General features: G+C 45.9%; 5 protein-coding genes and 1 long non-coding RNA gene across 13 annotated transcripts in view; 2 read left to right on the top strand and 4 right to left on the bottom strand.

Annotated features, from left to right (window-relative positions):
• Positions 1-730: 730 nt before the first annotated feature.
• Positions 731-11,204, bottom strand: LOC139568303 (tumor necrosis factor ligand superfamily member 14-like). Of its 5 annotated transcripts, XM_071390052.1 has the most exons (7): positions 10,549-11,194; positions 9,717-10,390; positions 7,928-7,960; positions 7,340-7,373; positions 2,532-2,642; positions 2,168-2,405; positions 731-1,412 (listed from the first exon to the last, which is right to left on the bottom strand). In XM_071390052.1, exons 2-7 carry the CDS (start codon positions 9,912-9,914, stop codon positions 1,232-1,234), a joined length of 795 nt encoding a protein of 264 aa, XP_071246153.1. In that variant the 5' UTR covers positions 9,915-10,390; positions 10,549-11,194; the 3' UTR covers positions 731-1,231. The 5 variants fall into 5 exon arrangements, with proteins under 5 accessions (XP_071246153.1, XP_071246156.1, XP_071246154.1 ...); XM_071390055.1 differs by having other exon boundaries at positions 2,227-2,405; positions 9,717-11,204; XM_071390053.1 differs by having other exon boundaries at positions 2,562-2,642; positions 9,717-11,198.
• Positions 11,205-15,921: 4,717 nt separating this feature from the next.
• tmed1b (transmembrane p24 trafficking protein 1b) lies at positions 15,922-32,991 on the top strand. 2 transcript variants are annotated; one of them, XR_011673569.1, is made up of 6 exons: positions 15,922-16,252; positions 28,280-28,377; positions 28,585-28,669; positions 28,907-29,008; positions 29,671-29,919; positions 31,184-32,991. XR_011673569.1 is itself a non-coding variant. In XM_071390050.1 (6 exons), exons 1-6 carry the CDS (start codon positions 16,055-16,057, stop codon positions 31,232-31,234), a joined length of 702 nt encoding a protein of 233 aa, XP_071246151.1. In that variant the 5' UTR covers positions 15,924-16,054; the 3' UTR covers positions 31,235-32,991. The 2 variants fall into 2 exon arrangements, 1 of the variants encoding a protein (XP_071246151.1); XM_071390050.1 differs by having other exon boundaries at positions 15,924-16,252; positions 29,671-29,838.
• Positions 32,992-38,030: 5,039 nt separating this feature from the next.
• Positions 38,031-80,293, bottom strand: LOC139568299 (dynamin-2-like). Of its 3 annotated transcripts, none has more exons than XM_071390049.1 (21): positions 79,816-80,291; positions 70,784-70,857; positions 66,818-66,967; positions 61,354-61,454; positions 59,602-59,704; positions 59,268-59,366; positions 58,917-59,077; positions 57,791-57,933; positions 57,389-57,524; positions 56,961-57,028; positions 53,914-54,052; positions 51,622-51,708; positions 50,661-50,731; positions 49,645-49,708; positions 49,441-49,551; positions 47,969-48,078; positions 47,756-47,867; positions 45,999-46,163; positions 41,490-41,716; positions 40,910-41,158; positions 38,031-38,341 (listed from the first exon to the last, which is right to left on the bottom strand). In XM_071390049.1, exons 1-21 carry the CDS (start codon positions 79,974-79,976, stop codon positions 38,275-38,277), a joined length of 2,598 nt encoding a protein of 865 aa, XP_071246150.1. In that variant the 5' UTR covers positions 79,977-80,291; the 3' UTR covers positions 38,031-38,274. The 3 variants fall into 3 exon arrangements, 2 of the variants coding, with proteins under 2 accessions (XP_071246150.1, XP_071246149.1); XM_071390048.1 differs by lacking the exon at positions 53,914-54,052 and adding an exon at positions 55,113-55,251 and having other exon boundaries at positions 38,032-38,341; XR_011673568.1 differs by lacking the exons at positions 38,031-38,341; positions 40,910-41,158; positions 41,490-41,716; positions 45,999-46,163; positions 53,914-54,052 and adding an exon at positions 55,113-55,251 and having other exon boundaries at positions 47,969-48,130; positions 79,816-80,293.
• On the top strand, positions 41,548-79,202 carry LOC139568302 (uncharacterized). The gene is made up of 5 exons (XR_011673570.1): positions 41,548-41,680; positions 51,691-51,734; positions 57,865-58,041; positions 58,938-59,138; positions 78,925-79,202. It is a non-coding gene; the product is annotated as an uncharacterized lncRNA (long non-coding RNA).
• A 24,688-nt stretch (positions 80,294-104,981) lies between the features above and the next one.
• metrnlb (meteorin like, glial cell differentiation regulator b) lies at positions 104,982-120,828 on the bottom strand. Its single transcript, XM_071390047.1, has 5 exons — positions 120,385-120,828; positions 115,976-116,222; positions 114,743-114,905; positions 112,024-112,083; positions 104,982-106,598 (listed from the first exon to the last, which is right to left on the bottom strand). The coding sequence occupies exons 1-5, from the start codon at positions 120,480-120,482 to the stop codon at positions 106,276-106,278; spliced, it is 891 nt and encodes a 296-aa protein (XP_071246148.1). The 5' UTR covers positions 120,483-120,828; the 3' UTR covers positions 104,982-106,275.
• An 8,566-nt stretch (positions 120,829-129,394) lies between these two features.
• The window catches only part of b3gntl1 (UDP-GlcNAc:betaGal beta-1,3-N-acetylglucosaminyltransferase-like 1), a 42,238-nt gene continuing 27,453 nt past the window's right edge, over positions 129,395-144,179 (bottom strand). Inside the window, exons 7-13 of the mRNA XM_071390046.1 lie at positions 141,266-141,361; positions 139,931-140,055; positions 137,520-137,655; positions 134,256-134,324; positions 132,531-132,605; positions 130,777-130,865; positions 129,395-130,269 (exon numbers count right to left, since the gene is read on the bottom strand). Of these exons, the coding sequence (XP_071246147.1) occupies positions 130,785-130,865; positions 132,531-132,605; positions 134,256-134,324; positions 137,520-137,655; positions 139,931-140,055; positions 141,266-141,361 (582 nt within the window). The 3' untranslated portion in view covers positions 129,395-130,269; positions 130,777-130,784. The remainder of the gene's footprint in view (positions 130,270-130,776; positions 130,866-132,530; positions 132,606-134,255; positions 134,325-137,519; positions 137,656-139,930; positions 140,056-141,265; positions 141,362-144,179) is intronic.

Raw genomic sequence — 144,179 nt, 5'->3', positions numbered from 1 at the left:
GAATTCTACTAGCATTGAATGTCAGGAACTGTGAAAAACAGAGTTTAAATGTATTTGGCTAAGGTGTATGTAAACTTTCAACTTCAACTGTATATATATATATATAAAAACATAGAACCATATATATATATAAACATATATATATATATGGCTCTATGTTTATATATATATATGGTTCTATGTTTATATATATATATGGCTCTATGTTTATATATATATATATATATATATATATATATATATATATATATATATATATATATATATATATATAAACATAGAGCATATATATATATAAACATAGAGCCATATATATATATAAACATAGAACCATATATATATATATATATATATATATAAACATAGAGCCATATATATATATATAAACATAGAGCCATATATATATAAACATAGAGCCACATATATATATAAACATAGAGCCATATATATAAATATAGAACAATATATATATATAAACATATAACCATCTATAAACAAGACAGGGACTCCATCCTATACTTTGATACTGTTTTACTTCAATTTAAATGTCCAGCGTCCAAAAGCAACAAAGCCAGGATTCAATCCAATGCAAGGTATAAAAGACCCCATTAGCCCAATGTTTCTCAGTCCTGGTCGTGGTGCTGTTGTTTGTAGCACTAGCCCAATGTTTCTCAGTCCTGGTCGTGGTGCTGTTGTTTGTAGTACTAGCCCAATGTTTCTCAGTCCTGGTGTTTCTCAGTCCTGGTCGTGGTGCTGTTGTTTGTAGTACTAGCCCAATGTTTCTCAGTCCTGGTCGTGGTGCTGTTGCCCAATAGTTCTCAGTCCTGGTCGTGGTGCTGTTGTTTGTAGTACTAGCCCAGTGTTTCTCAGTCCTGGTCGTCGTGGTGCTGTTGTTTGTAGTACTCCCACAGTTCATTCAAGTAGTCAACTCTTCAGCAGGTTGTTGCACCCCTTTGGGTCCCCAGGACCAGGATTGAGAAAAACTACACTAGACAGCCGACAATGGATGTTTTAAAGGCATTTTCCCCACCATTTGCCGAGATGGCATTCACGGTAAAAGCTGCAGATATTGCCTCAAGGTTAAAATACCTTCAAAAAGCCAATTGTCTGTTTTCTCGTTTGATTCTCTATAACACACCTTGGTTAGAATCTATACGTTGAAATAACATAACTGACACACGAATCTGATTGACAAATGTACGTATGAGTGTGTGTCAATACACACCGTCTCCTAAATCATGAATGCCCCCATGAAATTATCTTCAGCTCCAGGTCTCAGGAGCGTCCCGTTGTCCACGGTTACATAGATGATGTCTCCAGGCAACAGATGGAAGACTCCGCCCAGGTAGCTGTTCAGAAGATTCTGATAAGAAATCTTCTTTGGTCTGGAATCCTGGGAAGTACAATGGAACCTAACGGACAGACAGACAGACACTTAGTCCGCATCCCAAAATGATGCCCCCTGACCACCACCTCACCCTCACTCACTGACCTGTTAGCTTTCATCAACACATTCCCCCCTCCCCCTCCCCGTCCCAGAACCACCACCTCACACACACTCACTGACCTGTTAGCTTTCATCAACACATCCCCCTCACAGAACCACCACCCCCAACACTCACTGAGCTGTTAGCTTAAATCAACACATTCCCCCCTCCCCATCCCAGAACCACCACCACCTCACACACACTGAGCTGTTAGCTTTCATCAACACATTCCCCCCTCCCCGTCCCAGAACCACCACCACCTCACACTCACTGAGCTGTTAGATTTCATCAACACATTCCCCCTCCCCGTCCCAGAACCACCACCACCTCACACTCACTGAGCTGTTAGCTTTCATCAACACATTCCCCCTCCCCGTCCCAGGACCACCACCTCACACACACTGAGCTGTTAGCTTAAATCAACACATTCCCCCCTCCCCGTCCCAGAACCACCACCACCTCACACTCACTGAGCTGTTAGCTTAAATCAACACATTCCCCCCTCCCCGTCCCAGAACCACCACCACCTCACACTCACTGAGCTGTTAGCTTTCATCAACACATTCCCCCCTCCCCGTCCCAGAACCACCACCTCACACACACTCACTGACCTGTTAGCTTTCATCAACACATTCCCCCCTCCCCGTCCCAGGACCACCACCTCACACACACACACTGACCTGTTAGATTTCATCAACACAAGAGGTTTGTTTTTGTAACCATCGGTGAGCCTCATCACCTTGTGTTTGAACAGAAAGCAGTCTTCAACGAAGTGCACTTTGGAGTAGACATAATAGTGCCCTTCCCTCTGTACTACCAGGTGGCCATCTTTGTAGTCCATCTGATCTGTGAAGGCAGACAGGCCCTTGTCTGATTCCCACAGAACGACACTATCCTCACCCACTGACTGGGGGGAGCCTGGGAGACAGAGGGGGGAGGGGACGGAGGGAAGGGAGCGAGGGGAGTGGAGAAAGATATGGGGCAGAGGGGGGAGTTAAGAGAGCAGACATTGCTGGTTAAGTGTGTGTGTGTGCGTATGCTTACGTTTCTGTGTGTTGAGAAGCTCTACTGGACCTATCAAGTGTGCTGAGGGTTTCCGTTGGATCTCAGGTGGGCGTGTCCTCCCCGTAGGCTTGACTAAAATCTCGTTGGTCTCTGTCAGGGGACAGGAAATGATTTCATGAGAGAGAGAGAGAGAGAGAGAGAGAGAGAGAGAGAGAGAGAGAGGGGGGACGATAGAGAGAGGGGGGGACGATAGAGAGAGGGGGGGCGATAGAGAGAGAGAGAGAGAGAGAGAGAGAGGGGGGGACGATAGAGAGAGGGGGGGACGATAGAGAGAGAGAGAGAGAGGGGGGGGGGGCGATAGAGAGAAAGAGGAAGAGAGATCAACTTTCAGAAAACCAAAGTTGTGATTTTCCCGAAAAGGGCAGGAATCAGAGCAGCAGGCATTCCTTCACTGTGGTTGAACGCCCAACGGTACAACTACCTGGGACTAACAGTCTGGCAGTACACGCCCAACGGTACAACTACCTGGGACTAACAGTCTGGCAGTACACGCCCAACGGTACAGCTACCTGGGACTAACAGTCTGGCAGTACACGCCCAACGGTACAGGTACCTGGGACTAACAGTCTGGCAGTACACGCCCAACGGTACAACTACCTGGGACTAACAGTCTGGCAGTACATGCCCAACGGTACAGCTACCTGGGACTAACAGTCTGGCAGTACACGCCCAACGGTACAGCTACCCGGGACTAACAGTCTGGCAGTACACGCCTAACGGTACAGCTACCTGGGACTAACAGTCTGGCAGTACACGCCCAACGGTACAGCTACCCGGGACTAACAGTCTGGCAGTACACGCCTAACGGTATAGCTACCTGGGACTAACAGTCTGGCAGTACACGCCCAACGGTACAGCTACCTGGGACTAACAGTCTGGCAGTACACGCCCAACGGTACAACTACCTGGGACTAACAGTCTGGCAGTACACGCCCAACGGTACAGCTACCTGGGACTAACAGTCTGGCAGTACACGCCCAACGGTACAGCTACCTGGGACTAACAGTCTGGCAGTACACGCCCAACGATACAACTACCTGGGACTAACAGTCTGGCAGTACACGCCCAACGGTACAGCTACCTGGGACTAACAGTCTGGCAGTACACGCCCAACGATACAACTACCTGGGACTAACAGTCTGGCAGTACACGCCCAACGGTACAGCTACCTGGGACTAACAGTCTGGCAGTACATGCACCAAAAGTATATGCACAAATACTAAAGAAAGTACCAAATAACGCAGGCAGAGCAGAACTCGGACGATTTCGTTTTAATTGTAAATATAAAGAAAAGGACACTAAAATGTTGGCACCATTTGAAATGAAGTCCCAAAACATCCTTAGAATTCAAAGCAGTGGAAACCCAAGAGCTGAACCCTGAAGCGAGTCCCCTGTGTCAGCTGTTAACACCACTAAACAACCCTATTATCCAAACACACAGGGATATCAATCAGGTTGTTAAAGAAATGAAAACTCCTATTTGACAAATTGTGAAAATGAAAGAAAAACATAGAATAAACTAAATTGCTATTTGGCCTCAAAAGAGAATATAAATGGTCAGAATAGCTCTACTCAGAGACAAACCACCAACTGGTCAGAATATCTCTGCTCTGTCAGAGATACCACACAGAGACAAACCACCAACTGGTCAGAATATCTCTACTCTGTCAGAGATATAACACAGAGACAAACCACCAACTGGTCAGAATATCTCTACTCTGTCAGAGATATAACACAGAGACACCTCCAACTGGTCAGAATATCTCTAATCTGTCAGAGATACCACATAGAGACAAACCACCAACTGGTCAGAATATCTCTACTCTGTCAGAGATACCACACAGAGACAAACCACCAACTGGTCAGAATATCTCTACTCTGTCAGAGATATAACACAGAGACAGACCACCAACTGGTCAGAATATCTCTACTCTGTCAGAGATATAACACAGAGACAAACCACCAACTGGTCAGAATATCTCTACTCTGTCAGAGATATAACACAGAGACAAACCACCAACTGGTCAGAATATCTCTACTCTGTCAGAGATATAACACAGAGACAAACCACCAACTGGTCAGAATATCTCTACTCTGTCAGAGATACCACACAGAGACAAACCACCAACTGGTCAGAATAGCTCTACTCTGTCAGAGATACCACACAGAGACAAACCACCAACTGGTCAGAATATCTCTACTCTGTCAGAGATATTAGACAGAGACACCTCCAACTGGTCAGAATATCTCTACTCTGTCAGAGATATTAGACAGAGACAGACCACCAACTGGCTGTAGAAAAAGTGAGACACAAAAAGACAATACTCCCAAATCGGAGAATCAATATCTCAATCAATTCCCAACTTCTCTGCATTTACTATTGACATAAAGTCAGTTGTATATAACTGACAGTAAAACATAGTGGAACCATCATCCATGTACATGTTGTCTATTTGTCAGTCATTCATCTTGTTGTATTTAATTAAATGTATGAACTGTAGATTCCACAGTAACAGAGCAGTAGTGTTGTACCTGAAAACATGATTCCACACTACAACAGCAGTAGTGTTGTACCTGAATACATGATTCCACAGTACAACAGCAGTAGTGTTGTACCTGAAAACATGATTCCACAGTACAACAGCAGTAGTGTTGTACCTGAAAACATGATTCCACAGTAACACAGCAGTAGTGTTGTACCTGAATACATGATTCCACAGTAATACAGCAGTAGTGTTGTACCTGAACACATGATTCCACAGTACAACAGCAGTAGTGTTGTACCTGAATACATGATTCCACAGTAACACAGCAGTAGTGTTGTACCTGAAAACATGATTCCACAGTAACAGAGCAGTAGTGTTGTACCTGAAAACATGATTCCACAGTAACACAGCAGTAGTGTTGTACCTGAATACATGATTCCACAGTACAACAGCAGTAGTGTTGTACCTGAATACATGATTCCACAGTACAACAGCAGTAGTGTTTTACCTGAAAACATGATTCCACAGTAACACAGCAGTAGTGTTGTACCTGAATACATGATTCCACAGTAACACAGCAGTAGTGTTGTACCTGAAAACATGATTCCACAGTAACACAGCAGTAGTGTTGTACCTGAATACATGATTCCACAGTACAACAGCAGTAGTGTTGTACCTGAAAACATGATTCCACAGTAACACAGCAGTAGTGTTGTACCTGAAAACATGATTCCACAGTACAACAGCAGTAGTGTTGTACCTGAATACATGATTCCACAGTAACACAGCAGTAGTGTTGTACCTGAATACATGATTCCACAGTAACACAGCAGTAGTGTTGTACCTGAAAACATGATTCCACAGTACAACAGCAGTAGTGTTTTACCTGAAAACATGATTCCACAGTAACACAGCAGTAGTGTTGTACCTGAATACATGATTCCACAGTAACACAGCAGTAGTGTTGTACCTGAATACATGATTCCACAGTAACACAGCAGTAGTGTTGTACCTGAATACATGATTCCACAGTACAACAGAGGTAGTGTTGTACCTGAATACATGATTCCACAGTACAACAGCAGTAGTGTTGTACCTGAATACATGATTCCACAGTACAACAGCAGTAGTGTTGTACCTGAATACATGATTCCACAGTACAACAGCAGTAGTGTTGTACCTGAAAACATGATTCCACAGTAACACAGCAGTAGTGTTGTACCTGAATACATGATTCCACAGTAACACAGCAGTAGTGTTGTACCTGAATACATGATTCCACAGTACAACAGAGGTAGTGTTGTACCTGAATACATGATTCCACAGTACAACAGCAGTAGTGTTGTACCTGAATACATGATTCCACAGTAACACAGCAGTAGTGTTGTACCTGAATACATGATTCCACAGTACAACAGCAGTAGTGTTGTACCTGAATACATGATTCCACAGTACAACAGCAGTAGTGTTGTACCTGAAAACATGATTCCACAGTAACACAGCAGTAGTGTTGTACCTGAATACATGATTCCACAGTAACACAGCAGTAGTGTTGTACCTGAATACATGATTCCACAGTAACACAGCAGTAGTGTTGTACCTGAAAACATGATTCCACAGTACAACAGCAGTAGTGTTGTACCTGAAAACATGATTCCACAGTACAACAGCAGTAGTGTTGTACCGGAATACATGATTCCACAGTAACAGAGCAGTAGTGTTGTACCTGAATACATGATTCCACAGTAACACGGCAGTAGTGTTGTACCTGAATACATGATTCCACAGTAACACAGCAGGAGTGTTGTACCTGAATACATGATTCCACAGTAACACAGCAGTAGTGTTGTACCTGAAAACATGATTCCACTATTATTATTACTACTGAAATGAACTGGATTTCATTATCCTCATTATACTGGATTTACTGAAATGCTGCACCACTATACTGCTTCGACAATATCTATAATATGTATTTCATGCCAATAAATCGATCTGAATTTGAATTTGAGAGAGTGAGAGACATCGAGAGAGTGAGAGAGAGAGAGCGAGAAAGAGAGCGGGAGAGAGAGAGAGGGAGAGAGAAAGAGCGAGAGAGAGGGAGAGAGAGAGAGAGCGTGAGAGAGAGAGAGATAGAGCGTGAGAGAGAGAGAGGGAGAAAGAGAGAGAGAGAGAGAGACAGAAGGGAGGGAGAGAGAGAGAGACAGAGAGAGAGACAGAGAGAGAGATAGAGAGAGAGAGAGAGAGAGAGAGAGAGAGAGAGAGAGAGAGAGAGAGAGAGAGGGGGAGAATAAAGTGTACCTTCAGATCCAGTCAGACCCTGAGCTGAGCCACTCTGAAACAGATAGTGTGTTTTAGCCTGAGACTCTGACACAAACACACATAGCCGCAGGCAAACACACACACACACACACACACACACACACACACACACACAGGAAAACACACACAAACACACACACAAACACACATAGCCGCAGGCAAACACCCACGCACATACGCACGCACACACGCACACACACGCACACAGGCACACACAGGCAAACACACACGTGCACACACACTCACACACAGGCACACACAGACGTACACACACACTCACACACGCACACACACACACACACAGGCAAACACACAGGCACACACACACACACACACACACACACACACACACACACACACACACACACACACACACACACACACACACACACACACACACACACACACACACACACACACACAGGCAAACACACACACACTCACACACACACACACACACACACACACACAAACACACTCTCACACACACACAGGCACACTCACACACACACACACTCACACACACTCACACACACACAGCATTTGTACTATATACACTTCACTTACCCTCTGGATAAAGGATTGAGCATCGATCAGGGCCTAGAGAGAGACAGAGAGAGGGGGGGGGTGGAGAGAGAGAGTGAGAGAGACAGAGACAGAGAGAGAGAGAGAGAGAGAGAGAGAGAGAGAGAGAGAGAGAGAGAGAGAGAGAGAGAGAGAGAGAGAGAGGTGGGTGGAGAGAAAGAGGGAGGGGTGGAGAGAGAGAGAGAAAGAGAGACAGAGAGAGAGTGACAGAGAGAGAGTGGGGGTGGAGAGAGTGAGACAGAGAGAGAGGGGGGTGGACAGAGAGAGACAGAGAGAGAGAGACAGAGAGGGGGGGGGTGGAGAGAGAGAGTGAGAGAGACAAGGGTGGGAGGAGAGAAAGAGGGGGGGTGGTGAGAGAGAGAGAAAGAGAGACAGAGAGAGGGGGGGTGGAGAGAGAGCGTGAGAGAGACAAGGGGGGGTGGAGAGAGAGAGGGGGGGTGGAGAGAGAGAGACAGAGAGAGAGAGGGGGGTGGAGAGAGAGAGAAAGAGAGACGGAGAGAGAGGGGGGTGGACAGAGAGAGAGAGAGAGAGACAGAGAGGGGGGGTGAAGAGAGAGAGTGAGAGAGACAAGGGGGGGTGGAGAGAGAGAGTCAGAGAGACAGAGAGAGAGTGACAGAGAGAGAGGGGGGGTGGAGAGAGAGAGTCAGAGAGACAAGGGGGGTTGGAGAGGGAGATGGGGGGTGGAGAGAGAGAGACAGAGAGAGAGGGGGGGGTGGAGAGAGAGAGAAAGAGAGAACGAGAGAGAGGGGGGTGGACAGAGAGAGAGACAGAGAGAGGGGGGGTAGAGAAAGAGGGGGCGTGGAGCGAGCGAGAGAGACAGAGAGAGAGGGGGGGTAAAGAAATTGAGAGAGAGAGAAGTTGAGAGACAGAGAGAAAGAGGGGCGTGAAGCGAGAGAGAGAGAGAGAGAGAGAGAGACAGAAAGAGAGCGAGATGGAGAGAGGGAAGAAGAGGATGTGATGTCACACCGCAACCACTACCAGTTACAGGAAGTGTTCATCCTGAGTGACAGAAGCACAGAAACACAACATATAGAATTTGCATGTGTGTGTGTGTGTGTGTGTGACAAGGCTATTTTAACGTGTGTTGTGATGCACACTGACAGAGTGAGGGGGAGTCTTGATTCAGACCAGGAATTCCCCTTGAGATGCTCGGGACAGACCCAGGCAAGCCCCCACACACTACCAACACACACACACACACATCCAACACCATGCACACAGACGAAACACAGACACGAATCACAGACACACACACACACACACATCACACCACGCACACAGACGAAACACACACACACACACACCACACCATGCACACAGACGAAACACAGACACGAATCACAGACACACACACACACACACATCACACCACGCACACAGACGAAACACACACACACACACACCACACCATGCACACAGACGAAACACAGACACGAATCACAGACACACACACACACACACACATCACACCACGCACACAGACGAAACACAGACACGAATCACAGACACACACACACACACACATCACACCACGCACACAGACGAAACACAGACACGAATCACAGACACACACACACACACACACATCACACCACGCACACAGACGAAACACACACACACACACACCACACCATGCACACAGACGAAACACAGACACGAATCACAGACACACCCACACCCACACCCACACACACACACACACACACACACACACACACACCACACCATGCACACAGACTAAACACGCACACACACATACCCCTTCACTCACCCCTGTCCTGTTGTACAAGTGCACGATAAAGCAGGCTTCCATGACGATCCCGACCAGCGCAAGACCCACCAGGAGCTGAAGGGCTCTCCGGCCGATCCCTCCCCACCTAAGGTGCCTCCCTCTGGGCAAGGGGGTGTAGCTCGCCTGGCTGTCCACCACGAACACCTGGGGGTAGTGCCCAGCATGCCCCTCAGCCATCCCACTCAACCTGACTTTGTCCCCGGGCAAGAAGGGGTGGGAGAGAGGGCGAGTCTGGATGGAGGTCCACAGAGGACACACTGAGCAGTGCAGGTCGGTCACTGATCAATACGTCTATTGTTTGATTGACGGACGTATTGACAGTCCCAGTAGACAGACTTCTCTATGCTCTTCGTCTCTGAACAGATAGTTGTGAAACAATCCACACAGTTTCTCTCACAGTCGGCGGTTAGTGAAAAGGGCAGTGAGTTCACCTTATTCTCAGTGCGACAGACCAGCCAACCAGAAACAACAGCCGCTTTCTCTTCACGGAGAAAAGAGGAGCCGGTAGATACGGTTGAGACGACGTTGAACACAGAAGACGTCACAACAGCAGCAGTCGGTTCATCTGGACTTCCTATACACATCGGTCAGGTCCACTACAGGTGTAGAACGGCCGTTACATTCGGGTTCCGAGCAACATGCCTGAAAATGATCTATGTTGGCAAAGGAAAACTGTGACCGAATAACTCGTGAAAATATGGTCAAATATGCTGTAAAACAAAACATTCGTAGATTCATCCGCACAGAATGTTTTTTAGCTAGTAATCACATAAGATGTCTGTGGTCAACTGTAAGAATTCTAATGACAAACCTTCTAGAAGTAAGGGTTCTAGAACAACCTGCGTCTGTACTGTAGAACACAGAACTAGAATAGAATGACGTTCTAGTTCTCTGATGGAGACATTGTTTCACCTATAGAGAAGTCAGGTTTCAGAGAACTGGTAAACGTGTGGTTCCTCTCCTCTCTTCTTCTCTTGTTTGTTTCTTCTCTCCGTCCGTCTGTCTGTCAGTCTGTTTGTCAGTCTTGTGTACGTCTGAACTAGTAGCACACTGAGCATGTGCAACGAGGAAATGCAGAAGAGGACGTGTGTGTGTACTGTGCACTGTGCACGGTGTGTGCGTGTGTGTGTGTGTGTGTGTGTGTGTGTGTGTGTGTGTGTGTGTGTGTGTGTGTGTGTGTGTGTGTGTGTGTGTGTGTGTGTGTGTGTGTGTGCGTGTGCGTGTGCGTGTGCGTGTGCGCGTGTGCGTGCGTGCGTGTTTGTGTGTAAATCCGGCCCGCCCTTGCAAGATGTCTCACTGTGGTTATCTTCCCTCAGCTGACACTTCCCCTCTCTCTCTCTCTCTGTCTGTCTCTCTCTCTCTCTCCCTCTATCTCTCTCTCTCTCCCTCTCCCTCTCTATCTCTCTCTCTGTGTCTCTCTGTCTTCCTCCCCCTTTCTCTCATTCCCTCTCTCTTTCTCTCCCTAGCTCACCCTTTCTCTCTCTTTACCACCCCCTCTTTCCCCCTCTCCTCACCTCTCTCTCCCTCCCTTTTCTCCCTGTCCTCCTCTCTCTACAGAACACATGCAGTAGAACTATAGGTCCTACCTTACATGCTGAGATTTACATTAATATGTATAGATATTACATACTAGACATTTATATTGATATGTATAGATATTACATACTAGACATTTATATTAATATGTATAGATATTACATACTAGACATTTATATTGATATGTATAGATATTACATACTAGACATTTATATTAATATGTATAGATATTACATACTAGACATTTATATTGATATGTATAGATATTCATACTAAACATTTACATTGATATGTATAGATAATACATACTAAACATTTACATTAATATGTATAGATAATACATACTAAACATTTACATTGACATGTATAGATATTCAGACTAAACATTTACATTGATATGTATAGATATTCAGACTAAACAGTGGTGAATAATGAAGGAGATCTGTTGAATCATACCTTCAGTAGTGTGTGGAGGCCTGTGTACTCCCATAACATGAACACTCACTTGGTTTCATGGCAGTGGTGATAGAGGGTAACAGGAAGGCCTGCACACGCTCACTGAGGATACAGTTACAGGCCCAGTGCACTGTGGGTAAGATGAAAAGATGCTACGACAGAGAGAGACAGAGAGACATAGAGACAGAGAGACAGAGACAGAGAGAGAGAGAGAGCGAGAGAGAGAAAAGGAGAGAGACAGAGAGACCCAGAGAGAGAGAGAGAGAGAGAGAGACAGAGAGAGAGAGAGAGAGACAGAGAGAGAGACAGAGACAGAGAGAGCGAGAGAGAGAGAGAGAGAGAGCTCTAGAGAGAGAGAAAGAGAGAGACAGAGAGAGAGAGAGAGAGACAGAGAGAGAGACAGAGAGAGAGACAGAGAGGTGGAGGGGAGAGAGAAAGAGGGAGGGAGAAGGGATGTGTACATGCATGTGATTTGGTGTGTGTGTGTGTGTGTGTGTGTGTGTGTGTGTGTGTGTGTGTGTGTGTGTGTGTGTGTGTGTGTGTGTGTGTGTGTGTGTGGTCGACCTCTGTGGCTTACTCTCCTGGAACATAACAAACACCAACACTAACAGTATTTGATAACACCGTCAACAGACACTTCATAACACCTCACCATTCAGCAGGAAATATGAGAAAAGACTTTGTGACAGAAGACAGAGGAATATAGGAGACAGAGTGGAGGACAGGTTCTGGTCCATTACAGTAACAGAACCAGTACAGGTTCTGGTCCATTACAGTAATAGAACTCTGACAGGCTCTGGTCCACTACAGTAATAGAACTAGGACAGGTTCTGGTCCATTACAGAACTAGAAGTAGGACAGGCTCTGGTCCATTATAGTAATAGAACTAGGACAGGCTCTGGTCCACTACAGTACAAGAACTAGAACAGGTTCTGGTCCACTACAGTAATAGAACTAGGACAGGCTCTGGTCCACTACAGTACAAGAACTAGAACAGGTTCTGGTCCATTACAGTACTAGAACTCTGACAGGCTCTGGTCCACTACAGTAATAGAACTAGGACAGGTTCTGGTCCATTACAGTACTAGAAGTAGGACAGGTTCTGGTCCACTACAGTAATAGAACTAGGACAGGCTCTGGTCCACTACAGTACAAGAACTAGGACAGGTTCTGGTCCACTACAGTACAAGAACTAGGACAGGCTCTGGTCCACTACAGTAATAGAACTAGGACAGGCTCTGGTCCACTACAGTAATAGAACTAGGACAGGCTCTGGTCCATTACAGTAATAGAAATAGGACAGGCTCTGGTCCACTACAGTAATAGAACTAGGACAGGCTCTGGTCCACTACAGTACAAGAACTAGGACAGGTTCTGGTCCACTACAGTAATAGAACTAGGACAGGCTCTGGTCCATTACAGTAATAGAACTAGGACAGGTTCTGGTCCACTACAGTAATAGAACTAGGACAGGCTCTGGTCCACTACAGTACAATAACTAGGACAGGTTCTGGTCCACTACAGTAATAGAACTAGGACAGGCTCTGGTCCATTACAGTAATAGAACTAGGACAGGCTCTGGTCCATTACAGTAATAGAACTAGGACAGGTTCTGGTCCACTACAGTAATAGAACTATGACAGGCTCTGGTCCATTACAGTAATAGAACAAGGACAGGCTCTGGTCCACGACAGTAATAGGACTAGGACAGGCTCTGGTCCATTATAGTAATAGAACTAGGACAGGCTATTGTCCACTACAGTAATAGAACTAGGACAGGCTCTGGTCCACTACAGTAATAGAACTAGGATAGGCTATTGTCCACTACAGTACTAGAACTAGGACAGGCTCTGGTCCACTACAGTAATAGAACTAGGATAGGCTCTGGTCCATTATAGTAATAGAACTAGGACAGGCTATTGTCCACTACAGTACTAGAACTAGGACAGGCTCTGGTCCATTACAGTAATAGAACTAGGACAGGCTCTGGTCCACTACAGTACTAGAACTAGGACAGGCTCTGGTCCACTACAGTAATAGAACTAGGACAGGCTCTGGTCCACTACAGTACTAGAACTAGGACAGGCTCTGGTCCACTACAGTACTAGAACTAGGACAGGCTCTGGTCCATTACAGTAACAGAACTAGGACAGGCTCTGGTCCACTACAGTAATAGAAGTAGGACAGGCTCTGGTCCACTACAGTACTAGAACTAGGACAGGCTCTGGTCCATTACAGTAATAGAACTAGGACAGGCTCTGGTCCACTACAGTAATAGAAGTAGGACAGGCTCTGGTCCACTACAGTACTAGAACTAGGACAGGCTCTGGTCCATTACAGTAACAGAACTAGGACAGGCTCTGGTCCACTACAGTACTAGAACTAGGACAGGCTCTGGTCCATTACAGTAACAGAACTAGGACAGGCTCTGGTCCATTACAGTAACAGAACTAGGACAGGCTCTGGTCCACTACAGTACTAGAACAAGAACAGGTTCTGGTCCACTACAGTACTAGAACTAGGACAGGCTCTGGTCCACTACAGTACTAGAACTATGACAGGCTCTGGTCCACTACAGTAATAGAACTAGGACAGGCTCTGTTCCATTACTAGCTACTAGAACTAGGACAGGCTCCGTTCCATTACTAGCTACTAGAACTAGGACAGGCAGCGTTCCATTACTAGCTACTAGAACCAGGACAGGCTCCGTTCCATTACTAGCTACTAGAACTAGGACAGGCTCCGTTCCATTACTAGCTACTAGAACCAGGACAGGCTCTGTTCCATTACTAGCTACTAGAACTAGGACAGGCTCCGTTCCATTACTAGCTACTAGAACTAGGACAGGCTCCGTTCCATTACTAGCTACTAGAACTAGGACAGGCTCCGTTCCATTACTAGCTACTAGAACTAGGACAGGCTCCGTTCCATTACTAGCTACTAGAACTAGGACAGGCTCCGTTCCATTACTAGCTACTAGAACTAGGACAGGCTCCGTTCCATTACTAGCTACTAGAACTAGGGCAGGCTCCGTTCCATTACTAGCTACTAGAACTAGGACAGGCTCCGTTCCATTACTAGCTACTAGAACTAGGACAGGCTCCGTTCCATTACTAGCTACTAGAACTAGGACAGGCTCTGTTCCATTACTAGTTACTAGAACTCTCTCTGTCCTTGTCAAAGTTGCTGAGACTTGCTGATATTTTGGTTCATTCCCAAAATAGCACCCTATTTCTTACACGCAGTTGACTACTTTTGACTATTGGGCCTGGTCAAACGTAGTGCACAATATAGGGAATAGGGTTGCATTTGGGACAGGCCCTTACCGTCTCAGAATGAGTCAGAACCCACTGGGAACAGAAGTCAATTCAATGTATATTTCTCTTTGGTTCAACGTAATTTCATTGAAATGACAGTGTGCCCAGTGAGAAGCCACAAATGACGTGGATTTTCTGCAATCTACAGCAGCAGCCATTCAAATGTTTCCACTGATCAGTTATCTCATTTAAATAGGCCAGAGTTATTATTGGAGTATGTTAGCAAACTCTGTTTACAACATCACAATCTATTTTTAACAAAAATAGTTTTAATATAGGCTTTTCAAATGAAGAGCAAAGAAGGGCTTCTGTCCGTGTTCATTAGGCTACAACTTAGCTTATGTGTACAACTTATTTCAACTCATGAATGTACACATTTACAATTTAGTGTATAATTCTTTAGAGTCTAAAACGTTTGGGAAGGGGGGGTTGTTAATTTGACATATGGAATTGTTTTAAGATGGTCATTTTATGTATCATTTAGCTTTTTGATTTCAAATTTTAGAACCCCTTTAGTTATATAAAAAATTATAAAAAAATGATTTGATAAAATATTGATTTTGGCCTTTACTACGAAAGCCCATAGAAACGCAGTGAATAACAAACACATTCATAAGTGGCAAAAAGGACAGTCAAACAATAAATAATAATAAACATGGTTTTGAAGTGTCTGTCCTAAATCGAGGAGAAATTTTTTAAAACATCTGTAAATATATTAAATGACATGGTACACATTTTTTGCGCTTTTTGGGAGTAGAGGCACAAAACTTAGTTCATAACTTATTTAGAACGGGGGGGGGAAATGAACATCCCCAGCAAGGATTCCACCTCAACGATTGGTCCCGCAGTGACTCAGTCATACGGATATTCTAGCCAATCGTCTGATCGGAAAAGTTCAACAGATGTTGCGGAAGATAGAAACATGCTATTGGAAGTTAGCTAGCCAGGATGATAACGTAGCTAGCTATCATATTTCAGCACATTGAGGACGCAAATTAATTAATCGTCATGGACACACTTCGGAAAGCAGGGCGAGGCAGCACAACATGTGTTTTCATTGCGTTAGTTGTAGCGACATGTCTTGAAACGATTCGTGCTTTCGGCCATAGCCAAGACAGCGAATTCACGTTTATCTTACCAGCCGGAAGAACCGAATGCTTTTTCCAAACGGCTGCGAAGAACGTTACCATGGAAGTGGAGTATCAGGTAAACGAACTAGTTGGTTAGCTGTCCAGTGTGTGCATTGGCGAGCAACAAAAGATCGCAACACAGAAGTAGCAGGCTTGTAACGTTAGCTAATGTAAACACGATACAGTCCCAGAAAGGCTAGCTGTGACAATGATGCTATTCTCAGTTCGCCTCCCGAGATGGCTAACTACAGTAGCAAGCTAGTCGCGCCAGATAACGTTATCTAGCTCGCTAGTTAAGGAGATAGCCACAGCGGCAAGCTATCTGGTTGTGCACTTAAGCATTTATGCTGTGTAGGACACTTGACCCAGGCTACGCATGAGATAGGCTAATTGAAGTCGTACAAGCAACGCTGCTGTTTTGCAGTGGTTTCCCCCCTATCCCCATCTATAACCGAACTATGATGCAGGTGAACCATATAGCTATAACCAAATTGTATCTTTCTCCCAGAGGAGGGAGAAAGGAAAGGGAAAGGGGGATACCTAGTCAGTTGTACAACTGAAATGTGTCTTCCGCATTTAACCCAACCCCTCTGAATCAGAGGTGCGGGGGGGGGGGCTGCCTTAATTGACCTCCACGTCTTCGGCGCCCGGGGAACAGTGGGTTAACTCCTGAGAGGGGTACATTTTCTCGTTAAATACTGTTTTATGAATGTCTCTCTCTCCATCTCTCTTCTTCCACTCTACAGAGATTTAGCCAGTGTAAGTGTTACAAATACATCATTATAAACTGGGTGGTTCGAGACCTGAATGCTGATTGGCAGACAACCGTGGTATATCAGACCGTATACCATGGGTATGGCCAAATATATATATTTTTGCTGTTCTAATTACGTTGGTAACCAGTTTATAATAGCAATAAGGCAACAGAGGGTGGGGTAGCTAAGGGCTGTGTCCTTACTCCGCGATGCGTCGTGCGTAAGAACAGCCCTTAGCCGTGGTATATTGGCCATATACCACATCTCCTTGGGCCTTATTGCTTAATTCTCCCACTTCACCTACATCTTGACACAAACTGCTCTAACAACTCTCTCAATTAGGTCATATCTATCAATATGTGTCTTTGTTCTATAGGCTGGTTAGCCTATCTGTCCCAGTCCATCCACAGAGGGTAGGGTAGCTAGCCTGATCCCAGATCTGTTTGTGCTTTTGCCTACTCCATTGTCAAGCATGTTGGCTAAAGAGCAGAAACAGAGTGGCCCCCCAGTCTACAGGGTAGCTCCAAGACTAGAGACCTGTGTAAGTGCACACTTCAGAGGAGTAGAGATTATTGGGACCCAGGCAGCTCTAGTCTGTTTGTTCAGTGGGAGAGTCCCTGTAGTGGAGTTTACAGGCAGCTCTAGTCTCTGTTTGCTTAGTGGGAGAGTCCCTGTAGTGGAGTTTACAGACAGCTTGCAACCTATTCAACTCAAGTGTGTGTGTGTTGATGTGTAACCCCTCTCAGGCAGTGTGTGTGTGTGTGTGTTGATGTGTAACCCCTCTCAGGCAGTGTGTGTGTGTTGATGTGTAACCCCTCTCAGGCTGTGTGTGTGTGTGTGTGTTGATGTGTAACCCCTCTCAGGCAGTGTGTGTGTGTGTTGATGTGTAACCCCTCTCAGGCAGTGTGTGTGTTGATGTGTAACCCCCCTCAGGCAGTGTGTGTGTTGATGTGTAACCCCTCTCAGGCAGTGTGTGTGTGTTGATGTGTAACCCCTCTCAGGCAGTGTGTGTGTTGATGTGTAACCCCCCTCAGGCAGTGTGTGTGTTGATGTGTAACCCCTCTCAGGCAGTGTGTGTGTGTTGATGTGTAACCCCTCTCAGGCAGTGTGTGTGTGTTGATGTGTAACCCCTCTCAGGCAGTGTGTGTGTTGATGTGTAACCCCTCTCAGGCAGTGTGTGTGTGTGTTGATGTGTAACCCCTCTCAGGCAGTGTGTGTGTGTTGATGTGTAACCCCTCTCAGGCAGTGTGTGTGTGTTGATGTGTAACCCCTCTCAGGCAGTGTGTGTGTGTGTGTGTGTGTGTGTGTGTGTGTGTGTGTGTGTGTGTGTGTGTGTGTGTGTTGATGTGTAACCCCTCTCAGGCAGTGTGTGTGTTGATGTGTAACCCCTCTCAGGCAGTGTGTGTGTGTGTGTGTGTGTGTGTGTGTGTGTGTGTGTGTTGATGTGTAACCCCTCTCAGGCAGTGTGTGTGTTGATGTGTAACCCCTCTCAGGCAGTGTGTGTGTGTTGATGTGTGACCCCTCTCAGGCAGTGTGTGTGTGTTGATGTGTGACCCCTCTCAGGCAGTGTGTGTGTGTTGATGTGTAATCCCTCTCAGGCAGTGTGTTGATGTGTAATCCCTCTCAGGCAGTGTGTTGATGTGTAATCCCTCTCAGGCAGTGTGTTGATGTGTAACCCCTCTCAGGCAGTGTGTGTGTTGATGTGTAACCCCTCTCAGGCAGTGTGTGTGTGTTGATGTGTGACCCCTCTCAGGCAGTGTGTGTGTGTTGATGTGTAATCCCTCTCAGGCAGTGTGTTGATGTGTGACCCCTCTCAGGCAGTATGTGACCCCTCTCAGGCTGTGTGTGTGTTGATGTGTAACCCCTCTCAGGCAGTGTGTGTGTGTGTGTGTGTGTGTGTGTGTGATGTGTAACCCCTCTCAGGCAGTGTGTGTGTGTGTGTGTGTGTGTGTGTGTGTGTGTGTGTGTGTGTGTGTGTGTGTGTGTGTGTGTGTGTGTTGTGTAACCCCTCTCAGGCAGTATGTGTGTTGATGTGTAACCCCTCTCAGGCAGTGTGTGTGTTGATGTGTAATCCCTCTCAGGCAGTGTGTGTGTGTGTTGATGTGTAACCCCTCTCAGGCAGTGTGTGTGTGTGTTGATGTGTAACCCCTCTCAGGCAGTGTGTGTGTTGATGTGTAACCCCTCTCAGGCAGTGTGTGTGTGTGTTGATGTGTAACCCCTCTCAGGCAGTGTGTGTGTTGATGTGTAACCCCTCTCAGGCAGTGTGTGTGTGTTGATGTGTAACCCCTCTCAGGCTGTGTGTGTGTGTGTGTTGATGTGTAACCCCTCTCAGGCTGTGTGTGTGTGTGTGTTGATGTGTAACCCCTCTCAGGCTGTGTGTGTGTGTGTGTTGATGTGTAACCCCTCTCAGGCTGTGTGTGTGTGTGTGTGTGTTGATGTGTAACCCCCCTCAGGCTGTGTGTGTGTGTTGATGTGTAACCCCTCTCAGGCTGTGTGTGTGTGTGTGTTGATGTGTAACCCCTCTCAGGCTGTGTGTGTGTTGATGTGTGACCCCTCTCAGGCAGTGTGTGTGTGTGTGTTGATGTGTAACCCCTCTCAGGCTGTGTGTGTGTGTGTGTTGATGTGTAACCCCTCTCAGGCTGTGTGTGTGTTGATGTGTAACCCCTCTCTAGGCTGTGTGTGTGTGTTGATGTGTAACCCCTCTCAGGCAGTGTGTGTGTGTGTTGATGTGTAACCCCTCTCAGGCTGTGTGTGTGTTGATGTGTAACCCCTCTCAGGCAGTGTGTGTGTGTGTTGATGTGTAACCCCTCTCAGGCAGTGTGTGTGTGTGTTGATGTGTAACCCCTCTCAGGCTGTGTGTGTGTTGATGTGTGACCCCTCTCAGGCAGTGTGTGTGTGTTGATGTGTAACCCCTCTCAGGCAGTGTGTGTGTTGATGTGTAACCCCTCTCAGGCAGTGTGTGTGTGTTGATGTGTGACCCCTCTCAGGCAGTGTGTGTGTGTTGATGTGTGACCCCTCTCAGGCAGTGTGTGTGTGTTGATGTGTAATCCCTCTCAGGCAGTGTGTTGATGTGTAATCCCTCTCAGGCAGTGTGTTGATGTGTAATCCCTCTCAGGCAGTGTGTTGATGTGTAACCCCTCTCAGGCAGTGTGTGTGTTGATGTGTAACCCCTCTCAGGCAGTGTGTGTGTGTTGATGTGTGACCCCTCTCAGGCAGTGTGTGTGTGTTGATGTGTAATCCCTCTCAGGCAGTGTGTTGATGTGTGACCCCTCTCAGGCAGTATGTGACCCCTCTCAGGCTGTGTGTGTGTTGATGTGTAACCCCTCTCAGGCAGTGTGTGTGTGTGTGTGTGTGTGTGTGTTGATGTGTAACCCCTCTCAGGCAGTGTGTGTGTGTGTGTGTGTGTGTGTGTGTGTGTGTGTGTGTGTGTGTGTGTGTGTGTGTGTGTGTGTGTGTTGTGTAACCCCTCTCAGGCAGTATGTGTGTTGATGTGTAACCCCTCTCAGGCAGTGTGTGTGTTGATGTGTAATCCCTCTCAGGCAGTGTGTGTGTGTGTTGATGTGTAACCCCTCTCAGGCAGTGTGTGTGTGTGTTGATGTGTAACCCCTCTCAGGCAGTGTGTGTGTTGATGTGTAACCCCTCTCAGGCAGTGTGTGTGTGTGTTGATGTGTAACCCCTCTCAGGCAGTGTGTGTGTTGATGTGTAACCCCTCTCAGGCAGTGTGTGTGTGTTGATGTGTAACCCCTCTCAGGCTGTGTGTGTGTGTGTGTTGATGTGTAACCCCTCTCAGGCTGTGTGTGTGTGTGTGTTGATGTGTAACCCCTCTCAGGCTGTGTGTGTGTGTGTGTTGATGTGTAACCCCTCTCAGGCTGTGTGTGTGTGTGTGTTGATGTGTAACCCCCCTCAGGCTGTGTGTGTGTGTTGATGTGTAACCCCTCTCAGGCTGTGTGTGTGTGTGTGTTGATGTGTAACCCCTCTCAGGCTGTGTGTGTGTTGATGTGTGACCCCTCTCAGGCAGTGTGTGTGTGTGTGTTGATGTGTAACCCCTCTCAGGCTGTGTGTGTGTGTGTGTTGATGTGTAACCCCTCTCAGGCTGTGTGTGTGTTGATGTGTAACCCCTCTCAGGCTGTGTGTGTGTTGATGTGTAACCCCTCTCAGGCAGTGTGTGTGTGTGTTGATGTGTAACCCCTCTCAGGCTGTGTGTGTGTTGATGTGTAACCCCTCTCAGGCAGTGTGTGTGTGTGTTGATGTGTAACCCCTCTCAGGCAGTGTGTGTGTGTGTTGATGTGTAACCCCTCTCAGGCTGTGTGTGTGTTGATGTGTAACCCCTCTCAGGCAGTGTGTGTGTGTGTTGATGTGTGACCCCTCTCAGGCAGTGTGTGTGTGTGTTGATGTGTAACCCCTCTCAGGCTGTGTGTGTGTGTGTGTTGATGTGTAACCCCTCTCAGGCAGTGTGTGTGTTGATGTGTAATCCCTCTCAGGCAGTGTGTGTGTTGATGTGTAACCCCTCTCAGGCAGTGTGTGTGTTGATGTGTGACCCCTCTCAGGCAGTGTGTGTGTGTGTGTTGATGTGTAACCCCTCTCAGGCAGTGTGTGTGTGTGTGTTGATGTGTAACCCCTCTCAGGCAGTGTGTGTGTTGATGTGTAACCCCTCTCAGGCAGTGTGTGTGTTGATGTGTGACCCCTCTCAGGCAGTGTGTGTGTGTGTGTTGATGTGTAACCCCTCTCAGGCAGTGTGTGTGTTGATGTGTAACCCCTCTCAGGCAGTGTGTGTGTGTTGATGTGTAACCCCTCTCAGGCAGTGTGTGTGTGTTGATGTGTAACCCCTCTCAGGCAGTGTGTGTGTTGATGTGTAACCCCTCTCAGGCTGTGTGTGTGTGTTGATGTGTAACCCCTCTCAGGCAGTGTGTGTGTGTTGATGTGTAACCCCTCTCAGGCAGTGTGTGTGTGTGTTGATGTGTAACCACTCTCAGGCAGTGTGTGTGTGTGTTGATGTGTAACCCCTCTCAGGCAGTGTGTGTGTGTTGATGTGTAACCCCTCTCAGGCAGTGTGTGTGTGTGTTGATGTGTAACCCCTCTCAGGCAGTGTGTGTGTGTGTTGATGTGTAACCACTCTCAGGCAGTGTGTGTGTGTTGATGTGTAACCCCTCTCAGGCAGTGTGTGTGTGTTGATGTGTAACCCCTCTCAGGCAGTGTGTGTGTTGATGTGTAACCCCCCTCAGGCAGTGTGTGTGTTGATGTGTAACCCCTCTCAGGCAGTGTGTGTGTGTTGATGTGTAACCCCTCTCAGGCAGTGTGTGTGTGTTGATGTGTAACCCCTCTCAGGCAGTGTGTGTGTGTTGATGTGTAACCCCTCTCAGGCAGTGTGTGTGTGTTGATGTGTAACCCCTCTCAGGCAGTGTGTGTGTGTTGATGTGTAACCCCTCTCAGGCAGTGTGTGTGTGTTGATGTGTAACCCCTCTCAGGCAGTGTGTGTGTGTTGATGTGTAACCCCTCTCAGGCAGTGTGTGTGTGTGTTGATGTGTAACCCCTATCAGGCAGTGTGTGTGTGTTGATGTGTAACCCCTCTCAGGCAGTGTGTGTGTGTTGATGTGTAACCCCTCTCAGGCAGTGTGTGTGTTGATGTGTAACCCCTCTCAGGCAGTGTGTGTGTGTGTTGATGTGTAACCCCTCTCAGGCAGTGTGTGTGTGTTGATGTGTAACCCCTCTCAGGCAGTGTGTGTGTTGATGTGTAACCCCTCTCAGGCAGTGTGTGTGTGTTGATGTGTAACCCCTCTCAGGCAGTGTGTGTGTGTGTTGATGTGTAACCCCTCTCAGGCAGTGTGTGTGTGTGTTGATGTGTAACCCCTCTCAGGCAGTGTGTGTGTGTTGATGTGTAACCCCTCTCAGGCAGTGTGTGTGTGTGTTGATGTGTAACCCCTCTCAGGCAGTGTGTGTGTGTTGATGTGTAACCCCTCTCAGGCAGTGTGTGTGTGTTGATGTGTAACCCCTCTCAGGCAGTGTGTGTGTTGATGTGTAACCCCTCTCAGGCAGTGTGTGTGTGTTGATGTGTGACCCCTCTCAGGCAGTGTGTGTGTTGATGTGTAACCCCTCTCAGGCAGTGTGTGTGTGTTGATGTGTAACCCCTCTCAGGCAGTGTGTGTGTGTTGATGTGTAACCCCTCTCAGGCTGTGTGTGTGTTGATGTGTAACCCCTCTCAGGCAGTGTGTGTGTTGATGTGTGACCCCTCTCAGGCTGTGTGTGTGTGTTGATGTGTAACCCCTCTCAGGCAGTGTGTGTGTGTGTTGATGTGTAACCCCTCTCAGGCAGTGTGTGTGTGTTGATGTGTAACCCCTCTCAGGCAGTGTGTGTGTTGATGTGTAACCCCTCTCAGGCAGTGTGTGTGTGTGTTGATGTGTAACCACTCTCAGGCAGTGTGTGTGTGTTGATGTGTAACCCCTCTCAGGCAGTGTGTGTGTTGATGTGTAACCACTCTCAGGCAGTGTGTGTGTGTTGATGTGTAACCCCTCTCAGGCAGTGTGTGTGTTGATGTGTAACCCCTCTCAGGCTGTGTGTGTGTGTTGATGTGTAACCCCTCTCAGGCAGTGTGTGTGTTGATGTGTAACCCCTCTCAGGCTGTGTGTGTGTGTTGATGTGTAACCACTCTCAGGCAGTGTGTGTGTGTTGATGTGTAACCCCTCTCAGGCAGTGTGTGTGTTGATGTGTAACCACTCTCAGGCAGTGTGTGTGTGTTGATGTGTAACCCCTCTCAGGCAGTGTGTGTGTGTGTTGATGTGTAACCCCTCTCAGGCAGTGTGTGTGTTGATGTGTAACCCCTCTCAGGCAGTGTGTGTGTTGATGTGTAACCCCTCTCAGGCAGTGTGTGTGTGTGTTGATGTGTAACCCCTCTCAGGCAGTGTGTGTGTGTTGATGTGTAACCCCTCTCAGGCAGTGTGTGTGTTGATGTGTAACCCCTCTCAGGCTGTGTGTGTGTGTTGATGTGTAACCACTCTCAGGCAGTGTGTGTGTGTTGATGTGTAACCCCTCTCAGGCAGTGTGTGTGTGTTGATGTGTAACCCCTCTCAGGCAGTGTGTGTGTTGATGTGTAACCACTCTCAGGCAGTGTGTGTGTGTTGATGTGTAACCCCTCTCAGGCAGTGTGTGTGTGTGTTGATGTGTAACCCCTCTCAGGCAGTGTGTGTGTTGATGTGTAACCCCCCTCAGGCAGTGTGTGTGTTGATGTGTAACCCCTCTCAGGCAGTGTGTGTGTGTTGATGTGTAACCCCTCTCAGGCAGTGTGTGTGTGTTGATGTGTAACCCCTCTCAGGCAGTGTGTGTGTGTTGATGTGTAACCCCTCTCAGGCAGTGTGTGTGTGTTGATGTGTAACCCCTCTCAGGCAGTGTGTGTGTGTTGATGTGTAATCCCTCTCAGGCTGTGTGTGTGTGTTGATGTGTAACCCCTATCAGGCAGTGTGTGTGTGTTGATGTGTAACCCCTCTCAGGCAGTGTGTGTGTGTTGATGTGTAACCCCTCTCAGGCAGTGTGTGTGTGTTGATGTGTAACCCCTCTCAGGCTGTGTGTGTGTGTGTTGATGTGTAACCCCTATCAGGCAGTGTGTGTGTGTTGATGTGTAACCCCTCTCAGGCAGTGTGTGTGTGTTGATGTGTAACCCCTCTCAGGCATGTGTGTGTGTGTGTTGATGTGTAACCCCTCTCAGGCAGTGTGTGTGTGTGTTGATGTGTAACCCCTCTCAGGCAGTGTGTGTGTGTTGATGTGTAACCCCTCTCAGGCAGTGTGTGTGTGTGTTGATGTGTAACCCCTCTCAGGCTGTGTGTGTGTGTGTGTTGATGTGTAACCCCTCTCAGGCAGTGTGTGTGTGTTGATGTGTAACCCCTCTCAGGCAGTGTGTGTGTGTGTTGATGTATAACCCCTCTCAGGCTGTGTGTGTGTTGATGTGTAACCCCTCTCAGGCAGTGTGTGTGTGTGTTGATGTGTAACCCCTCTCAGGCAGTGTGTGTGTGTGTTGATGTGTAACCCCTCTCAGGCAGTGTGTGTGTGTTGATGTGTAACCCCTCTCAGGCAGTGTGTGTGTGTGTTGATGTGTAACCCCTCTCAGGCAGTGTGTGTGTGTGTTGATGTGTAACCCCCCTCAGGCAGTGTGTGTGTTGATGTGTGACCCCTCTCAGGCAGTGTGTGTGTTGATGTGTAACCCCTCTCAGGCAGTGTGTGTGTGTGTTGATGTGTAACCCCTCTCAGGCAGTGTGTGTGTGTGTTGATGTGTAACCCCTCTCAGGCTGTGTGTGTGTGTGTGTTGATGTGTAACCCCTCTCAGGCAGTGTGTGTGTGTTGATGTGTAACCCCTCTCAGGCAGTGTGTGTGTGTGTTGATGTGTAACCCCTCTCAGGCTGTGTGTGTGTGTGTGTTGATGTGTAACCCCTCTCAGGCAGTGTGTGTGTGTTGATGTGTAACCCCTCTCAGGCAGTGTGTGTGTGTTGATGTGTAACCCCTCTCAGGCAGTGTGTGTGTGTGTTGATGTGTAACCCCTCTCAGGCTGTGTGTGTGTGTGTGTTGATGTGTAACCCCTCTCAGGCTGTGTGTGTGTGTGTGTTGATGTGTAACCCCCCTCAGGCTGTGTGTGTGTGTGTGTTGATGTGTAACCCCTCTCAGGCAGTGTGTGTGTTGATGTGTAACCCCTCTCAGGCAGTGTGTGTGTTGATGTGTAACCCCTCTCAGGCTGTGTGTGTGTGTGTGTTGATGTGTAACCCCTCTCAGGCAGTGTGTGTGTGTTGATGTGTAACCCCTCTCAGGCAGTGTGTGTGTGTTGATGTGTAATCCCTCTCAGGCAGTGTGTGTGTGTTGATGTGTAATCCCTCTCAGGCAGTGTGTGTTGATGTGTAACCCCTCTCAGGCAGTGTGTGTGTGTTGATGTGTAATCCCTCTCAGGCAGTGTGTGTGTGTTGATGTGTAACCCCTCTCAGGCAGTGTGTGTGTGTTGATGTGTAACCCCTCTCAGGCAGTGTGTGTGTGTTGATGTGTAACCCCTCTCAGGCAGTGTGTGTGTGTTGATGTGTAATCCCTCTCAGGCAGTGTGTGTGTGTTGATGTGTAACCCCTCTCAGGCAGTGTGTGTGTGTGTTGATGTGTGACCCCTCTCAGGCAGTGTGTGTGTTGATGTGTAACCCCTCTCAGGCAGTGTGTGTTGATGTGTAACCCCTCTCAGGCAGTGTGTGTGTGTGTTGATGTGTAACCCCTCTCAGGCAGTGTGTGTGTGTTGATGTGTAACCCCTCTCAGGCAGTGTGTGTGTGTGTTGATGTGTAACCCCTCTCAGGCAGTGTGTGTGTGTGTTGATGTGTAACCACTCTCAGGCAGTGTGTGTGTGTGTTGATGTGTAACCCCTCTCAGGCAGTGTGTGTGTGTTGATGTGTAACCCCTCTCAGGCAGTGTGTGTGTGTTGATGTGTAACCCCTCTCAGGCAGTGTGTGTGTTGATGTGTGTGTGTGTGTGTGTGTGTGTGTGTGTGTGTGTGTGTGTGTGTGTGTGTGTGTGTGTTGTGTAACCCCTCTCAGACAGTGTGTGTGTGTTGATGTGTAACCACTCTCAGGCAGTGTGTGTGTGTTGATGTGTAACCCCTCTCAGGCAGTGTGTGTGTTGATTGTGTGTGTGTGTGTGTGTGTGTGTGTGTGTGTGTGTGTGTGTGTGTGTGTGTGTGTGTGTGTGTTGTGTAACCCCTCTCAGACAGTGTGTGTGTGTGTGTGTGTGTGTGTGTGTGTGTGTGTGTGTGTGTGTGTGTGTTGTGTAACCCCTCTCAGACAGTGTGTGTGTTGATGTGTAACCCCTCTCAGGCAGTGTGTGTGTGTGTTGATGTGTAACCCCTCTCAGGCAGTGTGTGTGTTGGTGTGTGTGTGTGTGTGTGTGTGTGTGTGTGTGTGTGTTGTGTACCCCCTCTCAAGACAGTGTGTGTGTGTGTGTGTGTGTGTGTGTGTGTGTGTGTGTGTGTGTGTGTGTTGTGTAACCCCTCTCAGACAGTGTGTGTGTTGATGTGTAACCCCTCTCAGGCAGTGTGTGTGTGTGTTGATGTGTAATCCCTCTCAGGCAGTGTGTGTGTGTGTTGATGTGTAATCCCTCTCAGGCAGTGTGTGTGTGTTGATGTGTAATCCCTCTCAGGCAGTGTGTTGATGTGTAACCCCTCTCAGGCAGTGTGTGTGTGTTGATGTGTAATCCCTCTCAGGCAGTGTGTGTGTGTTGATGTGTAACCCCTCTCAGGCAGTGTGTGTGTTGATGTGTAATCCCTCTGTGTGTTGATGTGTAACCCCTCTCAGGCAGTGTGTGTGTGTTGATGTGTAACCCCTCTCAGGCAGTGTGTGTGTTCAGCACTAGTGAAGGACTGAATGTTATGACATACAGCCTTGTCCTGTAACATCAGACTGTTCATGTATAGATGGGTTTTCTGTGCCAGTAAGACTCACATATCTAGAAGAACAGCCCTGTGTGAGTTTTGTTTTCCTTGTGTAATGAGGTAGGGGTGTGAGAGTGAGAGTGTACATCTGATTTCAGTTGCCATACAGGGGACAGAGAAACAGTTTACAGAGAACCTAGTTCCTCCACTATGGTGTAGAGATTAGACCTGTGTGAGTTTTGTTTTCCTTGTGTAATGAGGTAGGGGTGTGAGAGTGAGAGTGTACATCTGATTTCAGTTGCCATACAGGGGACAGAGAAACAGTTTACAGAGAACCTAGTTCCTCCACTATGGTGTAGAGATTAGACCTGTGTGATAGGGAATAGAGATGCAGACGAGCCACAATGTAGTGCACTACCTGTGACCAGAGCCACAATGTAGTGCACTACCTGTGACCAGAGCCACAATGTAGTGTACTACCTGTGACCAGAGCCCCAATGTAGTGCACTACCTGTGACCAGAGCCCCAATGTAGTGCACTACCTGTGACCAGAGCCCCAATGTAGTGCACTACCTGTGACCAGAGCCCCAATGTAGTGCACTACCTGTGACCAGAGCCCCAATGTAGTGCACTACCTGTGACCAGACCCCTAATGTAGTGTACTACCTGTGACCAGAGCCCCAATGGCTTCTCAGAGAGTATGTAGGTACAGAATGTTCAGATAGTTTCTGTTCAACACATTTCTATCATCTGCCAGAGAGAATAGGGGATCCTGTCAGCTCTATTTACTCTATTTCTACCTGCACCATTCAGAGGGGTTCACGTCACTGAGTACACATCCTGTTTTACTCACACACATCATGTTTCATATCCTAGCTCTCTGACGTGCGGTGTGACTCATGTCTATGGCTGTTGTAAAAGTACCTTTCTAATGTGTGTGTGTGTGTGTGTGTGTGTGTGTTCCTCTCTCCAGGTGATAGCCGGTGCAGGTATGGATGTAGACTTCACCGTTCTCTCTCCTCACGGGTTCCAGCTCATCTCTGAGTTCCGCCGCTCAGACGGAGTCCACATGTCAGTACCGCTGCCTCTCATTGGTCCAATCTACTCACACAACATCTCTTCCGTGACGTCACAGTTCAACCTCAGATCAACCTGTGTCTTTTTTGACCTCGCTCTCTCCCCTTCCCCCTCTTTTTGCTTTGCTGTTGGCTTTGTGCCCACATCTCTGATTGGTTGCTTTCTCTGTGTCAGCGCCTCTGATTGGTTGTTTTGTTCTAGGGTGGAACCTACGGAAGAAGGAGACTACCAGATCTGTTTTGACAACAGCTTCAGCCGTTTCTCTGAGAAGATGGTCTTCTTTGAGGTTTATTTGTATTAGTATATCTTTATTCATTGGTTGATTTGATTTACTGTAAGTCGCTCTGGATAAAAGCATCTGCTAATTTAATGAAATGTGAATAGAGATACTATAAAGTGTGTGTGTGTGTGTGTGTGTGTGTGTGTGTGTGTGTGTGTGTGTGTGTGTGTGTGTGTGTGTGTGTGTGTGTGTGTGTGTGTGTGTGTGTGTGTGTGTGTGTGTGTGTGTGTGTGTGAAATGCAGGTCATCATCGAGGGACAGCCGAGCGACGTGGGCGGGGATGACGAGTGGGCGGGGCTTGGAGAGCCTGAGAGCCTATTGGAGTACAAGCTGGAGGACATTAGGGTGAGTAGGCTATTGGATGGATGACCATGTCTTCAACACATTCACTGTAACTGAAGAGAGAGAAAATCTGAACGTACACAGTACCTTCTTTTCAAACTCCCCCTCTCTCTCTTTCTCTCTTCACCATCACCCTGTCCCTTCGTCCTCTCTATCCTCTCTCCCCCACCCTCCCCTCGCTTCTTCCTACCTCCCTTCCCCCTCCTCTCCTCTCTCCCCCACCCTTCCCTCTCTCCTCTCTCCCTCCCCCTCCCCTCCTCTCCTCTCTCCCCTACCCTCACCTCTCTCTTCTCCTCTCTCCTCCTCCCCACACTCCTCCTCCCCCCCCTCCCCACCCTCCTCTCTCTCCCCTCCCCACCCTCCTCTCTCCTCCCCCCTCCCCACCCTCCTCTCTCTCCCCCTCCCCACCCTCACCTCTCTTCTCCTCTCTCCCCCTCCCCACCTTCCTCTCTCTTCCCCTCCCCACACTCCTTTCTCTCCCCCTCCCCACCCTCACCTCTCTCTTCTCCTCTCTCCCCCCCTCCCCCTCCTCTCCTCCCCCTCCCCACCCTCCTCTCTCTCCCCTCCCCACCCTCCTCTCTCTCCCTCCTCCCCTCTCTCCCCCTCCTCTCTCTCCCCCTCCCCACCCTCCTCTCTCTCCCTCCTCTCCCCCCCCCCCCCTCCAGGAGTCAATAGACTCAGTACACCGTCGGTTGGAGAGAAGTGGTCAGATGCAGACGGTACTGAGAGCGTTTGAGGCCAGGGACCGTAACCTGCTAGAAGACAACCTGTGGAGGGTCTCCTTCTGGTCCTGTACCAGTCTCATTGTAATGCTGGGGGTCGCACTAACTCAGGTAACACACCAGGACAACTTGTAGAGGGTCTCCTGGTCCTGTACCAGTCTCATTGTAATGCTGGGGGTCGCACTAACTCAGGTAACACACCACACACCAGGACAACTTGTAGAGGGTCTCCTGGTCCTGTACCAGTCTCAGTGCGACCCCCAGCATTACAATGAGACTGGTACAGGTGCGGTGCGGTGGGTCGGCGGTGCGGTGGGTCAGAGGTGATCAGGGAGGGATCACGGCTGACCCACGGCACCGCTGACCCACGGCACCGCTGAAGGTGCGTTTGATTTGAGCAGTGTGGGGGTCTTCTGCCAACATCAGTATTGGGCTGAAAGGTGCGTTTGATTTGAGCAGTGTGGGGGTCTTCTGCCACATCATTATTGGGCTGAAAGGTGCGTTTGATTTGAGCAGTGTGGGGGTCTTCTGCCAACATCAGTATTGGGCTGAAAGGTGCGTTTGATTTGAGCAGTGTGGGGGTCTTCTGCCAACATCAGTATTGGGCTGAAAGGTGCGTTTGATTTGAGCAGTGTGGGGGTCTTCTGCCAACATCAGTATTGGGCTGAAAGGTGCGTTTGATTTGAGCAGTGTGGGGGTCTTCTGCCAACATCAGCATTGGGCTGAAAGGTGCGTTTGATTTGAGCAGTGTGGGGGGTCGCGCGTCGTCGTGTGGGCCGGGGGTGCCGTCACCGCAAGTGGTTCTCATTAAAATGATTCAAGGTTGGCAGGTCTGTAGTTATGATGGGGGTCGCACTCACACAGATTTCACACACACACACACTAGGACAACCTGTAGACACTAGTTATAGACACACTAGTTATAGACACGCTAGTTATAGACACGCTAGTTATAGACACGCTAGTTATAGACACGCTAGTTATAGACACGCTAGTTATAGACACGCTATACTAGTTATAGACACGCTATACTAGTTATAGACACGCTATACTAGTTATAGACACGCTATACTAGTTATAGACACGCTATACTAGTTATAGACACGCTATACTAGTTATAGACACGCTATACTAGTTATAGACACGCTATACTAGTTATAGACACGCTATACTAGTTATAGACACGCTATACTAGTTATAGACACGCTATACTAGTTATAGACACGCTATACTAGTTATAGACACGCTATACTAGTTATAGACACGCTATACTAGTTATAGACACGCTATACTAGTTATAGACACGCTATACTAGTTATAGACACGCTATACTAGTTATAGACACGCTATACTAGTTATAGACACGCTATACTAGTTATAGACACGCTATACTAGTGTAATCAGTCACTCGGGTAACATTATCTCAGTGTCTAACTGTCCGTTCCTCCTCTCTCAGGTCTATACCGTCCGCAGACTGTTTGACGATAAGAGGCGTGTCTGTACATAAAGACACGCCCACTCCGCCACCTCACAGCCAATCAGGGTTAAGGTGGGAAGAGAAGACGAGGAAGCAGAGGAGGATGCAGAAGAGTAAATATCGTGTATCACGAATTGCACCCTATTCCCTATCTAGAGCCTATCTCTGGTCAGAAGTTTTACATTTTTTTTTTTTAATTGAACCTTTATTTAACTAGGCCAGTTAAGATTTACCCAGGGGCAGAACGACAGAATTTTACCTCGTCAGCTCGGGGATTCGATCCAGCAACCTTTCGGTTACTGGCCCAACGCTCTAACCACTAGGTTACCAGCCGCGCCTAGTAGTGCACTATCTAGGGAATAGGGTGCTATTTGGGACACTGCCGTACAGCTCTGCCGTCTGGGCTCAACACAGTGCCTTTTACTCCCTGGGCGGCGTTCATTAGACACAGAACTAGACAACAGTTGGAAGGGACGGAGGTTCTGCCTTAATTTATCCAATGAGAATGTTCACTTTTGCGTTCACGGAAAACATTTTTTCCGCCCTCTTTGTGCTTATTGAACGCAGCTCTTGGACCGTAATCCACAAAGTGTCCCAAGAGTTGGCGTGCTGATCTAGCATCAGGTGCCAATCTGTCCATGTAATCTGATTCATTATGATCTAAAGGGCCAAACTGATCCTAGATCAGCCCTCATACTCTGAGAGACTTCATGTTCATTCATTTTTTTGTTTTGGATCATCCCATAGAAATAGAATCACTAAAATGAGAGACTCATCGTTTGTAGATCAGTGGGTCCAGGGGCAGACTGGCATTTCGGGCAAATACCAGATGGGCTGGTCCATTTTTAGCCCAATGGCCCTGTCTCAATTAGCATTTTGTAAAAAATTATATAATATATATATATATTATATAATTTCTACAAAATGATAATTCTCTATATCTAATAATGCGTGCGTCATGGAGAAAAATGGGTCAGTGTGTTAGAAATTCCAGAGCTTATGGTCCAAGTCTGCCCCTGAGTCAGTCAGTCATAATTTACCCACAATGCATCAAGGATGTGATCCGCTCAAAAGTGCACGTTGGGTTTAAATCTCTCTAGTAATTTAATTTCTATGGATCCTCCTATTTTACCAGAACAAGCCCCACCCAACTCCTAATGTCCTTCTTCTCCTCTCATTGGTCCATGTCTTTGTGACCTGTTGGCTACCCACAATCACCTTTTTTTGCTGTTACTGAGTTTTATGTGCCAGTAAGATTCTATGCTGATATCTAGATGTGTGTGTGTGTGTGTGTGTGTGTGTGTGTGTGTGTGTGTGTGTGTGTGTGTGTGTGTGTGTGTGTGTGTGTGTGTGTGTGTGTGTGTGTGTGTGTGTGTGTGTGTGTGTGTTTGTGTGAGTGTCCATCTAACTTCAGTTGTGGTATAGGGGACAGAAACAGTTTACAGAGAACCTAGTTTACCGTTGATCCTACAGCTTTCGCTACGTCCCAATCCTCCACCCTCCCCCCCCCCCCCTCCCCCCGAGTGTATACTTGCCTTGCATACTCTGTCATGGGTTTAATGGTTGAAACTCCCTCCAGCCAATGACTACACCATTCCAATGCTTTATAAAACATAACAAAAAGTGTACGAGTTAACACTTTGGGAGATGGGTGGAGAATTTGGAGGCCACCTGTGATTGTAACTAAGAAGGGAGTGGTACTTTGAGCATTATTAACCATGTCGCCATGGCAGCCAGTGATTTTAATGTTGTTTTTTACACAATAAAAGACAGAACATTTGATTTGAGGAACGGTGTAGTTGTTATTTTATTGTAAAGGACCAGGACCTGGAGTCGTATCCACAAAACACCTCAAAGTAGGAGTGCTGATCCAGGATCTGTCCCTATAATCTGATTCATTATGACCTAACAGGCAAAACTGATTCTAGATCTGAGATGCTTTGTGACTACGGTCCCAGGATGAATGGTACTGATTGCAGTGGACAGCTGTTGCCCTCTAGAGGCCTACCGACATCATGACAAACATACAGACCACAGTATACCCTATGAAACATGTCATTTTCCAGGAAGTAGCCTTGTAGTTTAAACTTTTGTAGAGGCTTTTTGAATGGATGGTCTTCAGCGCAAATACCACATAAAAGGCACCTAGCAGAAGTAAATTAATCTTTAAACAGATAAAATCGTATATATTTGATATATAATCGTCAAGCCCACTCAAAGGATTAGGGGACATGACCCTGAAGTTAGACGTAGGATAATGTCACTTTAACGGGTTATTACCAAGAAGGCATCATCAGTATTCATTGTTAGGTGTGTCCATCAGCTGCGCCGTACTCGGGACACGATTCAGTCCAAGGAGTGTTATCGAGCAGTGAACTGGACAGCTAACAGTGTGGCTTTCATAGGTCATTTACTCAGTCACAGAGACGGAGATTGATTTAGACTTTATTAGGATCACCAAGGGAAGTGGGAGGGGTTGAAGTGATGAAGAGAGGTAGTTGAGCAGTGAAAGAGGGAAGGAAAAAAGAGCTGGGGGATAGAGGGAGAAGAATAAATTAAGAGAGAAAAAAGGCATTTTGTTTAGTCAGTTAGTTCATACTTGCATCTGTTACTAGACTAAAACAAGCAGCAGGTAGGCATCCCACAATCCTTCAGGATAATACAGGAAAAGGAAGTGAGTTTTTGACGACCACTAAGTCACAAGGTGTGTGTGTGTGTGTGTGTCCACGTGCGTGCTTGTGTGTTAACCTGCAGTTTGTCTTCAGGGAAAACCAGAGACATGAGGAGAAACATAAACAGTCTCACACATCTAACAGCATAACACTAGAAGCTCCACATCGCCCCCCTGTGGCCAGGAGTAGCATAGCATGTCAGGCATTACAGGCTCCATGCTCCCTGGTGTGAAGTCCCCTAGGTACAGATCTAGGATCAGCTTCCCTTCCCCCAATTCTAACCTAACCGTTAACCATTAGTGGGGAAAATGCTAAACTGCCCCCAGATCTGTGTCTAGGGGCAACTTCACCCCAGACAGTGTACCATGCAATGCAGTACCTTATTAGTGTGCTCACCTGTGGCCAGGGTAGCATTAAAGGCTAGCTCCATAGCGTCCCCATTTGGACTGAACTAACATGACAGGGCATTACAGGCTCCATGCAGTGCACTACCCTGGGGCCTAGGTTAGCATGGTAGAATTAAAGGCTAGCTCCATAGCACCCCCATGTGGCCTGGAGTAACATGACAGGGAATTACAGGCTCCATGCAGTTCTCTACCCTGGCGCCTAGGTTAGCATGGTAGCATTAAAGACTAGCTCCATGGCGCCCCCATGTGGACTGAACTAGCATGACAGGGCATCACAGGCTCCATGCAGTTCAGTACCTTATTGGTGCACTGACGCACAGTGTTGAAGAGATCAGAAACATCTTACTGGTTATCCTGGTGGAAATCAACAGCCAATGAAGTGTTACGTTCCAAAGAGTTGATTTTAGTTTGGGAGGGAATTTAAGACGGCCAATTGGGATAATGTACTATCAAATGAACATATAAATGAATGGTGTAATGAAATGATCAATAAGTATCTGAAAGTGGGAAAGGTACTCATGGAACGTGTTCTGATGCAATGAATCTTACTGTTGTACATTGCAATGTATCACTGTTATTGCCTCCCAACTCAGATAAACTATTACAATAATAATACACACAGATGCATCAATACAATTCTCAAATGTCCAACTGAAGCAGGGCTCTGCAGTGTTGTGTGTGTGTGTGTGTGTGTGTGTATATACTGACTGCAGTAGGGCCTTGGTCTTGCGTGTCGGGTGTGTCGGGTGCACTCTCCCCCGTGGCGCCGCGGCGCACTCTCCCCCGTGGCGCAGCGCCATTGATTCTGCCGGGGAAACTCCACGCGTAGTGTTCTGGCTTGCCGCCCTCATAGCAGCGCCTCTGATCTGAGTTTAGCAGCGGACGCCGTCGTCGTCGGTTGGTGGAGTCACCTTTCAGCCGGGATACATCCGCTTTCAGTTGGAGAATTTGTTGGCCCTGCTTCTCCAAGAGAGCCTGTTGCTTCTGCTGTTTGAGGATAAACTGAGCCAACCGTTCCACCAGAGCCAATGAGAAAACACGACATTAATGGGCAACATAAAATAAACGTAACAAAATAACTTACAGTTGGCTCGGTCCTTCTTTTGGGCCGCCTCCTCGTATTTGGTTCCGTTCCCCGGGAGCTTTGCCCCGTCTCTAGGCTCACTCCCTGCCTCTTTGTCCCCCCTGAGGTGGAGCTTTGTCCACGTCTCTAGGCTCACTCCCTGCCTCTCTTTGTCCCCCCCGAGGTGGAGCTTTGTCCCCGTCTCTAGGCTCACTCCCTGCCCCTCTTTGTCCCCCCGAGGTGGAGCTTTGTCCACGTCTCTAGGCTCACTCCCTGCCTCTCTTTGTCCCCCCGAGGTGGAGCTTTGCCCCGTCTCTAGGCTCACTCCTTGCCTCTCTTTGTCCCCCCGAGGTGGAGCTTTGTCCCCGTCTCTAGGCTCACTCCCTGCCTCTCTTTGTCCCCCCGAGGTGGAGCTTTGTCCCCGTCTCTAGGCTCACTCCCTGCCTCTCTTTGTCCCCCTGAGGTGGAGCTTTGTCCCCGTCTCTAGGCTCATTCCCTGCCTGTCTTTGTCCCCCCCACGGTGCTCCCTTTATGTGGCCTGGACTGCTGGTTGTCACTCTCCCCTAATTTCCCGATTGGTTCCATCAGCGTCGCGGTGCCCCGCCCGGGTACTCCTAGCAGAGGGGGCCGACGTCCCGGCACGTACATCCCCTCTATCATCAACCTCCCGCGATACCACAGTATGGTTTTGTTTCACATGGTTCTAATAATCTAGTTAAATGGATACTTTAGGATTGTCACTTTAAAACATTAAAGTTAATGCATTTACATTGCTGTCACATTCAGCAAAACTATCTGGAGAGGAAGATATGGGTGTAGAGAGAGAGAGAGATAGCGTTATGTTAGATGGGTGTCCTGACTCTCTGTGGTTACTAAAGATCCCATGATCCAGGACCTGTCCATATAATCTGATTCATTATGACCTAACAGGCAAAACTGATTCTAGATCAGAACTCCTACTCTGAGACAGTTTGTGGCTACGGTCGCAGGATGAATATGGTCCTGATTGGACTGCTGTTGCCCCTTACTGACAAACACATCCGTATACATTGTTAGGTGTGTCTGTCAGCTGCTTTGTACTCGGGACACGATTCAATCCAAGGAGTGTTATCGAGCAGTGGGTAGGTCATTTACAGAGATTACATTCAATGAGTGATAGAGGGAAAGAGAGAGATGAGGGGAGAGAAAGAGAGACAGAGACAGAGAGAGGGGGGGTGAACAGGAACAAAAAGACCGCTGTCCCTTTATACCACTTTATGTTTATTATTCCATATCACATCTTTATACACCTTCTTCAAAATACTGTTCTATTCTACCATCCCTTGTTCACCCAGTGATTCATTCCTTTTATCATTTCATTCATATGTTCATTCAATAGGAAAGCCACAGGTAAGAGGCACTTAGAAAAATAGAAAAAGTCATTTTTTAAAAAAGAATACAAAGAGTCTGAAACGACATCCTATTCCCTTTGTGGTGCACTTTGTGGTGCACTACCCCCTCTGTCTGGTTTCTGATTGGTCCATTCAGGAAGCAGGTCCATTTTGATTGGTCCATTCGGGAAGCAGGTCTATTTTGATTGGTCTATTCAGGAAGCAGAGGCCAGATTGACAGCAAGCTACCATTTACAATAGACTGGGCTAAAAGCCGGGATTTAATTAAAGAAGCGATAAGCAAACAACACTCTCAACAATGATCCTTTTAAAGGGAATTTCCAAGATGTTTGCAGAGATTGCATTTGCGGTAAACGCTGCGGATGTCATAAATGACCTTTTAAAAGTCAAGTGCAGTGAGCTCATCGACAAAGCATCTTTGATTGAATCCTGGCCCTTGTCTAACAACTATCTACTACTAACATCGATAACTGACGAGACACTAAGTATCTATATTGACTACAGGGTTGGTGCCAATTCCATGTCAATTCCAGTCAATTCAGAGAGAAAACCAAATTCCAATTCCAAATGTTCCTCATTAAAGAGCATTGGATTGGAACTTTCTGAACTTACTGAAATTGAAACGGAATGGACACCAACCCTGACTGGTTACCACTGTTCTTTGAGTGAACTGTGAGGGCAGTTGTAGCTACCTAGTTTCCATTGAAATCAATTCATTTTATAGCATAATTAGCATTTCATCAAAATGAATTTTTAAAAAGCTGCGAGCTAGAAAAGACTTACTATAATACTCCTGCATAGATATCGAAGTGCATATTGAAGATTAGATCTAAAAATACAACTGTACATATGATCCAGTAAGGAGAGAAACATTTAAAACAGTATAAAGAAATAAGTATTTTGTTATTAATTATGGAGTGTATTTGTTATTAAAAATGTTTTTGAATAAGTGCTTCCATGTGAGTATTCTATGTATTCACAAAAACCTGTTTGATTTGAAATTCTGTCTGATCCCCTGGTTTAAACTAAGTTCATTAAAAGTAAGTTAGAGTTAAACAAAAAATGTAGGTTTCATTTTTTTCTCTCTCTCAATCCCTTTAAAAAAATGTAAGGTATTAAACATTGTTACAAAGTTATAAAAAACTATGTGATCAAAAGTACATAGTTTTGCTTAAATGAAAAAAAGTTAAATAGTAAATAATAGTAAATAATAATGTAAATAATACATGACATAACAATAACATGACAATTTGAATATTGAGAGAGAATACATGACATAACAATAACATGACAATATGAATATTAAGAGAGAATACATGACATAACAATAACATGACAATATGAATATTAAGAGAGAATACATGACATAACAATAACATGACAATATGAATATTAAGAGAGAATACATGAAAGACAGTCTTGAATCATGTTAGGGAATAAAACATCAACGTTAAGCAAAGTGTTTCTTTGTAGTCAAAGGACATTAGGAGTGGTAATTGTTCATTCTGTCTGTCTGTCTGTCTGTCTGTCTGTCTGTCTAGTCCAGCAGTGAAGGCTCTGAAGGGCGTATGATGGTGGGACGGCCTGGGGCCGCTGGGGGTCTTCTGTTATAGAGGAGGACAGAAGGAGGGAGAGAGAGGGAGAGAGGGAGGGAGGGAGGGAGAGAGAGGGAGGGAGGGATGGAGAGAGAGGGAGGGAGGGATGGGAGAGGGAGGGAGGGAGGGGGAGAGGGGAGAGGGATGGAGAGAGAGGAAGGGTGGGATGGGGAAGGAGAGAGAAGAAGGGTGGGATGGGGAAGGAGGGAGGGATGGATAGGGTGAAGGAGGAAGAGATGGAGGGAAGGTGGAGGGAGAGGGAAGGAGGAGAGAAGAGAAAAACATATGTATCATTCCCACAAGCCACGATACACCAAACCCTCCACAACTACCACCATCACTACCACAACCACAACTACCACCACCACTACCACAACCACAACTACCACCACCACTACCACAACCACAACTACCACCACCACTACCAACACTACCACTACCAACACTACCAACACCACCACCACCATCACTACCACAACCACTACCAACACTACCACAACCACTACCAACACTACCACAACCACTACCAACACTACCACAACCACTACCATCACTACCACAACCACTACCAACACTACCACAACCACTACCAACACTACCACAACCACTACCATCACTACCACAACCACTACCATCACTACCACAACCGATACCAACACTACCAACACCACTACCACCACTACTACCACAACCGCTACCAACACTACCAACACCACTACCACAACCAACACTACCACAACCACCACCAACACTACCACAACCACTACCACAACCACTACCAACACTACCACCATCACAACTACCACCATCACTACCACAACCACTACCACCATCACAACTACCACCATCACTACCACAACCACTACCAACACTACCACAACCACCACCAACACAACTACCACCACCACCACCAACACTACCACAACCACTACCAACACTACCACCATCACAACTACCACCATCACTACCACAACCACTACCACCATCACAACTACCACCATCACAACCACTACCAACACTACCACAACCACCACCAACACTACCACAACCACTACCAACATCACAACTACCACCATCACTACCACAACCACTACCAACACTACCACCATCACAACTACCACCATCACTACCACAACCACTACCAACACTACCACCATCACAACTACCACCATCACTACCACAACCACTACCAACACTACCCCAACCACTACCAACACTACCCCAACCACTACCAACACTACCACCATCACTACCATCACTACCCCAACCACCACCATCACTACCATCACTACCACAACCATCACTACTACCACAACCACTACAACCACTACCACAACCACTACCATCACTACCCCAACCACTACCATCACTACCCCAACCACTACCATCACTACCACAACTATCTATCACTACCCCAACCACTACCATCACTACCCCAACCACTACCATCACTACCCCAACCACTACCATCACTACCACAACTACCACCAACCATCACTACCCCAACCACTACCATCACTACCCCAACCACTACCATCACTACCCCAACCACTACCAACACTACCACAACCACTACCATCACTACCACAACTACCACCATCACTACCACAACCACTACCAACACTATCACTACCCCAACCACTACCATCACTACCACAACCACCACCATCACTACCATCACTACCACAACTACCATCACTACTACCACAACCACTACAACCACCAAACCCCCCACAACCATCACTACTACCACAACCATCACTACCACCACTACCACCAAACCCCCCACAACTACCACAACCACTACCATCACTACCCCAACCACTACCATCACTACCACAACCACTACCATCACTACCACAACTACCACCATCACTACCACAACCACTACAACCACTACCACAACCACTACCATCACTACCCCAACCACTACCATCACTACCACAACCATCACTACCATCACTACCACAACCATCACTACTACCACAACCACTACCACCAAACCCCCCATACCATCACTACCACAACCACTACAACCACTACCACAACCACTACCACTACCATCACTACCCCAACCACTACCATCACTACCACAACCACCACCATCACTACCATCACTACCACTACCATCACTACCACCACAACCACTACCACCACAACCACTACCACCACCACAACTACTACACACCACCACAACCACTACTACCATCACTACCACAACCACCACTACTACCACCACAACCACTACCACCACAACCACTACCATCACTACTACCACAACCATCACTACCACAACCACCACTACTACTACCACAACCACTACCATCACTACCACAACCACCACTACTACCACAACCACTACCATCACTACCACCACAATCACTAACACCAACCCCCCACACTACTACCACTACCAGCACCACTTGCACCACTACTAATACCACCACTACCACTACCACTACCACCACTACAACCACTACAACTACCACCACTACCATAACCACTACAACCACTACCACCACTACCACTACTAATACCACCACTACCACCACCACAACTACAACTAAGAGCTCTTACCTGGGTATGCCGGGGGGCAGTGCTGGGGGTACCCTGGCTGGGCGAGATGGGATCAGGGGGACATTGGCGACAGGGTCCGCTGCACTGTAGGTGTTGACTGGTGGGGGTCCAGGTCGAGAGGGGATAAGGGGCGCCCCGAAAGCTGGGTTTTGGGGACTGGAGGGAGGAGGGGCGGCGGTGGGGCCTCTTGCTGCCGGGGGGCGACTAGGAGGGGGGACAGCGGCCGGGGCTGGTCTGGCCTGAGGGGGGCTGGGGGAGGGACGAGGAGGGAGGGGAGAGGGGGAGAGAGATAGAGAAGGGGGAGATGGAGAGAGATAGAGGGAGGGGGGGGGGAGATAGGAGGGGGGAGAAAGAGAGAGAGAGAGAGATAGATAGAGGGGGAGAGAGAGATACAGAGAGGGGAGAGAGACAGAGAGAGAGGAAGAAAAAGGGGAAATAAATATATTTATATTCACAGTTTCACATCCAAATGTACATTAACCCACACGTGAGAGCCTAGTGTGTGTTTGCACATGCGAACTGTATCTGTACGTGTGTGTGTGTACGTGCGTGTGTGTACATGCGTATCTCTCTCTGTTACCAGGGTTCCTTGGTCCTCCAGGTGTCGTCTACAGGTGGAGGTACAGGAGCTGACACTGTGGTTGTACTGATGTCTCCTATGATCACCAGGGCTTCTTTCAGAGCATGGTACATCCTCAACATCTCATCTCTCCTCTGAGCCTGGTCAGCTGACTCCTCCATCAGACTGCCCTGGTCCCCACAGGAATACAGGTAGGCCAACAACTCAGAATGGATGAAGTCTTTAGCCTAGAGAAGGAGAGGGGGATGGGGGAGGGAGAGAGGAGGAGAGGAGAGAATTAGTACATCAAACTCCACAGTTCCCCACAGGAATACAGGTAGAAGTCTTTATCCTAGAGAAGGAGAGGGGGAGGAGAGGGGGAACGAGGGTTGTGAGAGGAGAGAAGGGAGGAGAGAAGAGGGGGAGAGAGAGTTGTGAGAGAGAGAAGGGAGGAGAGAAGGGGGGAGAGAGAGAGAGAGAGAGAAGGGAGGAGAGAAGAGGGGGAACGAGGGTTGTGAGAGAGAGAGAGTTGGGAGGAGAGAAGAGGGGGAGATAGGGTTGTGAGAGAGAAAGAAGGGAGGAGGGAAGAGGGGGAGAGAGAGAGAAGGGAGGAGAGAAGAGGGGGAACGAGGGTTGTGAGAGAGAGCGGGAGGAGAGAAGAGGGAGAGAGAGAGGGAGGAGAGAAGAGGGGAGAGAGGGTTGTGAGAGAGAGAGAAGGGAGGAGAGAAGAGGGGGAGAGAGAGAAGGGAGGAGAGAAGAGGGGGAGAGAGAAGGGAGGAGAGAAGAGGGGGAGAGAGAGAAGGGAGGAAAGAAGAGGGGGCGAGAGAAGGGAGGAGAGAGGAGGGGGAGAGAGAAGGGAGGAAAGAAGAGGGGGAGAGAGAAGGGAAGAGAGAAGAGGGGGAGAGAGGACATAAGAAATAAGAAGAGCAGAGGAGAAGATAAGACATGAGGTCTCAGACTTGTTGACAAAAGTGTGTGGTTCTGGTGTGTACGCGTGTGTTCACACTTCCACGTCGTCTCCATGCTGACGTGCTATTTGTTGCTACTTGGCTACCTGCCAAACTTGTTTCCTGCTTTTAATAACCGTTTAATCAAACTAGTTTACCAACGTCCACACTCAACTTTTTCATTCAACTTTTTCACCCCGGGCTCTTTATCTGTGCATGGATCTGCAGGACCGCCACCAGCCGAAAAAGCTGAGTAACATTATGCCTTGTCACTGCAGTCGCTGTACTCATAATATACAGGAGAACGATAATATACAGGAGAACTATCGCCTTATGGTGAGGATAGCCGTGCTGTAAGACCAGCTTCAGATGTAATCGTCATTTCAGTGTAGGAAAGGATGAAACAGCGTCCGTGCCACCAGTAAGTACAGATAATAGTATAAATCCCTCGCACAGTCCCCGCAGCCAGACAATTTCTCATGGCTTCTGGAGGGAAATGCTGTAGGAATGCTCAACCGGTGTCGCTCATTCAGTCGACAAATACTTTCAACCGGTTTTCCCCATTAAGCAACGAGTCAGAGCCCGAGCCTTCCCAAGTCTCTCCTCCACCAATCACGGGGTCTGAGCCACCGAAGCCTCCCGCCATTAGCTCTGACAAATTGAAAACGCTAGTCATTCCATTACCCGCAGTATTAGACTTAAAACGAATCATCCAGCGATCATACACTGTTTACCAGGGGGCAGGGCTACCGACGTTAAGGCTAATCTGAAGATGGTGCTGGCTGAGCCTAAAACTGGCGAGTGTAGATGGTATAGGGATATTGTTAGCCACGTAGACACCAACGGTGTTAGGATGAAACAGTCAGAGGTCACCAAGTGCAACATATCTTTAACATGTAACTTATCTAGAAAGATGTGTTGGCATCGAGTAATTAATTCAGTTAGTTCTAAATACAGCTGCTAGAATCTTGACTAGAACCAAAAATATGACCATATTACTCCAGTGCCTCCTGTTAAGGCTAGGGCTGATTTCAAGGTATTACTGCTAACCTACAAAGCCTTACATGGACTTTTTCTGACCCATCTCTCTGATTAGGTCCTGCCATACACACAGTTGAAGTCGGAAGTTTGCATACACAAAAGTTGGAGTCATTAAAACCCGTTTTTCAACCACTCCACAGATTTCTTGTTAACAAATGATAGTTTTGGCAAGTCGGTTAGGACATCTACTTTGTGCATGACACAAGTCATTTTTCCAACAATTGTTTACAGACAGATTATTTCACTTATAATTCACTGTATCACAATTCCAGTTGGTCAGAAGTTTACATACACTAAGTTGACTGTGCCTTTAAACAGCTTGGAAAATTCCAGAAAATTATGTCATGGCTTTAGAAGCTTCTGATAGGCTAATTGACATAATTTGAGTCAATTGGAGGTGTACCTGTGGATGTATTTCAAGGCCTACCTTCAAACTCAGTGCCTCTTTGCTTGACATCATGGGAAAATCAAAAGAAATCAGCCAAGACCTCAGAAAAAAGACTTGTAGACTTCCACAAGTCTGGTTCATCCTTGGGAGCAATTTCCAAACGCCTGAAGGTACTACGTTCATCTGTACAAACAATAGTACGCAAGTATAAACACCATGGAACCATGCAGCCGTCATACCGCTCAGGAAGGAGATGCGTTCTGTCTCCTAGAGATGAACGTACTTTGGTGCGAAAAGCGCAAATCAATCCCTGAAAAACAGCAAAGGACCTTGTGAAGATGCTGGAGGAAACAGGCACAAAGGTATCTATATCCACAGTAAAATGACATAACCTGAAAGGCCGCTCAGCAAGGAAGAAGCCACTGCTCCAAAACCGCCATAAAAAAGCCAGACTACGGTTTGCACATGGGGACAAAGATCGTACTTTTTGGAGAAATGTCCTCAGGTCTGATGAAACAAAAATAGAACTGTTTGGCCATAATGACCATCGTTATGTTTGGAGGAAAAAGGGGGAGATTTGCAAGCCGAAGAACACCATCCCAACCGTGAAGCACGGGGGGTGGCAGCATCATGTTGTGGGGGTGCTTTGCTGCTGGAGGGACTGGTTCACTTCACAAAATAGATGGCATCATGAGGCAGTAAAATTATGTGGATATATTGAAGCAACATTTTAAGACATCAGTCAGGAAGTTAAAGCTTGGTCGCAAATGGATCTTCCAAATGGATAATGATCCCAACCATACTTCCAAAGTTGTGACAAAATGGCTTAAGGACAACAAAGTCAAGGTATTGGAGTGGCCATCACAAAGCCCTGACCTCAATCCTATAGAACATTTGTGGGCAGAACTGAAAAAGTGTGTGCGAGCAAGGAGGCCTACAAACCTGACTCAGTTACACCAGCTCTGTCAGGAGGAATGGGCCAAAATTCACCCGACTTATTGTGGGAAGCTTGTGGAAGGGTACCCGAAATGTTTGACACAAGTTAAACAATTTACAGGCAATGCTACCAAATACTAATTGAGTGTATGTAAACTTCTGACCCACTGGGAATGTGATGAAAGAAATAAAAGCTGAAATAAATCATTATCTCTACTATTATTCTGACATTTCACATTCTTAAAATAAAGTGGTGATCCTAACTGACCTAAAACAGAGAAGTTTTACCAGAGTTAAATGTCAGGAATTGTGAAAAACTGAGTTTAAATGTATTTGGCTAAGGTGTATGTAAACTTCCGACCTCAACTGCACCTACACATACGCTATGATCACTAGACGCAGGCCTCCTTACTGTCCTTACTGAGGCAGGACTTTCTCCTATAGAGATACATTTTTATGGAATAGTCTGCCGATCCACGTGAGAGACGCAGACTCAGTCTCAACCTTTAAATCTTTCTCTTCAGTAGGTCCTATGATTGAGTGTAGTCTGGCCCAGGGGTGCGAAGGTGAACGACAAGGCGTGACAAACCACCCTTGTTGTCTCTGCCTGGCCGGCTCCGTTCACTCTACTGAGATTCTCTACCTGGCTTGCTAGTACTCTCCCATGCCGTCCCTACAAGGGGTGAATCACGCTGTGCAAGGCTATACTCAACTTGAGTGGGTTGAGTCACTGACGTGCTCTTCCCGTCTGGTTTTGCGCCCCCTCGGGCTCGTGCGGTGGAGGAAATCTTTGTGGGCTATACACCACCTTGTCTCAGGGTAGTAAGTTGGTGGTCTGTTGATATCTCTTTGGTGGTGTCGGGTATGTGCCTTGGCAAAGTGGGTGGGGTTATATCCTGCCTGGTTGGCCCTGTCCGGGGGTATAGTCGGACGGGGCCACAGTGTCCCTCGACGACCCCCCCAGAATGAGACTCCAGTATCTATGCTGCAATAGTCTATGTGCTGGGGGGCTAGGGTTAGTCTGGTATATCTGGTATAATTCTCCTGTTATATCTGGTATAATTCTCCTGTTATATCTGGTGTACTGTGTAATCTTAAGTATGCTCCCTCTAATTCTCCCATTTCTCTCTCACTATCTCACACACTGTGTGTGTGTGTGTGTGTGTGTGTGTGTGTGTGTGTGTGTGTGTGTGTGTGTGTGTGTGTGTGTCCACTCACACTGTTGATCATGAGGTGCATGATGGTCTTGGGCATTAGATCCCGGATGGACTTGTTGACGATGCCGATGTAGGAATCCACTAGATTCCTTATGGTCTCAACCTGCCTCTCCAGCTGGGGATCCATAGAGAAGGATTCTGCTGGTCCTGTGTCCTCACTGTCAACCTGGGAGATAGGGGGGTGTGAGGGAGGGAGGCAGAGGGAGTGTGAGGGAAAGGGAGGGAGGGGTGGAGGCGAAGGAGGCAGAGGGGGTGTGAGGGGAGGGAGGGAGGGGTGGAGGGAGGGAGGGAGGCGAAGGAGGGAGAGAGAGAGATGCATGAGACACATTGAAAAGGATTCTTCTGGTCCTGTGCTTCACTGTCAACCTGGGAGATAGGGGGGTGTGAGGGAAAGGGAGGGAGGGGTGGAGGGAGGGAGGGAGGGAGGCGAAGGAGGGAGAGAGAGAGATGCATGAGACACATTGAAAAGGATTCTTCTGGTCCTGTGCTTCACTGTCAACCTGGGGAAGGGGGAGGAGGAGAGTGTACATGTGTGTGTACATGTATCCATCCTTGTGTGTGCGTGTACGTCCGTGTGTGTTACCCAGTGTAAGGTCTGGAGTGTGTCGTCACGATCTCTGCTGGTCGGGTACTGTGTAGCAACCTAGCAGTGACAAACGTCCTGGTCTGCCCTAGAAAGCCTCTGTACATTACGGTCGCCAGAATGGCCAAACCAATTATTTTTCAGACAACCGTTTTGGGCTCGAGCATGTGTTTATTATGATCAAGTTCGAACCTCACTGTGAATTATTTTAAAGTTCTCTATCAATGAAGATATCAAGATGTTTCATTAAATACTGATCCATTCTGACTTCTAGATATTTAATGAAATTCTGATCCATTCTGAATACTAGATATGTAATTAAATACTGATCCATTCTGACTTCTAGATATGTAATTAAATACTGATCCATTCTGACTACATTTGTCGTCACACAGGACCATGTGCTAAAATAGACCAATCACGGGCCGGCCGGCAGGCTACGAGGACCCTCTCAGGCAGCATGAAAACGACTACATCGACCATGATCCTTTGCTATTTTAGGCTCAGGGTTAGGGTTAGAGGTTACAGTTAGGTTTAGGATTTAGGGTTAGGTATAGTTTTCGGGTTAGGGATTAAATTTAGGTTTAGGGTTATGATTAGGTTAAGGGTTAAGGTTAGGGTTAGATTTAGGGTTAGGGGTTTGAGAAAATAGGATTTTGGATGGGAATCAATTATTTGGTCCCCACAAGTATAGCAATATAAAAGTGTGTGTTTTACCTGGTCTTTCTCAGGGTTAGGGTGTGTGTTTTACCTGGTCTTTCTCAGGGTTAGGGTGTGTGTTTTACCTGGTCTTTCTCAGGGTCAGGGTTAGGGTTTTACCTGGTCTTTCTCAGGGTCAGGGTTTTACCTGGTCTTTCTCAGGGTCAGGGTCAGGGTTTTACCTGGTCTTTCTCAGGGTCAGGGTTTTACCTGGTCTTTCTCAGGGTCAGGGTTTTACCTGGTCTTTCTCAGGGTCAGGGTGTGTGTTTTACCTGGTCTTTCTCAGGGTTAGGGTGTGTGTTTTACCTGGTCTTTCTCAGGGTCAGGGTGTGTGTTTTACCTGGTCTTTCTCAGGGTCAGGGTGTGTGTTTTACCTGGTCTTTCTCAGGGTCAGGGTGTGTGTTTTACCTGGTCTTTCTCAGGGTCAGGGTGTGTGTTTTACCTGGTCTTTCTCAGGGTCAGGGTGTGTGTTTTACCTGGTCTTTCTCAGGGTAAACTCCAGCTCTGAGGAAAGAAGCCTTCCAGCTGTCTACATCCTCCTGTGTGTCACAGGCCAGCTCTATCTGACGTAGGTCCTTATACACGTTCCTGGAACACACACACGCACACACACTTAGTTATTGACAAAGTACACACACTCAGTATTTCTAAACGTTACATACACTGTTTACAGATACACACACACACACCTGGACTCGGTGTTGAAGATGGCGAATGTGTGTTTTGTGGACATGAAACCTTTCTCCACGTCTCTCAGCTTCAGGTTATCTAGAGGCAGCATGTACTTCTTCTCTTTCTCCTGGAAACACACACAGGTTATCTAGAGGCAGCATGTACTTCTTCTCTTTCTCCTGGAAACACACACAGTTATACACACACAGAACACACACACAGTTATACACACACAACACACACAGTTATACACACACACAGAGACACAACACATACACACAGTTAGACACACACACAACACACACAGTTATACACAGACACAACACAGACACAACACAGACACAACACACACACACACACACCACACACACACACATACATACATACATACATACATTACATACACACACACACACACACACACAAACACACAGACACATAACAAGAGGACATCATCTGTTTCAGTAGATATCTAGTTAGTTAGCTAACTATCTAGGTGACATCATCTGTTTCAGTAGCTATCTAGTTAGTTAGCTAACTGTCTAGGTGACATCATCTGTTTCAGTAGATATCTAGTTAGTTAGCTAACTGTCTAGGTGACATCATCTGTTTCAGTAGATATCTAGTTAGTTAGCTAACTGTCTAGGTGACATCATCTGTTTCAGTAGCTATCTAGTTAGTTAGCTAACTGTCTAGGTGACATCATCTGTTTCAGTAGATATCTAGTTAGTTAGCTAACTGTCTAGGTGACATCATCTGTTTCAGTAGCTATCTAGTTAGTTAGCTAACTATCTAGGTGACATCATCTGTTTCAGTAGCTATCTAGTTAGTTAGCTAACTATCTAGGTGACATCATCTGTTTCAGTAGCTATCTAGTTAGTTAGCTAGATATCTAGGTGACATCATCTGTTTCAGTAGCTATCTAGTTAGTTAGCTAACTATCTAGGTGACATCATCTGTTTCAGTAGCTATCTAGTTAGTTAGCTAACTATCTAGGTGACATCATCTGTTTCAGTAGCTATCTAGTTAGTTCTCTAGATATCTAGGTGACATCATCTGTTTCAGTAGCTATCTAGTTAGTTAGCTAACTATCTAGGTGACATCATCTGTTTCAGTAGCTATCTAGTTAGTTAGCTAACTATCTAGGTGACATCATCTGTTTCAGTAGCTATCTAGTTAGTTCTCTAGATGTCTAGGTGACATCATCTGAATATCCTGAATGTCTAAGACAACAGGTATCTGGTTGAGGGTTGGATCCGGTCAAGCCACTAGACATGGTATTAAGCTTTGGTTGGGGCAACATGGCTGCTAGCTTGTAGGGATGTAACCATTCACCAATATGCATTGGTCTCTGGTTCAGATGTTTAAGAAACAACTGCATCGGTCTTCCATATAACACACACACACACACACACACACACACACACACACACACACACACACACACACACACACACACACACACACACACGCACACTCTCCCCCTTACCTCCTCATCCTTGTACCAGGACAGTGACTCTGCAGTCAGGACGAACCAGTAGTCTTTGGACCCCCCCTTCATAATGCTTATGTTGATAGTGAGCCAGCCCCTCCGGATCACCTACACACAGCGGGACAGACCATTAGTTCAGGTTTGGGGGGTGAGAGAGAGAGAGAGAGAGAAGTAAAGGAGAGAGGAGGAGGGTAGTGGTACCTGGTTTGGCATCACTCTCTTCTTGTTGTTAATAGCAGCCGTAACAGTGGTCCTGTGTTGCGCGCTACAGGGGAAACAGAGACCAGATAGAAAGACTATCACATACGGGCTGCTTCCCAATAATATCTCCTTCTTCCTGAAGTGTGCTCTCGTTCACTACTCCCCACGAGTTTAAAAGCATTGGATTGGTGGAGTAGGCATGGGCTAGATAGGAGTTTCAGTATGTCAGTCGTTTCCTTTCAAATCAGTGAAGGGAAGTGAACAAGTGCACACTTTGGGAGAAAGGAGAGATAGTTGGGACGCAGCCGTGGACAACTGACATGAAGTGGACAAAGTATAACCTTTACAGGATCAGTGGGTCCCCCCGCGGGACGGTTGAGCTAACGTAGGCTAATGGGATTAGCATGAGGTTGTAAGTAACAAGAACATTTCTCAGGACATAGACATATCTGATATTGACAGAAAGCTTACGTTTTTGTTCATCTAACTGCACTGTCCAATTTACAGTAGCTATTGCAGTGAAAGAATACCATGCTATAGTTTGAGGAGAGTGCACAGTTATGAACTTGAAAATGTATTAATAAACCAATTAGGCACATTTTGAGCAGTCTTGATACAACATTTTGAACAGAAATGCAATGGTTCATTGGCTCAGTCTAAAACTTTGCACATACACTGCTGACATCTAGTGGCCAAAATCTAAATTGCACCTGGGTTGGAATAATACATGATGGCCTTTCTCTTGCATTTCAAAGATGATGGTACAAAAAAATTACAAAATACGTTTTTTTATTATCTTTTACCAGATCTTTTATCCTTGCTTCAGGTCCTGAGCTACAGCCAGTTAGATTTGGGTATGTCATTTTAGGCGAAAATTTAAAAAAAGTTTCTACTCCTTAAGAGGTAGGTCGTTGCTAGGGGTTACATAGGTGAAGGTTGATTGGTCGTTGCTAGGGGTTACATAGTCAGGTGAACGTTGAAAGGTCGTTGCTAGGGGTTACTAGAGGTCAACTCACTTTGCGAAGCCAATGAAGTCCTCATGGTTTGTGTTGATGTAAGACAGCTCAATGTCAATCAACAGCAGCACCTAGGACAGACAGGTCGGGTCAAATCAAATCGTATTAGTCACGTGCGCCGAATACAACAGGTGTAGACCTTACAGTGAAATGCTTACGAGCCCCTAACCAACAGTGCAGTTTAAAAAAATACGGATAAGAATAAGAGAGAAAAGTAACAAGTAATTAAATAGGAGCAGTAAAAAACAACAATATATACAGGGGGGTGCCGGTACAGAGTCAATGTGCAGGGGCACCGGTTAGTTGAGGTAGTATGTACATGTAGGTCGAGTTAATTAAAGGGACTATGCATAGATGACAACAGAGAGTGGCAGTGGTGTGGAGAGGGGAGGGGGGCAATGTGAATAGTCTGGGTAGCCATTTGACTAGATGTCAGCCTCTCTTTCTCTCCCACTTGCCCCTCTCTCTCTCTCTCTCACCTGGACTCTGGTTTTGATGTCTCTCTCCCACCTGGTCTCTGGTTTTGATGTCTCTCTCTCACCTGGTCTTTGGTTTTGATGTCTGTCTATCTCACCTGGTCTTTGGTTTTGATGTCTCTATCTCACCTGGTCTCTGGTTTTGATGTCTCTCTCTTTCTCCATCTATCTCTCTATCTCACCTGGTCTCTGGTTTTGATGTCTCTCTCTCACCTGGTCTCTGGTTTTGATGTCTCTCTCTCACCTGGTCTCTGGTTTTGATGTCTCTCTCTCACCTGGTCTCTGGTTTTGATGTCTCTCTCTATCTCTCTCTCTCACCTGGTCTCTGGTTATGATGTCTCTCTCTCACCTGGTCTCTGGTTATGATGTCTCTATCTATCTCTCTCTCTCACCTGGTCTCTGGTTTTGATGTCTCTATCTCACCTGGTCTCTGGTTTTGATGTCTCTCTCTCACCTGGTCTCTGGTTTTGATGTCTCTCTCTCACCTGGTCTTTGGTTTTGATGTCTCGCTCTCTGACGTAGGTTGTGACGATTCTCTCCGTCTCTTCTCTCAGTCTAGGGTAGGAGCCAAGCTGTGGACCAACACACAATACTGCAGGTACTGACGGCACATACACACACACAATACTGCAGGTACTGACGGCACACACACACACACACACACACACACACACACACACACACACACACACACACACACACACACACACACACACACACACCTCTCTCTGACTCAGACACACACCATCCATCCTGCCCATCAAACACACCCCTAGTGATTGACATGTGTAGGGAACAGACAGTTAACATAGAGGGGTCATCCATCCTGCCCATAAAACACACCCCTAGTGATTGACATGTGTAGGGGACAGACAGTTAACATAGAGGGGTCATCCATCCTGCCCAACAAACACACCCCTAGTGATTGACATGTGTAGGGAACAGACAGTTAACATAGAGGGGTCATGCAGGTAGGGCATTGATCCTGCTTGGTAGTATATCTGGTATAAACTATCATCAACCAGTTTGAATCAAGGAAACTAACACAAACTGGTTTGAGGGTAGTTTTATCTGGTTTTAGCCAGCATGCTCACAATACTGTCATCAATATCCCACGGGTATCCCAGCATGCTCACAAAACTGTCATCAATATCCCACAGGTATCCCAGCATGCTCAACAATACTGTCATCAATATCCCACAGGTATCCCAGCATGCTCAACAATACTGTCATCAATATCCCACAGGTATCCCAGCATGCTCACAATACTGTCATCAATATCCCAGCATGCTCACAATACTGTCATCAATATCCCACAATACTGTCATCAATATCCCACAATACTGTCATCAATATCCCACAATACTGTCATCAATATCCCACAATACTGTCATCAATATCCCACAATACTGTCATCAATATCCCACAATACTGTCATCAATATCCCACAATACTGTCATCAATATCCCACAATACTGTCATCAATATCCCACAGGTATCCCAAGCTGAGCACTAACACCATTGGATTGATTTAGTGAAGGAGAGTCCAAATCTGTCTGCTGGTTTTATTATCTTCTCTCAACCATTATCTTCTCTTAGTTCCTAACTAATCAGTCTGAATTGATCAATCTGAGAGAGGAGTGAAAACCTGCAGACATGGAATGAGTTTGACACCTGTGATTTAGCATGTTAGCACAAGGTGAGTTAGGGAACAGAGGGGAGAGTCAGAGAGAGGATTTAAAGACACAGGAGGAACGTTCTGATTGGTCAAAAGTAGGGGTTGAGTGACTGGACATGGTTGGGTAAGCATAGGAAAGGATGTGTCACACAGAATGTCTTCCCCCTGAGCCACATAGGGGGAACGATAAAGACAAAGGTTTCGGGGCTGACGTTTTAAGCTGCGATAAGGGAAGGTGAGTGTTTTGATTGGGTAATCGAGGGAGGGGTGGGGTGAAGGGAGGTTGAAGCAACAATCACTGTGAGGAAGGGGGCGGGTGTGGAATCAGAGGGAGGGGCTGTTGGATTTAGGGGCAGAGGTTGTGTTCCAGGCCGACTACAGTGGAGGTGTCATAATACCCAGAAAACCTAGTGGTCAAACAGGGAAAGGCTTCCAATTGTCTTTCCACCATTCATTTTTCCCATAGGACATTTTAAAAACACTTAAAATAAGGGCTGTGTTTTGTGTAGGCTTACCCTGGCGTGACGTTCTGATAACCGTGTAAATCTCTCTGGGACAAGGTGACTTATCAATATATTCGGCTCTATTTACTCTCAGATTAAATAGCCAGATTCGATCTGGTTTACGTCTGCAATGTAGTCAGCCTGGAACACGGCCAATGCTTATGGGGAGGTGTGGGGGTAGTGGCTACAGACAGCAATAATTCTACCCAGAGGGGTGAGGAGAAATTCAATCAATTGGGGAGAGTGGAGGGGGTGGAGGGAGGGAGGAGACTCGCAGGAGAAGTGGTAGAAACACAATTCTCTTCATTCTCTCCATCCATCAATTTATTGGGTATGTTCCAATAATGTCTCCTTCTTCCTAAAGTGTACACTCGTTCACTACTTCCCTCAAATCTAAAAGCAACAGATTGGTGGAGGCATGGGGCTAGAGAGGGAGTTTCCACAGTCATTTCAGTCATTTCCTTGAAAGGAAGTGAACGAGTGCACTCTTTGGGAGTAAGGAGAGACAATCTGGACGCAGCCGCTGTCCCTCTTCTCTCTTCCCTCCTTCTGTCTTTCCTTTCTGTCCTTCCCTCCACTGTGATTCTTCTCTTTACCTTTTCGGTACACTTCTTGACGAGGGAGCTGAGCTCGGACAGGACGAGGTCGACGCATTTCAGACAGGGCTCTTTCAGTTTAATGATCTGCTTTTTCACTATGGCCTCAAAGGCTAGGTCAGGGGTGAACATGCCTGTTCTGGAGCATCATGGGAGATGTAGTTTATCACGGTAGGGCAGGAGAAGGAGGGAGTGGGAGGAGTCATTGACGTGGGGAGGTGTCCGTGAGTGGGGTCATGGTGGGGAGGAGTCAGGGATGTTCGGTAGTGATAGAAACAGATTAAGAGGGAGAGAGGTAGGGGAGCAGTGAAAGAGGGAAATAACATGAAAGAGAGACATGGAGGGAGAAGAACACAGAGACAGAAAGAGAGAGATGGAGGGAGAAGAACACAGAGAGAGAAAGAGAGAGAGAGATAAAAGGCATTTTGTTTAGTCAGTTAGTTCATACTGGCATCTGTTACTAAACTTAGACATCCACTAAGTCACAAGGTGTGTGTGGTGTGTGGTGTGTGTGTGTGTGTGTGTGTCCGTGTCCGTCCGTGTCCGCACGTGTGTCAATCTGCAGTTTGTCTTCAGGGGAAACCAGAGACATGAGGAGGAACATAAACACTCTCACACATCTAACAGCACAACACCCTGAAAACACTAGAAGCTCCACATCGCCCCCCTGTGGCCAGGAGTAGCATAGCATGTCAGGCATTACAGGCTCCATGCTCCCTGGTGTGAAGTCCCCTAGGTACAGATCTAGGATCAGCTTCCCTTCCCCCAATTCTAACCTAACCTAATCGTTAACCATTAGTGGGGAAAATGCTAAACTGATCCCAGATCAGCTTTTAGGGTCAACATCACCCTACACAGTACAGTACCATGCAGTGCACTACCCTGGGGCCTAGGTTCGCATGGTAGCATTAAAGGCTAGCTCCATAGCGCCCCCATGTGGACTGAACTAGCATGACAGGGCATTACAGGCTCCATGCAGTGCACTACCCTGTGGCCTAGGTTAGCATGGTAGCATTAAAGGCTAGCTCCATAGCGCCCCTATGTGGCCTGGAGTAGCATGACAGGGCGTTACAGGCTCCATGCAGTGCACTACCCTGTGGCCTAGGTTAGCATGGTAGCATTAAAGGCTAGCTCCACGGCGCCCCCATGTGGCCTGGAGTAACATGACAGGGCTTTACAAGCTCCATGCAGCGAGGTACCTTATTGGTGCACTGGCGCACGGTGTTGATGAGCTCCTGGATCACCAGGTCCATACATTTCAGACAGGGCTCTTTCAGCTTAATGATCTGCTTTTTCACTATGGCCTCAAAGGCTAGGTCAGGGGTGAACAGGCCTGTTCTGGAGGGGCACACAGACACACACACACACATGTAGGTAGAGGCAGACGGACAGACACACAGACATGTAGGTAGAGGCAGATGGACAGACACACACACACATGTAGGTAGAGGCAGATGGACAGACACACAGACATGTAGGTAGAGGCAGATGGACAGACACACAGACATGTAGGTAGAGGCAGATGGACAGACACACAGACATGTAGGTAGAGGCAGATGGACAGACACACAGACATGTAGGTAGAGGCAGATGGACAGACAAACGGACATGTAGGTAGAGGCAGATGGACAGACACACACACATGTAGGTAGAGGCAGATGGACAGACACACAGACATGTAGGTAGAGGCAGATGGACAGACACACAGACATGTAGGTAGAGGCAGATGGACAGACAAACGGACATGTAGGTAGAGGCAGATGGACAGACACACAGACATGTAGGTAGAGGCAGATGGACAGACATGTAGGTAGAGGCAGATGGACAGACAAACAGACATGTAGGTAGAGGCAGATGGACAGACAGACAGACAGACAGACAGACAGACAGACAGACAGACAGACAGACATGTAGGTGGAGACAGACAGGTAGACATGTTGGTGGAGGCAGATGGACAGACAAACAGACATGTAGGTGGAGACGGACAGACAGACATGTTGGTGGAGACAGACAGACAGACATGTAGGTGGAGACGGGCAGACAGACATGTAGGTGGAGACAGACAGACATAGACAGACAGACATGTGGGTAGAAACAGACAGACAAAGGTTTCCGTTAGCCGGTAATAGCCGGCTTTTGGCCAATACATTTTTTTTGAAAAGCCGATAAATTAAATTGCCGCAGGCCAATTGTTTGGGAGAAGAATAATGTTTTTTTAGCCTCTTCATTGATGGAAATACCAGTCGATCAAAATGTTTTATTATTTTACAATTATTTTATATTAACTTTATTTCATTGTCCAGTAGCCAAAGACACAACCCTGGTCATATTAACAACCCTGGTCATATTAACAACCCTGGTCATATTAACAACCCTGGTCACATTAACAACCCTGGTCACATTAACAACCCTGGTTATATTAACAACCCTGGTCATATTAACAACCCTGGTCATATTAACAACCCTGGTCATATTAACAACCCTGGTCATATTAACAACCCTGGTTAAATTAACAACCCTGGTTATATTAACAACCCTGGTCATATTAACAACCCTGGTCATATTAACAACGGTCATATTAACAACCCTGGTCATAATAACAACCCTGGTTATATTAACAACCCTGGTCATAATAACAACCCTGGTTATATTAACAACCCTGGTTATAAAACAACCCTGGTCATATTAACAACCCTGGTTATATTAACAACCCTGGTTATATTAACAACCCATGGTCATAATAACAACCCATGCTAGTTGGTGTATATTACATCTCCCCTCTTTCTACATTTCTAACAGATATTTTCATCTTCGTTCACATGAAACCGCTCACATGTGAGGTTAGTTTTTGACACCGGTGTGTTACCGCTAAGTGCATTATGGAACAGACAGTTGTGTGTATCCTGCTGCTACATCACGCACCGCTGAGCTTCTAATGTGAAGAAATAATAGTTTAAAATCAGACAGTCAGACAGACAGGTAGATAGAGAGTCAGACAGACAGTGAGAGGGAGACAGACAGGTAGATAGCTGTCTGTCTGTACTTGCCTCACTCCGTGGATGTTCTTGATGGCATAACTGATCTCTCTCCTCAACTCCTTCTCATCAAACTCCATCTGAACACCACACACAGACGGGAAATCAGTGTGTGTGTGTGTGTGTGTGTGTGTGTGTGTGTGTGTGTGTGTGTGTGTGTGTGTGTGTGTGTGTGTGTGTGTGTGTGTGTGTGTGTGTGTGTGTGTGTGTGTGTGTGTGTGTGTGTGTGTGTTTTACTAGGTACCAGACGTCCTCACATAGATAGTAAAACAAGGAACATTCAGAGAAGTGGGGACATTTCGCCGGTCCTCACAAGGAAAAATACTATTTTAAGTTTAGGGTTTAGGGTTAGGCTTACGGTTAGGGATTTGGATTGGGAATACAGTTTTGGGTCCCCGCAAGGATAGTAAAACAACGTGTGTGTGTGTGTGTGTGTTTACCTTGACCAGTTCGAAGGGGAATCTCTCGTGGAAGATCCTGTTGATTCTAGCTCCTCCAGAGAGCTCCACAGTGTCCACCTGATCACCTGACCCCTCAATACGCTTCTCAAAGTCTACACCAAACTGCTGAACCATCCTACACACACACACACACATAAACACACACACACACAGTCATATTACACAAGTACTGACAGTCAGATACAGTGTGTGTGTGTGTGTGTGTGTGTGTGTGTGTGTGTGTGTGTGTGTGTGTGTGTGTGTGTGTGTGTGTGTGTGTGTGTGTGTGTGTGTGTGTGTGTGTGTTTATATACTGACTGCAGTAGGGCCTTGGTCTTGTGTGTGTGTTTATATACTGACTGCAGTAGGGCCTTGGTCTTGTGTGTGTGTTTATATACTGACTGCAGTAGGGCCTTGGTCTTGCGTGTCGGGTCGTCTGGTTTGAAGTTCTTGTATTCCTCCACCTCTTTCTCCAGAGATAGAAGCTGGCTCTGGAGCTTACTACGTAACCCTGGCAACGTGTCCCGGATGTGGTTGGTCAGTTGCTAGAGGGGGAGGAGGGGTAAGAGTTGAAATGGGTATGTGGTGACAAAAAGATGGATGATGTAACGATCGTCTGTGGTGGAAGAAGGATCGGACCAAGGTGCAGCGTGGTAAGTGCTCATGTCTTTTTAATACACAAAACTGAACACTGGAACAAAAACAATAAACGATGTGAACAGTACCGTGTGGCGACAAACACTGACACGGAAGACAAACACCCACAACCCAGGCTACCTAAGTATGATTCTCAATCAGGGACAACGATTGACAGCTGCCTCTGATTGAGAACCATACCAGGCCGAACTCAAAACCCCAACATAGAAAAACACACAGACAGCCCACCCCAACTCACGCCCTGACCATACTAAATAAAGACAAAACAAAGGAAAATAAAGGTCAGAACGTGACAGATGAGAGATGGAGAGAGAGATTGTAAATACAACCCATATTTATGTTTATTTTCCCTTTTGTACTTTAATGAACTATTTGCACATAATATGACATTTGTAATGTCTTTATTATTTTGTAATTTTTGTGTGTGTAATGTTTACTATTCATTTTTATTGTTTATTTCACTTTTGTTTATTATATTGTTCACTTGCTTTGGCAATGTTAACATATGTTTCCCATGCCAATGAAGCCCTTCAATTGAAATTGAATTGAATTTACAGAGAGAGAGACAGACAGACAGAGATACACAGAGAGAGAGAGAGAGATACATCACATGTTGATGTTGGGGTGGTGCTAGAGATGAGGAACGTTGAAATGTTCCTTTAAACCACTAATTGACCGAGGTCGGTTCAATTACATGAATTCCATTTATAGTTTCGTTTTTTTGTGAGCCCAACGCTCTGTTCACTATTTTTTTTAAACCTGTGATAAATTTTAAAAAATACACTCAAACTGAAACCGAACCAACCTGAAAAAACACCAACACTCAGCACTGAGACAGAGAGACAGTAGATATAGTGTTTACATATCTAACCTGGTTGAGTGTTTTCTGTAGATGTGGTGTTCCCATGCGGTCAGCTATGTGTCGGTATCCTGGATGAGACAGGAAGAACTTCCTCTCTGCACCCAGAGCTGCTTTAATATCCTTCCTGCCGTCAATATCCTTCTGACTACGATTCACCACCCCAATGTAACCTGGAGAGGAGGAGAGGTGGTTATTACCCTGTTATAACCTGGAGGGAGCACGTTATAACAGGTGTGTGTGTGTGTGTGTGTGTGTGTGTGTGTGTGTGTGTGTGTGTGTGTGTGTGTGTGTGTGTGTGTGTGTGTGTGTGTGTGTGTGTGTGTGTGTGTCAGTCAGTCAGTCAGTCAGTCAGTCAGTCACCTCTGCGTAGCGGCAGTAGTTTATTCTCTAGAATGTCCCGTGCGTCCGTCCCCTCGTCCATCAGGTCCAGCTTGGTGATCACTCCGATGGTACGTAACCCTGGAAACACATAGGTCAACACAGGTCGTCTCCGTGGCAACATTCCACTCTCTCTCAAACACCTCTCCATCCCATTATATGAATAGATCAGGTAAGAGTTCGACCACTTTTATGCAGCGAAAACAGCCAAATATTTCCAAATCGGATTTTAGTAACCACATTGTGGGCCTGTTAGAACACATAAATAATGACCGATTTGCCTGACAAACACACACACTCTGCCCCCCCTCCCTACCTTGAGGGTCGACCTCCTTAGATATCTTGAGAGCATCAGAGTTGGCCAGATCCTGGTTAGCTGGAGTCACAGCCAGGATCAGACAGGATTCTTTAGTTATGAACTGCATATTACAGGATCAGACAGGATTATTTAGTTATTAACTGCATATTACAGGATCAGACAGGATTATTAAGTTATTAACTGCATATAACAGAATCAGACAGGATTATTTAGTTAGTAACTGCATATAACAGGATCAGACAGGATTCTTTAGTTATTAACTGCATATAACAGGATCAGACAGGATTCTTTAGTTATTAACTGCATATAACAGAATCAAACAGGATTCTTTAGTTAGTAACTGCATATAACAGGATCAGACAGGATTCTTTAGTTATTAACTGCATATAATAGGATCAGACAGGATTCTTTAGTTAGGAACTGCATATAACAGGATCAGACAGGATTATTTAGTTATTAACTGCATATACCATGGTCAGACAGGATTCTTTAGTTATTAACTGCATAGAATATATACGTTTTAGCACATAACATAGAAGATAAGACTATATTACTTTAAAGAGGCAATCAGCAGTTGAAACAATAATACATCTCTCTACTGACTCCTGTTTCAGTAAAAAGCTGAGGGCTGGGCCTGGAGAAATGTAACGCCTCTCAAATTCATAGGCAGAGCTATGGATGCAAGGACTGACCATCCATGATATCAACATGATCGTTGTAACCATGTTATGAGGCCATATAGTGTTTGTTTACATTTACATTGTTTACACCAACAACAAAAGTAAAACAAGCTTCTATTTTGGGTTCTGATGTGGTGTGACAGTTGAACCAAGATCAGGAAGCACTAACACCTTATATTCTTCAAGAGTCAATATGGACATATCATTCACTTATACGTCCACAAATGGATGTAGCAACTGCAGATTGCCCCTTTAACATATACTTAGTTACCCCCTTTGCCTTTAACATATACTTAGTTACCCCCTTTGCCTTTAACATATACTTAGTTACCCCCTTTGCCTTTAACATATACTTAGTTACCCCCTTTCCCTTTAACATATACTTAGTTACCCCCTTTCTCTTTAACATATACTTAGTTACCCCCTTTCCCTTTAACATATACTTAGTTACCCCCTTTCCCTTTAACATATACTTAGTTACTCCCTTTCCCTTTAACATATATTTAGTTACCCCCTTTCCCTTTAACATATACTTAGTTACCCCCTTTCCCTTTAACATATACTTAGTTACTTGAACATGTACTTTGTTACTCTTTGGATATAAATTACACACAACATAGAAGATATACTATATTACTTTAATATTTAATGAGTAGGTGTGTCCAAACTTTTGACTGGTCCTGTATTTTCTGCATCAGAAACACAGGTGACCGACCTCCTGAAACGTTCTAACCCAAAGACATTTCAGGCTGAGGAGTGAGTTTCAATCACTCAATCCCCTTCTGTTATACACTGAATAGAGAATAGAGAGCTATCTGGTCAAAAGTAGTGCACTAATCTAGGGAATAGGGTGCCATCTGGTCAAAAGTAGTGCACTGATCTAGGGAATAGGGTGCCATCTGGTCAAAAGTAGTGCACAATCTAGGGAATAGGATGCCATTCTGGTCAAAAGTAGTGCACAATCTAGGGAATAGGGTGCCATTCTGGTCAAAAGTAGTGCACAATCTAGGGAATAGGGTGCCAGTTTGGGAATAGGATGCCAGTTGTGACCGTAACCACAGTCTCTGACCTGCATCAGCATGTCTCTGATCTGGTGCTCGATGTCGACTGGCTGGTCTCCCACCGCTACCTTAGTCATCCCTGGTAGATCTATAAGAGTCAGGTTTAACACTGAGGAGGGAGGGAGGGAGGGAGGGATGGGAGGAGGGAGAGATGGGGGAGAGAGGGATGGGGGAGGGAGGGAGGGAGGGAGGGGAGAGGGAGGGAGGGAAGGAGGAGGGAGGGGGCAGAGGGAGGGAGGGGGGATGGGAAAGGGGGGAGGATATATGGAGGGCGAGAGAGAGAAGGGGGGGAGAGAGAGAGAGAGGGAGAGATTAAATTATTCAATTCAAATGGAAAATGTATTTGCTCATTGTACATCAATCTACAGAGAGGGAAGTTCACACTAACAGGGGTGTTCACAAAGGGCTGTAGAGGGCCTTCGGATGAGAGATGTGTACCTAACCTGACCTGGGAGATGTGTACCTAACCTGACCTGGGAGATGTGTACCTAACCTGACCTGGGAGATGTGTACCTAACCTGGGAGACGTGTACCTAACCTGACCTGGAAGACGTGTACCTAACCTAACCTGAGAGATGTGTACCTGACCTGGGATATGTGTACCTGACCCGACCTGGGAGATGTGTACCTAACCTGTCCCGGGAGATGTGTACCTAACCTAACCTGGGAGATGTGTACCTAACCTGGGAGATGTGTACCTAATCTGACCTGGGAGATGTGTACCTAACCTGACCTGGGAGATGTGTACCTAACCTGTCCTGGGAGACGTGTACCTAACCTGACCTGGGAGACGTGTACCTGACCTGGGAGATGTGTACCTAACCTGACCTGGGAGATGTGTACCTAACCTGACCTGTGAGATGTGTACCTAACCTGACCTGGGAGATGTGTACCTAACCTGACCTGGGAGATGTGTACCTAACCTGACCTGGGAGATGTGTACCTAACCTAACCTGGGAGATGTGTACCTAACCCGACCTGAGAGATGTGTACCTAACCTGACCTGGGAGATGTGTACCTAACCTGACCTGGGAGATGTGTACCTAACCTGACCTGAGAGATGTGTACCTAACCTGACCTGGGAGATGTGTACCTAACCTGACCTGGGAGATGTGTACCTAACCTGACCTGGGAGATGTGTACCTAACCTGACCTGGGAGATGTGTACCTAACCTGACCTGAGAGATGTGTACCTAACCCGACCTGAGAGATGTGTACCTAACCCGACCTGGGAGATGTGTACCTAACCTGGGAGATGTGTACCTAACCTGACCTGAGAGATGTGTACCTAACCTGACCTGGGAGACGTGTACCTAACCTAACCTGGGAGATGTGTACCTAACCTGACCACCGACTGTAGCAGAACATAGGATGTCATTGGAATGTTGGTGGATAGAAAACCATGGGAAACTTGTAGGGAGTATCTGATAGACTCCTAGATATATCAGTGAACCATGGAAGCAATATAGGAGATCAGGAACAGGAGAGTCAATGCAATATCTATTCTCACGTCAGTCGCAGGAGGGACAGTAACAGAAGGATGCTATAGTAACAGTATGGAACCAGACTATAGTAACAACATGGAACTAGACTATAGTAACAGCATGGAACTAGACTATAGTAACATGGAACTAGACTATAGTAACAGTATGGAACTAGACTATAGTAACAGCATGGAACTAGACTATAGTAACAACATGGAACTAGACTATAGTAACAGTATGGAACTAGACTATAGTAACAACATGGAACTAGACTATAGTAACAGTATGGAACTAGACTATAGTAACAGCATGGAACTAGACTATAGTAACAGCATGGAACTAGACTATAGTAACAGTATGGAACTAGACTATAGTAACAACATGGAACTAGACTATAGTAACAACATGGAACTAGACTATTGGAACTAGACTATAGTAACAACATGGAACTAGACTATAGTAACAGCATGGAACTAGGCTATAGTAACAACATGGACCTAGACTATAGTAACAGTATGGAACTAGGCTATAGTAACAACATGGAACTAGACTATAGTAACAGTATGGAACTAGACTGTAGTAACAGCATGGAACTAGACTATAGTAACAGTATGGAACTAGACTATAGTAACAACATGGAACTAGACTATAGTAACAACATGGAACTAGACTATAGTAACAGTATGGAACTAGACTATAGTAACAGCATGGAACTAGACTATAGTAACAGCATGGAACTAGACTATAGTAACAACATGGAACTAGACTATAGTAACAGCATGGAACTAGACTATAGTAACAGCATGGAACTAGACTATAGTAACAACATGGAACTAGATTATAGTAACAACATGGAACTAGACTATAGTAACAACATGGAACTAGACTATAGTAACAACATGGAACTAGACTATAGTAACAGCATGGAACTAGACTATAGTAACAGCATGGAACTAGACTATAGTAACAACATGGAACTAGACTATAGTAACAACATGGAACTAGACTATAGTAACATGGAACTAGACTATAGTAACAGCATGGAACTAGACTATAGTAACAACATGGAACTAGACTATAGTAACATGGAACTAGACTATAGTAACAGCATGGAACTAGACTATAGTAACAACATGGAACTAGATTATAGTAACAACATGGAACTAGACTATAGTAACAACATGGAACTAGACTATAGTAACAACATGGAACTAGACTATAGTAACAACATGGAACTAGACTATAGTAACAGCATGGAACTAGACTATAGTAACAACATGGAACTAGACTATAGTAACAACATGGAACTAGACTATAGTAACAGTATGGAACTAGACTATAGTAACAGTATGGAACTAGACTATAGTAACAACATGGAACTAGACTATAGTAACAGCATGGAACTAGACTATAGTAACAGCATGGAACTAGACTATAGTAATAGCATGGAACTAGACTATAGTAACAACATGGAACTAGACTATAGTAACAGCATGGAACTAGACTATAGTAACAGCATGGAACTAGACTATAGTAACAGCATGGAACTAGACTATAGTAACAGCATGGAACTAGACTATAGTAACAGCATGGAACTAGACTATAGTAACAGTATGGAACTAGACTATAGTAACAGCATGGAACTAGACTATAGTAACAACATGGAACTAGACTATAGTAACAGCATGGAACTAGACTATAGTAACAACATGGAACTAGACTATAGTAACAACATGGAACTAGACTATAGTAACAGCATGGAACTAGACTATAGTAACAGCATGGAACTAGACTATAGTAACACCATGGAACTAGACTATAGTAACAGCATGGAACTAGATTATAGTAACAACATGGAACTAGACTATAGTAACAACATGGAACTAGACTATAGTAACAACATGGAACTAGACTATAGTAACATGGAACTAGACTATAGTAACAACATGGAACTAGACTATAGTAACAACATGGAACTAGACTATAGTAACAACATGGAACTAGACTATAGTAACAACATGGAACTAGACTATAGTAACAGCATGGAACTAGACTATAGTAACAGCATGGAACTAGACTATAGTAACAGCATGGAACTAGACTATAGTAACAGCATGGAACTAGACTATAGTAACAACATGGAACTAGACTATAGTAACAACATGGAACTAGACTATAGTAACAGCATGGAACTAGACTATAGTAACAACATGGAACTAGACTATAGTAACAACATGGAACTAGACTATAGTAACAACATGGAACTAGACTATAGTAACAACATGGAACTAGACTATAGTAACATGGAACTAGACTATAGTAACAACATGGAACTAGACTATAGTAACAACATGGAACTAGACTATAGTAACAACATGGAACTAGACTATAGTAACAACATGGAACTAGACTATAGTAACAGCATGGAACTAGACTATAGTAACAACATGGAACTAGACTATAGTAACAACATGGAACTAGACTATAGTAACAACATGGAACTAGACTATAGTAACAACATGGAACTAGACTATAGTAACAACATGGAACTAGACTATAGTAACAACATGGAACTAGACTATAGTAACAACATGGAACTAGACTATAGTAACAGCATGGAACTAGACTATAGTAACAACATGGAACTAGACTATAGTAACAACATGGAACTAGACTATAGTAACAACATGGAACTAGACTATAGTAACAACATGGAACTAGACTATAGTAACAGCATGGAACTAGACTATAGTAACATGGAACTAGACTATAGTAACAACATGGAACTAGACTATAGTAACAACATGGAACTAGACTATAGTAACAACATGGAACTAGACTATAGTAACAGCATGGAACTAGACTATAGTAACAACATGGAACTAGACTATAGTAACAACATGGAACTAGACTATAGTAACAACATGGAACTAGACTATAGTAACAACATGGAACTAGACTATAGTAACAGCATGGAACTAGACTATAGTAACATGGAACTAGACTATAGTAACAACATGGAACTAGACTATAGTAACAACATGGAACTAGACTATAGTAACAGCATGGAACTAGACTATAGTAACATGGAACTAGACTATAGTAACAACATGGAACTAGACTATAGTAACAACATGGAACTAGACTATAGTAACAGCATGGAACTAGACTATAGTAACAACATGGAACTAGACTATAGTAACAACATGGAACTAGACTATAGTAACAGCATGGAACTAGACTATAGTAACAACATGGAACTAGACTATAGTAACAACATGGAACTAGACTATAGTAACAGCATGGAACTAGACTATAGTAACAACATGGAACTAGACTATAGTAACAGCATGGAACTAGACTATAGTAACATGGAACTAGACTATAGTAACAACATGGAACTAGACTATAGTAACAACATGGAACTAGACTATAGTAACAGCATGGAACTAGACTATAGTAACATGGAACTAGACTATAGTAACAACATGGAACTAGACTATAGTAACAACATGGAACTAGACTATAGTAACAACATGGAACTAGACTATAGTAACATGGAACTAGACTATAGTAACAACATGGAACTAGACTATAGTAACAACATGGAACTAGACTATAGTAACAGTATAGAACTAGACTATAGTAACAACATGGAACTAGACTATAGTAACAACATGGAACTAGACTATAGTAACAACATGGAACTAGACTATAGTAACAACATGGAACTAGACTATAGTAACAACATGGAACTAGACTATAGTAACAGTATGGAACTAGACTATAGTAACAACATGGAACTAGACTATAGTAACAGCATGGAACTAGACTATAGTAACAGCATGGAACTAGACTATAGTAACATGGAACTAGACTATAGTAACAACATGGAACTAGACTATAGTAACAACATGGAACTAGACTATAGTAACAGTATGGAACTAGACTATAGTAACAGCGTGCGTGCGTGCGTGCGTGGGTGTACCATTAGGGGAATAGACTCGGAGGTTGATGGGAACAGCAGAGATTCCCTTATTGGACCCAGTGATGCGATCAGTCTCGGCCTCAATCTCCAAACGCACCTCATCAAAGTCCACAAACTTACGACCTTTACAATGAAGGAACTCAGCATACTCTGTTATTAAGGACAGAAGGATGGAGGGAGAGAGAGAGGGAGAGAGAGAGGGAGGGAGGGAGGGACATAGAGAAGAGGTTAGAGAGAGGGAGAGAGAAAACATCTGTAACTCACCACAAAAACGTAGCATGTCATGACTTGTTTGTGAGAGACTTCAGAAATTATTCACACAACTTGACTTTTTCCACATTTTGTTGTGTTACAGCTGGAATTTAAAATTGATTAAATTCAGATTGTGTTACTGGCCTACAAACAGTACCTCATAATGTCAAATTTGAGTTATGTTTTTTGAATTTTTGACAAATTCATTAAAAATTAAAAGCTGAAATGTCTTGAGTCAATAAGTAATCAACCCCTGTGTTATGGCGAGTCTAAATAAGTTCAGGAGTAAAAATGTCATTAACATTTCACATAATAAGTTGTATGGACTTACTCTGTGTGCAATAACAGTGTTTAACATGATTTTTGAATGACTACCTCATCTCTGTACCCCACACATACAATTATCTGTAAGGTCCCTCAGTCGAGCAGTGAATTTCAAGCACAGATTTAACCACAAAGACCAGGGAGGTTTTCCAATGCCTCGCAAAGAACGGCACCAATTGGTATATGGGTAAAAAAAAGCTAACATTGAATATCCCTTTGAGAAAGGTGAAGTTATTAATTACACTTTGGATAGTGTATCAATACACCCAGTCACTACAAAGATACAGGCGTCCTTCCTAACTCAGTTGCTGGAGAGGAAGGAAACTGCTCAGGGATTTCACCATGAGGCCAATGGTGACTTTAAAACAGTTACAGAGTTTAATGGCTGTGATAGGAGAAAACTGAGGATGGATAGACAACATTGTAGTTACTCCACAATACTAACCTAAATGACAGAGTAGAAAATACAAATATTCAAAATCATGCATCCTGTTTGCAATAAGGCACTAAAGTAAAACTGCATAAAATGTGGCAAAGAAATTCACATTATGTCCTGAAATACAAAATGTTATGTTTGGTGCAAATCCAACACAACACATCACCACTCTTCATATGTTCAAGCATGGTGGTGGCTGCATCATGTTATGGGTATGCTTGTATCGTGTCTTTGGCTATGCCGGATTAAGTGATATGACATGCTATTCTATAAAATAATTTCTCTGTAATTAATATTACCTGATTAAGCTACTCAGGTAAATAATTGACTAGAAAGTCGGGACACCACAAAATAATGTTTATAGAGCTGTTATCTTCCGAATAAACTCTTAAAGACCTAGTAATCTTTTCCATCAATAGCAGTCAATATTTAATCCTCACCTTATTTAGTCTCATCTGAAAGTTGTAAATTCTTGGTTATCTTCACGAACCCTGGCTAACAAGTTGAATCAGCAATACAACATTTGCTTTAATTGTTTATTTACTAAATATCTAACTAATCACACAGATTTCCATATACACAGAATGAATCATACATTGATGGACCTGGTGAACGGAGCCGATATAGAGGCTGGTTACACAAAGAAAAGGGGGGTTTTTGAGTGAAATAGCGGGAAGACTGAGGAACAAAGGGAGAAGCTCTGCTATCGTAAATACAGTATCTTATGCGTTCTAAATTACCGCCCATTTGAAAAAGGAGAATGCAATAAATATTTACTCTGAGCTGCGCTTCGGTAGATTGGTCGTCGTTGGAAGGCCGTTTTGTCCAGCATGGATCTCTGGTGGTAGGATGGATACTTGGTAGTACCGTCGTCGTGTGGTAGCACAGATACTCTGTCCGTCCTCTCCTAGCCCACGTCTACAGTTGCTGCGCTAATGCGACGGCTGGCAGGTATCACTTCTTTAGTGAATAAGAGTTCAAAGTTCATACCAAGTTGCCATACTTTAAGCTCATGCTATATTCTGGCTGGTATAGTCGAAATTCATCCTTCCAGCGTGTAGGTCGTCACCTTCACATTGAAATTCGATGCTAATTTCGTTAGATTCTTGCTGAGGTTGGCTTAGTTCTGTAGGTGGTCTTTGTCCTTTCAACATGGGGACCTCAAGTCCACACGTCCTTGGAACAGCTTATTATCTGAGCCCTTTTAACGTAGGACCGTCGCCCTAACGTCCTCGGAACAGAAAGTTACATTTTCGTCAAGGGGCTTATATAGGATTGGGAGAGAAGGCTGTGTTTCATAGTTTACAACCCATGTCTGTTCACTTGGGCGGGGCCTCTGAGTGAGCAGAGTGGTGTTCTTCTGACAAACCGTTCTCTCATTAAGAAGCTAAAAATTACATTTCATCTTTTCACAAATAGTTTAATATTTAAACATTTAAATTGCACAACAATTACATGTGAATCTGATAACTAGAATGTGTATATTTTCCAAGATACAGTTTATGTCGTCCTATCATCAGTAATCATGTCTCAGATGCCAACTGACCTGACATCATATTCATTAAGTCCCAACGCATATTTTCAACTGGTTGGATTACCGAAATATGGTTCCGTTTCCCATCTTTTGATGTCACCAGACTCTCTCTCAATGTTAACAAAGGGATTTTCAATAGTCACATCAGTAGAGTAGAGAGAGGAAAAGGGGAAAGGTATTTATGGGGGTCATAAACCTCCCCCACTCAGGCCAACGTCATGACACTTGTCATCTGCAAGGACGAGGGAGTTTGTTTAGGATAAAAATAAACGGAATAGAGCTAAGCACAGGCAAAATCCTAGAGGAAAACCTGGTTCAAACTGCTTTCCAACAGACACTGGGAGACAAAATCACCTTTCAGCAGGACAATAACCTAAAACACAAGGCCAAATATACATTGGAGTTGCTTACCTAGACACCATTAAATGTTCCTGTCTGGCCTATTTACAGTTTTGACTTAAATCAACTTGAAAATCTATGGCAAGACTTAAAAATGGCTGTCTAGCAATGATTTGTCAGAACTTGACAGACCTTGATTATTACGGAAGCTATTTTGTTCAAGATGGGGGATTTTTAGACAGTGTCCATTCTGGAGTTCTAAGGTGATTTTTAGACAGTGTCCATTCTAGAGTTCTAAGGGGATTTGTAGACAGTGTCCATTCTGGAGTTCTAAGGTGATTTTTAGACAGTGTCCATTCTGGAGTTCTAAGGTGATTTTTAGACAGTGTCCATTCTAGAGTTCTAAGGGGATTTGTAGACAGTGTCCATTCTGGAGTTCTAAGGTGATTTTTAGACAGTGTCCATTCTGGAGTTCTAAGGTGATTTTTAGACAGTGTCCATTCTGGAGTTCTAAGGTGATTTTTAGACAGTGTCCATTCTAGAGTTCTAAGGTGATTTTTAGACAGTGTCCATTCTGGAGTTCTAAGGTGATTTTTAGACAGTGTCCATTCTGGAGTTCTAAGGTGATTTTTAGACAGTGTCCATTCTAGAGTTCTAAGGTGATTTTTAGACAGTGTCCATTCTGGAGTTCTAAGGTGATTTTTAGACAGTGTCCATTCTGGAGTTCTAAGGTGATTTTTAGACAGTGTCCATTCTGGAGTTCTAAGGTGATTTTTAGACAGTGTCCATTCTGGAGTTCTAAGGTGATTTTTAGACAGTGTCCATTCTGGAGTTCTAAATCATTCTATCAGTGAGATCATTCTCCTTTACTGATACTTTATCATAACATGTCTTCATGTGTCTTCGTCTGTGTGTGAGTGTGCTTGTTTGTGTGCTTGTGCATGTGTGTTTGTATGTGTGTGTGTGTGAGTGAGTGAGTGTGCGTGCATCCCTGTGTGTGTGTGTGTGTTTGTATGTGTGTGTGAGGGTGCATCCCTGTGTGTTTGTGCGTGCTTGAGTGTGTGTGTGTGAGTGTATCCACCTGCTTGGTTGTTGACCAGTTGAAGGACGAGAGGTCTGCGGGTCACGATACCAGATCCTCGGGGCAGGAAGTCCCTTGAAGAAAGACACAGATCATTTAACACACACACAGGGAGATCATGATTTCCATAACCTGTTCATTATTAATAATTGTTCATTACACTCTTAGAAAAAAATGCTATCTAGAACCTAAAAGGGTTATTCAGCTCCCCAGAGAACACTTTGAATAACCTTTTTTGGTTCCAGATAGACCCTTTTCGTTCCAGGTAGAACCCTCTTCGGTTCCATGTAGGACCCTTTCCAAAAAGGGTCTCCCTAGAACCAAAAAGGGTTTTCCTACGGGGACAGCCGAAGAACCCTTTTGGAACCCTTTGTTCTAAGAGTGCACACTTTTTAAAATGTAACATTGTGCTTTGGCGCTATCATCAATATGTTATGACAACAAAGCTAATTGAAATTGATTTGAGAGAGAGAGATGGAAAAAAAGTGAGAGAAAAGAGAGAGAGGGGGAGAGAGAGAGATACAGGGAGAGAACGAGAGGGAGAGAGAGGGAGAGAGATAAAGGGAAAGAGAGAGACTGAGAGAGATAGAAATAGGTCATTTGACTCTCGATACGATGGAAATCAAATCATTTGCATCAACCCAGGGCCCTGAAAGCATCTGTGTGTGTGTGTGTGTGTGTGTGTGTGTGAGTGCGTGCACGGGTGCGTGTGTTAATTCCAGGACTGTAAGGGGGAGGGGAAGACGGACAGTCAAGTTTCTCCCAACCAACCACTATTGCACACACACATACACACATACAGTACTTTAGGGCTGACCCCAATTAGTTGACTGGTCGATTATTTGGTCGTCAGGCTGTTGGTTGACTGGTCGATTGTTTGGTCGTTAGGCTGTTGGTTGACCAAGATTGTTTGGTCGTTAGGCTGTTGGTTAACCAAGATTGTTTGGTCGTTAGGCTGTTGGTTAACCAAGATTGTTTGGTCGTTAGGCTGTTGGTTAACCAAGATTGTTTGGTCGTTAGGCTGTTGGTTAACCAAGATTGTTTGGTCGTTAGGCTGTTGGTTGACCAAGATTGTTTGGTCGTTAGGCTGTTGGTTAACCAAGATTGTTTGAGTCGAGCAGGAACAAACATTTATATTTGCGCCCATCTCAGGGCACTAATCCATTGCGGAGGCCTAGACTAAAATCCTATTTTATACTTGATCCGAAAATATGGTCAGAGGCTCCACATGGAGGGTGTGACGCAATTGCAGAGCCTCCAGAGGCAAGCAGAGGCCAAACGGCGCCCCCTCCCGCATCGCCACGCGCCCCCTCCCGCATCGCCACGCGCCTCCCAAATGTTGTGCCAATGCAGAGGGCTCTGTACAGCTCTGCATTGACGTGATTGGTTGACGGTAGGTGGGGGGCGGTTACATCCTGTAGAAAACACAAACTCACTTCCTTGACAACAGCTCTGCATTGACGTGATTGGTTGACGGTAGGTGGGGGGCGGTTACATCCTGTAGAAAACACAAACTCACTTCCTTGACAACAGCTCTGCACTGCTCTGCCAAGTGCAAGAAGCATAAATGCCCTGGCTTCTCCTGAGGCCGTATCACCATAAATGCCCTGGCTTCTCCTGAGGCCGTATCACCATAAATGCCCTGACTTCTCCTGAGGCCGTATCACCATAAATGCCCTGGCTTCTCCTGAGGCCGTATCACCATAAATGCCCTGGCTTCTCCTGAGGCCGTATCACCATAAATGCCCTGGCTTCTCCTGAGGCCGTATCACCATAAATGTCCTGACTTCTCCTGAGGCCGTATCACCATAAATGCCCTGGCTTGTCCTGAGGCCGTATCACCATAAATGCCCTGGCTTCTCCTGAGGCCGTATCACCATAAATACCCTGACTTCTCCTGAGGCCGTATCACCATACATGCCCTGGCTTCTCCTGAGGCCGTATCACCATAAATGCCCTGGCTTCTCCTGAGGCCGTATCACCATAAATGCCCTGACTTCTCCTGAGGCCGTATCACCATACATGCCCTGGCTTCTCCTGAGGCCGTATCACCATAAATGCCCTGGCTTCTCCTGAGGCCGTATCACCATAAATGCCCTGGCTTCTCCTGAGGCCGTATCACCATAAATGCCCTGGCTTCTCCTGAGGCCGTTTCACCATAAATGCCCTGACTTCTCCTGAGGCCGTAACACCATAAATGCCCTGGCTTCTACTGAGGCCGTATCACCATAAATGCCCTGGCTTCTCCTGAGGCCGTTTCACCATAAATGCCCTGACTTCTCCTGAGGCCGTAACACCATAAATGCCCTGACTTCTCCTGAGGCCGTTTCACCATAAATGCCCTGGCTTCTCCTGAGGCCGTATCACCATAAATGCCCTGACTTCTCCTGACGCCGTATCACCATAAATGCCCTGGCTTCTCCTGAGGCCATATCACCATAAATGACCTGACTTCTCCTGAGGCCGTTTCACCATAAATGCCCTGACTTCTCCTGAGGCCGTTTCACCATAAATGCCCTGACTTCTCCTGAGGCCGTTTCACCATAAATGCCCTGACTTCTCCTGAGGCAGTATCACCATAAATGCTGCATGGCCCAATGCAGAGGTCAGATTGACCATGCAGCGCCCAGATGTACAATGTACTTCTCTCTGCAGAATGAGCTCTCTCCCGCCAATTTGTGCACATTGTTTCATAACTTCATTATGTGAATTTGCATCTGATTGTTAGTGTCTATCAATTCCCCATTTTCATCCCCATTATCACCAGGAGTACATTTACTGTTAATTGCTATCATTTCTAATCTACAATGTTTGTTACTTTGGTTACGGGCATTTCTGTTAATGCATTCAACATAAAAAAATTATCAGGAGATGTTCTACCTGCAGGCTGCAATGTTTTTATTTGTTGGCTTTATGTAGGCTATATTTACATAGTTGGCAATAGAAGTTACTTTTTAGGTTTGTATCATGTTCATTTAGATTTGGATAGAATGTTGATGAACCACATGACAAAGATGTAGAGACATGAAGACCTTATTACAAATGAAACTGTTCCATGAAAACCATAACTGACACGCAGATCGGTAGAAACGGTCAGATAAATTGGTATTCCACATGAGAAAGGTGTCAACTTAAGGAGAGTAAAGTCAGAATCTGGGAAAGGTGTCATCTTCAGGAGAGTAAAGTCAGAATCTGGGAAAGGTGGCAACTTCAGGAGAGTAAAGTCAGAATCTGGGAAAGGTGGCAACTTCAGGAGAGTAAAGTCAGAATCTGGGAAAGGTGGCAACTTCAGGAGAGTAAAGTCAGAATCTGGGAAAGGTGGCAACTTCAGGAGAGTAAAGTCAGAATCTGGGAAAGGTGGCAACTTCAGGAGAGTAAAGTCAGAATCTGGGAAAGGTGGCAACTTCAGGAGAGTAAAGTCAGAATCTGGGAAAGGTGGCAACTTCAGGAGAGTAAAGTCAGAATCTGGGAAAGGTGGCAACTTCAGGAGAGTAAAGTCAGAATCTGGGAAAGGTGGCAACTTCAGGAGAGTAAAGTCAGAATCTGGGAAAGGTGTCAACCTCAGGAGAGTAAAGTCAGAATCTGGGAAAGGTGTCTACTTCAGGAGAGTAAAGTCAGAATCTGGGAAAGGTGGCAACTTCAGGAGAGTAAAGTCAGAATCTGGGAAAGGTGGCAACTTCAGGGGAGTAAAGTCAGAATCTGGGAAAGGTGTCATCTTCAGGAGAGTAAAGTCAGAATCTGGGAAAGGTGGCAACTTCAGGAGAGTAAAGTCATTATCTGGGAAAGGTGGCAACTTCAGGGGAGTAAAGTCAGAATCTGGGAAAGGTGTCAACCTCAGGAGAGTAAAGTCAGAATCTGGGAAAGGTGTCATCTTCAGGAGAGTAAAGTCAGAATCTGGGAAAGGTGTCAACTTCAGGAGAGTAAAGTCAGAATCTGGGAAAGGTGTCAACTTCAGGAGAGTAAAGTCAGAATCTGGGAAAGGTGGCAACTTCAGGAGAGTAAAGTCAGAATCTGGGAAAGCCAACAGGAGCTGGAGGAGAATAGACGACTTTCAGGCAACCAAGATTTTTTTTAGTAGAGGACAGCCCTAACAACCATATATACACACATACATACATACTGTATACACATACTGTACATATACACACACACACACATATATATAGATATATACATACATACATACATACATACATACATACATACATACATACATACATACATACATATACACACACACCACAGTCCACCAGAGATGACATCACAGCTTATGACATCACTAATGACCTCACCACCCAGCCACCCCATCAATGCCCCTACTGTCTATCTCTCTGAGAAACACACACACACACACACACACACACACACACACACACACACACACACACACACACACACACACACACACACACACACACACACACACACACACACACACATACAGACTAACACACAGGATGGATGGGGCATGAGAGGGACAGAAAATGTGTTATCTTTCATACAAAGTTATACACTACGGACCCTATTCCCTTTATAGTGCACTAAGTAATATCCTATGGACCCTATTCCCTTTATAGAGCACTAAGTAATACACTATGGACCCTATTCCCTTTATAGATCACTAAGTAATACACTATGTACCCTATTCCCTTTATAGAGCACTAAGTAATATCCTATGGACCCTATTCCCTTTATAGAGCACTAAGTAATACACTATGGACCCTATTCCCTTTATAGAGCACTAAGTAATAAGTCCCTTTATAGTGCACTAAGTCCCTTTATAGAGCACTAAGTAATACACTATGGACCCTATTCCCTTTATAGATCACTAAGTAATACACTATGTACCCTATTCCCTTTATAGAGCACTAAGTTATACACTATGGACCCTATTCCCTTTATAGAGCACTAAGTAATACACTATGGACCCTATTCCCTTTATATAGCACTAAGTAATACACTATGGACCCTATTCCCTTTATAGTGCACTAAGTAATACACTATGGACCCTATTCCCTTTATAGTGCACTAAGTAATACCCTATGGACCCTATTCCCTTTATAGAGCACTAAGTAATACACTATGGACCCTATTCCCTTTATATTGCACTAAGTAATACACTATGGACCCTATTCCCTTTATAGTGCACTAAGTAATACACTATGGACCCTATTCCCTTTATAGAGCACTAAGTAATACACTATGGACCCTATTCCCTTTATAGTGCACTAAGTAATACACTATGGACCCTATTCCCTTTATAAGTAGTGCACTAAGTAATACACTATGGGCCCTATTCCCTCTATAGAGCACTAAGTAATACACTATGGACCCTATTACCTTTATAGTGCACTAAGTAATACACTATGGGCCCTATTCCCTTTATAGTGCACTAAGTAATACACTATGGACCCTATTCCCTTTATAGAGCACTAAGTAATACACTATGGACCCTATTCCCTTTATAGAGCACTAAGTAATACACTATGGACCCTATTCCCTTTATAGTACACTAAGTAATACACTATGGACCCTATTCCCTTTATAGAGCACTAAGTAATACACTATGGACCCTATTCCCTTTATAGTGCACTAAGTAATACACTATGGACCCTATTCCCTTTATAGTGCACTAAGTAATACACTATGGACCCTATTCCCTTTATAGTGCACTAAGTAATACACTATGGACCCTATTCCCTTTATAGAGCACTAAGTAATACGCTATGGGCCCTATTCCCTCTATAGAGCACTAAGTAATACACTATGGACCCTATTCCCTTTATAGACCACTAAGTAACACACTATGGACCCTATTCCCTTTATAGAGCACTAAGTAATACACTATGGACCCTATTCCCTTTATAGAGCACTAAGTAATACACTACGGACCCTATTCCCTTTATAGTGCACTAAGTAATACACTATGGACCCTATTCCCTTTATAGAGCACTAAGTAATACACTATGGACCCTATTCCCTTTATAGAGCACTAAGTAATACACTACGGACCCTATTCCTTTTATAGAGCACTAAGTAATACACTACGGACCCTATTCCCTTTATAGTGCACTAAGTAATACACTATGGACCCTATTCCCTTTATAGAGCACCAAGTAATACACTACGGACCCTATTCCCTTTATAGAGCACTAAGTAATACACTACGGACCCTATTCCCTTTATAGAGCACTAAGTAATACACTACGGACCCTATTCCCTTTATAGTGCACTAAGTAATACACTATGGACCCTATTCCCTTTATAGAGCACTAAGTAATACACTACGGACCCTATTCCCTTTATATAGCACTAAGTAATACACTATGGGCCCTATTCCCTTTATAGTGCACTAAGTAATACACTACGGACCCTATTCCCTTTTATACTCTACTGTAAGTCGCTCTGGATAAGAGCGTCTGCTAAATGACTAAAATGTAAAATGTAAATGTATATAGCACTAAGTAATACACTATGGACCCTATTCCCTTTATATAGCACTAAGTAATACACTACGGACCCTATTCCCTTTATAGTGCACTAAGTAATACACTACGGACCCTATTCCCTTTATAGAGCACTAAGTAATACACTACGGACCCTATTCCCTTTATAGAGCACTAAGTAATACACTACGGACCCTATTCCCTTTATAGAGCACTAAGTAATACACTACGGACCCTATTCCCTTTATAGAGCACTAAGTAATACACTATGGACCCTATTCCCTTTATAGAGCACTAAGTAATACACTACGGACCCTATTCCCTTTATAGAGCACTAAGTAATACACTATGGACCCTATTCCCTTTATAAGTAATACACTACGGACCCTATTCCCTTCATAGAGGACTAAGTAATACACTATGGACCCTATTCCCTTTATAAGTAATACACTATGGACCCTATTCCCTCTATAGAGCACTAAGTAATACACTACGGACCCTATTCCCTTTATAAGTAATACACTACGGACCCTATTCCCTTCATAGAGGACTAAGTAATACACTATGGACCCTATTCCCTTTATAAGTAATACACTATGGACCCTATTCCCTCTATAGAGCACTAAGTAATACACTACGGACCCTATTCCCTTTATAAGTAATACACTACGGACCCTATTCCCTTCATAGAGGACTAAGTAATACACTATGGACCCTATTCCCTCTATAGAGCACTAAGTAATACACTACGGACCCTATTCCCTTTATAAGTAATGCACTATGGACCCTATTCCCTTCATAAGTAATGCACTATGGACCCTATTCCCTTTATAAGTAATACACTATGGACCCTGTTCCCTCTATAGAGCACTAAGTAATACACTACGGACCCTATTCCCTTTATAAGTAATGCACTATGGACCCTATTCCCTTCATAAGTAGTGCACTATGGACCCTATTCCCTTCATAAGTAGTGCACTATGGAGCCTATTCCCTTCATAAGTAATACACTATGGACCCTATTCCCTTCATAAGTAATACACTATGGACCCTAGTCCCTTCATAAGTAATACACTATGTGGTGAATAGGTTCCTCTCTATGAAGCTAACACACAGACCCAATTATACAGACCAATCTATTGAACATATACACTATGTGAAACCCTAACACACAGACCCAATTATACAGACCAATCTATTGAACATATACACTATGTGAAACCCTAACACACAGACCCAATTATACAGACCAATCTATTGAATATTATGTCATGTTAGGCTATAAACTACAACACCAGTCTACACACACACACACTGACACACACACTGGCACACAAACAGAAACATACACACAAGAACACACGCACGTGTGCGCGCACACACACACACACACACACAGGATCCATGTTGAAGTTCGATAGGATAGAGGCATTATAACAGACAGACCTACTGTGGGTCTATGAGCTTATTACTGTGTGTGTGTGTGTGTGTGTGTGTGTGTGTGTGTGTGTGTGTGTGTGTGTGTGTGTTATGGGATTTTTATGAATAATGACTAAATTATGTGTACATTTGACTTAGAATTATAACTAAACAGAATACTACTATGTTACTGTTTGGATGTATGAATCTTATTATAATCATAATGCTGTATATAATGTGTGAAATTATAATCAAGAAATGTCTGTTCCTTGTTAGAAACGAATGGAGTCATCATCAGACAGACTGGAATGCTGTGTTCTTTACAGGAAATTCTGTCTCTACCCAGGGAGGGGAGAGACCTTGGGTTGGTTGTAGATTGTTTAATTAACAGGTGGCAGACAACGTAATGAGGCTGTGAAACTGTATTGCCATTGTATCCGAGAGGAGGAAGGACATTTTAAAACCTATGTCGTCATTATTATTATATAACCTGATGTAAATTGTACTATGGTCAGTACTCTCGAGAATAAACGCTATTGATTGATTGATTTTGAGACTGGTTTCTGTCCATTTAATGCTGATAAGTATCTTACAAATTCTTATGTATGGGCAGAGTGTTTTAATTGAATTGGTTGCTAACATATAGGAATGTAATTCCTTTAACAGTGGGTGTGGGTGTGGGTGTGAGAGAGAGACTCTTTATCAGTCTCTTCCCCCCCTTTCTCAAACCTCCACTATCTCTCCCCCCACCCCACCCCACGCCCTTTATCCCTGTATTTTGACAGCTAGTTGCGCAAAGTGCGTAAACTTTATTCGTGAATAAACCCGCTCATCAGAACTGGAAAAAAGACGTGACAACTCGTAGACCCGATGTTGCTTCGTTGGCTACTTTTACGCCATGCAAGGTACGGTATAAATAGCATATAACTTGCACTACAAACTTTATGTAAAAAGCCCCAAAGCTCCGCCAGCATGCATCCAACCCTTCACTTTATATAGGTTGACTATCCACCGAAGTCGTACATATATGTGTATAGTATTTATATACTCAACCCATAACCCGTTACCCAGCTCTGGTCCAGAGCGTTAGTGCGCGTTCTCTCTTTCACTCATAAATGTATGAACGCGTAGTAACGCCAAGGACCAGATCTAACCATTACTACTCACCTTCCAACGAAATTCTCCAGAACGGAGCTTTTCCCGGCGCTCTGCCCTCCGACCACTGCGATTTGTGGCAGGTCCAGGTTGCAGCTCTGGCCGATGCAGCTGAAGGCGTCCTGGAGCTTGTTGATGAGGGGAATAAGGTCTTCCATACCCCGGTTCCCCATGGTTGCTCTTCTCTCCGGCGGGCTCAACTCAGGATTCTCGGAGAGACAGGGAGAGAGAGAGAGATGGGTCGGATCTTTGCGCTCTCTCACTTGCGAACCTGGATTTTCCTTTCACGGAAAAAGCGTAAAAGTCAAGTCGACTGTTAAAACGTGATTGTTGTCAGATTTGGGTTAGGCTCAGTAACTAGATTCTAAATAACAGGGCTACAGTGACGCGCTATTTAAATGAATAGAGAAGACGGAAAAGAAAACTACAGTGATAAAACTTCAGTCAGTCATCATCCGGTCAGGCGACACGCAGACTCTGCTCCCAGACCGTGGCTCCGCCTGTCACCCACTTACACCTCTTCTCATTGGTCATCACAGTCTGTCAACGTATAGGAGGAGCCTACTGTATGATTGGTTTTCGTGCGTTGTGAAACGGGACGTTAGACACGCCTCCGTGGACCCGGCAAAATCCTGCTATTGGCCGCATAAGGGTGTCAATCAAATCCCCTTCTCCCCGCCCTTTCTCAAAAGTTTAAAGCGTCTTTCTCTCCTTTGCATCCTCTCTTTGTCTCCTTTTATTTGACCTTCAACTACACTGATCTGAAAGAGCTGAATAGGTGAAACACACACCAGTTCGTGTCAAAGCTTCATTTCTCTTGAGATAATCAGACGTAAACAGGAGTGTTGTGTTTAGATGCAAACCAATCACATTTTATTGGTCACATACACATGGTTGGCAGATGTTATTGCGAGTGCAGCGAAATGCTTGTTCAATCACAAACATATGTGAATAACTAGATCTATTGATACAGTAGCTTACTATTGTTATACAGCATTGATATTTTTTTATATATTATAACTCTATTTAACTAGGCAAGTCAGTTAAGAACAAAGTCTTATTTTCAATGACGGCCTAGGAACAGTGGGTTAACTGCCTTGTTCAGGGGCAGAATGACAGATTTTTACCTTGTCAGCTCGGGGATTCAAACTTGCAACCTTTCGTTTACTAGTCCAATGCTCTAACCACTAGGCTACCTGCCGCCCCAAATATAAATATATACAGCATTGTTATAAAGCATTGCTATAAAGCATCGTTATACAGCATTGTTATGAAGCATTGTTATACAGCATTGTTATAAAGCATTGTTATAAAGAACTATTATACAGCATTGATATAAAGCAACGTTATACAGCATTGATATAAAGAACTATTATACAGCATTGTTATAAAGCATCGTTATACAGCATCGTTATACAGCATCGTTATAAAGCATCGTTATAAAACATTGTTATACAGCATTGTTATACAGCATTGTTATAAAGAACTATTATACAGCATTGTTACGAAGCATTGCTATACAGCATCGTTATAAAGCATTGATATAAAGCATCGTTATACAGCATCGTTATACAGCATTGATATAAAGCATCGTTATACAGCATCGTTATACAGCATCGTTATAAAGCATCGTTATACAGCATTGTTACGAAGCATTGCTATACAGCATCGTTATAAAGCATTGTTATAAAGCATTGTTATACAGCATTGATATAAAGCATTGTTATAAAGCATCGTTATACAGCATCGTTATACAGCATCGTTATACAGAATCGTTATAAAGCATCGTTATAAAGCATCGTTATACAGCATCGTTATAAAGCATTGATATAAAGCATCGTTATACAGCATTGATATAAAGCATCGTTATACAGCATCGTTATACAGCATCGTTATAAAGCATCGTTATACAGCATTGTTACGAAGCATTGCTATACAGCATCGTTATAAAGCATTGTTATAAAGCATTGTTATACAGCATTGATATAAAGCATTGTTATAAAGCATCGTTATACAGCATCGTTATACAGCATCGTTATACAGCATCGTTATAAAGCATCGTTATACAGCATTGTTACGAAGCATTGCTATACAGCATCGTTATAAAGCATTGTTATAAAGCATTGTTATACAGCATTGATATAAAGCATTGTTATAAAGCATCGTTATACAGCATCGTTATACAGCATCGTTATACAGAATCGTTATAAAGCATCGTTATAAAGCATCGTTATACAGCATCGTTATAAAGCATTGATATAAAGCATCGTTATACAGCATTGATATAAAGCATCGTTATACAGCATCGTTATACAGCATCGTTATAAAGCATCGTTATACAGCATTGTTACGAAGCATTGCTATACAGCATCGTTATAAAGCATTGTTATAAAGCATTGTTATACAGCATTGATATAAAGCATTGTTATAAAGCATCGTTATACAGCATCGTTATACAGAATCGTTATAAAGCATCGTTATAAAGCATTGTTATAAAGCATTGTTCTAAAGCATCGTTCTAAAGCATCGTTATACAGCATTGTTACAAAGCATTGCTATACAGCATCGTTATAAAGCATTGATATAAAGCATTGATATAAAGCATCGTTATACAGCATCGTTATACAGAATCGTTATAAAGCATCATTATAAAGCATCGTTATAAAGCATCGTTATACAGCATCGTTATAAAGCATTGTTATAAAGCATTGTTATAAAGCATCGTTATACAGCATTGATATAAAGCATTGTTATACAGCATCGTTATAAAGCATTGTTATAAAGCATCGTTATACAGCATCGTTATACAGCATCGTTATAAAGCATCGTTATACAGCATTGTAATAAAGCATTGTTATAAAGCATTGCTATACAGCATCGTTATACAGCATCGTTTTACAGCATCGTTATACAGCATTGCTATACAGCATCGTTATAAAGCATTGCTATACAGCATCGTTATACAGCATCGTTTTACAGCATTGTTATAAAGTCAATCACTGATGTAAGGAGAATAATGTCTCCTATTCCAAGGTAAAGCCCTTTTCCGGTACAACCCTCTAACAGAACAGAGAAGGAAGTACAGGTACAGGAATATAAATCAGGAATCTCCCCACGACCACAATGGGATTATTTAACACACACAGTAATATTTACTAACCACAGATTTGATCAACCACAATCACTTTCATTACAAAAATACAATGTCTTTTATAGCAGCCTACACAACCTGGTCTCAGAGCATTTCGTATTATTCTGTATGTAAATCTGGGTTAGGTGAAGGGTTAAGGTTAGGGGAAGGGTTAGCTAACATGCTAAGTAGTTGCAAAGTAGCTAAAAAAAGTAGTAAGTAGTTAAAAAGTTGCCAATTAGTTAAAATGCTAAAGTTGGTCGTGATGAAATTCGAACTCGCAACCTTGGAGTAGCTAAATGTTCGCCTTATACACCCACCTATCCACCCTGACCAATTACCCTCCTTTCTTTTTTCTCTTAAATAACGATCTGTATTATGTAACTATACCAAACGTAACATGGAAAGTCTTGGATTTACTTACAGAATAATATGAAATGCTCTGAGACCAGGTTGGCCTACAGCACAGAACAGAAAATACAGTCACAAGAATCTAACCATTAAAGCTGCAATATGTAACTTTTTGGTGGGCCGACCTGACCAAAGTCATATAGAAATGTGAGTTATAGATCTGTCGTTCTCATCGAAAGCAAGTCTAAGACGCGGTAGATCTGTTCTATGTGCACTATTTCTATGCTTTCCGTTCTTAAGTTTAGTTTTTGCGTCTTTTACTTTCGGTTTTGTGCAAAATCTTTAAACAGCTAAATATACAATATTTTTGGTTATGGAAAATATATTTCACAGCGGTTCAGATGGTACAATGATTCACTGCACTATACTTGCTTATTTTGTCACATAAACTGAAATTAGGTGAACTATTTAAGCAATAAGGCCAGAGGAGGTGTGGTATATGACCAATATAGCATGGCCAAGGGCTGTTCTTAGGCACGACGCACTGCGGAGTGCCTGGACACAGCCCTTAGCCTTGGTTTATTGGCCAAATATCACAAACCCCGAGGTGCCTTATTGCTATTATAAGCTGGTTACCAATGTAATTAGAGCAGTAAAAATAAATGTTTTGTCATACTCGTGATATACGGTCTGATATACCATGGTTGTCAACCAATCAGCATTCATGGCTCGAACCACCGAGTTTATAATAGAATTTTAGCAACCAGGACATTTCTGCATCGTGTCTATTTGCATTTCTGAACTCATGATGTCCATATGTGAAGTCATGATCCCTGTCAACAACATTTATCTGTTACAATGTCCATATCTGTAGTCATGATCACTGTCAACAACATTTATCTGTTACAATGTCCATATCTGTAGTCATGATCACTGTCAACAACATTTATCTGTTACAATGTCCATATCTGTAGTCATGATCACTGTCAACAACATTTATCTGTTACAATGTCCATATCTGTAGTCATGATCACTGTCAACAACATTTATCTGTTACAATGTCCATATCTGTAGTCATGATCACTGTCAACAACATTTATCTGTTACAATGTCCATATCTGTAGTCATGATCACTGTCAACAACATTTATCTGTTACAATGTCCATATCTGTAGTCATGATCACTGTCAACAACATTTATCTGTTACAATGTCCATATCTGAAGTCATGATCACTGTCAACAACATTTATCTGTTACAATGTCCATATCTGTAGTCATGATCACTGTCAACAACATTTATCTGTTACAATGTCCATATCTGTAGTCATGATCACTGTCAACAACACCCCATCATGTCACATGGTTGGGTTAGAACAGGAGTGTGACTGTGTTTCCATGGATACCCAGGTGTTCCTCCAGGACAAAAGAGGTTACTCTACCTGGATCAGGGACACTGAAGAGCCCTCATTCCAAACCCTAAACCCTGGGTAGAGGGGCTCAGTGAATGTGGTCCTGAATGTGTACAAGGGAGTCATTGTGTCAGAGTAGACCTCGTAGAAGGACAGAATGCCAGCTGGCCAGTAAACGACACTCCTACTCTGGGGGGTGGAGGGGAGGAGGACAGGCCTTTCTGGGGTTTAGGAGGGTTGATGAGGGGCAGAGCAGGTATACGAGTCACTTCACTATTGTGGCGAGCATTGTAACGATGCCCAGAGCAGTCCAGACACCAAGTATGTGGACACCTGCTCATCCAACATCTCATTCCAAAATCATGAGCATTAATATGACTCCTGAGGTGCTGATCTGTTGCACCCTCTACAACCACCATGATTATTATTATTTGACCCTGCTGGTCATGGTTCCTGCCTATCTAAGTTTTTCCTAGCCGCAGTGCTTCTACATCTGCATTGCTTGCTGTTTGGGGTTTTAGGCTGGGTTTCTGTATAGCACTTTGTGACATCGGCTGGTGTAAAAAGGGCTTAATAAATACAATTGATTTGATTTGACAGTGATCATATCTGTGTGATAAAATGTGATAATATGGAGTTGGTCCCCCTTTGCTGCTATAACTTGGCATCCGCCAAACCCAGATTCGTCCGTCGGATTGACAGATGGTGAAGCGTGATTCATCACTCCAGAGAACGAGCTTACACAGCTACAGAGTCCAATGGCGGAGAGCTTTACACCACTCCAGCCGACGCTTGGCATTGCGCAAGGTGATCCAAGGCTTGTGTGCAGCTGCTCAGCCATGGAAACCCATTTCAGGAAGCTCCTGAAGAACAGTTCTTGTGGTGACATTGCTTCCAGAGGAAGTTTGGAACTCGCTAGTGAATGTTGCAACCGAGGACAGACAATTTTTATGTAATACGTGCTTCAGCACTCTGCGGTCCCGTTCTGTGAGATTGTGTGGCCTACCACAACGGCTGAGAGAACAAGAAATAACTGAGCAACACATTTGAAAAAGTAGGAAACCCCAACTGGCTGGGATTGTGCCAGGAGACAGCGAACGAGAGAGAGAAAGAGAGTGGCAGTGGAAGAAAAGAGAGAGAGAGAGAGAGTGGCAGGGGGAAAAGAGCGAGAGAGAGTGAGAGAGTGGCAGGAGGAAAAAGAGCGAGAGAGAGAGAGAGTGGCAGGAGGAAAAAGAGCGAGAGAGAGATAGTGGCAGGGGAAGAAAAGAGAGAGTGAGAGAGAGAGGGAGAGAGAGAGAGAGGGAGGGAGAGAGGACTGCAGCAGGCAAGACCCAACCTGTAGTAATCAGGAATAATGTTTTCTACATCTGTCAGGTCTCTCCAAAAGGAGATGTGGGTGTGGAGTCAGGCGCAGGAAAAAGCAAGTTTCCGAAAAGGGCGTTTAATTAACAAGGTCCAAAGAACAGGAAAAACAGGACTACAACTGTAGCCTAAAACACCTGTACAACAGAACCTAAAAAACGCAACCCAAAACTGAGTGACATGAAACGAGGGGTTAATGTGATTTGCGAGTTGTAACCTATAACACACCTCGTTTATTCTCCTCAGGACTTTAAATGGCCCCACAAACCGCGGGCCCAGCTTCCGGCAGGGCAAACGGAGGGGCAGGTTTCGGGTCGAGAGCCAGACCCTGTCCCCCGGTGCGAACATGGGGGCCTCACTACGGTGGCGGTCAGCGCTCACCTTCTGTCGCCCACCAGCCCGTTTCAGGGATTCCTGAACGGCTCTCCAGGTCTCCTTTGAGCGCTGCACCCAATCCTCCACCGCAGGAGCCTCGGTCTGACTCTGATGCCACGGGACCAGGACCGGCTGATAGCCCAACACGCACTGAAACGGCGACAGGTCCGTGGAGGAGTGGCGAAGTGAATTCTGGGCCATCTCGGCCCATGGGACAAACCTCGCCCACTCTCCAGGCTGGTCCTGGCAATACGACCGCAGAAACCTGCCCACATCCTGGTTCACTCTCTCCACCTGCCCATTACTCTCGGGGTGAAAACCAGAGGTCAGGCTGATCCAGACGCTCCATGAACGCCCTCCAAACCCGGGCAGTGAACTGGGGACCCCGATCAGAAACTATGTCCTCAGGCACCCCGTAGTGCCGGAAGACGTGTGTAAACAGGGCCTCCGCAGTCTGTAGGGCCGTAGGGAGACCGGACAAAGGGAGGAGACGGCAGGACTTAGAGAACCGATCCACAACGACCAGGATCGTAGTGTTCCCCTGTGACGGAGGAAGATCGGTAAGGAAGTCCACAGACCGGTGTGAACAAGGCCGCTGTGGAACGGGGAGGGGCTGTAACTTCCCGCTAGGCAGGTGTATAGAAGCCTTACACCGAACATGAGGAAACATAAACCCTCACATCCTTAGCCAAGGTGGGCCACCAGTACTTTCCCCTAAGAGCCCGCACCGTCCTATCGATCCCCGGATGACCAGAGGAGGGTAGCGTGTGGACCCACCTGATCAATCTATCACGAACACCGAGCGGGACGTACCTCCGACCAGCTGGACACTGTGGTGGATGAGGCTCTAACCGGGACGCTCGCTCGATGTCCGCGTCCACCTCCCATACCACCGGTGCCACCAGACAAGAGGCCGGAAGTATGGAGGTGGGATCGATGGACCGCTCCTCAGTATCATAGATACGGGACAGTGCGTCGGCCTGAGCATTACGGGAACCTGGTCTGTAAGAGATGGTGAAACGAAATCTGGTGAAAAACATCGCCCACCTTGCCTGAAGAGGATTCAGTCTCCTCGCCGCCCGGATGTACTCCAGTTTACGGTGGTCGGTCCAGATGAGAAAAGAGTGTTTCGCCCCCTCAAGCCAATGTCTCCACACCTTCAGAGCTTTGACCACAGCCAGCAACTCCCGGTCCCCCACATCATAGTTTCGCTCCGCCGGACTGAGCTTCCTCGAAAAGAAAGCGCAGGGGCGAAGCGCAGTGCCCGAGCACTATGATAGCACGGCTCCAACACCAGCCTCGGACGCGTCCACCTCCACCATGAATGCCAATGAGGGGTCCGGATGCGCCAATACGGGAGCATCGGTAAACAACGCCTTCAGACGACTAAAAGCTCTGTCCGCCTCCGCCGACCACCGCAAACGCACCGGCCCCCCCTTCAGCAGTGAGGTAATAGGAGCAGCCACCTGGCCAAAACCCCGGATAAACCTCCGGTAGTAATTGGCAAACCCTTAAAACCGCTGCACCTCCTTTACCGTGGTCGGAGTCTGCCAATTACGCACGGCCTCAATGCGGTCACACTCCATCACCACCCCAGATGTGGAAATGCGATACCCCAGGAAAGAGACGGCTTGTTTGGAGAATACACATTTCTCAGCCTTGACGTACAGGTCATGCTCCAACAGTCGCCCAAATACCTTGCGCACCAGAGACAAATGCGCGTGCGGCGGAATAGATCAGTATGTCATCGATGTAAACCACCACACCCTGCCCGTGCAGGTCCCTGAGAATCTCATCAACAAATGATTGGAAGACGGCTGGAGCATTTTTCAACCCATACGGCATGACGAGGTACTCATAATGGCCAGATGTGGTACTAAACGCGGTCTTCCACTCATCTCCCTCCCAGATTCGCATCAAGTTATACGCGCTCCTGAGATCCCGTTTTGTGAAGAAGCGTGCTCCGTGGAATGACTCCACCGCCGTGGCGATGAGAGGTAGCGGGTAACTGAACCCCACTGTGATGGAATTTAGACCTCTATAGTCAATGCACGGACGCAGACCTCCCTCCTTCTTCACAAAAAAGAAACTCGAGGAGGCGGGTGACGTGGAGGGCCGAATGTACCCCTGCCCCAGAGATTCCTGTGACAGGGGATACACGTGACTCCTGGGAAGTGCGGCGTTAACCTGGAGGTTTATCGCACAATCCCCTCGTCGATGAGGTGGTAATTGGGTTGCCCTCTTTTCACAGAAGGCGATTGCCAAATCGGTATATTCGGGGGGAATGCGCACGGTGGAGACTTTGTCTGGACTCTCCACTGTCGTCGTACCGATGGAAACTCCCACACACCTACCTGAGCACTCCTCTGACCACCTCTTAAGAGCCCCCTGTTTCCACAAAATTTTGGGATTGTGACTAGCCAGCCAGGGATTCCCCAGCACCACTGGAAACGCAGGAGAATCAATGAGGAAGAGACTAATCCGCTCCTTATGACCCCCCTGCGTTACCATGTCCAGTGGAACCGTGGCCTCCCTGACCAGCCCTGACCCTAACGGCCGACTATCTAGGGCGTGCAGGGGGAAGGGTTGGTCCATCTGAACCAAGGGAATCCCTAACTTAAGAGCGAAACCGCGGTCCATAAAACTCCCCGCTGCGTCTGAATCGACTAGCGCCTTATGCTGGGAATGAGGGGAAAACTCAGGAAAGGAAATCAACACATACATATGACCAACAGGGGGCTCTGGTTGAGCCGGGTGCTGACTCACCTGAGGTGTTCGAGCCGTGCTCCGCCTGCCCTCTCGACTCCCAGACGAGCTCCTCCAGCACCGGTCACCAGTGTGTCCTCTCCGACCACAACTGGTGCAGGAGTAGGCTCCTCCTCCGGTTTCCCTAGCAGCAGCACCCCCTAACTCCATGGGTGTTGGAGCAGGAGCGCTGGGAGGTGGAATGAACAGGACCTGATCTGGACGCCCGCGAGCAGCCAGCAAGTTGTCCAGCCTGATGGACATGTCGATTAGCTGGTCCAGAGTGAGGGTGGTGTGTCGACAGGCTAGCTCCCGGTGGACGTCCTCCCGCAGGCTACACCTGCAATGGTCCATCAGGGCCCTGTCATTCCACCCCGCGCCGGCGGCCAGGGTCCGGAACTTCAGCACAAAATCCTGTGCGCTCCTCGTCTCCTGCCTTAGATGAAACAGCCGTTCACCCTCCGCTCTGCCCTCCGGTAGGTGATCGAACACAGCCCGGAAGCGGTGGGTGAACTCTGGATAATGGTCCTTCGCCGAGTCTGGGCCCTCCAAGACCGCGTTGGCCCACTCCAGGGCTTTACCCGAAAGGCAGGAGACGAGGAGGCTGACACTGTCCTCTCCCGAGGGAGTCGGCGAACGGTCGCCAGGTAAAGCTCCAGCTGGAGCAGGAAGCCCTTGCACCCGGCAGCCGTCCCATCGTACTCCCTCGGAAGCGCGAGCCGAATCCTGCTGGGGACGGACGCCGCCGGAGAAGGTGGTGGTGCAGGCTGGAGAGTGGCTGAAGACGGGGTAGGGAGGCCGCTCCTCTCCCATCTGTCCATTGTCGCCATCACCTGATCCATTTATTGCACAATCCCCTCGTCGATGAGGTGTTAATTGTGTCGCCCTCTTTTTACAGGTGTAGTACAGCTGAATGCTGGAGAACACGCTCCTCCATGGAGGGGGCGGGCGCGTCCACTCCTGCTGACTCCATGAAACGGGTGCGGGATTCTGTCAGGTCTCTCCAAAAGGAGATGTGGGTGTGGAGTCAGGCGCAGGAAAAAGCAAGTTTCCGAAAAGGGCGTTTAATTAACAAGGTCCAAAGAACAGGAAAAACAGGACTACAACAGTAGCCTAAAACACCTGTACAACAGAACCTAAAAAACGCAACCCAAAACTGAGTGACATCAAACGAAACAATCCCGCACAAAACCCGGAAGAAATGGCGAGATTTAAATACCCAAATAGAAACCAGGTGACACACAAGACAGACATAACCAAAGAAAAGGAAAAAGGATCGGTGGCAGCTAGTAGACCGGTGACAACGACCGCCGAGCGCCGCCCGAACCGGGAGAGGAGCCACGTTCGGTGGAAGTTGTGACAACATCACACACCATAAGTCAGGGCTATTATACTGGTGGCCGCTGGCCAGATCCGGCCTGGCATAGTAATTTATACCGGCCCTTTGATCAGTTCTGAACATGAATAAAAGACCTGCAAAAAAATCCTACTTTCAGTGCCAAAATGACAAACACTATGGTTGTCTATAGTGTGTTTTCTAGCTGTTATCAGCTCCTATGTGCCATGTTGATTCTTTCCTCTTCATATGAATTAGTGTTTGAATGGTAGTGTTCAAGCTACACAATACTATGACCCCATTGCTGAAAGAAACGACTCTAAGGAACACGTCCTGCCTTATGTTTCCCTCCCTATGACTCACGAGGACTCGTTAGAAGGGAGTGAGACAAACAACGCCTAATGACTGAGGGAAATTACTTCTAAGCATCCTTCAGACGGGAATTTGGCATTACCTGATTTGACAAAGCTTTGTGTTATTTATTGAGATGCTTAGTTTTTCAGGTGATTTTAAAATGACTTAATTACTTTTAATAAGAAGCTATTGATCGTTTTTTAACTAAAACATAAATAATGGTGGGAGAGCCTTGTGTTTTTTCTTTTCCAATGATGATAACATGTTTTGGTTGCATCTCTACTCACGTTGGTTGAGCGCCCTCCACTTCTTTCCTGATGACTTTTAACAACATGTAATATTAAGAGAAGTGCTTTATTGGTAGTTGTGTGTTGCTTTTTTATACCGTTCCTCCGAAGTATAATCGCAGGTGGAGAATGTCCGGCCCCCCTGCAATTAACGTTTATTATTTTTTATTTTTTTTGTTTGTTTTTACTTCTGGCCGCCTTAAATAGCCCTCTGCCATAGGTCTGTATTACCAGTGACATCTCTGTTCCTACATCTCATACTAGAAACAGAGATAGAGCGCCCTCTACAGATCAGACGACAGAAACACACTGACAGAGGCACTACAGATCTCTATTTCATTTCCTTAATTCCTCTCTCCTTGCCTCCTTCTCACAACAAATTGGTATTGACACAACTATAGCCTACCAGGCTGAAATGTAATATTTCTGGTTCTGTCATGTTAGATTGTTATTGTCAAAACAAATTGGTATACGCGTATTGCGTCAGAAGCTTGATTATGTTATGGGGGAGACGTGTTAGAAAACATACTAGAATGTGGCGCGTGTTTGCATGTTAAAGGTAAGTCTTTGGTGCCAATGTCTTCTCCTCTTCCTCTCTGGTTAAAGGCATGTCTCCTCCTCTTCCTCTCTGGTTAAAGGCATGTCTCCTCCTCTTCCTCTCTGGTTAAAGGCATGTCTCCTCCTCTTCCTCTCTGGTTAAAGGCATGTCTCCTCCTCTTCCTCTCTGGTTAAAGGCATGTCTCCTCCTCTTCCTCTCTGGTTAAAGGCATGTCTCCTCCTCTTCCTCTCTGGTTAAAGGCATGTCTCCTCCTCTTCCTCTCTGGTTAAAGGCATGTCTCCTCCTCTTCCTCTCTGGTTAAAGGCATGTCTCCTCCTCTTCCTCTCTGGTTAAAGGCATGTCTCCTCCTCTTCCTCTCTGGTTAAAGGCATGTCTCCTCCTCTTCCTCTCTGGTTAAAGGCATGTCTCCTCCTCTTCCTCTCTGGTTAAAGGCATGTCTCCTCCTCTTCCTCTCTGGTTAAAGGCATGTCTCCTCCTCTTCCTCTCTGGTTAAAGGCATGTCTCCTCCTCTTCCTCTCTGGTTAAAGGCATGTCTCCTCCTCTTCCTCTCTGGTTAAAGGCATGTCTCTGTCATGTTCCAAAATACGAAACATGCAAACAGCTGCAAAATCGTAATTTTTCTAAATAATCAGTGCCGAAAAATCTGCACACACGGAACAAAGTTCCTGGTTAGTTGTCGCATCCCCCAGTCTGTTGACAGACGTTAAGATATGATGCCAGTTGTGTGAGGTGCCTGTTCACGAGAGATTACCAACTGTGTTGTAACCCGATAGTTTACCAAATACAAAAAGACGGCATTATTGCATCAGTATTGAATTAGCTTCCCACTACCCATATCTCTACGAATTTCTGCCATGTTACCTGGTTTTGTCAAAATGTACCTTTCGTAGCTGGTTTAGGAAAACGTATGCAGCAGGTTAGGATAATTAATGTAGCGGGTTAGAAGTAACATAGCAGGTTAGGAGAATTAACAAAGCAGGTTAGGAGAATTAACGTAGCAGGTTAGGAGAATTAACGTAGCAGGTTAGGAGAATTAACGTAGCAGGTTAGGGTAATTAACGTAGCAGGTTAGGAGAATTAACGTAGCAGGTTAGGATAATTAACGTAGCAGGTTAGGGTAATTAACGTAGCAGGTTAGGGTAATTAACGTAGCAGGTTAGAAGTAACATAGCAGGTTAGGAGAATTAACGAAGCAGGTTAGGAGAATTAACGTAACAGGTTAGGAGAAAAGGGTTAGTGTTAGCTAAAGTGCCCCCCCCTCAAATAAAGCTGTGTCTAGACATGACCATGTTACCTAGCTCAGGTAGCCTCGGGACAGCTAGCTTCTGTATCTAGACATGACCATGTTACCTAGCTCAGGTAGCCTCGGGACAGCTAGCTTCTGTATCTAGACATGACCATGTTACCTAGCTCAGGTAGCCTCGAGACAGCTAGCTTCTGTATCTAGACATGACCATGTTACCTAGGTCAGGTAGCCTCGAGACAGCTAGCTTCTGTATCTAGACATGACCATGTTACCTAGCTCAGGTAGCCTCGGGACAGCTAGCTTCTGTATCTAGACATGACCATGTTACCTAGCTCAGGTAGCCTCGGGACAGCTAGCTTCTGTATCTAGACATGACCATGTTACCTAGCTCAGGTAGCCTCGGGACAGCTAGCTTCTGTATCTAGACATGACCATGTTACCTAGCTCAGGTAGCCTCGAGACAGCTAGCTTCTGTATCTAGACATGACCATGTTACCTAGCTCAGGTAGCCTCGGGACAGCTAGCTTCTGTATCTAGACATGACCATGTTACCTAGCTCAGGTATCCTCGGGACAGCTAGCTTCTGTATCTAGACATGACCATGTTACCTAGCTCAGGTAGCCTCGGGACAGCTAGCTTCTGTATCTAGACATGACCATGCTACCTAGCTCAGGTAGCCTCGGGACAGCTAGCTTCTGTATCTAGACATGACCATGTTACCTAGCTCAGGTAGCCTCGGGACAGCTAGCTTCTGTATCTAGACATGACCATGTTACCTAGCTCAGGTAGCCTCGAGACAGCTAGCTTCTGTATCTAGACATGACCATGTTACCTAGCTCAGGTAGCCTCGGGACAGCTAGCTTCTGTATCTAGACATGACCATGTTACCTAGCTCAGGTAGCCTCGGGACAGCTAGCTTCTGTATCTAGACATGACCATGTTACCTAGCTCAGGTAGCCTCGAGACAGCTAGCTTCTGTATCTAGACATGACCATGTTACCTAGCTCAGGTAGCCTCGGGACAGCTAGCTTCTGTATCTAGACATGACCATGTTACCTAGCTCAGGTAGCCTCGGGACAGCTAGCTTCTGTATCTAGACATGACCATGTTACCTAGCTCAGGTAGCCTCGGGACAGCTAGCTTCTGTATCTAGACATGACCATGTTACCTAGCTCAGGTAGCCTCGGGACAGCTAGCTTCTGTCAGGTGCATTCCTGTCATGTTTATTTAAGAGACAAACTAGTAAAAGGTACTTCAATTACGTGAATTGGAGTCATGAATATAAGAAAAGCTTCCCAAGATAACTAGTATATTCATAAATAATAAGGGTTAATAAAGCTGCATACAAACATGGTCTCTTTTGTGCTTTCTTGGGCAAGGCAGCTCCAAACTGCAGCTGTTCCAGCCTAACTCAGTGCTTTCTTGGGCAAGGCAGCTCCAAACTGCAGCTGTTCCAGCCTAACTCAGTGCTTTCTGTGGTGGTGAGGCGAGACAGCGGAAAATATAGAGCGTAGGGTAATGTTCTCTAATTACGCTGTGATTGGCTCCGTTTTCTGTCACTCATGGGGACACTACATCACTGCAAAAGCTACATAGAGAGATAGAAAGTTCAAACCCCCTTGGGGGTTGCCATAGATTTACATTAGAAGTGCCCATCCAAGAAGGCTCAAGGTCATTGGCCACAGATAAAATCTCTACCGTAGCTTTGATTGGACTGATCGTATCAACATCATACTTTCAAAATCTTAGCTAGCAAGCTAGACAAGTTGTCATCGTCATCATGAATCAAGTTGAACATCTACTGGAAAATCCTTTTCAATGCTTGTCATACGAAGAGAAATTACTGATCAAAAGTATAGGTGCTCATCGGCCATGGGACATAAACATTACACAACAAGTTGGAAATCTCCAATTCAACAATGAGTAGTTTGGAAGGAATCAGTGGCTGACTGCAAGCGTTGCAAAGCCATCACTAGCCGGCTATTCAGTGGAGAGTGTGTGTGTGGTCCAAGTATGGATTTAAGGGTCTCTTTTCCCAGCTGAAAAGGATCAACATTCACATGCAACACAATGGGCCAGAAAAGGCTCAATACATTGGCCGTGCTGTCAATCCAGCATGACTTCAGCCACGTTGAAAACAACTGGAAACTCGGAACTGGGAAATCAAAGACTTCAGTGAGTTCAAGAAAACTGAGAACTCTGGAAAAATACGTTTTGAACGGTCATCCAACTCAGAATTCCAAGTCAGGAACTCGGGCCTCTTTCTAGAGCACAGACCGGAAGACCGTTGATACGACCTTGTTTTTTTCTGAGTTCCCAGTTGTCTTGAAAGCACCATAAATCCAGAGAACGCCAGATTTTGATGACAAAGTTTGATGACAAAATTTTCCGACAAGAAGGACTGCCACACCACCTTCCTGTTCAAGTCAGCACAGTGCTGTGCTGACTTGAACAGGAAGGTGAGTACAAAAATGTATTGTATGCTGCTGCATAAATGATGCAGGATGCCAGGGAGATATGTATACTGTCGCTAAGAAAGTAATACTAAGTGTATGTTGTGTGGTAAGCTGTTAGTAGCCCATGTGCCTCACCCTAATAATTTGGTCCCTTTCCCCCTCATAACATAGCCTTCTGTTCTGACTTGGTGGTGCACATGTAGCCTAAAGCCTTAGAGAAATGCCATCATATAATATTTCATTATCTGCTTATATGCCCCCTTTTATTTGTCCTACGGTTCTGACTTGGTGTACAGGGAGAACACTGTAAGAGCAGCCCATGTTCTGAATTCTGTCGCTGTACATTTCAAAAGAGCTCAACAAATAGTTATGACTACGTCTGTCCTAGCTCGCTCATTAATGTCTTAATCGAAATTACAGATTGCCTCTTATCCACTCATCGTTTGCTTATGCAATAGTTTGTACATCTCAATTGTCAGTAGAAACCACATTTGTTTAAGCAAGTCAGCCATATCAGCTTTTTCTTTAAAGGCAGTAAATGAGGCTGAAAGAATTGTTTCGCTGCCAGACAAGACTCCACTGATAACCAGGTGTAGCAGTGGTGAGGATTCACTCCAAGTTGCTGAAAAGAAAGCTCTGCTGTTGGGACAGCTTTATGTAGAGGCCCTAAGAGTTTGTGAGCACTGTTTGTCTCCATTATAACACATGTAATGTATTATGTTGTGTTGTGCTGTGTACTGTAGTGTAGTGTTATGTAATGTAGTGTTGTGTTGTGTTGTGTAGTGCTGTGTACTGTAGTGTAGTGTTATGTAATGTATTGTGTTGTGCTGTGTTGTGCTGTGTTATGTAATGTAGTGTTGTGGCTTTGCTGGCATGCATCATAAACATTTATTTTTAGTTTGCCCCACCAAGATTTAGATGCTAAACCCCCGACTGATATCCCCTCTGGTTTGCTCTGCTCTCATTACGCTGAACTAAGGGAGAGTTTAGGTGTCATGCTGGTGGTACATGTCCTGCTCCTCCTAGTTGTAATACACCCACGTCTCCTCCCATGTCTGGCTGGACACGTTGTATGTTTTATTGTTTTGATTGTCAAACTGATGAACAAGACAGAAGAGCAACAGAGTCCTTCTGCCACTGGAGGGCGATCTCCCTCCATCCGATAATCAGGCTCTGTGGGCCGGTTTCCCAGACGCAGATTCAGCCCAGTCCTGGACTGGAAACAACTCAATGGACAATCTCCATTGACAACGTTTTTTTTTTTTGTCAAGGATGAATTTAGTCGTAATCTGTGTCTGGGAAACTGCCTCTGAATGTCCAGTGATGGAACATGACTCCCAGGTTGGGGAGTAACGGATTACATGTAATCCATAACAGATTACAAACAAATATGTAACTGTAATCCCTTAAATTACAAGCAAAAATATTGTAATCAGATTATAGATTATAGATGAATAATTCTAGGATTATTTTTTAAATCCATAAAAGGTTTGCCCCAAAAAATATTTGACATCTTTCTGTTGTTTTCTCAATGACATTGAAATCACCATTGAAAAAAAGGCGCAAATGTCTAGCAAGTCTGACAACAAGTTTGTGACCCTAATGATGACACACCAAATGCGTTTGACGGATCGCGGGAAAAGCGCAGGAATAGGCAGGCTACAGGCCCCGCTATGTCTTCCAGTGGTGCGACTGCTGTCGACATCCAAAGATGATCCCATTTGAATAAACGCTTGGAGGTCAGGACGACAGCAGTGGTGTAGCCGACCGGAAGGATAACACGTATTATTGCTACCTTCTAGGCTACATAATGCAATGATGTGAATCACACTGCTGCGCTCTCATTTAGCTATTTGCCCTTTAAGGATTGTGGTTGTTGCGGATGGCTGTTCACAAATGCATGCCTATTATAACCCAATAAAGGTTGAATTTTAAGTTATAAGTTTAAGCTCCCTATCAAGCATTGTTTTTGCGACCAGGGGTGTATTCATTAAGGTAACCGTTCACCGTTTTAAAGAACCAAGCGGAAGAACATTTTGTTTATATTGGCCTCCGTTTGCTTCCGTTTTAAGAAACGTTTTGCAACAGAATCGGCATAATGAACATTCCCCAGTGGACAGCCAGCAGTATAAAACATGTTCTTGCAACAGCTGCATAGTGCGGATCCCAGCCTGTGGAATAACAGTTTGAGGGAGTTGGTCCATGCTAAACTCCCCCGTGGTGTTACGGTTAAAACCATGTTTAATTTAAGAAGACCAAGAGTGGGGCTCAAAGGCCTAACATACACATGCTCAAACTCGCGCACTTTTGATAGACTTAAACAGCTGCAAATTATCGCGATATGAAAGTATCATCAACTAAAACGTAAACAGTAGGCTTCTAGCAAATGCAGCATATGGCATTACATTTTTCACATGCAAAAAAAAAAGCACTTTTCGGTAGTGCTCAAAGCCATTCCCGAGAGCAGCATTTATTTTTCAGCTGGAAGCAATGAACCCAATCAGTCCTCCATGACAACACAATCATAAACATCAGAGTAGGCTAATTAGTCCTTATTAAACTAATTGTAATGACTGGAAATCTGACCGACTGTTTTTTGTTACTTAAAGATGCAGCCTAATGTTATTCTAATCAGTAGTAGAAACCAATGGGTTAGAAGCCTACATAACCAACCCATAAAGTCTAATGCAACATCCATTTATGGCCAGCTATGTAAACTCACATTTATTTGTCCTGCAATAGATGTCTTCGATTGGTAATATTCATTATTTTGTCTTTTCTACTGTATCTTATTGGGCCCACTAGAGGGACAGCTGCAAAGTCAAAATTGGCTGTTTTAAAAATGTATAAAAACAAAAATTAGCTTTTGGTCTTAATTTAAGGTTAGGGTTAGGCATCATGGTTAGCAGTGTGGTTACGATTAAAATCAGATGTTATGACTTTGTGGATGTGCCAGCTATTGACCACTATGCAGAGCTGTCTCCAGACTCGACAAATTACAGATTCCAGATACCGGTCCCAGACACTAACGGTTAGAGTTTCACCTGCTGCAGAGATCTGGTGGCAAGAATATTATCTATTAGATCCAGATGTTGGATACAGAGAAAGTAAATATCACACATTCCAAAATTAACAAGAGTGGGGAGGGTGTATTTTAAGGAGGAAATTGGTGTGTTTGCATGCCAGAGGTGGGACCAAGTCACTATTATTCGAGTCACAAGCAAGTCTCAAGTCACATGGTCCGGGTCTCAAGTCGAGTCCCAAGTAGAATGGGTCAAGTCCATGTTGTGCGTCGTAAGAGCAAGTCGAGTTGAGTCACAAGTTTTTTTAAATCAAGACTTAAGTCAAGTTTTTAAAAAAAAATACAGGAAATGACTTATTCAACTACAAATCTTTGTCTATTTATTGAGGCTATTAGACAACCTTTTTTTGTCTAGAACACATTTTGATGATGTAATAATTAATTTTAACAAATTCCAAATGCAAGCTTCTTAAGTAAATTATACATTTCAAGCAATTTTTACATAGAAAAACACCAATAGTCCTATGCTAGTAATAGCTGCTTGATGCCCAATTGCTGGGGAGCTTGCAACGTAAACGGTTCATATTCTTCATCACCAAACAATTTTTTGGAGTTACATATTCATTCATGGCAGTCACCTCTCCCGACAATTTGACGTTTGCGCTGCACCCATTTCTATAGCTGTACAGCAATGAGCCATCTGTTCGCTGGCTCAGTGGTTTTCAAACTTGCGACCCCGCACGTGCGAACACGCGCACAATCACTGCCAAATGTAGCCTGTCATTACAGCCGTAAATGGTGATGCATTTTCAAACTACAAGATACAGAAATAAACTGCGTTTTACACCTGCGTTTGGAGCTGACATTTTGAAAGGTACTTATCTTGAAAACTTGATTGCTGATAGTCCCTAAATGTTTTGCTTGTCAGCAATGAACCAAATACCAAAATATCGTTATTGGGTGGAATTTTCCTTTAATTCGCCAGAATATGTCACACCTTCATCCATGTTACCAGTTATATCATTATAACCCACCCAAACTAGGCCTATCTGAAATATGACGATGATCAGTGACATCCCCAGGTAGCCTATTGTTGTGGCAAAGAGTTGTCCGTAGCAGTTGGCTAATCAGTACTTTATATGTACGTTATACATACTTTATACACATAGGTAGGCTGCTCTGTTTTTGCCAGGTAAAACCGGAGAAAAATAAACAAGTGCTTTCTGGTCACTAATCTGGATATGTGCGCCCACCAATGCTGATGACTGGTCACTGGTCAACAGTCAAGACGTACTATGTTGTGGGTTTGAAGCACAGATTCTATGTTTTTTTAACAAGAATTTGGTGCAATGCCATAGGCTTATGTTAGGGACCAGATCAAAGATATAATATACAAACAGTAGGCCATATGTAGCCTATTAAAATATGAAGAAAATAAATCCCTTTCAGTTTCACACTTGCCACCCCCCACAACCTTCTCACTGTGCAAGCTCACCAGAACTGTATTGATTGACAGTTTACTGGTCCAATCAGAGGGTTAAGTGTGCATTTCACTAGCCAATCAACTTTATTTGCAAGTGCGATAATGTCTCTGGCTGCGTGGAGAGTAATCCTCCACGGAGAAGTCATCAGTCTCAAGTCGACGTCGAGTCCAGAGTGTTGAGACTGCAAGTCCATGGCAAGTCTCCAGTTACTTTATGTTTTATCAAGTCGAGTCTCAAGTCATCAACTTTATGACTAAAGAGTCAGACTGGAATCCAAGGCATGTGACTCGAGTCCTCTGGTGCTTTGCTGTGTGTGTCTGAGTTAGACCGCTGGTGTGTCCAGTTTCCCTGAGCTCAGCCATTCTATCCTCTCCTACTGACTGCTCCTCAGCTGTCCCTCTCACATACTGCATCCTGAACTGCCCCCCCCCCCCAACACACACACACAGGACAGTTTATTAGGTACACCAGCACATTCACCAAACTGGATGGCTCCTACAGACAGTGACCCTGGCTTGCTATATAAAGCAGACACACAGGCATTGAGGCATTCAGTTACGGTTCGATTGAACGTCAGTGTGTGTGTGTGTTGTGTGCGTGTGTGTGTGTGTGTGTGTGTGTGTTTTACAGGGTTAATGTCTTGTGTAGATAGCAAGTGTGCCTCCTGAATTGGAGGGGTTGCCAAAAGCAGTTGGATGGTTGCCGGGAAGGGGTTGCCTAGGCGTGTTGGGTGTTGCTAGGGTGGGTTGTGTTTCTGCTGTGTAGCCTGTTTGCATGTTGGCGGTGCGCGGGACGCGTGTGGCCTTCTCAGACTACAGCCCAAAACAAACACACACACACTCTCTCTCTCACTCTCACTCGACAGGAGAAAAACAGGCCAACAAGTAACAAATCATCCAGGGTCTCTCCCTCTCCTCTCTCTCTACAGTCCCTCCATGTGAAAGGGAGAGTGTTGTTCAGGCAGAAGAACAGGAGGAGAGAAAGTGTGAGCTGATCACTGATTAGATGTAATGTGGAGGGGGGATGGGGGTCAGAGAGGTCTAGAATGGTGTGTGTTTAAAGGCTGGTTATATATAGACAGTCTTCTAAGGTCGTTGGAGCCTGTCTTAAACCTCTGAGGAATTCAGAGCACGTCTTCAGGCACACACACACACACACACACACACACACACACAGCTGAATCGACAAGCATTTCTCTACTTGTACGTCTCTTTCCCAATAAGTTAAGTCCGAAATTCACCCTCCTCTCTTCTCTTCTATCATTAAAACACACTATGAGTTCACCCTCCTCTCTTCTTCTCTCCTATCATTAAAACACACTATGAGTTCACCCTCCTCTCTTCTTCTCTCCTATAATTAAAACACAGTAAAGGTTCACTCTCTTCTCTCCTATCATTAAAACACACTATGAGTTCACCCTCCTCTCTTCTTCTCTCCTATCATTAAAACACACTAAAGGTTCACCCTCCTCTCTTCTCTCCTATCATTAAAACACACTAAGTTCACCCTCCTCTCTTCTTCTCTCCTATCATTAAAACACACTAAAGGTTCATCCTCCTCTATCCTTCTTCTCTCCCTGTCGTAATAAACCTCCCGAGTGGTGCAGCTGTCTAAGGCACTGCATCGCAGTGCTAGGGGCGTCACTACAGACCCGGGTTCCATCCGGGGCTGTATCATAACCGGCCGTGATCGGGAGTCCCATAGGGCGGCGCACAATTGGCCCAGCATTGTCCGGATTAGGAGAAAGTTAGGCTGGGGTAGGCCGTCATTGTAAATAAGAATTGGTTCTTAACTGACTTGCCTAGTTGAATAAAGGTTAAATAAAAAAATGTGTTGAACTTCCATTCATGGTTATGTTATATGTTGTGTCTCAGGTATGTATAACTACAGTATACACTACATGTATATATAACTAGAGTATACACTACATGTATAACTAGAGTATACACTACATGTATAAATACAGTATACACTACATGTATAAATACAGTATACACTACATGTATAACTAGAGTATACACTACATGACCAAAAGTATGTAGACACCTGCTCATCTTACATCTCATTCCACAATCATGGGCATTAATATGGAGTTGGTCCCCCCTTTGCTGCTATAACAGCCTCCACTCTTCTGGGAAGGCTTTCCACTCTATGTTATAACATTGCTGTGGGGACTTGCTTTCATTCAGCCACAAGAGCATTAGTGAGGTCGGGCACTGATGTTGGGCGATTAGGACTGGCTCGCAATCGGCGTTCCAATTCATCCCAAAGGTGTTCGATGGAGTTGATTGAGGTCAGGGATCTGTGCAGGCCAGTCAAGTTTTTCCTCACCAATCTTGACAAACCATTTCTGTATGGACCTCGCTTTGTGCATGGGGGTATTTTCATGCTGAAACAGGCAAGGGCCTTCCCCAAACTGTTGCCACAAAGTGGGAAGCACAGATTTGTCTAGAATGTCATTGTATGCTTTAGCATTAAGATTTCCCTTCACTGGAACCAAGGGGACTAGCCTGAACCATGAAAAACAGCCACAGACCATTATTCCTCCTCCACCAAACTTTACAGTTGGCACTATGCAATGCGGCAGGTAGCGTTCTCCTGGCATCCGCCAAACCCAGATTGGTCCGTCGAACTGCCAGATGGTTCACTCCAGAGAAGGCGTTTCCACTGCTCCAGAATCCAATGGCGCTGAGCTTTACACCACTCCAGCCAACGCTGAACAGTTATTGTGCTGACGTTGCTTCCAGAAACAGTGAATGTTGTAACCGAGGACAGTCGATTTTTACCCGCTACGCGCTTCAGCACTCGGGGGTCCCGTTCTGTGAGTTTTTATGGTAGACCACTTCATGGCTGAGCTGTTGTTGCTCCAAGAAGTTTCTACTTCACAATAACAGCACTTACAGCTGACCGGGGCAGCTCCAACAGGGTAGACCTGACCCGGGGCAGCTCCAACAGGGTAGACCTGACCCGGGGCAGCTCCAACAGGGTAGACCTGACGGGGGCAGCTCTAACAGGGTAGACCTGACGGGGGCAGCTCTAGCAGGGTAGACCTGACGGGGGCAGCTCTAACAGGGTAGACCTGACCGGGGGCAGCTTAACAGGGTAGACCTGACCGGGGGCAGCTCTAACAGGGTAGACCTGACCGGGGGCAGCTCCAACAGGGTAGACCTGACGGGGGCAGCTCCAACAGGGTAGACCTGACGGGGGCAGCTCTAACAGGGTAGTCCTGACCAGGGGCAGCTCTAACAGGGTAGACTTGACGGGGGCAGCTCTAACAGGGTAGACCTGACCGGGGCAGCTCTAACAAGGTAGACCTGACCCAGGGCACCTCTAGCAGGGTAGACCTGACGGGGGCAGCTCTAGCAGGGTAGACCTGACGGGGGCAGCTCTAGCAGGGTAGACCTGACGGGGGCAGCTCTAGCAGGGTAGACCTGACGGGGGCAGCTCTAGCAGGGTAGACCTGACGGGGGCAGCTCTAGCAGGGTAGACCTGACGGGGGCAGCTCTAGCAGGGTAGACCTGACGGGGGCAGCTCTAGCAGGGTAGACCTGACGGGGGCAGCTCTAGCAGGGTAGACCTGACGGGGGCAGCTCTAGCAGGGTAGACCTGACGGGGGCAGCTCTAGCAGGGTAGACCTGACCGGGGGCAGCTTAACAGGGTAGACCTGACGGGGGCAGCTCTAACAGGGTAGACCTGACCGGGGGCAGCTTAACAGGGTAGACCTGACCGGGGGCAGCTCTAACAGGGTAGACCTGACCGGGGGCAGCTCCAACAGGGTAGACCTGACGGGGGCAGCTCCAACAGGGTAGACCTGACGGGGGCAGCTCTAACAGGGTAGTCCTGACCAGGGGCAGCTCTAACAGGGTAGACTTGACGGGGGCAGCTCTAACAGGGTAGACCTGACCGGGGCAGCTCTAACAAGGTAGACCTGACCCAGGGCACCTCTAGCAGGGTAGACCTGACGGGGGCAGCTCTAGCAGGGTAGACCTGACGGGGGCAGCTCTAGCAGGGTAGACCTGACGGGGGCAGCTCTAGCAGGGTAGACCTGACGGGGGCAGCTCTAGCAGGGTAGACCTGACGGGGGCAGCTCTAGCAGGGTAGACCTGACGGGGGCAGCTCTAACAGGGTAGACCTGACCGGGGGCAGCTCTAGCAGGGTAGACCTGACGGGGGCAGCTCTAGCAGGGTAGACCTGACGGGGGCAGCTCTAGCAGGGTAGACCTGACGGGGGCAGCTCTAGCAGGGTAGACCTGACGGAGGCAGCTCTAGCAGGGTAGACCTGACGGGGGCAGCTCTAGCAGGGTAGACATTTTACGAACTCGAGTGGGTGTACACTCACAACCCAGGAGTGAGAGTGTGTGTGTGTGAGAGTGAGAGGGGGACATTCCAAACATTGCTGTTCTTCCTGAGGAAAGAGGGGAAATGTGACACCCCCCACTGACACTGAGGGCATCCCTCCATCTTTCCTTTTCAACCCTCCATCCTTCTCTACCTCCCCCTCCCTCCAATTCTCCCTTCCTCCATCCTTCTCCTCCTCCACCACTCAGTCCAACCTGTGTGTGTGTGTGTCTTTCAGAGGGGATAGGCCAAATGCACATTTCCATTGGACATATGTGAACATTGGACAATGAATTAATCTACAACAGACAAGCTCGCACATACACACTCGCACCCGTGTGGTTGTTGAAGTGGTCTTGGCCGAAGGTATCGGAAAATAAATAAAATGGATCATAAAAGTCTGCCCCCACTCTCTCTCCCTTTACTGTGATAATATATATACACACACACACACACACACACACACACTCACTCTCTCCCTTTACTGTGATAATACACACACGCCCACACACACACGCGCCCACACACACACACGCCTACACACACACACGCGCCTACACACACATGCACACACACGCGCCTACACACACATGCACACACACACACACACACGCACACACACACACGCGCCCCCACACACACACACACACACACACAAATGAGGACACTTCAAAACAGTACCTTATAAACACTGTAGAGAAATCCAACGTGACTCAGACACATCTCGACACAGTAAACTAAAGATAGTTTATTCCCTAGAACAGAGAGCCAGAGTGCTATTGTACTTTAACATGTTCACACACACACGGTCACACACACACACCTTCACACAGTCACACACACACACCTTCACACAGTCACACACACACACCTTCACACAGTCACACACACACACCTTCACACACACGGTCACACACACACCTTCACACAAGCTAGTGCAGAACCACACACGCTAGCGCACACACACATTCACAGGGTAGTACATACACGTTCACACACTCACTAGCGCGCACATTCTAGTGCGCACACACAAACACGCTAAGACACACACAAACACGCTAAGACACACACAAACACGCAAAGACACACACAAACACGCTAAGACACACACAATCACGCTAAGACACACACAAACACGCGAAGACACACACAAACACGCTAAGACACACACAGACACGCTAAGACACACAAGACACGCTAAGACACACACAAACACGCTAAGACACACACAAACACGCAAAGACACACACAAACACGCAAAGACACACACAAACACGCTAAGACACACACAAACACGCTAAGACACACACAAACACGCTAAGACACACACAAACACGCTAAGACACACACAAACACGCAAAGACACACACAAACACGCTAAGACACACACAAACACGCAAAGACACACACAAACACGCAAAGACACACACAAACACGCAAAGACACACACAAACACACTAAGACACACACACTGTGCAGGAACCCACTATACACTTCTGTCAGAAGACAACCTCTACACTGTACATAAAGCTTTTCACAAAGCAACGTTCATTACAACAATGATCATATTTACATCTATTTCCAACACATGCGCGCACACACACACACACACACACACACACACACACACACACACACACACACACACACACACACACACACACACACACACACACACACACACACACACACACACACACACACACACACACACACCAGGGTCTTAAGACATTCTATGACGACAGATGGCTTTAGAACTGTTCAGACACAGGCCAACTATCATTGCTGCTAGGCAACTGTAAGAGCTTCAGCCAATCGGTTAGCAGGGCTTGGGACCACGTCCAATCACATCTCAGTCATATCAAAGATTCCGCCCCTTTACGACCTCCCTCCTCTGATTGGATCAGGGCCCTGTCAGTCCAGTCAGCGACCCAGCCCCCTCTCTATGTCCCTGATTCGCTGAGTTTGTTTCCCAATCCTGTTCCCTGATTGGTTGTCTCCTGGGCGGAGGGGGCGGGCCTCAGTCTGTGTCCATGTGACAGGGGTTACTTCCTGTCTCCAGGGCGGTCCGGTAGAGCTTAAGAAAGTGTCGGTAGTGCGGGGAGCAGCCAAGCCACGCCTCTCCGAACCGGACTGCCCCCGTGAACAGGAACTCCCCCTCCTCCCTCGGCTGCAGCCGGCACCGCAGGGGCGTGTTCAGACGTCCGGACCACCCCTTTCCTCTGGCTCCGTCCAAAGAGAACACTCCGCTCTTCTGATGGAACAGGCGGCTTAGCGTCACGGCAACGGAGGAGTGGACTGATGACGAGGGCGTGTCAACACCACTGATACTGCCGCGACCCGCTGGAGAGAAAGAGGGAGGGAGAGAGATATGGGGAGGAGAGAGATATGGGGAGGAGAGGGAGGAGAGAGATATGGGGAGGAGAGAGATATGGGGAGGAGAGGGAGGAGAGAGATATGGGGAGGAGAGGGAGGAGAGAGATATGGGGAGGAGAGGGGGGAGAGAGATATGGGGAGGAGAGGGAGGAGAGAGATATGGGAAGGAGAGGGGGGAGAGAGATATGGGGAGGAGAGGGGGGAGAGAGATATGGGGAGGAGAGGGGGAGAGAGATATGGGGAGGAGAGAGATATGGGGAGAGAGATATGGGGAGAGAGATATGGGGAGAGAGATATGGGGAGAGAGGGAGGAGAGAGATATGGGGGAGAGAGGGGGAGAGATATTGGGAGGAGAGAGATATGGGGAGGAGAGAGATATGGGGAGGAGAGGGGGGAGAGAGATATGGGGGGGAGAGAGATATGGGGAGGAGAGAGAGATGGGGAGGAGAGAGATATGGCGAGGAGAGGGGGGAGAGAGATATGGGGAGGAGAGGGGGGAGAGAGATATGGGGAGGACAGAGATATGGGGAGGAGAGAGATATGGGGAGGAGAGAGATATGGGGAGGAGAGATATGGGGAGGAGAGAGATATGGGGAGGAGAGAGATATGGGGAGGAGAGAGATATGGGGAGGAGAGAGATATGGGGAGGAGAGGGGGGAGAGAGATATGGGGAGGAGAGAGATATGGGGAGGAGAGAGAGGGGAAGAGAGAGTGATGAGAAGGGTTGTTCATGTCCTTTACAGCTGGTGCTGTTTATGGCTGTGTTCTAAATCAAATCAAATCACATTTGTCACATGCTGGTAAACAACAGGTGTAGACTAACAGTGAAATGCTTGGTAAACAACAGGTGGAGACTAACAGTGAAATGCTTGGTAAACAACAGGTGGAGACTAACAGTGAAATGCTTGGTAAACAACAGGTGGAGACTAACAGTGAAATGCTTGGTAAACAACAGGTGGAGACTAACAGTGAAATGCTTGGTAAACAACAGGTGGAGACTAACAGTGAAATGCTTGGTAAACAACAGGTGGAGACTAACAGTGAAATGCTTGGTAAACAACAGGTGTAGACTAACAGTGAAATGCTTGGTAAACAACAGGTGGAGACTAACAGTGAAATGCTTGGTAAACAACAGGTGGAGACTAACAGTGAAATGCTTGGTAAACAACAGGTGGAGACTAACAGTGAAATGCTTGGTAAACAACAGGTGGAGACTAACAGTGAAATGCTTGGTAAACAACAGGTGGAGACTAACAGTGAAATGCTTGGTAAACAACAGGTGGAGACTAACAGTGAAATGCTTGGTAAACAACAGGTGGAGACTAACAGTGAAATGCTTGGTAAACAACAGGTGGAGACTAACAGTGAAATGCTTGGTAAACAACAGGTGGAGACTAACAGTGAAATGCTTGGTAAACAACAGGTGTAGACTAACAGTGAAATGCTTGGTAAACAACAGGTGGAGACTAACAGTGAAATGCTTGGTAAACAACAGGTGTAGACTAACAGTGAAATGCTTGGTAAACAACAGGTGGAGACTAACAGTGAAATGCTTGGTAAACAACAGGGGGAGACTAACAGTGAAATGCTTGGTAAACAACAGGTGGAGACTAACAGTGAAATGCTTGGTAAACAACAGGTGTAGACTAACAGTGAAATGCTTGGTAAACAACAGGTGGAGACTAACAGTGAAATGCTTGGTAAACAACAGGGGGAGACTAACAGTGAAATGCTTGGTAAACAACAGGGGGAGACTAACAGTGAAATGCTTGGTAAACAACAGGTGGAGACTAACAGTGAAATGCTTGGTAAACAACAGGGGGAGACTAACAGTGAAATGCTTGGTAAACAACAGGGGGAGACTAACAGTGAAATGCTTGGTAAACAACAGGTGGAGACTAACAGTGAAATGCTTGGTAAACAACAGGGGGAGACTAACAGTGAAATGCTTACTGACGGGCCCTTCCCAACAATGCAGAGAGAAACATTTTAAAGTAATTGAAAAATAACACGAGTAACTTGTCTATAAACACGTGGTACCAGTACTGAGTCTATGATAACTTGGCTATACACACGTGGTACCAGTACTGAGTCTATGATAACTTGGCTATATAGACGGGGTACCAGTACTGAGTCTATGATAACTTGGCTATATAGACGTGGTACCAGTACTGAGTCTATGATAACTTGGCTATATAGACGTGGTACCAGTACTGAGTCTATGATAACTTGGCTATAAACACGTGGTACCAGTACTGAGTCTATGATAACTTGGCTATATAGACGGGGTACCAGTACTGAGTCTATGATAACTTGGCTATATAGACGGGGTACCAGTACTGAGTCTATGATAACTTGGCTATATAGACGGGGTACCAGTACTGAGTCTGTGATAACTTGGCTATACACACGTGGTACCAGTACTGAGTCTATGATAACTTGGCTATATAGACGGGGTACCAGTACTGAGTCTGTGATAACTTGGCTATACACACGTGGTACCAGTACTGAGTCTATGATAACTTGGCTATATAGACGTGGTACCAGTACTGAGTCTGTGATAACTTGGCTATACACACGTGGTACCAGTACTGAGTCTATGATAACTTGGCTATACACACGTGGTACCAGTACTGAGTCTATGATAACTTGGCTATACACACCTGGTACCAGTACTGAGTCTGTGATAACTTGGCTATATAGACGTGGTACCAGTACTGAGTCTATGATAACTTGGCTATAAACACGTGGTACCAGTACTGAGTCTATGATAACTTGGCTATATAGACGTGGTACCAGTACTGAGTCTGTGATAACTTGGCTATACACACGTGGTACCAGTACTGAGTCTGTGATAACTTGGCTATACACACCTGGTACCAGTGCTGAGTCTATGATAACTTGGCTATATAGACGGGGTACCAGTACTGAGTCTATGATAACTTGGCTATACACACGTGGTACCAGTACTGAGTCTATGATAACTTGGCTATACACACCTGGTACCAGTACTGAGTCTGTGATAACTTGGCTATATAGACGGGGTACCAGTACTGAGTCTATGATAACTTGGCTATATAGACGGGGTACCAGTACTGAGTCTATGATAACTTGGCTATATAGACGTGGTACCAGTACTGAGTCTATGATAACTTGGCTATATAGACGTGGTACCAGTACTGAGTCTATGATAACTTGGCTATAAACACGTGGTACCAGTACTGAGTCTATGATAACTTGGCTATATAGACGTGGTACCAGTACTGAGTCTGTGATAACTTGGCTATACACACGTGGTACCAGTACTGAGTCTGTGATAACTTGGCTATATAGACGTGGTACCAGTACTGAGTCTATGATAACTTGGCTATATAGACGTGGTACCAGTACTGAGTCTGTGATAACTTGGCTATATAGACGTGGTACCAGTACTGAGTCTATGATAACTTGGCTATAAACACGTGGTACCAGTACTGAGTCTGTGATAACTTGGCTATACACACGTGGTACCAGTACTGAGTCTGTGATAACTTGGCTATATAGACGTGGTACCAGTACTGAGTCTATGATAACTTGGCTATAAACACGTGGTACCAGTACTGAGTCTATGATAACTTGGCTATACACACGTGGTACCAGTACTGAGTCTATGATAACTCTGCTATACACACGTGGTACCAGTACTGAGTCTATGATAACTTGGCTATACACACGTGGTACCAGTACTGAGTCTATGATAACTTGGCTATACACACGTGGTACCAGTACTGAGTCAATGATAACTTGGCTATATAGACGTGGTACCAGTACTGAGTCTGTGATAACTTGGCTATATACACGTGGTACCAGTACTGAGTCTATGATAACTTGGCTATATAGACGTGGTACCAGTACTGAGTCTATGATAACTTGGCTATATAGACGTGGTACCAGTACTGAGTCTATGATAACTTGGCTATATACACGTGGTACCAGTACTGAGTCTATGATAACTTGGCTATATAGACGTGGTACCAGTACTGAGTCTGTGATAACTTGGCTATATAGACGTGGTACCAGTACTGAGTCAATGATAACTTGGCTATATAGACGTGGTACCAGTACTGAGTCTGTGATAACTTGGCTATATAGACGGGGTACCAGTACTGAGTCTATGATAACTTGGCTATATAGACGTGGTACCAGTACTGAGTCTATGATAACTTGGCTATACACACGTGGTACCAGTACTGAGTCAATGATAACTTGGCTATATAGACGTGGTACCAGTACTGAGTCTGTGATAACTTGGCTATATACACGTGGTACCAGTACTGAGTCTATGATAACTTGGCTATATAGACGTGGTACCAGTACTGAGTCTATGATAACTTGGCTATATACACGTGGTACCAGTACTGAGTCTATGATAACTTGGCTATATAGACGTGGTACCAGTACTGAGTCTGTGATAACTTGGCTATATAGACGGGGTACCAGTACTGAGTCTATGATAACTTGGCTATACACACCTGGTACCAGTACTGAGTCTATGATAACTTGGCTATATAGACGTGGTACCAGTACTGAGTCTATGTGCAGGGGTATGAGGTATAGATAGGGATAGTAGATATGTACATATAGGTAGAGATAAAGTGACTAGGCAACAGGATAGGTAATAAACAGTAGCAGCAGTGTATGTGATGGGTCTAAAGAGTTGGTGTAATGGGGTTCAATGCGGATAGTGCAGATAGTTATTGGTTAACTATTTAGCGGTCTTGTTCAGTCTTATGGCTTGGGGGTAGAAGCAGAGTCCTGCTGGTTCCAGACTTGGTGTATCGGTACCGCTTGCCGTGCGGTAGCAGAGAGAACAGTCTATGACTTGGATGCCTGGAGTCTTTGACCATTTTTTAGGGCCTTCCTCTGACACCGCCTGGTATAGAGGTCCTGGATGGCAGTGAATTCGGCCCCAGTGATGTACTGCACCGTACGCACTACCCTCTGGAGCGCCTTGCGGCCGGATGCCAAGCAGTTGCCATACCAGGCGGAGACGCAGCCAGTCAATATTCTCTCAATGGTCCAGCTGTAGAACATTCTGAGGATCTGAGGGCCCAAGCCTCCTGAGGGGGAAGGCGTGGTGGTGGTGGTGTGTGTGTGTGTGTGTGTGTGTGTGTGTGTACCATGTTAATCCCTCAGTGATGTGGACACAGAGGAAGGTGAACCTCTCTCCACCTGATCCCCTACAGTCGATGTGGATGGGGGGCGCTGACATCCTCCTCTTATTGGCTGTCTCATCGTAGTTGGTGATCAGGCCTACCACCGTCGTGTCGCCAGCAAACTTAATGATTGTTCTGTGCCATTGTTCTGTGGGTGTGTGTGTTGTGGTGTTGTGCGTACCTGTGTGTGTGCTTACCAAAGTCGCTGGTGCATACCGCCATCAGGATCTGGTCATCTGTGCAGGGTGTACAGGAGGCTGAGAGAGAGACATGAGACACATGACATATACACCACCATACACCACCATACAACACCACACACCACCGCACACCACCGCACAACACCACACACCATCGCACACCACCATACAGTGTACACTACCGGTCAAATGTTTTAGAACACCTACTCATTCAAGGGTTTTTCTTGATTTTTACTATTTTCTACATTGTAGAATAATAGTGAAGACATCAAAACTATGAAATAACACATATGGAATCATGTAGTAACCAAAGAAGTGTTAAAGAAATTAAAATATATGTTAAATTTGAGATTCTTCAAATAGCCTTGATGACAGCTTTGCACACTCTTGAGGAGGGAGAGAGGGAGTAATGAGAGGGAGGAATGAGGGATGAGGAGGGAGATCAGGGAGGGGTGAGGAGGGAGAGACGAAGGGATGAGGAAGGAGAGAGGGAGAAATGAGGAGGGAGAGAGGGAGGAATGAGGAGGGAGAGAGGAAAGGATGGGGGGGAGAGAGGGAGGGAGGGATGAGGAGGGAGGGAAGGAGTGGTGAGGGAGGGAGGGAGGGAGGGAGGGAGGGAGGGAGGGAGGGGTGAGAGATGAGGTGGAGAGAGGGAGGCATGAGGAGGAAGAGAGGGAAGGAGAGAGGGAGGGATGAGGAGGGAGAGGGAGGAATGAGGAGAGAGAGAGGAATGAGGAGGAAGAGAGGGAGTGGTGAGGAGGGAGAGAGGGAGGGATGAGGATGGAGAGAGGGAGGGTGAGGGATGAGGTGGAGAGAGGGAGTGATAAGGAGGGAGAGAGGGAGGGATGAGGAGGGAGAGAGGGAGGGGTGAGGAGGGAGTGGTGAGAGATGAGTTGGAGAGAGGGAGGCATGAGTAAGAAGAGAGGGAAGGAGAGAGGGAAGGATGAGGAGGGAGAGAGGAAGGGATGAGGATGGAGAGAGGGAGGGATGAGGATGGAGAGAGGGAGGGGTGAGGATGGAGAGAGGGAGGGATGAGGATGGAGAGAGGGAGGGGTGAGGAGGGAGAGAGGGAGGGGTGAGGAGGGAGAGAGGGAGGGGTGAGGAGGGAGGAATGAGGAGGGAGAGAGGGTGGGATGAGATGGATATCTATGGGGGAGGGTACAAGATGACGGATTTTCACGTGTGTGTGTGTGTGTGTGTGTGTGTGTGTGTGTGTGTGTGTGTGTGTGTGTGTGTGTGTGTGTGTGTGTGTGTGTGTGTGTGTGTGAGTGTGAGAGAGTGAAACAACAGGTGGGAGAGAGGGTAGTCAGGGTGGTAACCTTTGACCCTGTCTGCCAGTAAAACAACTATTAAACACACACAGTCTTTCTCTTTGTCTGTCTGGTTTTATGGCACACACATACCTGTACTAGACAGATACAAACCTCTCTCTCTCCATACCTGTACTAGACAGATACAAAACATATCTCTCTCTCTCTCTCTCTCTCTGTGTACTAGGCAGATACAAACCTCCCTCCCTCCCTCCCTCCCTCCCTCCCTCCCTCCCTCCATACCTGTACTTGGCAGATACAAAACATATCTCTCTCTCTTTCTCCCTCCCTCCCTCCATACCTGTACTAGGCAGATACAAACCTCTCTCTCTCTCCCGCTCTCCCTCCCACTCTCCCTCCATTCTCCATCTGACCAATCATATCCTCTCCCTGACTTGCAGCAGACACCGCTGACTGACAGCTGGATGATGATTGGCTGACCCCTGGGCTTGACCCCAGTGTGACCTGTTGATTAGCCTGCTTGTTTTTATATGTCAGAGAGGGAGACGAGAGAGAGAGGAGGGAGACGGGAGAGAGGAGAGAGACGGGGATAGAGGACAGCAGTAAGAGAGGGAGGGGGGTCTCTGGTCTGGTCTGTCTGTCTCTTGAGTGACAGCAGGGCTGTGGGTGTGTGGGTCTGGGCTAGACTGCTTTATTAGGCTAGACAGACAGTCACCCTGTTTAACTCCTGTCATCTCCTGCCCCCCCCCCCCATTTCTACCTCTTCCTCCCCTTCTTCAGCTAACACAAGGTCTATTTAATGTGTCTAGGGGTCAGTTGAACCAGTGGTTCATTCTTCAGCTAACACAAGGTCTATGTAATGTGTCTAGGGGTCAGTTGAACCAGTGGTTCATTCTTCAGCTAACACAAGACCTATTTAATGTGTCTAGGGGTCAGTTGAACCAGTGGTTCATTCTTCAGCTAACACAAGACCTATTTAATGTGTCTAGGGGTCAGTTGAACCAGTGGTTCATTCTTCAGCTAACACAAGGTCTATTTAATGTGTCTAGGGGTCAGTTGAACCAGTGGTTCATTCTTCAGCTAACACAAGGTCTATGTAATATGTCTAGGGGTCAGTTGAACCAGTGGTTCATTCTTCAGCTAACACAAGGTCTATGTAATATGTCTAGGGGTCAGTTGAACCAGTGGTTCATTCTTCAGCTAACACAAGGTCTATGTAATGTGTCTAGGGGTCAGTTGAACCAGTGGTTCATTCTTCCTCCTCTCTCTGGACTCTGTCACTGACTCTGTCCACCTGTCATGTTACTTTGAAAAGCCCTTGATCTGGGGAACGGGTTCTATCGCCTGGGTTCTACCATGGAATGTGTGTGTTAGTCTCTTACCAGTGCCAGTGTTCGTGTGTGTGTGTGTGTGTGTGTGTGTGTGTGTGTGTGTTGGTCTCTTACCAGTGCCAGTGTTGAGGTGTGGGTAAAGATGAGCTCCAGGTCCGTGGCTGGCCACCAGTTCATACTGAAACGCTGTGATCCTCCTGCTGATGTCCTGCTGGCCCACTGCCTCTATGAACAGCGCCCCCTCTGTCAGGGAGAAACACTGCACCCTGCCGTGCGCCTGGAAATATATCAAACATGATTAAATATATACATGTACTGGTGTAATGTACTAGTGTAATGTACTAGTGTAATGTACTGGTGTAATGTACTGGTGCAATGTACTGGTGTAATGTACTGGTGTAATGTACTGGTGTAATGTACTGGTGTAATGTACTGGTGCAATGTACTGGTGCAATGTACTGGTGTAATGTACTAGTGTAATGTACTGGTGTAATGTACTGGTGTAATGTACTGGTGTAATGTACTGGTGTAATGTACTAGTGTAATGTACTGGTGTAATGTACTGGTGTAATGTACTGGTGTAATGTACTACTGTAATGTACTAGTGTAATGTACTAGTGTAATGTACTAGTGTAATGTACTGGTGTAATGTACTGGTGTAATGTACTGGTGTAATGTACTGGTGTAATGTACTGGTGTAATGTACTAGTGTAATGTACTGGTGTAATGTACTGGTGTAATGTACTGGTGTAATGTACTGGTGTAATGTACTAGTGTACTGTACTGGTGTAATGTACTGGTGTAATGTACCGGTGTAATGTACCGGTGTAATGTACCGGTGTAATGTACCGGTGTAATGTACCGGTGTAATGTACCGGTGTAATGTACCGGTGTAATGTACTAGTGTAATGTACTAGTGTAATGTACTGGTGTAATGTACTGGTGTATTGTACTGGTGTAATGTACTGGTGTAATGACACTGAGGTAATCATATTCACAGAAGTAATTTATGAATATAGCAACAGTTATATGTACAGTGGTTAAACTTAAGCATGTTTTGCCTATGTAACATGTTCTGTGATGTTCTAAGCCAGGTTACTGTAAAATATCTGTCACAACTTCTGATGTAAAAAAGGGATTTATGAATAAATGTGACTGACCGACTGATTGACTGACTGGCTGACTGGCTGACTAGACTGACAGATGACTCACTGACCGTCCGACTGACTGATCGACTGACTGACCGACCGACCGACTGACCGATTGACTGACTGGCTGACTAGACTGACAGATGACTCACTGACCGTCCGACTGACCGACCGACTGATTGACTGACTGACCATCTACCTGTTCTGTCTCGGACATCAGCAGGCGGAGCTGTCCAGCTCTCTCCAGGTAGAGGTGTGATCCGCGGGAGTCTGTCTGGGGCTTGATGCAGGCGTGTAGGCCGGGGGAAGGCCCAGACGTGGGCTCCGTGTTGGGCCGCAGGTTGACGATGAGGGCCCCAGTAGGATAGAGCCACTCTAGACTGCCCTGGGAGCAACGCAGGTATACCTGCTCCACATCACGGGAGTGAGACTCGTGGGTCAGACCACTGGGAGAGGAGAGAGGGAGAGAGGGAGGAGGAGAGAGGGAGGATGAGAGGGAGAATGAGAGAGGGAGAGAGGGAGGATGAGAGAGGGAGAGGGAGAGAGGGAGGAGGAGAGAGGGAGAGAGGGAGGATGAGAGGGAGAGGGAGGATGAGAGAGGGATGAGAGGGAGGATGAGAGAGGGAGAGAGTAGGGTAGAGAAGAAGTGTAAGGTATTGCGGAAGGAGGAGAGAGGGTAAAGGGGAGGAGGAGAGAGGTTATGGTGATGAGGAGAAGGAGAAGGCAGAGGGGAGAGGTTATGAGGAGGAGGGAGTAGGAGGTTATGGTGATGAGGAGGGGAGAGGGGAGAGGTTATGGTGATGGGGAGGAGGAGGAGGAGGAGGGGAGAGGTTATGAGGAGGAGGGAGTAGGAGGTTATGGTGATGGGGAGGAGGGAGTAGGAGGTTATGGTGATGAGGAGGGGAGAGGTTATGGTGATGGGGAGGAGGAGGAGGGGAGAGGTTATGAGGAGGAGGGAGTAGGAGGTTATGGTGATGGGGAGGAGGGAGTAGGAGGTTATGGTGATGAGGAGGGGAGAGGTTATGGTGATGAGGAGGAGGAGGAGGAGGAGGGGAGAGGTTATGAGGAGGAGGGAGTAGGAGGTTATGGTGATGGGGAGGAGGGAGTAGGAGGGGAGAGGTTATGTGGAGAGAGGAGGAGGAGGGGAGAGGTTATGGTGATGAGGATGGGAGAGGTTATGGTGATGGGGAGGAGGAGGGGGGAAGAGGTTATGATGATGAGGAGGGGAGGGAGGTGTTATGATGATGGGAGAGGAGGGGGAGGGGAGATGTTATGATGATGGGGAGGAGGAGGGGGGGGGAGGTTATGATGATGAGGAGGGGAGAGGTTATGATGATGAGGAGGGGAGAGGTTATGATGATGAGGAGGAGGGGAGGAGAGGTTATGGTGATGGGGGAGGAGAGGAGGATAGGTTATGGTGATGGGGAGGAGAGGAGGAGAGGTTATGGTGATGGGGAGGAGGAGGAGAGGTTACGGTGATGGGGGAGGAGAGGAGGAGAGGTTATGGTGATGGGGGAGGAGAGGAGGAGAGGTTACGGTGATGGGGAGGAGGAGGAGAGGTTACGGTGATGGGGGAGGAGAGGAGGAGAGGTTATGGTGATGGGGGAGGAGAGGAGTAGGAGGTTATGGTGATGGGGAGGAGGGGTAGGAGGAGAGGTTATGGTGATGGGGGAGGAGAGGTTATGGTGATGGGGGAGGAGAGGTTATGGTGATGGGGGAGGAGAGGAGGAGAGGTTATGGTGATGGGGAGGAGGAGGAGAGGTTATGGTGATGGGGAGGAGAGGAGAGGAGGAGAGGTTATGGTGATGGGGAGGAGGGGAGAGGTTATGGTGATGAGGATGGGAGAGGTTATGGTGATGGGGAGGAGGAGGGGGGAAGAGGTTATGATGATGGGAGAGGAGGGGGAGGGGAGATGTTATGATGATGGGGAGGAGGAGGGGGGGAGGTTATGATGATGAGGAGGGGAGAGGTTATGATGATGAGGAGGGGAGAGGTTATGATGATGAGGAGGAGGGGAGGAGAGGTTATGGTGATGGGGGAGGAGAGGTTATGGTGATGGGGGAGGAGAGGAGGAGAGGTTATGGTGATGGGGAGGAGGAGGAGAGGTTACGGTGATGGGGGAGGAGAGGAGGAGAGGTTATGGTGATGGGGGAGGAGAGGAGGAGAGGTTACGGTGATGGGGAGGAGGAGGAGAGGTTACGGTGATGGGGGAGGAGAGGAGGAGAGGTTATGGTGATGGGGGAGGAGAGGAGGAGAGGTTATGGTGATGGGGAGGAGGAGGAGAGGTTACGGTGATGGGGGAGGAGAGCAGGAGAGGTTATGGTGATGGGGGAGGAGGAGAGGAGAGGTTATGGTGATGGGGAGGAGAGGTTATGGTGATGGGGAGGAGAGGTTATGGTGATGGGGAGGAGGGGAGAGGTTATGGTGATGAGGATGGGAGAGGTTATGGTGATGGGGAGGAGGAGGGGGGAAGAGGTTATGATGATGGGAGAGGAGGGGGGGGGGAGATGTTATGATGATGGGGAGGAGGAGGGGGGGGAGGTTATGATGATGAGGAGGGGAGAGGTTATGATGATGAGGAGGGGAGAGGTTATGATGATGAGGAGGAGGGGAGGAGAGGTTATGGTGATGGGGGAGGAGAGGAGGAGAGGTTATGGTGATGGGGGAGGAGAGGAGGAGAGGTTATGGTGATGGGGAGGAGGAGGAGAGGTTACGGTGATGGGGGAGGAGAGGAGGAGAGGTTACGGTGATGGGGGAGGAGAGGAGGAGAGGTTACGGTGATGGGGGAGGAGAGGAGGAGAGGTTACGGTGATGGGGAGGAGGAGGAGAGGTTACGGTGATGGGGGAGGAGAGGAGGAGAGGTTATGATGATGGGAGGGGGAGAGGTTAGGAAACTTGCTATGATATATTTATATTTTGATGTTTGAGGAAACAATGTTGTTGGTCATAAAGATGAACACACACACACACACACACACACACACACACACACACACACACACACACACACACACACACACACACACACACACACACACACACACACACACACACACACACACACACACACACACACAACAAACATATTTAATAGTTCCAAACTTCCAATGCATGATACCTTATCAGTTAGTTTAGAGGTCGTTTAAAGAGCAACTTGATTACGGTATGAGTATCTCTCTCTCGAGATAAACTGTGACCCGATGTGACCAAAACCCGGAGCGCAGGGGAGGGAGGATGCGGTCGGTTATCTTGGATGCGCGCACATTAAGATCAGTAACGGATTATAAACTTGTTCGAAGTTGATGTCTTCAAAAGAAAACTCCACCGCAGCAACAAGAAAGCGTCGCACAGTCGTTATTTTTATTACGCTGCGTCTTAAAACGACGGATCAAAGGGCAGGCCATATGGACCTGTTCTTTTTACTGTAATTACAGAAGTGGCTGCGCACTCACTTTCTGGAGGGTGCCATGCTATATACAATAGCCTAGAACACGGTTTTATGAGTATATGAAAGTATATGAACTCGGCACGAGGTATAAGCGCTGCAACCCTCTCCTTTCCCCTCTGGCGGCTCCGCGGTCCAAGCGCCCAACCCAAGCTCTCCTTTTGGCGCACGGAGATTTGGTATACTGGAACAGCTCAAAATATGTTATCGTGTTTTCTTTGAATAGTATGGCGCGCCGCCAATTGGAGCTCACATAGCTATAGGCTACAGGACAGGAGAAGCAAAAACATTCCCTATGCAAATCCATCAGGCCTGAACTACATAACGCAGGTATAAACACAATCTCATTGTTTAAGGAAGTTAAAGAGTCTTACAGCATTTCATGGTGACATATCTCTATCTCCCTTTGCGTTATATATCTTTATATTCTCTCTCTTTCCACCTCTCTCTCACTCTCTTTCCACCCCGCTCTCTCACTCTCTCTCTTTCCATCTCTCTCTCACTCTCTTTCCACCCCGCTCTCTCACTCTCTCTCTTTCCATCTCTCTCACACTCTCTTTCCACCTCTCTTTCATTCCACCCCGCTCTCTCACTTTCTCTCTCTCACACTCTCTTTCCACCTCGCTCTCTCACTCTCTCTCTTACTCTCCCTCTTTCCACCTCTCTCTCTCTCTCTCTGACGCTGGGGGTGTTGATGCCCAAACAGCCCCTGACTTCCGTCTCCCCTCTTATTTCCACGGGTTTAATGAATTCTATTTAGTCATTTCTGGAGCTACAACTGAAAGTCTACTTACTGAGCAACAGACAAGTGGTTCCCCCCGTTAATTGCAAAACATATGAAATGCATTAGACCTCATTTATCCAACCTGTTTGCACCTGCAAATCTGCTGTGGTCTCGCTGTTGAGGACATTATTGCGCAACATCTGGAAGTGCAGGGAGGAAACGAGGGTTTCCAGAAAATCTACCGTTGTTGGACTGACTGTATACGTCTATTATACTGTTTCGATAGCAACACTGCCATAGCCTTTACCCAACACTCCTTAACCAAAAGAGATTGTTGCTCGGCAACATGATTGTAGGCTTATGGCTTATAGCCTACATCCTATAAGGCTTAATAAAACCTGTCGAATAACACACATACAATAATAAACTTATATCCTACCTTCCTCTCCAGCTGCACTGATCGCTGGTGTACTGCGCCGAGGCGACCCTACAGAGAAACACAGCCGCTACCCAGTGCGCTAAACCTGGCCACAGCATGGTTGACCAACCGCTCCTCCGCCCCAGTATGGTCCGACCACGTCCCGCCTTTCAGTAACCACAAAAATCCACCAATAAATCCTGCAAATGCCTATTTATTCACATCGTAGTATCTGGTAAGAAGGGTGCGGGTCCACCAGAATCAACAGTTCTGTTTTGTACCGTAAAAGTTCCGTTTCATTTCGACAGGATGGAATATCCGTGTAAAACCGTTGGGCGCCTCGGGGAGTAGTAGGTAGTAGGCTAGTGACTAACAAACAGGAGGAAGTCCTCACATTAATAACGAACTTCTGCTGCTGCCTGGGCTCCAGCTCCGCACACGTCACCCCGCCCAGACTCGTGCCCGCAGCTGACTCCTCCGCTTGAGTGACACGCTCCAAACCACGCCCCGAGCGGACGAACTTTTCGGTCTCTCTCTCTCTCTGTGTGTGTGTGTGTGTGTGTGTGTGTGTGTGTGTGTGTGTGTATGTGTGTGTATGTGTGTGTGTGTGTATGTGTGTGTATGTGTCTTAACGCGGACATGCACGGATGTTCTTGGCGCCATATCCAGATAGCTCTTATAAATATTAGTACGGCAGCACGCGCAGGTCTGAAGATAGCCAACAACAGCGTCATGTTGCAGAGCAGTAAATATCCAATCACTCACACACACACACACAAATTCATAACACCTTCACATAGCCCCCGCGGGTGAGAAACAGTAACCACTTGCACCGATATATTAAAGTAATACAGATCAATAAACTCATGTGTAATTGCCTACAATGCGTAACTTAATTAACGGTTTTGAGATAATATAGCTCATACGTGTAAAAAGCGTTTGCTTTATTTATTTGTATACTAAATAGCCTAATAGTAATAGGCATAGGACTAGACTGGAAGGCCCCGAAGTCTATATTCTGGAAAGCAATGAGCGAAGCAGATTCCTGTGCTCTCCATCTGTTCTGACCCGACAGCTAGTCACACTAAACGCCCCCTGGTTCTGGAGCGCTTTTCCCGTGAGAAAACAGTCAGAACGTCAACCATGTAACCGACTTGTCACATTCCCTCCCCCTGACAGCTTCAGCAATGTAACACATTTAGGGAAATACCAACATGTACCACCTGCACACTCTGTCACACACACACACACACACACACACACACACACACACACACACACACACACACACACACACACACACACACACACACACACACACACACACACACACACACACACACACACACACACACACACACACACACACACACACACACACCATGTTATTATCTCTAACTCTATAGAAAGGTCTTTAACATGTATAATAAATATATTGTTTGTGATCTATTATGGCTATAATCACATTTTAACATAATTATAACACCAATTTTTGTATTTATTTATCCTTTATTTAACTAGGCAAGTCAGTTTAGAACAAATTCTTATTTTCAATGACGGCCTAGGAACAGTGGGTTAACTGCCTTGTTCAGGGCCAGAACGACAGATTTGTACCTTGTCAGCTCGGGGATTCGATATAGCAACCTTTCGGTTACTAGTCCAACGCTCTAACCACTAGGCTACCTTATAAACACATAGCACACTATAAACAGTCTTATGACACCCGGACTAAAGTCAGAGATGGCTGAGGACTAGTGCTGCTCAAAGGCTGTAATCAGAGTCCTACATGTAGCAGTTCATCTATCAAAGGTATTTTATAAAGCCCTTGTTACATCAGCAGCTGTTGCTTTACAGACACCCAGCCTAAAACCCCCAAAGAACAGCAGTACAGACACCCAGCCTAAAACCCCCAAAGAACAGCAGTACAGACACCCAGCCTAAACCCCCCAAAGAGCAGCAGTACAGACACCCAGCCTAAAATCCCCCCAAAGAGCAGCAGTACAGACACCCAGCCTAAAACCCCCAAAGAACAACAGTACAGACACCCAGCCTAAACCCCCCCAAAGAGCAGCAGTACAGACACCCAGCCTAAAACCCCCAAAGAGCAGCAGTACAGACACCCAGCCTAAAACCCCCAAAGAGCAGCAGTACAGACACCCAGCCTAAACCCCCCCAAAGAACAGCAGTACAGACACCCAGCCTAAAACCCCCAAAGAGCAGCAGTACAGACACCCAGCCTAAAACCCCCCAAAGAACAGCAGTACAGACACCCAGCCTAAAACCCCCAAAGAACAGCAGTACAGACACCCAGCCTAAACCCCCCAAAGAACAGCAGTACAGACACCCAGCCTAAAACCCCCAGAGAACAGCAGTACAGACACCCAGCCTAAAACCCCCAGAGAACAGCAGTACAGACCTAGAAGTATTACATTGTAGGTTGTACTTGACTTGGCAGCTTAAAGCTGAAATGCATACAAGTAAACAGAAACAGAATCTCTATAGACCCTGGTCAAAAGTAGTGCACTACCTAGGGTGCACTTTGGGATGTAGCCTAATCCTACTTTAAGAGGAGTGACTGACTGGTCTGACGTGACCTTTGACCCGCCGAGTCCTCCACCATCTTAAATAGTTACACACCACGACCCCTGACCTGGCCCACGGAGTACACACACACAGACACATACAGACTTGCAGAGAGAGAGACACGCACGCACAGAGACACAGACACACACACACACACACACACGTGCACAGAGAGACACACACGCGCGCAGACAGACACACACACCTCAGAGCTATAGTTCTCCTGTTATCCGTGCTGTCACCTGGCTCTTCTCAAACACCCTGACAGACAGAACGCTTCGGCTGTCAACAGAACCTTCTATAATGGAGCACACATTCCTTCCTCCCCCTCCCTCTCTCCTTCCTTCTCAACTCCCCCTTTCCTTCCCGCTTGTGAGCACACTTCTCTGTTGGGCACGCACACACACACACACACACACCCACACCCTCTCTCTGAGGATTTCAACATTTGCCAATTTTAGGGTTTTGAAAATAAACTGAAACAAACCTAACAAAAAAGTAATAACATCGAGTTCTGAACACTCAACTTCAAGTTTTTACATTTTGTAGACAAGCAAAACATTCTTGATTGGAGCTGAAATTGAGGTCCAGTGTTCTGTTGTAACCCTGGTGATTTAGATATAAAGCCTCTAGTGAATCAGTGTTCTGTTGTAACCCTGGTGATATAGATATAAAGTCTCTAGTGAATCAGTGTTCTGTTGTAACCCTGGTGATTTAGATATAAAGCCTCTAGTGAATCAGTGTTCTGTTGTAACCCTGGTGATATAGATATAAAGCCTCTAGTGAATCAGTGTTCTGTTGTAACCCTGGTGATATAGATATAAAGTCTCTAGTGAATCAGTGTTCTGTTGTAACCCTGGTGATTTAGATATAAAGCCTCTAGTGAATCAGTGTTCTGTTGTAACCCTGGTGATATAGATATAAAGTCTCTAGTGAATCAGTGTTCTGTTGTAACCCTGGTGATTTAGATATAAAGCCTCTAGTGAATCAGTGTTCTGTTGTAACCCTGGTGATATAGATATAAAGCCTCTAGTGCAGGGGTGTCAAACTCAAATACCCAGTGGGCCAAAATGTAAAACCTGAACAAAGTCGCGGGCCAACATTGAACAAATTAACCTTTTAATATGGACCCAAACAAGTTTTGCTTTAACATTGAATATGGAACAAGCATCGCTTATTACCATACAATATATAATTTAATAGTGGAGACATGCAAAATCGAATTTCAAATGAAAAAACACATCAATGGCATTCATTTATTAAATAAATAAAATAAAAATAAAAATCGTATGCCTCTTTTCTATTTGCAGCCTTCTGATTTAAATACCAAAATAAACTTTTTCCAGATGCGTCGCAGCTCTCATCCACAGCGAGGGAGAACGCAACGAAATCTTTTCCCTTTTCCATCAGCTGGTCATACAGATTGGTGGCAAGATCGCATGTGCGATCAGCTACTGTGTTCCTGCTCAGGCTCACGTTTGAAAATGCTTGCTTTTTCTCTGGGCATACGAGGTCACAAACTTTCATCATGCACTTTTTCACGAACTCTCCCTCATTAAAGGGCCGGGCTGATTTTGCGATCTCTGCTGCCACTATATAACTAGCCTTTACAGCAGCCTCACTTTGTGATGTGGCTTTTTTGAACATATTCTGTTGTGAAACCAAACTTATTTTCATCTCCTCTACTTTCTGGCTCCTTTGAGTCATGTCCATGTCCTTGTATTTGTCATGGTGTTTCGTTTCATAGTGTCGTCTAATGTTGTACTCCTTACTTACAGCCACGTTGACTCCACAAACAAGACAAACAGGTTTGTCTTTTACATATGTAAACAGATATTCTGCCTCCCACTTGTCCAGAAAGCTCCTGTTTTCTGCCTTTCTTTTCGCCATTTTTGGGAAGGGATAGCGCGCTGACAGTTGTAGCGTCTATGTTGCTATGACTACTGTCACAGAGGAGAGGGCGTTTCTGGGTCCTGTCCTGATTGGCGCGCGAAAACAACAGCAGAGCATTATGGGATTCGTAGTATTAGCGGTGAATGCGCTGTATAATACCGGCGGGCCAGCTCTAGTAGTAATTTGGTATTGTCTCGCGGGCCAAATATAATTACCCCACGGGCCAAATTTGGCCCGCGGGCCAGAGTTTGACACCCATGCTCTAGTGAATGAATCAGTGTTCTGTTGTAACCCTGGTGATTTAGATATAAAGCCTCTAGTGAATCAGTGTTCTGTTGTAACCCTGGTGAATTAGATAGAAAGCCTCTAGTGAATCAGTGTTCTGTTGTAACCCTGGTGATTTAGATATAAAGCCTCTAGTGAATCAGTGTTCTGTTGTAACCCTGGTGATATAGATATAAAGTCTCTAGTGAATCAGTGTTCTGTTGTAACCCTGGTGATTTAGATATAAAGCCTCTAGTGAATCAGTGTTCTGTTGTAACCCTGGTGATATAGATATAAAGCCTCTAGTGAATCAGTGTCCTGTTGTAACCCTGGTGATATAGATATAAAGCCTCTAGTGAATCAGTGTTCTGTTGTAACCCTGGTGATTTAGATATAAAGCCTCTAGTGAATCAGTGTTCTGTTGTAACCCTGGTGATTTAGATATAAAGCCTCTAGTGAATCAGTGTTCTGTTGTAACCCTGGTGATTTAGATATAAAGCCTCTAGTGAATCAGTGTTCTGTTGTAACCCTGGTGATTTAGATATAAAGCCTCTAGTGAATCAGTGTTCTGTTGTAACCCTGGTGATATAGATATAAAGCCTCTCGTGAATCAGTGTTCTGTTGTAACCCTGGTGATTTAGATATAAAGCCTCTTGTGAATCAGTGTTCTGTTGTAACCCTGGTGATTTAGATATAAAGTCTCTAGTGAATCAGTGTTCTGTTGTAACCCTGGTGATTTAGATATAAAGCCTCTAGTGAATCAGTGTTCTGTTGTAACCCTGGTGATTTAGATATAAAGCCTCTAGTGAATCAGTGTCCTGTTGTAACCCTGGTGATTTAGATATAAAGCCTCTAGTGAATCAGTGTTCTGTTGTAACCCTGGTGATATAGATATAAAGCCTCTAGTGAATCAGTGTTCTGTTGTAACCCTGGTGATTTAGATATAAAGCCTCTAGTGAATCAGTGTCCTGTTGTAACCCTGGTGATTTAGATATAAAGCCTCTAGTGAATCAGTGTTCTGTTGTAACCCTGGTGATTTAGATATAAAGCCTCTAGTGAATGAATCAGTGTTCTGTTGTAACCCTGGTGATTTAGATATAAAGCCTCTAGTGAATCAGTGTCCTGTTGTAACCCTGGTGATTTAGATATAAAGCCTCTAGTGAATCAGTGTCCTGTTGTAACCCTGGTGATATAGATATAAATCCTCTAGTGAATCAGTGTTCTGTTGTAACCCTGGTGATTTAGATATAAAGCCTCTAGTGAATCAGTGTCCTGTTGTAACCCTGGTGATATAGATATAAATCCTCTAGTGAATCAGTGTTCTGTTGTAACCCTGGTGATTTAGATATAAAGTCTCTAGTGAATCAGTGTTCTGTTGTAACCCTGGTGATTTAGATATGACGTCTCTAGTGAATCAGTGTTCTGTTGTAACCCTGGTGATTTAGATATAACGTCTCTAGTGAATCAGTGTTCTGTTGTAACCCTGGTGATTTAGATATAAAGCCTCTAGTGAATGAATCAGTGTTCTGTTGTAACCCTGGTGATTTAGATATAAAGCCTCTAGTGAATCAGTGTTCTGTTGTAACCCTGGTGATATAGATATAAAGCCTCTAGTGAATCAGTGTTCTGTTGTAACCCTGGTGATTTAGATATAAAGTCTCTAGTGAATCAGTGTTCTGTTGTAACCCTGGTGATTTAGATATAAAGCCTCTAGTGAATCAGTGTTCTGTTGTAACCCTGGTGATTTAGATATAAAGCCTCTAGTGAATCAGTGTTCTGTTGTAACCCTGGTGATTTAGATATAAAGCCTCTAGTGAATCAGTGTTCTGTTGTAACCCTGGTGATTTAGATATAAAGCCTCTAGTGAATCAGTGTTCTGTTGTAACCCTGGTGATATAGATATAAAGCCTCTAGTGAATCAGTGTTCTGTTGTAACCCTGGTGATTTAGATATAAAGTCTCTAGTGAATCAGTGTTCTGTTGTAACCCTGGTGATATAGATATAACGCCTCTAGTGAATCAGTGTTCTGTTGTAACCCTGGTGATTTAGATATAAAGCCTCTAGTGAATGAATCAGTGTTCTGTTGTAACCCTGGTGATTTAGATATAAAGTCTCTAGTGAATCAGTGTTCTGTTGTAACCCTGGTGATTTAGATATAACGTCTCTAGTGAATCAGTGTTCTGTTGTAACCCTGGTGATTTAGATATAAAGCCTCTAGTGAATGAATCAGTGTTCTGTTGTAACCCTGGTGATTTAGATATAAAGCCTCTAGTGAATCAGTGTTCTGTTGTAACCCTGGTGATTTAGATATAAAGCCTCTAGTGAATCAGTGTTCTGTTGTAACCCTGGTGATATAGATATAAAGCCTCTAGTGAATCAGTGTTCTGTTGTAACCCTGGTGATATAGATATAAAGCCTCTAGTGAATCAGTGTCCTGTTGTAACCCTGGTGATATAGATATAAATCCTCTAGTGAATCAGTGTTCTGTTGTAACCCTGGTGATATAGATATAAATCCTCTAGTGAATGAATCAGTGTTCTGTTGTAACCCTGGTGATTTAGATATAAAGCCTCTAGTGAATCAGTGTTCTGTTGTAACCCTGGTGATTTAGATATAAAGCCTCTAGTGAATCAGTGTTCTGTTGTAACCCTGGTGATATAGATATAAATCCTCTAGTGAATGAATCAGTGTTCTGTTGTAACCCTGGTGATATAGATATAAAGCCTCTAGTGAATCAGTGTTCTGTTGTAACCCTGGTGATTTAGATATAAAGCCTCTAGTGAATCAGTGTTCTGTTGTAACCCTGGTGATTTAGATATAAAGCCTCTAGTGAATCAGTGTTCTGTTGTAACCCTGGTGATTTAGATATAAAGCCTCTAGTGAATCAGTGTTCTGTTGTAACCCTGGTGATTTAGATATAAAGCCTCTAGTGAATCAGTGTTCTGTTGTAACCCTGGTGATTTAGATATAAAGCCTCTAGTGAATCAGTGTTCTGTTGTAACCCTGGTGATTTAGATATAAAGCCTCTAGTGAATCAGTGTTCTGTTGTAACCCTGGTGATTTAGATATAAAGCCTCTAGTGAATCAGTGTTCTGTTGTAACCCTGGTGATTTAGATATAAAGCCTCTAGTGAATCAGTGTTCTGTTGTAACCCTGGTGATTTAGATATAAAGCCTCTAGTGAATCAGTGTTCTGTTGTAACCCTGGTGATTTAGATATAAAGCCTCTAGTGAATCAGTGTTCTGTTGTAACCCTGGTGATTTAGATATAAAGCCTCTAGTGAATCAGTGTTCTGTTGTAACCCTGGTGATTTAGATATAAAGCCTCTAGTGAATCAGTGTTCTGTTGTAACCCTGGTGATTTAGATATAAAGCCTCTAGTGAATCAGTGTTCTGTTGTAACCCTGGTGATATAGATATAAAGCCTCTAGTGAATCAGTGTTCTGTTGTAACCCTGGTGATTTAGATATAAAGCCTCTAGTGAATCAGTGTTCTGTTGTAACCCTGGTGATTTAGATATAAAGCCTCTAGTGAATCAGAGGAATCAGAGTTCTGCTCCATTCTGTACTTCTTCCGTCTGTCAGAATGTAAACAGTCCACGGGGAGAGAGTGGGCAGGTCAGAGAGGGTGTGTGTGTGTCGGGGGTTAGACGTGGAGACCATGTGTTAACTAGTTGTGCTAGTTTTCTCCAGCTCTCCACTGGGCTCAGCTAGCCTGTCACTGTGGTAACCACGAGAGACCTCAGCCAGGGGTCCCCCAGTTTACACACACCGTCTTTTTGGATTTTGCGTGTCTCCCTACCTATCGAGAAGTGCACTGAAAATACAGGGAGCGTTACTTTAAATCTCTCTGTGATCAGCTTCTACCCATCTATTTGTTTTACCACTATATCACTACCCAGAATCCCATGTGTAGCTAGCTGTGGTCAGAGTTCCAGGAAGTTTCTGTTGAAATACCATAGCATTGGTGTCGGTGGTAAGGTTTGTTTACCTTTGACCAGTGAAACTCAAGAGCGCTGTGTGGGAAAATGAATGCCCTTACTGGTCATTGTGTGTGTGTGTGTGTATGTGTGTATAGTGTGTGTGTGTGTGTGTGTGTATAGTGTGTGTTAGAGCCTAGTACTCTAAAATACATCATTGTTCCTGAGGTTTTATAAGAGACTTGTGGAAAGAAAATCAAATATGGGAGTGTGTGTAGTGTGTGTATAGTGTGTGTGTGTGTATAGTGTGTAGTGTGTGTGTATAGTGTGTGTGTGTGTGTCTGGACAGCACAACATATTTCTGGAAAGTCTCTTTCAGAGGACATGTTTGAAAAAGTTTTTATTTATCTCCACGATCAACATGGACATGCTGCCACACATATTACACTAACTAAATAGCAGGCAGGCGCACGCACACCAGATGACTGTCATAGTACATCTATCCTGCTCAGCATCCAACCCTCAAACACTCCATTTCCATCTACCAGATCCCCCCCATCCCTTCGTCTGTCTCTCCATCCCTCCGTCTGTCTCTCCATCCCTTCATCTGTCTCTCCATTCCTTCATCTGTCTCTCCATCCCTTCATCTCTCCATCTGTCTCTCCATCCCTTCATCTGTCTCTCCATCCCTTCATCTCTCTGTCTGTCTCTCCATCCCTTCATCTCTCCATCTGTCTCTCCATCCCTTCATCTCTCCATCTGTCTCTCCATCCCTTCATCTCTCCATCTGTCTCTCCATCCCTTCATCTCTCCATCCCTCTGTCTGTCTCTCCATCCCTTCATCCCTCCGTCTGTCTCTCCATCCCTTCATCTCTCCATCTGTCTCTCCATCCCTTCATCTCTCCATCTGTCTCTCCATCCCTTCATCTGTCTCTCCATCCCTTCATCTTTCTCTCCATCCCTTCATCTCTCTGTCTGTCTCTCCATCCCTTCATCTCTCTGTCTGTCTCTCCATCCCTTCATCTGTCTCTCCATCCCTTCATCTCTCCATCTGTCTCTCCATCCCTTCATCTCTCCATCCCTTCATCTCTCCATCCCTCTGTCTGTCTCTCCATCCCTCCGTCTGTCTCTCCATCCCTCCGTCTGTCTCTCCATCCCTTCATCTCTCCATCTGTCTCTCCATCCCTTCATCTGTCTCTCCATCCCTTCATCTCTCTCTCTGTCTCTCCATCCCTTCATCTCTCCATCCCAGAGTGTTAGTTGAAGTGGTAGTAGTCCACTCCCCTCCTCCCCTCCTCTCCATCCCAGAGTGTTAGTTGAAGTGGTAGTAGTCCACTCCCCTCCTCCCCTCCTCTCCATCCCAGAGTGTTAGTTGAAGTGGTAGTAGTCCACTCCCCTCCTCCCCTCCTCTCCATCCCAGAGTGTTAGTTGAAGTGGTAGTAGTCCACTCCCCTCCTCCCCTCCTCTCCATCCCAGAGTGTTAGTTGAAGTGGTAGTAGTCCACTCCCCTCCTCCCCTCCTCTCCATCCCAGAGTGTTAGTTGAAGTGGTAGTAGTCCACTCCCCTCCTCCCCTCCTCTCCATCCCAGAGTGTTAGTTGAAGTGGTAGTAGTCCACTCCCCTCCTCCCCTCCTCTCCATCTCAGAGTGTTAGTTGAAGTGGTAGTAGTCCACTCCCCTACCTCCTCTCCTCTCCATCTCAGAAGGTGTTAGTTGAAGTGGTAGTAGTCCACTCCCCTCCTCCCCTCCTCTCCATCTCAGAGTGTTAGTTGAAGTGGTAGTAGTCCACTCCTTCTTCCAGATGGAGAGACTTCAGGTTTTCCTCAAACACTCCTCCGGTCATGTCCTGGGAGGATGAGATGACAGAACATGAAGAGAGAGAGAGTGAGGAGGAGATGCTGGTCATCGCTCTAATTATCACCAACGCCCATGGTCAGTCTCCTACTTCCTGTCTGTAGGTGAGGTCACTTCCTGTTTTGAGTTCTCTCTGGCATCTGATTGGTCAACAGTTAAAGAGAAAAGGACCAGGGTTGGGGCCAATTCCATTTCATTTCCAGTCAATTCAGAAAGTAAACCTAATTAAATTCCAGATGTTCATTGAAAATTGAATTGAAATGGAATTAAACCCAATCCGGAACTTGTAACATATGGGTGTGTTTAAGAATTCATTGTGTGATTGGCTCCAGTTGTGTGTGTCTGCTGAATATGTGTGTGTGTGTGTGTGTGTGTGTGTGTGTGTGTGTGTGTGTGTGTGTGTGTGTGTGTGTGCGTGCGAGAGAGAGAGATTGAGTCCAGGTTCCAGTGTCCTCTGACTGAATAATCACTGATCCCAATTCCCATAATTGGCCAATTAGAAGCTCTGGGAGGCAGGGCCAGTCGATTAGCTGTCTGCAGCTCATATTTAGATAAACACACCATTAACTGTCTGTCTGCCTGGGCTGGCCAACAATGTGTGTGTGTGTGTTAACTAAACCCAGAGGCAATTCAATTCCCCAGTAAAAGGATCACCAGATAACTTTTAGGAAGGCTTTATAACTGTTATCTTTATTTATATTATACCCTGTCTGGTTGTTACTAAGGCTTTATAAAACTGTTATATATTTATTTATATTATACCCTGTCTGGTTGTTACTAAGGCTTTATAAAACTGTTATATATTTATTTATATTATACCCTGTCTGGTTGTTACTAAGGCTTTATAACTGTTATATATTATACCCTGTCTGGTTGTTACTAAGGCTTTATAACTGTTATATATTTATATTATACCCTGTCTGGTTGTTACTAAGGCTTTATAACTGTTATATATTTATTTATATTATACCCTGTCTGGTTGTTATTAAGGCTTTATAACTGTTGAGGCAAAACGCTGGTTAAGAGAGAGTGTGTGAAGGTGTGTGTGTGAAGGTGAGCGTAGGTCAAAGTACCAGTGAGGTTCATGATAAAACATATTATGCTGCTGTCAAAGATCAGCAGGCTGTGTGTGTGTGTGTGTGTGTGTGTGTGTGTGTGTGTGTGTACGTGTGTGTGTGTGTGTGTATATGTGTGTGTGTACGTGTGTGTGTGTACGTGTGTGTGTGTGTGTGTATATGTGTGTGTGTACGTGTGTGTGTGTACGTGTGTGTGTATATGTGTGTGTGTATGTGTGTACATGTGTGTGTACGTGTGTGTGTACGTGTGTGTGTGTGTGTGTATATGTGTGTGTGTACGTGTGTGTGTGTACGTGTGTGTGTGTGTGTGTATATGTGTGTGTGTACGTGTGTGTGTGTACGTGTGTGTGTATATGTGTGTGTGTATGTGTGTACATGTGTGTGTACGTGTGTGTGTACGTGTGTGTGTGTGTGTGTGTGTGTGTGTGTGTGTGTGTGTGTGTGTGTGTGTACGTACGTGTGTGTGTGCCAGGGCACACGCCCTAGCTCATTATACCATTAGCAGAGATTACCGACCTGGCGGAGATACGATCTGGAACAATGAACAACAGGACACACACACACACACTTTCTCCACTCACCAGCTTGACACAGATGATGTAGGGTGGAGAGGCGTCTCTGTAGTGCAGCACAGGGATCTGAGGCTTGGGCCTCTCCTGGGAGGAAGACAGGAGGAACAAGGAGGAGAGGGACAGAAACATAATAACATGGCTGTGACTTGTCCTTCTGTGGTAGCTTAGCTCCAGGATCTGATCGGACATCTATGGTAGTTTGGTTCCAGAGTGTTGTGGTATCTATGGTAGTTTGGTTCTAGAGTATTGTGGTATCTATGGTAGTTTGGTTCTAGAGTGTTGTGGTATCTATGGTAGTTTGGTTCCAGAGTGTTGTGGTATCTATGGTAGTTTGGTTCTAGAGTGTTGTGGTATCTATGGTAGTTTGGTTCTAGAGTGTTGTGGTATCTATGGTAGTTTGGTTCCAGAGTGTTGTGGTATCTATGGTAGTTTGGTTCCAGAGTGTTGTGGTATCTATGGTAGTTTGGTTCTAGAGTGTTGTGGTATCTATGGTAGTTTGGTTCTAGAGTGTTGTGGTATCTATGGTAGTTTGGTTCTAGAGTGTTGTGGTATCTATGGTAGTTTGGTTCCAGAGTGTTGTGGTATCTATGGTAGTTTGGTTCTAGAGTGTTGTGGTATCTATGGTAGTTTGGTTCCAGAGTGTTGTGGTATCTATGGTAGTTTGGTTCCAGAGTGTTGTGGTATCTATGGTAGTTTGGTTCTAGAGTGTTGTGATATCTATGGTAGTTTGGTTCTAGAGTGTTGTGGTATCTATGGTAGTTTCGTTCTAGAGTGTTGTGATATCTATGGTAGTTTGGTTCTAGAGTGTTGTGATATCTATGATAGTTTGGATCTAGAGTGTTGTGTTATCTATGGTAGTTTGGTTTTAGAGTGTTGTGGTATCTATGGTAGTTTGGTTCTAGAGTGTTGTGGTATCTATGGTAGTTTGGTTCTAGACTGTTGTGGTATCTATGGTAGTTTGGTTCTAGAGTGTTGTGGTATCTATGGTAGTTTGGTTCTATAATGTTGTGGTATCTATGGTAGTTTGGTTCCAGAGTGTTGTGGTATCTATGGTAGTTTGGTTCTAGAGTGTTGTGGTATCTATGGTAGTTTGGTTCTATAATGTTGTGGTATCTATGGTAGTTTGGTTACAGAGTGTTGTGGTATCTATGGTAGTTTGGTTCTAGAGTGTTGTGGTATCTATGGTAGTTTGGTTCTAGAGTGTTGTGGTATCTATGGTAGTTTGGTTCTAGAGTGTTGTGGTATCTATGGTAGTTTGGTTCTAGAGTGTTGTGGTATCTATGGTAGTTTGGTTCTAGAGTGTTGTGGTATCTATGGTAGTTTGGTTCTAGAGTGTTGTGGTATCTATGGTAGTTTGGTTCTATAATGTTGTGGTATCTATGGTAGTTTGGTTCCAGAGTGTTGTGGTATCTATGGTAGTTTGGTTCTAGAGTGTTGTGGTATCTATGGTAGTTTGGTTCTAGAGTGTTGTGGTATCTATGGTAGTTTGGTTCTAGAGTGTTGTGGTATCTATGGTAGTTTGGTTCTAGAGTGTTGTGGTATCTATGGTAGTTTGGTTCTAGAGTGTTGTGGTATCTATGGTAGTTTGGTTCTAGAGTGGTGTGGTATCTATGGTCGTTTGCTTCTAGAGTGTTGTGGTATCTATGGTAGTTTGGTTCTAGAGTGTTGTGGTATCTATGGTAGTTTGGTTCTAGAGTGGTGTGGCATCTATGGTTCTTGAGTGTAGGGTCTCACCTTGGACTCCTCATAGGTGTAGAAGCCTTTCTTGATCTTATTCTCGTCCACATCGCAGAATGCTCGAACCTGACCAACACACACACACACACCGCCGTTTGTAAATGTGTGCACACACACTATTAAGGTAAAAATCTGTCATTCTGCCCCTGAGCAAGGCAGTTAACCCACTGTTCCCCGGGCGCTGAGCAAGGCAGTTAACCCACTGTTCCCCAGGCGCTGAGCAAGGCAGTTCACCCACTGTTCCCCGGGCGCTGAGCAAGGCAGTTCACCCACTGTTCCCCGGGCCCTGAGCAAGGCAGTTCACCCACTGTTCCCCGGGCCCTGAGCAAGGCAGTTCACCCACTGTTCCCCGGGCCCTGAGCAAGGCAGTTCACCCACTGTTCCCCGGGCCCTGAGCAAGGCAGTTCACCCACTGTTCCCCGGGCCCTGAGCAAGGCAGTTCACCCACTGTTCCCCGGGCCCTGAGCAAGTTAGTTAACCCACTGTTCCCCGGGCGCTGAGCAAGGCAGTTCACCCACTGTTCCCCGGGCGCTGAGCAAGGCAGTTAACCCACTGTTCCCCGGGCGCTGAGCAAGGCAGTTAACCCACTGTTCCCCGGGCCCTGAGCAAGGCAGTTAACCCACTGTTCCCCGGGCCCTGAGCAAGGCAGTTCACCCACTGTTCCCCGGGCCCTGAGCAAGTTAGTTAACCCACTGTTCCCCGGGCGCTGAGCAAGGCAGTTCACCCACTGTTCCCCGGGCGCTGAGCAAGGCAGTTAACCCACTGTTCCCCGGGCCCTGAGCAAGGCAGTTAACCCACTGTTCCCCGGGCCCTGAGCAAGACAGTTAACCCACTGTTCCCCGGGTGCCGAAGACGTGGATGTTGATTAAGGCAGCCCCCCACACCTCTGATTCAGAGGGGTTGGGTTAAATACGGAAGACACATTTCAGTTGAATACATTCAGTTGTACAACTGACTAGGTATCCCACTTTCCAGTTCCTTTCCCAATTTCTGCCTCTCTGTCAAATACACAGAAGCCATTTATGAAAAGTTGACAACACACACCCAGCTCCATGATGGATCAGAGGACACAGGATAAACAGCTCCATGATGGATCAGAGGACACAGGATAAACAGCTCCATGATGTCATGATGGATCAGAGGACACAGGATAAACAGCTCCATGATGGATCAGAGGACACGGGATAAACAGCTCCATGTTGTCATGATGGATCAGAGGACACAGGATAAACAGCTCCATGATGGATCAGAGGACACAGGATAAACAGCTCCATGTTGTCATGATGGATCAGAGGACACAGGATAAACAGCTCCATGATGGATCAGAGGACACAGGATAAACAGCTCCATGATGTCATGATGGATCAGAGGACACAGGATAAACAGCTCCATGATGTCATGATGGATCAGAGGACACAGGATAAACAGCTCCCTGTTGTCATGATGGATCAGAGGACACAGGATAAACAGATCCATGTTGTCAAGATGGATCAGAGGACACAGGATAAACAGCTCCATGATGTCATGATGGATCAGAGGACACAGGATAAACAGCTCCTTGTTGTCATGATGGATCAGAGGACACAGGATAAACAGCCCCCTGTTGTCATGATGGATCAGAGGACACAGGATAAACAGCTCCATGATGTCATGATGGATCAGAGGACACAGGATAAACAGCTCCCTGTTGTCATGATGGATCAGAGGACACAGGATAAACAGCTCCCTGTTGTCATGATGGATCAGAGGACACAGGATAAACAGATCCATGTTGTCATGATGGATCAGAGGACACAGGATAAACAGATCCATGTTGTCATGATGGATCAGAGGACACGGGATAAACAGCTCCATGATGTCATGATGGATCAGAGGACACAGGATAAACAGCTCCATGATGTCATGATGGATCAGAGGACACAGGATAAACAGCTCCCTGTTGTCATGATGGATCAGAGGACACAGGATAAACAGCTCCATGTTGTCATGATGGATCAGAGGACACAGGATAAACAGCTCCATGATGGATCAGAGGACACAGGATAAACAGCTCCATGATGTCATGATGGATCAGAGGACACAGGATAAACAGCTCCATGTTGTCATGATGGATCAGAGGACACAGGATAAACAGCTCCATGTTGTCATGATGGATCAGAGGACACAGGATAAACAGCTACATGATGGATCAGAGGACACAGGATAAACAGCTCCATGATGTCATGATGGATCAGAGGACACAGGATAAACAGCTCCCTGTTGCCATGATGGATCAGAGGACACAGGATAAACAGCTCCATGTTGTCATGATGGATCAGAGGACACAGGATAAACAGCTCCCTGTTGTCATGATGGATCAGAGGACACAGGATAAACAGCTCCATGTTGTCATGATGGATCAGAGGACACAGGATAAACAGCTCCATGATGGATCGGAGGACACAGGATAAACAGCTCCATGTTGTCATGATGGATCAGAGGACACAGGATAAACAGCTCCATGATGGACCAGAGGACACAGGATAAACAGCTCCATGATGGACCAGAGGACACAGGATAAACAGCTCCATGATGGACCAGAGGACACAGGATAAACAGCTCCATGATGTCATGATGGATCAGAGGACACAGGATAAACAGCTCAATGATGTCATGATGGATCAGAGGACACAGGATAAACAGCTCAATGATGTCATGATGGATCAGAGGACACAGGATAAACAGCTCCATGATGGATCAGAGGACACAGGATAAACAGCTCCATGTTGTCATGATGGATCAGAGGACACAGGATAAACAGCTCCATGATGGATCAGAGGACACAGGATAAACAGCTCCATGTTGTCATGATGGATCAGAGGACACAGGATAAACAGCTCCATGATGTCATGATGGATCAGAGGACACAGGATAAACAGCTCCATGTTGTCATGATGGATCAGAGGACACAGGATAAACAGCTCCATGATGGATCAGAGGACACAGGATAAACAGCTCCATGTTGTCATGATGGATCAGAGGACACAGGATAAACAGCTCCATGATGGATCAGAGGACACAGGATAAAGGATCATTGACCCTACAAACAGATCTAATGTCAGCACTGTGTTCTGGGGAGGAGGGTCACCTGATCCTACCAATCAGAGAGCACTGACTGTGGAAGATGCAACCTAATTGGCTATTGGGAGTTTCATTAACCTCTCCTGATTGGCTAGCAAGTGTTGCATAGGCTTTTGTGATTAGCTGGTGAGAGGTACAAACCTTCTTCTGATTGAAGGACCTGAGGCAGCGGTAGAGTTTCCGGCCCTGTTTCCCAGCATTCCATATGGTGAAGGATTCCCATTGGTTGATAACTCTCTCCTGGAGGAAGGCCACACGGAGGTTCCAAATGGTTTCCCTGGAGACCGGAGGACAGAGGAGGAGTTACGGACGTGGACCACACACACACAGACACCTAGGACAACAGTCTGATAGTTATCATATGGAGACATTAGTGAGCTCTTCCTCTGATGTGATGGTTTGACTCAAACACTGGGCCTCCATGACAAACAACCCTAACCCACCACCATAAACCATGGTTCTAGTCAAATACACACACACACACACACACACACACTCTGCATGGGTGGTCCCCATATTGCTTCCTTAAGCAGTTTCACTGATGCTTTGATTTAGGGGGACCTAGATTAACACATAGAAATATATACACGCAGTGTGGGCACACACACACACACACACACACACACACACACACACACACACACACACACACACACACACACACACACACACACACACACACACACACGATATGTAATCGTAGAGGGATTGACTCAGAAGTGTGTGTCTGGAGAGTTAAGATGGTGGAAAAGAGAGAGAGAGAGAGAGAGAGAGAAACAGAGAGAGAGAGAGAGAGAGAGAGAGAGAGAAACAAAGAGGGAGAGAGAGAGAGAGAGAGAGAGAGAGGGGGAGAGAGAAACAGAAAGATGAAAGAGAAAGGAAGACAGGAGAGAGGGAGGAGAGAGGGAGGAGAGGATGATTTGTAAAGGAGTAAATTGTGACAGCGCATCAACAAGGTTAGATATACGATGGACAGATGGAATAAGGAAAGAGAAGTAACAGGAACGAGGGGATGAGAGGGAGGGGGTTATGAGGGAAGGAAGGAGTGATAACAGGAACGAGGGGATGAGAGGGAGGGGTTATGAGGGAGGGAAGGAGTGATAATAGGAACGAGGGGGTTATGAGGGAAGGGAAGGAGTGATAACAGGAACGAGGGGATGAGAGGGAGGGGGTTATGAGGGAAGGAGTGATAACAGGAACGAGAGGATGAGAGGGAGGGGTTATGAGGGAAGGAAGGAGTGATAACAGGAACGAGGGGATGAGAGGGAGGGGGTTATGAGGGAAGGAAGGAGTGATAACAGGAACGAGGGGGTTATGAGGGAAGGAAGGAGTGATAACAGGAACGAGGGGATGAGAGGGAGTGGTTATGAGGGAAGGAAGGAGTGATAACAGGAACGAGGGGATGAGAGGGAGGGGGTTATGAGGGAAGGGAAGGAGTGATAACAGGAACGAGGGGATGAGAGGGAGGGGGTTATGAGGGAAGGGAGGAGTGATAACAGGAACGAGGGGATGAGAGGGAGGGGGTTATGAGGGAAGGGAGGGGGTTATGAGGGAAGGGAAGGAGTGATAACAGGAACGAGGGGGTTATGAGGGAAGGAAGGAGTGATAACAGGAACGAGGGGATGAGAGGGAGGGGGTTATGAGGGAAGGAAGGAGTGATAACAGGAACGAGAGGATGAGAGGGAGGGGGTTATGAGGGAAGGAGAGGTAACAGGAATGAGGGGATGAGAGGGAGGGGGTTATGAGGGAAGGAAGGAGTGATAACAGGAACGAGGGGATGAGAGGGAGGGGGTTATGAGGGAAGGAGAGGTAACAGGAACGAGGGGAGGAGAGGGAGGGGGTTATGAGGGAAGGGAAGGAGTGATAACAGGAACGAGGGGATGAGAGGGAGGGGGTTATGAGGGAAGGGAAGGAGAGGTAACAGGAACGAGGGGATGAGAGGGAGGGGTTATGAGGGAAGGAAGGAGTGATAACAGGAACGAGGGGATGAGAGGGAGGGGGTTATGAGGGAAGGAGAGGTAACAGGAACGAGGGGATGAGAGGGAGGGGGTTATGAGGGAAGGGAAGGAGAGGTAACAGGAACGAGGGGATGAGAGGGAGGGGGTTATGAGGGAAGGGAAGGAGAGGTAACAGGAACGAGGGGATGAGAGGGAGGGGGTTATGAGGGAAGGGAAGGAGAGGTCATCCCCATCAGAGTATTTACAGAAACAAGCTTTCCGCTACGCGTGTCCTACGTGTGTGTGTGTCGCTATAGAGGTTGGAAAGGGCGACACACACACACACACACACACACACACACACACACACACACACACACACACACACACACACACACACACACACACACACACACACACACACACACAACCACACACAGGTCAGAGGCTAGGGAATTCCAGAGCTGAGTGTGTGTGTCCTGTGATGAGGCTCAGGAAGGGGTCAGCTGGACAGCTGTGTGTAGCTGGAGGACATGTGGTGTGTGTGTGTGTGTGTGTTACTCCAGGACAGAGTGTGTAGCTGGAGGACATGTGGTGTGTGTGTGTGTGTCTTACTCCATGACTGAGTGTGTAGCAGCTTGTTGATGGTAGCGGTAGACTAGTAAACACTGGTCCACTCTGACCACACCTCCTCCCTGACCAACACTCTGATAGAACCACAACAGGTCCTCTGGAACTCCCTGGAGAGGAGAGGAGAGAGGAGGACAGGAGAGAGGAGAGGAGAGGAGTAGAGAGAGGAAAGAGGAGAGGAGAGATGAAAGAGGACAGGAGAGGAGAGGAGAGATGAAAGAGGACAGGAGAGAGAAGAGGACAGGAGAGGAGAGAGAAGAGGATAGGAGAGGAGAGAGAAGAGGACAGGAGAGGAGAGAGAAGAGGACAGGAGAGGAGAGAGAAGAGGACAGGAGAGGAGAGAGAAGAGGACAGGAGAGGAGAGAGAAGAGGACAGGAGAGGAGAGGAGAGAGAAGAGGACAGGACAGGAGAGGAGAGAGAAGAGGACAGGAGAGGAGAGGAGAGAGAAGAGGACAGGAGAGGAGAGGAGAGAGAAGAGGACAGGAGAGGAGAGGAGAGAGAAGGACAGGAGAGGAGAGGAGAGAGAAGGACAGGAGAGGAGAGGAGAGAGAAGAGGACAGGAGAGGAGAGGAGAGAGAAGAGGACAGGAGAGGAGAGGAGAGAGAAGAGGACAGGAGAGGAGAGGAGAGAGAAGAGGACAGGAGAGGAGAGGAGAGAGAAGAGGACAGGAGAGGAGAGGAGAGAGAAGAGGACAGGAGAGGAGAGGAGAGAGAAGAGGACAGGAGAGGAGAGGAGAGAGAAGAGGACAGGAGAGGAGAGAGAAGAGGACAGGAGAGGAGAGGAGAGAGAAGAGGACAGGAGAGGAGAGGAGAGAGAAGAGGACAGGAGAGGAGAGGAGAGAGAAGAGGACAGGAGAGGAGAGAGAAGAGGACAGGAGAGGAGAGGAGAGAGAAGAGGACAGGAGAGGATTGAGAAGAGGACAGGAGAGAGAAGAGGACAGGAGAAGAAGAGGACAGGAAAGAGAAGAGGACAGGAGAAGAAGAAGAGAAGAAAGGAGAGAGAAGAGAGAAGAGGACAGGAGGAGGACAGGAGAGAAGAAGAGAGGAAAGAGAAGAGGGTGATGAGGGAGGAGGTGGTAGAGAAGGGAAGAGTGAGGTCACACATTATTTAAATGGATTTGTGATCTAACGTTGGACAAACTAGAGGAGTCTTCATGCAGTCTTGTGCTGGCACCTAACCCCTGAGGACACCTGGAAGGGAAGTTCTCCCACTGTTCAATTCATTCAATCATTACAATCTGCATAAGTGGTCGGTTTAAGATTTTCAATTTGACTTGCGTGATTCTGATTGGTGGACAGGTTTTAGGGGTGGAGTCTCACCTTGCCGCCCTCGTCAAAGGTTCCGACCCGCTGGAACCAATCCCTGGAGCAGAACCAGGTTGGCATGACGACCGTAGGGCCGTGAGAGGTGTACACCTGAGAGAGGGGAGACACACACACACACTCAGCGGCACAGGACTGCTTGTGGATCCAGAGACTAGAGAGCAGTGAGGTATCAACAGCCTGCTAGAGAGACTAGAGAGACTAGAGACTAGAGAGAGACTAGAGAGATATCAACACCCTGCTAGAGAGACTAGAGAGCAGTGAGGTATCAACACCCTGCTAGAGAGACTAGAGAGACTAGAGAGACTAGAGAGACTAGAGAGACTAGAGAGACTAGAGAGATATCAACACCCTGCTAGAGAGACTAGAGAGCAGTGAGGTATCAACACCCTGCTAGAGAGACTAGAGAGACTAGAGACTAGAGAGAGACTAGAGAGATATCAACACCCTGCTAGAGAGACTAGAGAGACTAGAGACTAGAGAGAGACTAGAGAGATATCAACACCCTGCTAGAGAGACTAGAGAGACTAGAGACTAGAGAGAGACTAGAGAGATATCAACACCCTGCTAGAGAGACTAGAGAGCAGTGAGGTATCAACACCCTGCTAGAGAGACTAGAGAGACTAGAGAGCAGTGAGGTATCAACACCCTGCTAGAGAGACTAGAGAGACTAGAGAGACTAGAGAGCAGTGAGATATCAACACCCTGCTAGAGAGACTAGAGAGACTAGAGAGGTATCAACACCCTGCTAGAGAGACTAGAGAACAGTGAGATATCAACACCCTGCTAGAGAGACTAGAGAGACTAGAGAGACTAGAGAGACTAGAGAGACTAGAGAGCAGTGAGATATCAACACCCTGCTAGAGAGACTAGAGAGACTAGAGAGCAGTGAGGTATCAACACCCTGCTAGAGAGACTAGAGAGACTAGAGAGACTAGAGAGACTAGAGAGCAGTGAGATATCAACACCCTGCTAGAGAGACTAGAGAGACTAGAGAGACTAGAGAGGTATCAACACCCTGCTAGAGAGACTAGAGAACAGTGAGATATCAACACCCTGCTAGAGAGACTAGAGAGACTAGAGAGTAGTGAGGTATCAACACCCTGCTAGAGAGACTAGAGAGCAGTGAGGTATCAACACCCTGCTAGAGAGACTAGAGAGCAGTGAGATATCAACACCCTGCTAGAGAGACTAGAGAGCAGTGAGATATCAACACCCTGCTAGAGAGACTAGAGAGCAGTGAGATATCAACACCCTGCTAGAGAGACTAGAGAGCAGTGAGATATCAACACCCTGCTAGAGAGACTAGAGAGACTAGAGAGCAGTGAGGTATCAACACCCTGCTAGAGAGACTAGAGAGACTAGAGAGTAGTGAGGTATCAACACCCTGCTAGAGAGACTAGAGAGCAGTGAGATATCAACACCCTGCTAGAGAGACTAGAGAGCAGTGAGATATCAACACCCTGCTAGAGAGACTAGAGAGCAGTGAGATATCAACACCCTGCTAGAGAGACTAGAGAGCAGTGAGATATCACCACCCTGCTAGAGAGACTAGAGAGCAGTGAGATATCAACACCCTGCTAGAGAGACTAGAGAGCAGTGAGATATCAACACCCTGCTAGAGAGACTAGAGAGCAGTGAGATATCAACACCCTGCTAGAGAGACTAGAGAGCAGTGAGATATCAACACCCTGCTAGAGAGACTAGAGAGCAGTGAGATATCAACACCCTGCTAGAGAGACTAGAGAGACTAGAGAACAGTGAGATATCAACACCCTGCTAGAGAGACTAGAGAGCAGTGAGATATCAACACCCTGCTAGAGAGACTAGAGAGCAGTGAGGTATCAACACCCTGCTAGAGAGACTAGAGAACAGTGAGATATCACCACCCTGCTAGAGAGACTAGAGAGACTAGAGAGCAGTGAGGTATCAACACCCTGCTAGAGAGACTAGAGAGCAGTGAGATATCAACACCATGCTAGAGAGACTAGAGAGCAGTGAGATATCAACACCCTGCTAGAGAGACTAGAGAGACTAGAGAGACTAGAGAGCAGTGAGGTATCAACACCCTGCTAGAGAGACTAGAGAGCAGTGAGATATCACCACCCTGCTAGAGAGACTAGAGAGACTAGAGAGCAGTGAGGTATCAACACCCTGCTAGAGAGACTAGAGAGCAGTGAGATATCAACACCCTGCTAGAGAGACTAGAGAGCAGTGAGATATCAACACCCTGCTAGAGAGACTAGAGAGACTAGAGAGACTAGAGAGCAGTGAGGTATCAACACCCTGCTAGAGAGACTAGAGAGCAGTGAGGTATCAACACCCTGCTAGAGAGACTAGAGAGCAGTGAGATATCAACACCCTGCTAGAGAGACTAGAGAGACTAGAGAGCAGTGAGATATCACCACCCTGCTAGAGAGACTAGAGAGACTAGAGAGCAGTGAGGTATCAACACCCTGCTAGAGAGACTAGAGAGACTAGAGAGCAGTGAGATATCAACACCCTGCTAGAGAGACTAGAGAGCAGTGAGATATCAACACCCTGCTAGAGAGACTAGAGAGACTAGAGAGCAGTGAGGTATCAACACCCTGCTAGAGAGACTAGAGAGCAGTGAGATATCAACACCCTGCTAGAGAGACTAGAGAGACTAGAGAGCAGTGAGATATCAACACCCTGCTAGAGAGACTAGAGAGCAGTGAGATATCAACACCCTGCTAGAGAGACTAGAGAGGTATCAACACCCTGCTAGAGAGACTAGAGAGCAGTGAGATATCAACACCCTGCTAGAGAGACTAGAGAGACTAGAGAGCAGTGAGGTATCAACACCCTGCTAGAGAGACTAGAGAGCAGTGAGATATCAACACCCTGCTAGAGAGACTAGAGAGACTAGAGAGCAGTGAGGTATCAACAC

Source organism: Salvelinus alpinus, chromosome 2 (assembly GCF_045679555.1).
Source record: "Salvelinus alpinus chromosome 2, SLU_Salpinus.1, whole genome shotgun sequence".
Classification (NCBI taxonomy): domain Eukaryota; kingdom Metazoa; phylum Chordata; class Actinopteri; order Salmoniformes; family Salmonidae; genus Salvelinus; species Salvelinus alpinus.
The sequence above is the reverse complement of the archived record's forward strand: the minus strand, read 5'-3'. Positions and strand labels throughout refer to the sequence as shown.

Excerpts from the sequence above, each read along its gene's own strand:
- metrnlb (XM_071390047.1), bottom strand. The coding sequence starts at position 120,482 with ATGCTGTGGCCAGGTTTAGCGCACTGGGTAGCGGCTGTGTTTCTCTGT. Across the intron at positions 112,084-114,742 it reads ACACCTCAACACTGGCACTG|CCTCCTGTACACCCTGCACA; the intron begins GTAAGAGACCAA and ends TCTCTCTCTCAG. Across the intron at positions 106,599-112,023 it reads GGTATGCACCAGCGACTTTG|CGGGTCGCGGCAGTATCAGT; the intron begins GTAAGCACACAC and ends CTTTCTCTCCAG.
- tmed1b (XM_071390050.1), top strand. The coding sequence starts at position 16,055 with ATGGACACACTTCGGAAAGCAGGGCGAGGCAGCACAACATGTGTTTTC. Across the intron at positions 29,009-29,670 it reads ACAAGCTGGAGGACATTAGG|GAGTCAATAGACTCAGTACA; the intron begins GTGAGTAGGCTA and ends CCCCCCCTCCAG. Across the intron at positions 29,839-31,183 it reads TGGGGGTCGCACTAACTCAG|GTCTATACCGTCCGCAGACT; the intron begins GTAACACACCAG and ends CTCCTCTCTCAG.
- LOC139568303 (XM_071390051.1), bottom strand. The coding sequence starts at position 9,914 with ATGGCTGAGGGGCATGCTGGGCACTACCCCCAGGTGTTCGTGGTGGAC. Across the intron at positions 7,961-9,716 it reads ACTTGTACAACAGGACAGGG|GCCCTGATCGATGCTCAATC; the intron begins GTGAGTGAAGGG and ends GTCTCTCTCTAG. Across the intron at positions 7,374-7,927 it reads CTCAATCCTTTATCCAGAGG|AGTGGCTCAGCTCAGGGTCT; the intron begins GTAAGTGAAGTG and ends TATCTGTTTCAG.
- LOC139568299 (XM_071390049.1), bottom strand. The coding sequence starts at position 79,976 with ATGGGGAACCGGGGTATGGAAGACCTTATTCCCCTCATCAACAAGCTC. Across the intron at positions 61,455-66,817 it reads CCGAGTCTATTCCCCTAATG|TGTTAAACCTGACTCTTATA; the intron begins GTACACCCACGC and ends CTCCCTCCTCAG. Across the intron at positions 41,717-45,998 it reads TGCACCTCATGATCAACAGT|GCTAAAGACTTCATCCATTC; the intron begins GTGAGTGGACAC and ends CTCCTTCTCTAG.